This window comes from Bos taurus, chromosome 4 (assembly GCF_002263795.3).
Source record: "Bos taurus isolate L1 Dominette 01449 registration number 42190680 breed Hereford chromosome 4, ARS-UCD2.0, whole genome shotgun sequence".
Classification (NCBI taxonomy): Eukaryota; Metazoa; Chordata; class Mammalia; order Artiodactyla; family Bovidae; genus Bos; species Bos taurus.
In genome coordinates this window covers 87,454,409-87,598,587 of record NC_037331.1, presented here as the reverse complement: position 1 = coordinate 87,598,587, position 144,179 = coordinate 87,454,409, and the positions used below count along the sequence as shown (strand labels likewise).

Here is a 144,179-nt window from a genome sequence, read left to right as displayed (position 1 = left end):
CTAATTTTTTTCCAATGACAGGATGATGGTGTCTGTTAACAAATATTCATTAAGTCCTCATTGTGTCTTGTGCTTAAAGTAACTGGGCAGGAATGGAAAGGAAGGATATTGGAATAAAGACGTAGACCTAATAAGACTCGATATGGTATCAACCCATCAGTGCTTTACTCTTATTAGAGAGCATCTGTCAATGTTTTGTTTTTTTTCACCCAAGATCTGGCTTTTACAATCAGGTAGAATTTACTCTAAAAGGAAAGGCCAGAAAGACAAAAAAAAAAAAAAAAAAAGTACCAGAGGAATGTAAAAATAAGATGTATATACCTGGATATTTCCAGACAGTCCATAGAAACCATTATCACATATGGATTATGACAGAAATCTAGACCTCCCAGTACTGGCTAAGGAGTTCACCTTTTGATTCTTCAGATGCTTTGGCAAGGCTTTCAGTTATAAATAAACATGCATAAACAACTACCTATGATGAGAACACCAAGGAATATGTGATTGAATAATTACTGATTTTAGAGCTAATAATTTGGCACCATAATTGATATCGGATAATAAAATTATAGGCAATGTTAAGTTCAGGCCTGCTAGTAAGTTGTTATATCTTTAAAATTAATATGGAAAATGAGGGCACAGAAGTATTTAGTAGAACTATGGAGAACCATTTCCAAAGGATATTATTAACCATTACCAGACATTCTGGTTTTCAGAGAACAGAATCAGTTTATGACTGCTGTCCCGATATAATATTAATGGATTCCCCTTTAACTCTCAACAGTATACCACTTTGAATAAAAAATTATATCTAATAATGGGTCATCATGACTACTGTAGAAGACGAATCTGAGGCGAGATGAATAATTTTGCATTCCACCTGGGTTGTATTTATTGAGCAACCATTGTAGACTCACCAATGATGATGATGATAGCAATGCTAATAATAATAACAGCAGTCATTTTAGCAGGTAATATTTATTTTGTGATTACTATGTTCTGAGTAATACACTAGACACTTTACATAATTAACTCATTTAATTTTTACAACAACCTTACAAAACACTCTTACTGCCTCTATATAGATTTTTCTTTAAAAAAAAAAGAAATAGAAGCACAGAGTGATAAGTAACTTACCTAAGGTCACATAGATAGTATATGTTGAACCAAAATGTTCAAGAGAAACATTTTGATTCGAGAGCCTATTTTCCTAACCATTCCTGTTATTAAGAAGCTTCCTAATGCAATAGTTATGTTAGGAAGTATTACACAAGCATCTGAAATAGATAACAGGATAATTAATGAGACAAAGTGAATAGTATTGTCTATTTTCCAGTGGTTTTTCCATCTGTGGAACTCAGAGTTACTGCAAGAAGTTTAAAAAAGTTATATAAAATATAATATATTGTCTATAAACTAGATAATATGTTCATATGCATTTCTGCTATGTTTTTGTGATTCATAAGTTGTATCTTAAAAGCAGTACAGAATTCAAAGTAGTTTCTTTTCTCAATCCAAAGAGATATTTCTTAAAAACCCACTAAGTTTCTGTGTGGCCAGAAGCAAGAAGAATACTAGAAAATCAATAAAAGCTGGAAAAATGGATTTGCTGAACAGCCTCAAAGGCCCAAGTGAGGTTGGTGAGACCTGAACAAATGTATACATTATTCCATTTGGGGGTCTAATCCTGTCCAGCTGATATATGGCTTTACAGTAGCACCAGGCTTGGAATGCAGAACATCAAGAGCAGACTATGTGAGAGGCTGGTGATAACAGCACTGGAGGATTCAGCCATGGAATAATGTGTCTTCCAAACTGAACCAATGGAATCAATAAAGGGGGAAAGATAGAATAATAAGAGGTTTGAAAGGTAAACCTAGAGAGTACCAATTTAAGAAAAAATAGATTAAGTTAAAGGCAACTCAAGTTGGAGAAACATCAGATTTAAGATGCGGGGTACTATGAACTGAATGTTTGTGCCCCCTTACACAAATTAATATGTTGAAACCTCAACCTATAATGTGATGGTATTTGAAGATGGAGCATTTGAGAGGTCATGAGGGTGGAGCCCTCATAAATAGAATTAGTGCCCTTATTATAAGAGACATGACAGAGATAATCCTTCTCTCCACCACACGAGAATGCTGCAAGAAGGCAGCCATCTGACAACTAGGAACCCCACCATGCTGGCACCCTGATCTCAGACTTCCCAGGCTCTTCAGAACTCAGAGATATACATGAATATTATTTTAAGCCACCCCGTCTATGGTATTTTGTTACAACAGCTCAAGCTACTTAGATCCAGTGTTTAGCTCAGGGTGTCAAGTGGCTAATGTGGCATGGAGACAAACAACTGCATCTGTGTAGAAGAAGCAAGAATGATTACTTCAGAAATGGGCTTCCCTGGTGGCTCAGATGATAAAGAATCTGCCTGTACTAAGGGTATTAGTAGTAGTGTTAGTCTCTCACTCATGTCGGACTCTTTGCAATCCCACTGACTATAGCCTGCCAGGCTCCTCTGTCCATGTGATTCTCTAGGCAAGAATACTGGAGTGGAGTGCCATTCCCTTCTCCAGAGGATCTTCCTGACCCAGGGATTGAACCCGGGTCTCCTGTGTTGCAGGCAGATTCTTTACTGTTTGAGCTACAGGGAAGACCCTCTAAGGGTATTGCTGCTGCTGCTGCTGGTGCTAAGTCACTTCAGTCGTGTCCAACTCTGTGCGACCCCATAGATGGCAGCCCACCAGGCTCCCCTGTCCCTGGGATTCTCCAGGCAAGAACACTGGAGTGGGTTGCCATTTCCTTCTCCAATGCATGAAAGTGAAAAGTGAAAGTGAAGTCGCTCGGTTGTGTCCGACTCTTAGCGACCTCATGGACTGCAGCCTACCAGGCTCCTCCATCCATGGGATTTTCCAGGCAAGAGTACTGGAGTGGGGTGCCATTGCCTTCTCCGTCTAAGGGTATTAGCACACAGCAAATGCTTATTGAGTGGTTGTTCAACAAATGCTACTGAGGAATGTGACATGTTGATATTAGGGTGTTAAATCATCATGGAATTTGGAGATGCAAAACTAAGGTTGAAGATAAAGAAGAAAAATATAAATGAGTAGTTGAAGACATCTAGAAGACAAAAATGAGTCTAGCAGAACAAGCAGGAAATAGTAGATGGTGGTGGTCATAGTGACTGGGAAAGGAGAATTCAAATGTTGCTTGAAAAGGAGAATAAATTTCTCCAAAGCACTCACAAAATCCTTGGGAGGTTTGCTTCCTTCTTTTCTGCTCTTGCTGCAATTCAGTTTTCCATAACTGCTTTAGGTAATACATTCATCCTTTTAAAGCCAAATTTTATGCCTGTTGAATCATATACACTAAAAGGTAAATGGTGGGAGTGTTTATAATAAGTTCAAAGAATAAATAAATGAAGACATTTTTGTACATTTGTATTCCATTGTGCATTTATATTCCTCATTGTTTTGTGGATGTTTTGTGATCATTTTCCACTCTGTTTGCCATGAGACATGGTGAATGTTCTTAATTGTCATCGTCAGAATGATGAAACAGTTTCATATCACAGGTATTGACGGCAGACAAATCTGTGGCTTCAGAAAAGGAAGTTCCAGTCTGAAGACAAATGAATGTTTACAAAAACAGAATAGATATTTCAAGGGTATTATCCTCAAATTTATAGGGGGAACAGTGCATGTCATTTCTGCAGGCCAGATTTAGGACATATGATATGAGAAATGTTTTCCATTTTGATTTCAACAAGAGCATTAATTGCTCTCTTGCCTTGTGTCTGGTGCAACAGCACAACCCTTCTTCCTTTAATTAGATTTCGGAGGGTTCAGAAAGGGCCCACGCCTGATCTGAATTGTTTCCCTTGGTGACATTATTGGATTTTATGTCAGCAGCCCAGAGGCGAAACACATCAACCAATCAGCAAGTTGATACAGCATCCCTACTATGCAGTTGGCTTTGTGTTAGGTGCTCTCCAAGCACCCACGATTGAATTGAAAACACAAAACCTACACATATGAAATAATAAGGGAGCAACAAAGGCCAAACTGGGTGGAGCTGACAGCGCAATAGAAACTCAGAGCAAGGAGAGATCAGTGTGGGCTAAACAGCCAAAGGTTTTCAAATTATTATTATCAATGACTATCATTATAGCAACAATGGCCAGCTTTTATTGAGCATTAACTGCTCACCATATGCCAGGTACTGTGCAAAGTACTCTGTGTGCCGTCTCTGATTTAATCCTCACAACAGCCCTTTTAATTATTCCCACCTAAAGGAGAAAACAACATACTCTTATTATTCACATTTTATACATGCAGATACTGAATCTTAAAATGGTTACATAAATTCAACCATGGTCACAGAGTTAACAGTGCCAGAATTCATACTAGACTGCAAATTTGTCTGACCCCCAACCAGTATACATATTAGCACAATATGTATTGCCATTCTTTGTAGAAGGAGGAAGTCCATGGAGTCAGTCTTAAAAAAATATATGTTGATTCCAAAAGGCAGCAGAGAATGAGGGAGGGCATTTCAACAGGAGGAATAACATACACACCCAGCTAAACACAAGAAGGAGCATGAGGTCTATAAGGAACAGTGGAAAACAGCATGTCCAGAGCAGAAAGGTGGTGGCATAAAGGACTGTGAAGGCTGAGTGGGTCTGCTTTGCATAGCGCTATGCTGGGAATCTGCACAAACCAAGGTGTGGAGATTGAAGTTGAGTCAGACAGAAGACAGGTGGTACTATTAAGAAATTAGAATAATGTTAGATAGCAAAAACTTTACATCAAATTACCTGACCAAGAGGCTCAGGTCCACAAGAATCAGAGTAACAGAACAAGAATAGATAGAGTAGGTCATGCGTTCACTCACACTCTCCCTTCATTCACCCACAGGGTTGTACCCACAACATTCAAAACATCACACAAGGCACTGTGGAAATTAAGGAGATGATAAAGGCAGGCTTTCTTCCCTGAAGCAGTTTGCAGTCTAAACAGGGGTGTCTTGAGCTGGAGTTGTTAAAGTGTATAAGAATCAGGAGAAAATGGAATGGGAGAAGTTCTTTTTTTTTTAATAGAAATATTTATTATTTGGCTGCATTGAGTCTTAGTGGTGACACACAGGATCCTGGTGGGGAGTGTGGGATCTTCCGTTCTGGCTCAAGGGCTCTTCATTGCAGTACTCAGGCTTAGTTGCCCGATTTCATTTGGGATCTTAATACTTTCCTGACCAGGGATTCAACCTGTGTCCCCTGCATTAGAAGGCAGGTTCTTAACCATTGAACCACCAGAGAAGTCCCACGTGGGAAAAGAACTTTGAAGGAAGACTAACGCATTCTGAGTGGACTGACGGCTCAGTCAGAGAAATAATTTATTCATTTATTTATTCATAATTTATTCATTCAGTTCAGTTCAGTAGCTCAATCTTGTCCGACTCCTTGCAACCCCATGAATTGCAGCACACCAGGCCTCCCTGTCCATCACCAACTCCCGGAGTTCACACAAACTCATGTCCATTGAGTCCGTGATGCCATCCAGCCATCTCATCCTCTGTCGTCCCCTTCTCCTCCTGCCCCCAATCCCTCCCAGCATCAGGGTCTTTTCCAATGAGTCAACTCTTTGCATGAGGTGGCCAAAGTACTTGAGTTTCAGCTTTAGCATCATTCCTTCCAAAGAAATCCCAGGACTGATCTCCTTTAGGATGGACTGGTTGGATCTCCTTGCAGTCTAAGGGACTCTCAGGAGTCTTCTCCAACACTACAGTTCAAAAGCATCAATTCTTTGGTGCTCAGCTTTCTTCACAGTCCAACTCTCACATCCATACCTGACTACTGGAAAAACCATAGCCTTGACTAGATGGGCCTTTGTTGGCAAAGTAGTCTCTGCTTTTGAATTAGGATTATCTAGGTTGGTCATAACTTTCCTTCCAAGGAGTAAGCATCTTTTCATTTCATGGCTGCAATCACCATCTGCAGTGATTTTGGAGCCCCCCAAAATAAAGTCTGCCGCTGTTTCCACTGTATCCCCATCTATTTCCCATGAAGTGATGGGACCAGATGCCATGATCTTCATTTTCTGAATGTTGAGCTTTAAGCCAACTTTTTCACTCTCCTCTTTCACTTTCATCAAGAGGCTTTTGAATTCCTCTTCACTTTCTGCCATAAGGGTGGTGTCATCTGCATATCTGAGGTTATTGATATTTCTCATTAACTGATATTAACTAATATCAAATTGCCAACATCCACTGGATCATGGAAAAAGCAAGAGAGTTCCAGAAAAACATCTATTTCTGCTTTACTGACTATGCCAAAGCCTTTGATGATGTGGATCACAATAAACTGTGGAAAATTCTTCAAGAGATGGGAATACCAGACCACCTGATCTGCCTCTTGAGAAACCTATATGCATGTCAGGAAGCAACAGTTAGAACTGGACATGCAACAACAGACTGGTTCCAAATAGGAAAAGGAGTACGTCAAGCCTGTATATTGTCACGCTGCTTATTTAACTTATATGCAGAGTACATCATGAGAAACGCTGGGCTGGAAGAAGCCCAAGCTGGAATCAAGATTGCCAGGAGAAATATCAATAACCTCAGACATGCAGATGACACCACCCTTATGGCAGAAAGTGAAGAGGAACTAACAAGCCTCTTAGAGGAGAGTGAAAATGTTGGCTTAAAGCTCAACATTCAGAAAACTAAGATCATGGCATCTGGTCCTGTCACATCATGGCAAATAGATGGGGAAACAGTGGAAACAGTGTCAGACTAACATCAAAGGGGAGGAGTGTAGATGAAGATAAATATTTTTGAAGTGAAGAATCAGGAATCTTTATTTTCTAGGATATATTTCTACTATTGATTTCCCAAACTATGCTTTATGGACACTGTGCTTTGATACATATCACTCTACTAAGAACAATAAACAAATCATCTTTAAAGAGATTATACAATGAAATACAAACAAACACCAAAATGGACTTTTTTCCTCATGTTGAGATATTGTTCCATCAAATATCCGGTCTTGCCTCTAAATATTCTCCTCCTTCAGCCTATAAAGGCCTTCTATCCAAATAAATAAGTCCTCTAAAGCTGTGTGCTCTCCTTCTTTCCTTCTTTTCAGAGATTACCATCTCACTGGCTCATCTTCCACCTACCCTTCAACCTACTGCAATTTGATTTCCATGTCCTCATCCCCAGGAAAGTGCTCTCATGTGAGGTCAGTCATGACCTCCATTCAAGGACACATTCAAAGACTAATCCTCTTGTATCTCACTCTGCCCTTGACACCATTCTCTCTCTATGCTATTCTCCAGTCTCTCTGATGGATCCACCTCCATCTCTTCTACATGTTCTTGTCCCATCTTCTCAACAAAAGCCAGTGTCCCCAGGAGTCCTGTTGTAGCTGCAAGCTGGAACATTTTGTGTATATTATGAGCATAATTCAAATGAAGCAAGCTTGAAGAAAGAGACTGAAATGGTCAGGAAATAAATGCTAATGAAGAGATGATGAAGAGAGGGTCGTGTTGGAATGATGACAGTCCTGAGACCTTTTAATGAAATAAAGTTGATTTAAACTGGATAGAGATATGGGAAGGCAGGCTATTTGCAGGGTCCCTGTGTGACTGAACAAGACTGTGGACAAGGCCATAGATTCTCAGGTCTGCCCATGTTGGATCAGAAGAGCTGATCAGGTTTCCTGGCACACTCAGGGTTTTGCCACAGTAGTCAGTAGGGACCCTGAACTCCCTCTGATAGTGACCTTTTTTGGATGATGAACTTTCAAGAATATGATGAAAGTTATGTTCTGTCTTCCTAGGGAAACTCATACATGTCCATAGACATGAATTCAAGAAGTTCACAGATCCTTACCCTCAAATATGGAAAGGGACTTCTCTGGTGATCCAGTGGCTAAGACTATGTGTTCCCAATGCAGAGAGCCCCAGGTTTGAACCCTGGTCAGGGAACTAGATCCCACATGCTGCAACTAAAAAACCAGAAGTCTTGTGTGCCACAACTAAGACCTGGTGCAGTCAAATAAATAAATGCTTCCCTCATAACTTCCCTGGTGGCTCAGACGGTAAAGCATCTGCCTAGAATGCAGGAGACCCAGGTTCAGTCCCTGGGTTGAGAGGATCCTCTGGAGAAGGAAATGGCAACCCACTCCAGTATTCTTGCCTGGAAAATCCCATGGACGGAGTAGCCTAGTAGGTTGCAGTCCATGGGGTCACAAAGAGTTGGACACAACTGAGCGACTTCACTTTCACTTTTCACTTTCCCTCATTGCTCAGTTGGTAAAGAATCAGCCTGCAATGGCAGGGACCCCGGTTCAATTCCTGGGTCTGGAAGATCCACTGGAGAAGGGATGAGCTACCCACTCCAGTATTCTTGGGCTTCCCTTGTAGAAAGACCTGGGCTCAATTCCTGGTTTGGGAAGATCCCCTGGAGAAGGGAAAGGCTACCCACTCCAGTATTCTGGCTTGGAGAATTCCATGGGCTGTGTAGTCCATGGGATCACAAAGAGTCAGACACGACTGAGTGACTTTCACTGCTCACTTAAAATTTAAAAATCAATTAAGGAAAGCATCAAGCTTTGCAAAAAGTAAGAACACCCCACCCATTAACCTATTTGTTTGTACTTTGGCCAGAAACCTTCACTAAGTCAATCAGTATAGTTCTTAATAATCAAGTTTTACAAAAACTGAACTTGATTATTTTTTATTTTTTCCAAATACTATCCTATTCAGCTGCTCTACACTTACTGTTAAAAAGAAAGCACAATGATTGTTCTACAGGCATATGTTGGTCTTTTTTGTCTGAAATTTGTACACGTGGCAGCATCAATTCACAGTAGTTCATCCAGTTTCTCTCTTCCAGCCAAATACATTTGGAAAGCTCTCAATGTGACTTAAATACTGTTATATTATCCAAGAGGGGAAAAACGCATCTTGAATTTTGTCAACAACAGGTTACTATAGATTTTTCTCACTTAGCAGAGAATACCTTGGTGCAATACTTAGAAGTCATTGTCTTTATTAAAAAATTCCCTTAACACTCATGTCTTCTGTAAAAGTGGTCTGATAATGATGTGAGCTTACTTCTATTCCTATGGTATATATTCATCTAACCCATTCAAAGATATTTTTTGAGTACTCAGTAAAATACTCAGTTCTATGCTAGATCTAGAGAATTGGTAAGATGAATAAGACAAAGTCTTAGTTAAAGTTCTTATTTCAAAGTCCTGAGTCATTTGTCAGAGATAGACATGTCAATAAATTAAAGATATGGTATAATAATCAGTGGTCCTCAACCCTGACTTCATAATAGGATCCCCAGAGAGACCTCTCCAGAAATGATTCTGGTCTCTGACCAAGGGATACTGGTTTAATTGTTCTGAGATAGTGCCTGGACAACAGCATTTTTTAACAGCACCCAGGTGAATGTAATAACATCTGTGATGAGGAAAATATAGAGTACTGTGGAAACATTTAGGGATTATATAGGATCTCAATTGTATGTCTGAATTGATTCACTTAGTGAAAAAGGAATATTTAATTGAAATAGGGAGAAGGCTATCCCAAACAGATACATCAGTAACCTGCAAAGGCATGAAAGTGGGAGGGTACAGGATGGGTTTATTTATTCCTTCACTCACCAAATACTTACTGAGCACCTTTCTTAGAGCAGACACTATCCAAAGGCCCCAAGAGCTAGGTCATAGTAACCAGACAAATCACCCCAGCTCTTGTAAAAATATAGTATGATGGAATCGACTCAGTGGGCAAGAGTCTGAGCTAATTCCAAGAGATGGTGAAGGATAGGGAAGCCTGGTGTGTTGCAGTCCATGGGATCCCAAAGAGTTGGACACTATTTAGTGACTAAACAACAATAAACAGTGATAGAAATATTAGTGTCATACTATTAATTGTATAAATGATTGTTAAATTACAATTCTGAGAAATACTGTAAAGCAGGAACTATGAGGGTAGACCCCACTCATTCTGGAGAAGCCAGGAAGGTTTACCTGAAGAATTGTTATTTAGGCTGAAATTTGAAGGATGAGCAAGATGTAGTCAGCAGAAGTAAGAATTCAATGCAAAAAAATCTGCTGGCAGAATAGCTGTGAAAAAAAGCCCTGATATAAATGCAGGGTCATTGAGTGGTCAAACACAGTGAGTTAGGGGAGGGTGACTGGGGCCTGTGAAGAAGGAGGACATTTCCTCCATGTGGCCAAACCATCCCGAACTTTGTGGACAGTGCTTCTGAGGACATCACATCCTTTCTTTCCTGTACACCATCAGCAACCCACTGATTTGTATCTCCTGGAGATTATCAAAACGTCTACACAAAGAATCTCAAGGTCCTGAAGAAGTCCTGTCTCTTCGTTAATGTCCAGAGATGCTAACTGACTTGTCCAAGTTTGCGTCATTTAAAACCAATCTGAAGAGCTAAGTTTAGAACCCAAGGCTGGTGACTCCAAACCTGAAGCCCCTTCCATCACATCACAGAAAATATTTTATGAGATGTCATGTTTTATGCAGCTAAGATTGGGCTGATATGTCTAGAATCACTTGTCTAAGTTTTATGACAGTACAAAGATGTCAGGAGCACTTGGTGGTTTGTTGTTTGTTTTTGTAAGAATAGTAAAATCAAAAGATGGAAGGGCAGACTTTTCAGGCCACACAGCGGTAGCTAGGGAGAACTGTCTAGATGACAAGAAACTATGAAGATAGATCTTTGTTTAGAGCCAGAGGGATGTTATTTACTCAGTAAATGCGTCCAAGAAGAAATGAAACCTACACTCTCTAGGATGAAATGTGAAGAAAAGAGAGGCTTCTCACTACCCGCATTCTACTGATGTAAAAAAAAGAGCTCTGGTTTGTCAAACTGAAGTTCCAAGGAACCTGTGGGAGCTCAGAGAAAGCAGCCAAAATATCTGGGCATTCTTTGCCCTGCTCAAGGCCCTCACGCTTCATGTATCCAGCCAGGAAGAAAGCTGTGTCTGCTAAAGTTGCCTCCACACGCAGAGCATGCTAACTGGCTGCCATTTTGCTGGTGGGACCACTTCCCTCCAGTGACACCCCCAAGGAATGTACAGAGTACCTGCCTGAGTGGAAAAGATTCATGGCAGAGAAGAGACATACAGCAAGTTATCCTTTTTGGCACTTTTCCTCCAGACCGGATAAACTAAAGCAGCTATCACCACAAAATGATTCAGAGAGAAATGTTCCCTATTGATAGGAACTTGGGACATAAACTATGTATTTAACTAAGCAAACCACTAACTAGTTAGAACTAAATGCCAGGAAATGTAACATCTGATGACTTGCTAGAAATGTCAATTATTTCATATATCTCTCAATCTGTATCCTGAATTTACAATAATATAATACATACATATTTCAGAGAATAGAAGCCAGATTGTTTTGAATTTGGGTGAGCCTTTCAATTGCTTGAATACATTCAAGGGTTTTATAAATTCATGATTATCTCATTAGGTCAGTATCGTTAGGAAATGAAATATCCAAAAAAGTGAATTTCTGATCGTGAAAAGCAAAAACTTGAAATGTCAACATATATATTCCCCTATTTTCACATTTACCATCCTTTATATATTTCTCCTTCTTTTTACCCTGTCCCTCAAGGCAGACTCCCCATGGCTCTTTGTTTCTCAGATCCTTTATCCAATCTGTCTTCTGGTTTGATAGATTCCACCTCCTCAAAGTTCACGTATCTAGTTTTGATCCCTATTTTCCCTTCCCACTGTTGGTGTCAGAGTTTACATATCCCCTGAATTATTGCAAAGTGTTTTGAACTCTTTACAGAGTTGACTGCTTCCAACTCAACATTAACTCTATTGCCAGAGGAGGTGCCATCTTCCAATGACAACCCAGCACCTGGGGCCAGGCTTACTATGCTTGGTGAATTCCCAACATTATGGAATCCACCTTCCTAAGGTAGACGTCCAAAATCAGCCTTTCTGGTACTTGGTAGCAAGGGCATAGGCATGAGCCCCAGGCTCTGTGAGTTAGGTTCACCCGTGCAATACTTGGATTCCAAAGAGGGTGATGGAGGAAGAGACTCTGTGTGAATTCCATTTCTCTAGTAGATATTGTGGCCAAAAATCTTCAGCTTCCAGTGGCAGCAGCAATTCATGTGGTCATCTTCTGGGGAGCCAGCTTTGTGTGTGATGCAGAGTGTCATTCTTCAAAGTACACTTGAGCCTATTTCTTCCTCTCTCCAGGGGTCCCGTGCATCATCCACTATCCTGTAAGTATCCTGCCAGAACTCACTGCCCAGGTGTCCCAAGCCTGGCTGAACATAGGGATACAGGTCCGAGGGCCTTGCAGCAAAACCCCCATGCAGGGCTTGTTGTGTTTTCAATTTCTACAGTGGTATTTTTACAGAATTCTAAAGAGAGCTTCCAAAGAGTTCGTTTGAGCATCTGCAAAGATTTCAGTCTGAAATTATTTGAGTTGAATGATTCTGTCATTGGGATATCAGTCTGTTTTCTCCTTTTCATTCCCTGTTCCTTTTAAGTCGAGTGACATGGGCAGAGCAGTTTCCTCTCTAAACTGCCGGTGGCACAGGGATTTCATAGATCACCTCACTCAGATTCTCCTGTAGGGACTAGTTTCAAAGCACTGACCCTAGTTGATAATCACATTCACTGGCCATCTGAGTCTGTCTACCTCCCTGAAGTAGCTGCATCCTACTGTTGCTGTGATAAATACTGACCTTCGAGAAAGGAACATTGTGTTCCAGGTCCTAGATCATCTGGGAGAAATGATCAGAATGGCAATCTTTGGACAAAGTCAGTGTTGCAGAAGTTTTTTTTTTTTTGCTACAAAAAGTAGATTATTCTGTTTGTGTTTTACATAACAATGGGATGCTATGTTACAGTGGAATGCAGAGGTAAGAAAAGCATTGTCTTAGGGTGTCTATAGCTTAAGTTAGCTTTCATCCATGGAAGTTCAGTGGCTCATCTCTGATACCAGGATTTGAATTAGAAGATGCAAGTGTCCAACTTCAATTTGGTTTCTAAAACATGTAGTTAAAGCACCTTAATGCTGCAATAATAAATGAAAGCTTGAGATTCATCACGTCTCATGCCAGCTGGGTCAGAGGATGGCTGCCTCCTTCAAAGGATCAGCTACTTTTACTTTTACCGAGGTCCCCAGCCTACCCTTCCCTTTCATATCTAACTGTCTGGTGTTGGAAAGCGTTTGGTTTGCAATCCCTGCTTACAGGCTGTTTTATTTATTATCCATGGAAAGACATTGGCCTTAATTAAATTACTTCCATCCAGTGGTCCTCTCTGATGGAAGAGGCACAGATTTCCCAGTTATTTTCACCAGAAATGCATTTTATACTCTTACTGGGATTAAGCCCTGTAGCTTGTGAAACAGCAAGTCTATTAGGTTCACAGAGAAGATCTGTCTATATCAAAGACATTCTTGTAACTCAACTAATTTTTGACACTCAGAAACTAATTTTTGACACTCAGAAAATAGAGTACTTCAAATGATTAAAATAATTAGTAAAATTCTTTGTCTTAAGATTCTGTGGGCTCTCAGGATTTCTAAAGTCTTCTCTACTGTGAGCTAATCCACCCATGTCAGCCTCCACTCCTTTTGCCATGTCATCTCTCTAAGCAGGACAGTCTCCTCGGGCCCTCTAAATATTCAGAATCTTTCTTTTTAGACTCAGTTTAATTCTCAGCTTCTGCCCTGGCTAAGGGGACAACATTATTCAATTTGTCTGTGACAATCCCAGAGGAATTATTAACAGTATTTCTATTGTTCTCAAAAGTGTCCATGTTTGAGTTCTACCCCCGGCAACCTCAGTCCATAGTGATACCTGTGTTTGTGATGATCATAACACAGAAGGGCCCATGTTCTAGAGTTTAACAATTACAATTTTCTTATTACATAGCAGATTCTTTGAGTAGAAAGATTTCTTTTTATCAACATCAAATATAATGGGAAAAAATAAGAATACACAGAAAAGCTATACAAAAAAGATCTTAATGATCCAGATAACCATGATAGTGTGATCACTCACCTAGAGCCAGAAATCCTGGAATGCAAAGTCAAGTGGACCTTAGAAAGCATCAATATGAACAAAGCTAGTGGAGGTGATGGAATTCCAGCTGAATTATTTCAAGTCATAAAAGATGATTCTGTGAAAGTGCTGCATCAATATACCAGCAAATTTGGAAAACTCAGCAGTGGCCACAGGACTAGAAAAGGCCAGCTTTCATTTCAACTCCAAAGAAAAGCAATGTCAAAGAACGTTCAAACTACTGCACAATTGCACTCATCTCACACACTAGCAAAGTAATGCTCAAAATTCTCCAAGCTAGGCTTTAATAGTATGTGAATTGAAAACTTCCAGATGTTCAAGCTGGATTTAGAAAAGGCAGAGGATCCAGAAATCAAATTACCACCATCGGTTGGATCATTGAAAAAGCAAGGGAGTTCCAGAAAAACATCTACCTTTGCTTAATTGACTATGTCAAAGCCTTTGTGTGGATCACAACAAATTGTGGAAAATTCTGAAAGAGATGGGAATACCAGATCACCTGACCTGCCTCCTGAGAAATCTGTATGCAGGTCAAGAAGCATCAGTTAGAACTGGACATGGAACAACAGACTGGTTCTGAATTGGGAAAGGAGTACATCAAGGCTGTATATTGTCACCCTGCTTATTTAACTTCTATGCAGACTACATCATAAGAGATACTGGACTGGATGAATCATAAGCTGCAAGCAAGATTGCTGGAAGAAATATCAATAACCTCAGATATGCAGATGACACCACCCTTATGGCAGAAAGCAAAGAAGAACTAAAGAGCCTCTTGATGAAAGTGAAAGAGGAGAGCGAAAAGTTGGTTTAAAGGTCAACATTCAGAAAACTAAGATCATGGCATCTGGTCCCATCATTTCATGGCAAATAGATGGAGAAACGGTGGAAACAGTGACAGACTATATTTTTGGGGGTTCCAAAATCACTTCAGATGTTGACTGTAGCCTTGAAATTAAAAGATGCTTGCTCCTTGGAAGAAAAGTTAGGACCAACCTAGACAGCATATTAAATAGCAGAGACACTACTTTGCCAACAAAGGTCCATCTAGTCAAAGCTATGGTTTTTCCAGTAGTCATGTATGGATGTGAGAGTTGGACTATAAAGAAAGCTGAGCACTGAAGAATAGATGCTTTTGAACTGTGGTTTTGGAGAAGACTCTTGAGAGTCTCTTGGACAGCAAGGAGATCCAACCAGTCTATCTTAAAAAGTAAATCAGTCCTGAATATTTATTGGAAGGACTGATGCTGAAGCTGAAACTCCCAACACTTTGGCCACCTGAAGTGAAGAACTGACTCATTTGAAAAGACTCTGATGCTGGGAAAGATTGAAGGAGGGAGGAGAAAGAGACGACAGAGGATGAGATGGTTGGATGGCATCACCGACTCAATGGACATGAGTTTTAGTGAACTCCAGGAGTTGGTTATGGATAGGAAGACCTGGCGTGCTGCAGTCAGTGGGGTCGCAAAGAGTCGAACACAATTGAGTGACCGAACTATCTGAACTGAACTGAATATTCTATTGTTTTTATATGCCATATTTGCTTTTTTTTATATTTTATTTTTAAAATTTAAATTTATTTTAATTGGAGGCTAATTACTTTACAATATTGTGTTGGTTTTGCCATACATCAACATGAATCCACCACGGGTGTACACGTGTTCCCCATCCTGAACCCCCCTCCCACCTCCGTCCCCATACCATCCCTCTGGTTCATCCCAGTGCACCAGCCGCAAGCATCCTGTATCCTGCATCAAACCTGGACTGGTGATTCGTTTCATATATGATATTATACATATTTCAATGCCATATCTGCTGTATCTGTTCCTCTGTTGATGGACACTTAAGTTGTTTTCATAACTTGGCATTATAAATAATGCTGCTGTGAGCATTGGGGTACCTGTGTCTTTCTGAATTAGTGTTCTTGTTTTTTCAGATATACACACAGGAGTCAAATTGCTGGGTCATATGGTAGTTTCTATTTTTAGAGAGTAGGTTTACTTTTGCCTGATTTTTTTCTTGCTTCTAAGTTAGTCTTGACTAATTGTTCCTTTTACCCAAGTTCAAAGTGCACATTCCCAGACTAAGCACGGGCTGCTATATAATTAGTGAAAACATATGACACAGAAGTCAATCCTGAGAAACAGTTCTCTCAAGGTCTATTAAAACATCTTCCAGATGAGTGTTCACAGCAAGTGCTTGAATATATGAGAAGTTGAATGATTCTGTGTAAAATTATCTTAAAGTTTCCTGTATATTATTTAGACTGGATTTCTTGATAACAACAGATTGCGCTATTTTAGGTAGCAATTAGGTACTATTATGTACCTATTTTAGGTAGCAAATCACTTGAATACTTATTTAGGTTGATTTTGGATAGTTTCTTTTATTTTTTAATGGTATTTTTTGTTTTGTTTTTAGGAGAAGCATAGCCTCAAAGGTTAGAAATCTCTAGGTTTTTCTAGAAATTTCTGAGGCTTCAACATTTTTACAAAGGAAAAAGTTAACATGTGTTCTGAAAAGAAACTCTAAATCAGGACTGGAGATACAGGGAGATAAAGAATGTAATAGCTGGAAGAGATATGAGATCATGTAATATAAATCTTTGACTTTTAAAGGATGAATAATGAAGGCTGCAAGGCTAAGTTTACTTATTTGGAGGTTGCCCACAGAGAATTCGTTAGGCGATGAGGAAGGATGAGAGGCTCTAGTCATAGTCATCTGGGGCTTCCCATGTGGCTCAAGTGGTAAAGAATCCACCTGCCAATGTAGGAGTCACAGGAGACTCGGGTTTGATCGCCGGGTCAGGAAGATCTCCTGGAGGAGGAAATGGCAACCCATTCCAGTATTCTTGCCTGGGGAATCCCATGGACAGAGCAGCCTTGAGGGCTGCAATCCGTAGGATCACTGAGAGTGAGACACGACTGAGCACTCACACACAGCCACAGTCACAAAAGAGTCGAAAAATGGAAGGAACTTTTAAACTTGTAGTAACTACGCAGGTACAATACATATTTAGTAAGCAACTGGAATGCTTCTCTCAACATGAAAAAGTTGACCCATCAGCTGTCTCAGTGACATATTAACTAAGCCAACAGGAAAAATTTAAAGAGCAAAGGTAAGATGTAAAGAGTTATCATGAAGCTGCCAGACCAAGAGAGTGTTACTATAAGAGATGAAAATCAAGCACTAGTCTTTTATAAAAGCATGGATAGGGGACTGGCAGATGGCTGCCTTGGATCCTTTAGATATGGAGTGAAGCTTGACATTGAAAGAGATTAAACTGACCATTAAAAGACAAAATTTATATACATCCAAAGTTTAGAATGATGCTCCAAGTAGCATGAAAATCGGATGCAGAGACTTGAAGGTGTAAGAGACCATGGGTTTTGTTTCCAGTTTTTAAAGGAATCTCCAGAGTGATCTCCACAGTGGCTGTACGAGTTTGCATTGCCACCAACAATGTAAGAGGGTTCCCTCTTCTGCACACCTTCTCCAGAATTTATTGGACTTTTTAATGATGGCCATTCTGACAAGCAAGAGATGACACCTTATTATGGTTTTGATTTGCATTTCTCGAATAATACCACTGCTGGACATATACCCCAAGGAAACCAGAATTGAAAGGGACACACATACCCCAAAATTCATTGCAGCACTGTTTACAATAGCTAGGACATGGAAGGAACCTAGGTGTCCATCAGCAGATAAATGGATCCTTAAGTTGTAGTACATATACACAATAGAATATTCAGTTCAGTTCAGTTGCTCAGTCATGTCTGACTCTTCGTGACCCCAAGAATCGCAGCACGCCAGGCCTCCCTGTCCATCACCAACTCCCGGAGTTCACACAAACTTATGTCCATTGAGTCCGTGATGCCATCCAGCCATCTCATCCTCTGTCGTCCCCTTCTCCTCCTGCCCCCAATCCCTCCCAGCATCAGAGTCTTTTCCAATGAGTCAACTCTTCACATGAGGTGGCCAAAGTACTGGAGTTTCAGCTTTAGCATCATTCCTTCCAAAGAAATCCCAGGGCTGATCTCCTTCAGAATGGATTGGTTGGATCTCCTTGCAGTCCAAGGGACTCTCAGGAGTCTTCTCCAATACCACAGTTCAAAAGCATCAATTCTTTGGCGCTCAGCCTTCTTCACAGTCCAACTCTCGCATCCATACATGACCACAGGAAAAACCATAGCCTTGATGAGATAGACCTTTGTTGGCAAAGTAATGTCTCTGCTTTTGAATATGCTATCTAGGTTGGTCATAACTTTCCTTCCAAGGAATAAGCATCTTTTAATTTTGTGGCTGATCACTCAGCTATAAAAAGGAATGCATTTGACCCAGGTGTAATGAGGTGGATGAAACTGGAACCTATTATACAGAGAGATGCAGGTCAGAAAGAGAAAGACAAATACTGAATATTAACACATATTTATGGAATTTAGAAAGACAATAACAATGATCCTACATGCAGGGCAGCAAAGGAGATATAAATGTAAAGAATGGACTTTTGGACTCAGTGGGAGAAGGTAAGAGTGGTATGATTTGAGAGAATATATTACTATATGTAAAATAGATGATCAGTGCTTGCACTAAGTTTGATGCATGAAGCAAGGCACCCAAAGCCAGTGCTCTGGGACAATTCAGAGGGATGGGGTGAGGAGGGAGGTGGGAGGGTGGTTCAGGATGGGGAAACACTATGTACCCATGGCTGATTCATGTCGATGTATGGCAAAAACCATCACCATATTGTAAAGTAATTATCTTCCAGTTTAAATAGATAAGTTAATTAAAAAAAGAAAGGGAATATGGGTTTTATGAGGGGGGGGAGAATAGACTGCAGATAATTTGTTGGGAAACTGCTTTACAGAAAAACATCAAAGATGAAACAGGGCAGTGCAGAAAGATGAGGCTGAAAACACAGACTGGCATTCTATTCTGTAAGGCCTTTCAAATTATGTATGGATATTGGACATTTTTTTTTTTCCATAGTGAAGAGGCACTGATATGTCAAAACAGGAGAAAAATGTGGTCAGATTCTTTTGGGAAGATCTCTTTGGTGTCATTGTAGAGGATGTATCATTGGAGAAGGTGTTAGGGATGGAAACATAGACCAGTTATGAGGTCAGTGATAGTAAGGGAAGGCGAGTTTGAATAGAGAGCAGTGGTCATGGAGATGAGGGAGACATGAGATTTGAGAGCATTGCAGGGATAGAGAAGAGGCTCCATGATGGACGAAGTGGGGAATGGGGATGAGAGAATAGAATTGACATAATGTCCGGATCCCTGGTTAATGGGGACTGGGAGCCTTCTTGATGCCGTGACGAAGTGACCCTATGTTCTAATTTGGGACTCTCCTAGTTTTAGTACTGAAAGTCTCATGTCACAGAAGACTCTCAGTCCTGGGAAAACGGGTACAATTTGTCACCTTAGTTATGAGCCTGATATGCTGGCCCCTCAGGTCACCACAGACATCTTCATGGCCACTAAACTGCCACTCTGCCCTCAATCTCTGCCAAGTTTTCTGAATTAATGTATTTGTATCACACTCACAGTTCCTGATCTAGGAATGGATTACTCACCTGGGCAGGACAGCTGCCTCAGCTCATGGACGAATTGGCTGAAGACCCTCCTTTCGGTGGCTGCACCCTGTTTACCACATTCCCAATGAAGACAAGGCAGGACACTCAGAAGTGACTCTGGCCCCTGTGTCTTTAGGTGGCCTCAGGCTTGGAGCCCTGTGCCTTCCTCACTGTGTATGTGGGTGCTCAGTGGCTCAGTCATGTCCAACTCTCTGTGACCCCATGGATTGTATAGCCTGCCAGGCTCCTCTGTCCGTGGGATTGTCTAGGCAAGATACTGGAGTGGGCTGCCAATCCTCCCTCAGGGGATCTTCCCAACCAAGGACTGAACCCGCATCTCCTGCATTGGAAGATGGATTCTTTACTTCTGCTCAATCATGGTACCCAATTATGCTGTCTGTGGGAAGTCAGATTAGTGGTGACTTGGGGGCAGGGGAAGCACCAGCTCTGGAATCACACAGATCTGGATCTGAACTTCGTATGAGCGACCTCAAGCAATTGACGTAACCTCTTGGAGCCTCATCTGTAACAATGAGACTTTTGTTGGAAATCAAAGGCATGACAAAATATAAAATACTAGCCATCAGTAATTTGATTTATTTTTCCTTGGTCTTTATAATTTCAGATGATGTCTCCCCCTGAGGAGAGAGGCTGAGGTTCAATTCAGACTGTCAGCCTTGGTGCTTCCTGGTCAAGCTTCTCTATTTTCCCAGCAGACTCTACTGGAATCACTGAGTGGCTGCTGTTGAATATGCCCAAGAGGTAACATCCCTACAGGAGTAAAGAAAAGAATGAAAAGCCTGGAAGAAATCCGTTAGGAGTTTCCAGTACTATTAGGTTCACACTGACTCCACCTGTGATTTTCTGGATGTCTATTTATAGAGTCACACACAGGCATTCACACATGTTTAATATTGATAACATGTCCGTTCTAGAAAACATGAGCGTCTCTAATTCTTAAATAATGACTGATGAATAATCCATTTTTCTTTGGTGAAATCAGTGACACAATAATAACTAATGCTTCTTATCCAGACAAATGCATATTTTGAAGTATAGAAGAACTGATTGGTGAAGTTGAAAGTAACTTACACCTTAGAAAACACCATTTATGTCTGTTTTACCATTTATGCAGCCAAGAAGTAGAAAAGTAGACATATTCATATGTGCAATCTAAATTTCTGTGAAGAACAATTTCAACAATTTTATAGGAAATGTGATTTTATGCTCAAAGACATAGGAAAAGACCATCCTGATTGTCAACAAGGCAAAATTCATTGCTATTAACTTTATATCAGTAAGTGAGATGTCAATATTGAATCAGATTCTAGAATGGAGACATTCTAGAAAGGGAGACAGTTGAGTAGGCCTGAGTTCATGACAGTATCCAAAAGCTACTTTCCACTGCAAAAGTGTCAACTTGAAGGAAGGTACTTGGAGAAGGGAATCTGTTGAATACATTATCAATTATTTTGAATAAAAACATGGAGGACACTATCATTAAATATGTTTATAGCATGCATATGATAAATGGCCCAAGTCATGGCAATTTAAAGTATGTGTAAAAATCTAACAAGATGGAAATTAGTAGGGAAAATTTGTGATGTTTATTAAGATGACAAGCTAGAGATTACTTAGCTACAGCACATATCCAAATTTATGGCATAGCAAGGTAAAAATATTAGAGCAATGAAATGGGGTGAATGTAGCTGGCATTGCTCTAGGAATCACATCTAGAACCAGGGAGGTGATATTCCAGTTCTGCTTCTGTGTGCCCAGCAGCATATGCAATAGAGCATGAAACTCATGCACTAACCAGGGCTATAGAATAATAAAAAAAAAGTCCATGTCCTTAATTTAAGATGATCTCCCAGAATAGCAAAGAAACTTAAAATCTGAGACTAAGACAGTGTTGAAGCAAATGGGTAAGGGAAGAGTTCAAATATTTAAGGGCTGTCATATGCAGGAGTAGCTTGATTTTCCCCTTAGTGGTCCCCCAAAGCAGAATTCAAACAGTAAGTGGAAGCTACAGGAAGGCAAATTTTGGCTCAATGTCTAAGGGGAGAAATCTAAGGAGAAGAGTGGGGCTATTTAAATATGGAATGAGGGGTGAATCATCCATCATTAGAGGCATTCAAGAATGGGCTGGGAAAGAATGGGTTTTTTTGTTTGTTTGTTTTGGCACTAATATTTCCTGTGAGACTGGAAGAATTTTCCCACCCTGAGATGCTATAATTCTCTAAAAGTAGAGAAAAACACATTTGATCAAGACTTTTGCTGTGAAATTTTATAATTTATTTTAGGGACTATGAAAATGGAGATTATTATGAGAGACAGCAGAGTACTCAGGATTAATTGCTCTCCAGGAGCACTTGTCTTGTTCTTGGCTATGTACACACTGCCTTCCCCATTGGAGAGCAGGTCCCTTGTGAAGAATCTGATGATGTGAAGAAAACGCAGTCTCTCATTCACATCAATGTACTCACTACAAGAGTCCATTTTTGTCAGTCCCATTTCTTTTAAAACCTCCTAGAATTCAAGCCATTCCTCACCCCTATTATTTTATATCATGTTTATCCAGGTCAAAAGTGTTAATTAAGCTGAACCCTCATGGCTTGTCCTCTAATGTGGTTTAACTCTGCTGCTGCTGCTAAGTCGCTGCAGTCATCTCCGACTCTGTGTGACCCCACAGACGGCAGCCCACCAGGCTCCCCCATCCCCGGCATTCTCCAGGCAAGAACACTGGAGTGGGTTGCCATTGCCTTCTCCGGTTGAACTCTACAGTCCTACAAATGAAGAAGAGAATGTTGTTCTGAAAATGTACCTCTGTGAGTCTTTGAAAAATGGAGAAAGCCTAAATAACTTATATTCTATTCTTTGCACTGATCACCGAGGAAGGCTTTCTTATTCTTTGGAGCTGTTAATTCAAATGGGTCTATCACTGCAAAATCCCTGCAGATGGTGACTGCAGCCATGAAGTTAAAAAGATGCTTACTCCTTGGAAGGAAAGTTATGACCAACCTAGACAGCATATTAAAAAGCAGAGACATCACTTTGCCAACAAAGGTCCGTCTAGCCAAGGCTATGGTTTTTCCAGTAGTCATGTATGGATGTGAGAGTTGGACTATAAAGAAAGCTGAGCACCGAAGAATTGATGCTTTTGAACTGTGGTATTGGAAGGACTGATGCTGAAGCTGAAACTCCAATACTTTGGCCACCTGATGTGAAGAACTGACTCATTGGAAAAGATCCTGATGCCTGAAAGATTGAGGACAGGAGGAGAAGGGGATGACAGAGGATGAGATGGTTGGATGGCATCATCGACTCAATGGACATGAGTTTGAGTAAACTCCAGGAGTTGGTGATGGACAGGGAGGCCTGACGTGCTGCAGTCCTTGGGGTCACAAAGAGTTGGGCACGACTGAGTGACTGAACTGAACTGAAATAACTTATCAGAATAAACATTGGTATGTTTCTTCATAAAGCTGTAAGTAGTCACAAGGCACATACTTCCTTCCCCTAAGCAATAAGTTTCCTCTATAAGCAACTATATGGACGAAAAGCCACCAAACTCAAATAGTAATGGAGAAGTCAAGTGGTAAAGAGCAGTGACTGCTGTAGCTATGCCAACAGAAATTTACTGCAGGAGGGCACCCTGGCTGACTTTCTGTATTCATGTTAATGACACACTTAGATAAAAATTAGGTAAAAAATGAAATATTCCACACTTAGGTAAAAATTAATTTCTAAAGAAGATGGGTCAGCTTGACAGTAAGCTGGATTGTGTCAATGCCACTCACTACACTTAAAATGAAATCACTGTTAGAAATTTTACCTTTTCATTGTCTTCAAGGCCAGGAGATGTATCAAGCTCAAATGGACAATATATTTGGAGGCAAAAATGAAGGGAGAAATACCAACGTTTTTCCCAAGAGAGAAAAATGGACCCATTTGTCTATGAGCAACAAAACAGTGAATTCATAGCAGCACTGAGATTCCTAGGGGAAAAATTTGACCTTTAAATTGGTCTTTCTGCTGCTGCTGCTAAGTCACTTCAGTCGTGTCCGACTCTGTGTGACCCCATAGACGGCAGCCCACCAGGCTCCCCCGTCCCTGGGATTCTCCAGGCAAGAACACTGGGGTGGGTTGCCATTTCCTTCTCCAATGCATGAAAGTGAAAAGTGAAAGTGAAGTCACTCAGTCGTGTCCAACTCTTAGCAACCCCATGGTCTCTCTGGCTTTACACAAAAGCAGTTTCTGATTGCCTATTTGAACCTTATGAAATTGTTATGACTTCACAAAAGGAGCGAACACTTGGATCCACCAGGGTCATAGCATGGTTCTATGTGATTTATGTCATTGAATCTTCAGCTTCCATTTTTTTTTGGAGTCCTAGAATTATAGCAATCCTCTCACAGCACCTCAAACTCTGATCTGCCTTCCACTCAGGGACTGACAAGAAAGGCTGCATCTGGGAGTCCTGGTTCACCTCTGAATTCCCTGGAAATTCTCATAAGGAGTCCCACACTGTCTCCTATGTGAAGACTGCTGGAATAGGACTATTACATAATGTAACGAGGCAGGGTGGTGAGGGACAAGCAGGGAGCAGGAGGACTCAGAGTTCTAGACATTCTTGTATAGCCTGATTAGGTCTCCTTTTCTAACAATGGGCTAAGTATTCTGGTATGTCTTTTCTCTTCCCCTCTTTCCAGCATCCCCTGCCTCCTCCCTCCATTCCTGAATTTTCCCCTCTCATCCCCCAGAGAACTCAAGGTAAAGACATAGTCAAGCTTGGTCAAGAGGAAAAAACCTCCCATCCACCCCAGTGGAGGGTGTGACTGGTTGTGTATGATCAAGAGTACTAAAGTGTTCAGGCAGCTGCTGTTCTTGCCAAAAATAGATCCTCCTCTTGTGGAATTTGCTTTGCTTCTCAGTTCATGGGAGTTCAGGTCACCACCTCATGGGACACAGTTCAATCTTCATCTGTTCAGTCAGGCATTTACTTCATGGTATTAGAGGAATGATTATTGAGGTTGTGGTTAATAATGAATGATACCATTTTAGGAGTCCAGGGAGTGGTTCATGAACTTGGAGTCTCTAGGGTAGATTACCCTATCCTGGATAATGCCTTTATCCTTTAGTTTAGAAAATGAAAATCAAAACTGATACAGTTAATTGATATGGACCTGGAAATTTCACTTTCATCAAGATAGTTCATCACCTTAAAGAATAGAAAAGTAAGCATGAAGAAATAAAAAATGCTAAAAAGTGCCAAAGTAAATGACTGCTGCTGCTGCTGCGTCACTTCATTCGTGTCCGACCCTGTGCAACCCCATAGATGGCAGCCCACCAGGCTCCCCCATCCCTGGGATTCTCCAGGCAAGAACACTGGAGTGGGTTGCCATTTCCTTCTCCAATGCATGAAAGTGAAGTCGCTCAGTCATGTCTGACTCTTAGCGACCCCATGGACTGCAGCCTACCAGGCTCCTCCATCCATGGGATTTTCCAGGCAAGAGTACTGGAGTGGGGTGCCATTGCCTTCTCCAAGTAAATGACTACTGGACGCCAATTAGGAGGGGGAAAATTATCTTAGTTTTCACAGTATCTGAAAAGGTTTTAGGGCAAAGCTCACATATGGAACTCGGGGAGTAAACACTTCACAGTGCGGTGTCTGGAAATGATAGAAGTTATGATAATAATGAGAATACATAAATGGAATACATGATAAGTGAGTTTCAAAAAGAGGAACTAGTCAAGGCATAGAAGCAAATGACTGTGAAGAGAAAATACTTGCATACCTGCCTTGATAGTGTAAGAAAGCAATTAAGTAAAACTGGCATGCACTTTGAACTCAACAAATTTTAAGAATGAAAACGGGCACTCATAATTGAAGGAAATGCAACATTTTTATATACAAATATGCCTGACTTCGGAGAAGGCAATGGCACCCCACTCCAGTACTCTTGCCTGGAAAACCCCATGGACGGAGGAGCCTGGTAGGCTGCAGTTTATGGGGTTGCTAAGAGTCGGACATGACTTAGCGACTTCACTTTCACTTTTCACTTTCATGCATTGGAGAAGGAAATGGCAACCCACTCCAGTGTTCTTGCCTGGAGAATCCCAGGGACGGGGGAGCCTGGTGGGCTGCCATCTATGGGGTCACACAGAGCCGGACATGACTGAGGTGACTTAGCAGCAGTAGCAGCATGCCTGACTTCATTCACCAACAATAAAAGCATGTTGATTCTTTTTCCTTAGTCAAAGCATACACTAAGCATACACACTTTTTATCTAAGTATTTATGGGTACATTTGCAATGGAGAAATATTCCCCTGTTGCACACACCATATGTAGTTTTTCTTTGAAAACCTAAATATTTAACTGAAGAACTGCTCCTGTAATCCATACTATGTAAGCAATGAGGTTAATTGGTTCCTATCTATCTGTACTTATAGGCCAATATAGAGAAATTTTTCACTGAGTCAAGCGAAAGTCCCTTTGCTTGTCACTTTGCTAGGGACATAAAGTAAGTAAACTAATATCCCCGTTTATTCACAGAGTTAGCAAGTTTATTGAGGATTTTAGATTGATATGCATTATTAAAATAGTAATTAATGTCAGATTTTCTACTCACAAGCTAAAATGCATCTTACAGGTACTATGTTAATGATTCTCAAATTTTAGCATGCAGGGAGCCAACAAAACATGACCCAATAGGGCAGGGACTCTGCACTCTTGTCAAGCACTCTAGGTTATTTGAATACAGTTGGCTGGAGGAGCTTCCCAGGTGAGTCCATGAAGACTCAGAAGTTGTCAGGATGGATTTATAGAAAGCAGCTGATTTGAGATGAGTGTACTGGGTCAAATTTCAAGGATAGTGGGATTTAAAGACAGAGAGGAAAGTCTTTTCTTAGAAGAGGGAAAGGCCTGAAGAAGAGCACAAATTTGAGAGTAAATGTGGCATAATAAAGGGCCAACCAGAAAACAAGCCTGAGAGAAGTATGAAAGTTGGCACTAAAAGCTGGTTTCCACTCCCCTTACATGAATTATCTACACAACTCAGGTGTCTAACGTCTACACGAACATAACCAGAATATATACTGAAGGAATCTTTCTTTCTCTTTATGCCTGAACCTGATTTTCACATATGTGCTTAATCACTTTGTCATGTCCAACTCTTTGCGACCCCTTGGACTGTAGCCTGCCAGGCTCCTCTGTCTATGGAATTCTCCAGGCCAGAATACTGGAGTGGGTAGCCATTCCCTTATCCAGAGGATCTTCCTGACCCAGGGATCAAAGCCAGGTCTCCTGCATTGCAAGTGGATTCTTTACCATATGAGCCACCAGAGAAGCCTGATTTTCACTTATTATGCCCAATTATAAGGCTTGATGGGCATTAAGAATGGAAGCCCTAGAGCTACAATTGCTAAGCCAACCAAATTGTGTACCTGTAGACAAATGCTAGATTTGATGGGTTAGTGTTTAGTGTCAAATTAATAGTTATTATGGCAGAAGAATGGCATAGTACCCCGCCAAAAAAAAAAAAAAAACAACCAAACCCACATCTTAGGTGTCAGAAATAACTGAATTTAATCATTGTCATACCACTTACTAGTGAAGACATTAAAGTTGGCCTCTTTGGAATTTTAATTTCCAAATCTGTCGAAGAGAATTATAAAAGCACATACAATTCCTATGTATTGGATTTTGAAGAGTGAATGAGATGGTAAATCTGACAAAGTAGCTGGCAGTGAATGAATGAACAATATTTGTAATATTTTCTATTTATAAAGATGTTTTAAATGGATTAATCCATGGTTATACAATGATATGATTTGTTTTAGATTAGATAGAGAAAACATCACAATTGTGATATAGGGCTTCCCTGGAGGCTGAGACAATAAAGAATTTGCCTGCAATGCAGAAGACCCAGATTCCATCCCTGGGTTGGGAAGATCTCCTGGAGAAGGAAATGGAAACCCACTCCAGTATTCTTGCCTAGAGAATCCCATGGACAGAGGAGCCTGACGGGCAAGAGTCCACCAGGTCACAAAGAATTGGACACGACTAAGAGACTAACGCTTTCACTTCACTTTCATTTTCAAAAGAGATTTACACTTTTCTGTGCAAATAAGAGGTGAAATTTGACAACTGTATAACTGTTTAGCAATGTGATGTGTTGTGAAATACACCTTAAGATACGTTTCTAAAGGGCCCAAAGTCTCCCACTCGAGCTTCACTCCCTGCTGGTGCTCACAGAGGTATCCAGTCATATCAGTCATTCATGGTTAGTGTGAATTGTTTGGTCAAATCTTGTGACTTAGTGACAGTGGAGAGAAAACTCCTGAAACAGGAGATTGGCTGGATGTAAAGAAAAGATAGAACCATTCTGTAATAAGGAGCAGCCACAGAAGATGAAGCTGGCTAGATCCTCAGGCCATCATAGGGGAGGTCCTGCAAAAACTGGTCTGGTGAGAAATGGGAACCAGAATAAGAAAATGACGCGAAGAATAGAGGCCCTGATGAAACATCAAGTGTTTTTCCTGTCGTCTCCTTCTCGCGGGAGTACCACCGTTCCCTGCATGCATAGGCCTTCATTTCTATTAAATATCACACAAATGCCTTTTCCTTTTTGGTGTCATCTCACAGAGCAAAATCTTCTATGATGAGAAAGTGAGGCTCAAATGGTCTCACCAGGTGGCCAAAGGAAATCTGAGAACAGAAATGATTTCTCCAAAAAATATATATTAAAAAAGCATGCAATGAACTGCACAGAGTATGATACAGGAAAAAAAGTATCAAAGGTGTTTAAAGTAACTCGTTCCTTTCACGTGATTTTTAACACTATGATTGCTGCTCCTTTACTCACTATTTAGTATATTATTTATAATTACCCTCCTTTTTTTTCACCTGAGAAACTCAAGATGTAATGTGCCTTTCTGGTTTGCAAACTTTTTTTTTTCTGTTTACTATTCTGATTTTCCTGAATCACTATAGATGATATATCTTTAGAAATTTAGACTTGTAGAGGGAAAAGGTGTTTTCCCATCTACATTAACAATATAGTGAGGTGAGTTTTGTTGAAAGAATTCTCTTTCTTGATGGGAAAAAAAAAGCAGAGTTACATTAGTGGGGAATTAGAAATAAGATATACATGTTAATCATAGATTGCATTAACAGTAAAGTTATTTGTCACAAGAGAAATTGAGTATAGGATGGTGCAGTGGTAAAGAATCTGCCTGCCAATGCAAGGGACGAAGGAGATGTGGGTTTGATCCCGGGTTGGGGAAGATACCCTGAAGTAAGAAATGGCAACCCACTCTAGTATTCTTGCCTGGAGAATCCCACGCACAGAGGACCCTGGTGAGCTACAGTCCATGGGGTCACAAAGAGTCAGACACAACCGAGCAGCTGAGCACACAACACACACAGAAGGAAATGTGTTTGGTTTATACCCAGGGCTAGTTTAGTTGAGGTTCACTGGACGATTAATTTACCAGACAATGAGAAACTAATCAATGACTCCCTAGCCCTAAGGTGTTCCAAAACATATCCTTGCTATTGCTGTCAGAACAGTTCCCATCCACACACACACACACACACACTCTCTCTCTCTCTCTCTCCCTCTCTCTCTCCTTGGATGACCCTAATGACTCATCTCTGCACAAATTTCCTGGTAATTATCTAGTCAATCCAGCCGATATATCAGCACAACAGTATCAACTCAATCCCGAAAAAGTCTTACAGGTGAGGGCTGTAAAACTTTATGATAACTTGGTTTCCTATCCAAAGAGGACATAGCGTCCAAGAAATACATAGAACTGTGCATTTAAACAGTGAAAAAAGTATTGCATACCTGGGTGTGGTATTGGGGCTTCCCAGGTGAGATGCTAGTGGTAAAGAACTTGCCTGCCAATGCAGGAAACACAGGAGACACAGCTTCGATCCCTGGATTGGGAACATTCCCGGGAGAAGGACATGACAACCCACTCCAGTATTCTTGCCTGGAGAATCCCATGGACAGAGGAGCCTGGCAGGATACAGTCTATAGGGTTGCAAAGAGTCAGGCACAACTGAAGCTTCTACATAGTATGTACGCACAGGTGTGATATTGGGGATCTATTAGCTATCAGAAGCATCGGTATTTATCTTTTGAATGAGAACAGAGAAGTTCTGAATGAGAAGTCAGGAGCTCTCCTCGGAGCCAAACTCCACAAAGCCAGTGGACTTTCAATATCTTATCTGAGCAGGCCCAGGAAAACCCATCTGTACCCAAAACTTGCCTTTCACATTGGAATTCCTACTCCTGGGGTTGCTATTTCAATTCACAAACTGAAAATGTACTTCATTGGAAAGGATACTGGAGGCACCCAGTAAAGCCTTGCTCAAGGTGCCACCCAAGGGTGGAGCCTCAAAATCAGGGGACATCAAAAGGTGGGGAGGAACCTCCTTGTGGGCAGATTCAATCCATCTCATGGTTTTGCCTCCCAAACTTAGACAGTTTCTATTCCAGTTACAATACACAAACTAAATAAGGACAGTTTTTGCCTTTCAAGAACCCTAGCAGAAAATGGTCTTTGATTTCTCACACTCTTGGGCTTATCTCTCCATGTGAATTGTGACAGTAAAACAATAAAAATTGAGATTTAATTTTAACTCATGTTGGTGAGTCTGAGGCAGTAAATGAAGATGATGAGCTAGAGAAATATTAAGCCAGGTCGGTTATTTAATGCCTGCCCTTTATTTGAGGAGAACACTATTGAAGGCACCTGTGCAAGACAATGAAATTCTTCAGTTATATTTTAGTTTATCGCCGGCTTCTCCTTATAGTTTTCACTCTGTTGATTTTATTGCCATTGCCACTCATCCTCCGCTCGAAGGTAAGGGATGGGCTGGTGGGCTTTCTGAGGTATCTAATTGTCCTTTATTGTTGCTATGCAATTATCTGTCTGAAAGGGTGGTGACACCTTGGGCTTGAAATCAGGATGGTTGTACATTGTATTTTGCCCATTTTTCTCCCTTTTAATGATTAATGCTGTTGATTTTCAGTGTGATTAACTAGAATAATTAAATAGTATATTCAATCAGAATTGCTCTCTGCTTGGCGACCAGATAAGGAGAAGAAAAAACAAATCATGACCTTTGAGATCCTGTTGGTCAAGTTATCAATCTCCAGGGAGCATCCCAGGTTAACACAGCCCCTTGCCCTGAGACTAGGCAGCAATGTGGCACTGGGGGAAAGAGCTCAGAGGACAACTGGAATTCCTAGGGGTGATCTGTGCTATGTGCTTAGCCTCTTCAGTCATGTCCAACTCTGTGACCCCATGGACTGTAGCCCACCAGACTCCTCTGTCCATGGCATTCTCCCAGAATGGTGATCTAGTGCAAATTAATTTACTGGGCACTTCCATGCTTTGGTGTAGGCCATCGAACCCCCTGGAAGTGCTGCAGCCCTTGGGGTCACAAAGAGTTGGACACAACCTAGCAAATGAACAACACAAGAACATGAGAGAAGAAGGCACTGAAAGCAGGAAGTAATTTTCCTTGTTTAATCAGAAAATCTAACACATTATTGCACATGTTCTGATCATTTGAGATTTTATTTTTTTGTGTGTGTTCTTGTAGGGATTTTTCGGTTTCCTTTAAGTATGGTCAATCTATTAAGTGTGGAAATATAAACCCAATGCATTTTTATTACCTTGGTAAAATGATTTGTATCTGCAAACATTTAGTGAATACCTTATTTGTGACAGGTGTGACAAGGGTCTCTTGGTGGCAAGAGAACAGTCTCCAGAGCCAAGCTCTCTGCTTTAGGTCCCAGGTTTCCACTTAGAAACTGTGTGACCTGGAAAAATTAATTGCCCTTTCTGTGCTTCTATTTTCTCCTATGTAAAATTGGGATTGTAATGGGCTTGTTGTAAGGATTAAATGAATGAGCACTCATCAAGAACTTACTTGGAACTATGGCTGGCACACAGTATGTGGGTTACTGAGAATCTCCCCAAATCTGTTAACCCTACGATGGTGCAGTTCCTACCCTATGATGCCTTTTCTCTGAGTAGAAGAAAACCTTCCTGAGGTTCTTCTCTAACAAGTATTAACCAAGGTTATATGAGTCTGGGTAAAAATAGAACCACAGTGATTGTAACACTTCAGCCTCCCTCAGCAGTCTGCCACTGGTCTGAAGGAAAATTGTCGTTCAGTCACTAAGTTGTGTCTGACTCTGCAACTGCATGGACTGCAGTATGCCAGGCTTCTCTGTCCTTCACTATCTTCTAGAGTTTACTCATATTCATGTCCTTTGAGTCAGTGATGCCATCCAACCATCTCATCCTCTGTCCCCTCCTTCTCCTCCTGCCCTCAATCTTTCCCAGCATCAGGGTCTTTTCCAGTGAGTGGGCTCTTTGCACCAGGTGGTCAAAGGATTGGAGCTTCAGCTTCAGCATCAATCCTTCCCAATGAATATTCAGGGCTGATTTCCTTTAAGATTGAGTGGTTGGATCTCCTTGCTGTCCAAGGGACTCTTAAGAGTCTTCTCCAGCACCACAGTCCAAAAGCATCAATTCTTCAGTGCTCAGCCTTCTTTATGGTCCAACTTTCACATGTGTACATGACTACTGGAAAAACCATAGCTTTGACTATACAGACCATTGTTGGCAAAGTGATGTCTCTGCTTTTTAATAAGCTGTCTAGTTTGGTCAGCTTTTCTTCTAAGCCTTTTTCATTACAGTGTGAAGGAAAGTGAGATGAGATAATGGAAAGTCCTTTTTGGTTCTGCCAAGTTCTTTACCAACAAAGCTGGTGAGGGGCCTGGCCTTGGCTGCCCACAGCTTCAAGCTGTCACCTGGTGCGGGGTAGTGGGAGAAAGAATGACCACCAGGGGCCTCTCAGGCTGGGTCTCTCTCAGCACTGAGGTCTCATAGCACCCTGAGGTGGGAGGGAAGAACTCCCCTCCCCCACTTTTTATCAGACATTGTTCTGAACCTCCAGATTCTTAGAGAATTTCTAGTGAAAACAGCAGGCAGCCTCCATTGTCCTCGGTTTGGTGGGTTTTGTTTTCAAATTCCAAGTGATTCATCCTCCCCTCTTCCCCCTGCCCCTCCTACCCCAGCTAGCTCTGAGGACTCCTCTGAGTCTCTGGCGGCCACTAGACGACAAATGTGAAGTACAGACACAAGTCTCTCATCTGAATGCCTCCTCCTCCACCCCCTTCAAAGATCATCACTCCTTTTCGTGTTCATGATGGCCTTCTTTTTTCAACTCCCCTGGTTCTACATGTCCCCCAGACCTGGCTGACTCTTACCATGAGTACCTCCTGATTCATACCCGGACCCCTGCTATATTTTAATATTTCTGGTTACTCTCAGCATAAAGTCCTTACTTATGGCTGAGAAAGCAAGTTAAACCAGTCAAGACAAACTTTGTCCATGACTGTGTATCATCTGTGCTGCTCCTTTGACATATACATGCTTGACACTTTGCTTATCTTAACATAATTTTCAAAGAAAATAAATATAAACTCTTTGCAAGAGAAGGGCAAGTAAATAAATAAAAAGCAACGTTCTCTGTGCATGATTCATTAACCAGAAAAAGTGTACTCTTGCTAAGCAATGTAGTCATTGATTTTTTTTTTTTTCCAAAGTGCTATGTCAAGAGTACATTAGGTCTGTGGGGAAACCTGGCATCAAGTTGCATTTGATGAACTCTGTCCTCTTTCTTTTCCCTCTAATCAACTCATTTATTAAAACTCAATTAACATTATTGGGAGGATTTTTCCAAGTACAATAACATAATTTCCTCTTTTTTTGCTACTTTAAATGCATATTTAACCATTCAATCAACTGTTAATTAAACTCACAGTATATTATTTTAACTGTTGCTTACAATGAAAGCAGAACTTTCTTTCAGAGAACTTAGGACTTTAGAAGGTATAAAATTTAAGTAGAGGCTACTTTGATATGGGTTGAAATCATTGTATTGTAACTTTCAGGCTACCAAACTGTGAAGCCTGTACTTCTAAACACATAGTAACAGAACAACTAAAGAGTTCAAGCAAACAAAAAGTCAATTTTGCTTCATAAAAACACAATAAATCTATATGATGGTGGAACTAATAAACAATAAGTTATTGACTGATTTTTTTTTCATTTCCCTGCTGAATTTTGAGTTGCTTCTGTAGACAGGCCTTAACCCTTAGCTTAATTCAACCTTAATTAAAAAATGGAGCTTCAAAGATGAGAGCCCGTAAGTGGCTTTACCATGTAATGTTCAAAAAGGAGGGGAAGGGCTTTGCTTTGCAGAGCTTGCTTCTGTTCCAGGCATTCTACCAGCTGCTTTATCCAAGTTATCTTATTTAACCTTCATTACAAACCAAGAAGACAATCATAAATGTCCTAGCATTCTCATTTTACATTTGCAGAAATTGATGTTCAAAGACATGTGACCCAGCAAAGGCCACAGGGATGGGGTTGAAATGGGATTTGAACTCAGGTTCTGTCAGAACTCAGAATTCATGCTTTAATAGTGGTTTGGTTTTACCCTTTTCTATATTTTGTATTTTTGAAGACTTGCCTTTTATTTTAAATAGTCACAAAATTTGTGGCTTGATACTCATTTAGCAACAACTCAGGCATAACGCCTCACCATAATGCTTTACAGAAGAGGTATATATTAGCCACTTCCTTGATTGACCTCAGGCAACTCAACTTCTTAAAGGTAGACAAGTGCAGTAATTCTAAACCCTGGGGATGGACCTAGGAGAGCTGGAGGAAGGGTCTCATGTATGTCATCTGCTGAATGTCCCAGAGTCCCAGCTCTACAAGCTGATGCAATCAACTTCTCAGGATGTGATCCCCCTACCCTTTACACTGGATGTTTACCACGAGTCATGGCATTAAGTTGGCATCTTAAAATTTTTAGATGGAAGAGATTTTGCAACTGTGTATTTTCATGTTTTCATGGAAATAATATTTTATAGCAAAAGAAAATATGCATCACTCCAGAAACCTATGGGTCTAAGTCAGACAGAAATTCAAATTGAGTCCTTATGAATTAGGTATTGTAATTGGTCAAATTTTGAAGATTAGAATTGGAGATAGAAACAAGTCAATAGCTTACCAAAAACAAAAAACAAAAAAAAAAAGAAAAAAAAAAAACAAACAATAGCTTACCAATACGTGGCTCTACAGATGTCCAGCCAACATCTGTCTGACTCCAGAGCCATGATCTCAACCACAGCTAAATATCTGTGTCCTTATGTCTTCCAAGGGGAATAAGTATACTCCTGATACATTGGTATAAAGGTCACTTTACTGAAGGAATTTTGTCTTCTTATTGCTTTACATGAAACATCAGAAATACTGTCCTTTTAATCATCACATAAGTGTAAAGGTAGTCCCAGTCCTTCCCCAATTAGTAGTTGGGTGCTATGTGCTCAGCTGCTCAGTTGTGTCTGATTCTTTGCAAGCCCCTGGACTGTAGCCCTCCAGGCTCCTCTATCCATGGGATTTTGTAGGCAAAACTATTGGAACGGGTTGCCATTTCTTCCTCCAGGGAATCTTCCTGACCCAGGGATCGAACCCATGTCTCTTGCATTTCCTGCATTGGTAGGTAGTTTCTTTACCACTGAGCCACCTGGGAAGCTCCCAATTAGTAGTTAGTGGTCAGTAAAAGAAGCCTGTGATGTAATTGATGTTTATGTAAATGAACAAAATTAATCATTGAAACTGAATTTTTCTATCTTTGGAGAGGAACTATCTTAAATATTTCCAGATAAAAACTTGTTAAAATTGGCCTAGGCTACATGCCTTAGTTCCACTGATATTCCCCATGCAACATTATTCTTTTACGACTATTTTTAGCAGCTTGTTAATTTTATTCTTCTCAGAACTCTGTGCTATTTCCTTGCTTATTTTTCTAGTTCTTGGCTCTTTGTATTTCTTGTGATGGAACAACATGATAAAAAGAAGGCCAGGTTTGTCTGACAAGTTGTAAGGGAAGAAAATTGAACAATAATATTTTCTGTTTGCAGAGTGCATCTCTTACTGGCATGTCAGTCCCCCTGGTTTATGTGTTCATTATGGATCCCCGCTTTTTTCAGGAAGACAGTCCCACAGATATTGAGCAGCATTCCCTAGTTGATTGGTTGTAAATCCAAGACCAGATTTCAGGTTTCTGTCAGATACTTCAGGATTTCTCGGGAAAATATTTTATGCCAAGAGAAAGTTGAAGAGAGGAGAGGGAGAGTCAGCTGAACAGAGTCTTAGTACGCTGTACCAGCCCCAGTCAGCGATGGAAGAAACACGGCTGAGAGGGCCACCTCTGTGTGGCCACCTCTGTGTCTGTGGCTGTCGTGGGCTGCTTCTGTTTCCTCCACAGTCTATGCCTCTGATGCATCTTGAATCTCGAAGTTATAATAGAAATTATGATACGTAAAAGAAATAATACATAAGGAGAGACTTAGGTGCTCCATCTGGAAAAACTAAACAGATGGGAGAAATATAGCACTTGTAAAGAAATGTAAACCTTAAAGGGATAAAGGCTCTGATGGAAGAGGGGAACTGATAGGTTGAGAAGCCTGACAAAGGAAAGGAAAATGAGTGGGAGAGAATTTTAAAAGACCACAAGTGAGAGAAGAGGGAGGAAAGGAACTCTGAGAAAACATAAGGAACTTCTAAAGGGGCAAATGAAATTGGATATTGTTTCCAATGTTGGTCTAAAATATTGTAGGGATTTAAATAAAGGGGTGTGTGCATGCTAAGTCATTTCAGTCGCCTCCGACTCTTTGCAATCCCATCGACTGTAGCCCACCAGGCTCCTCTGTCCATGGAATGCTGCAGGCAAGAATACTAGAGTGCGTTGCCATGCCCTTCTCCAGGGGATCTTCTGGACCCAGGGATTGAACTCACATCTCTTATGTCTCCTGCATTGGCAAGTGGGTTCTTTTACCACCAGTGCCACCTGGGAAGCCCAAGATAAAGGGGTAAATGCTATAAATGCCAGGAAAATGAGTATTTTAGATACAAAAGAGCATCAGAATGATGGAAGGCAAGAAAAGAAAGAAAACATAGAATCATGCTGATGGTAATGTTGTAGGAGATGAACAAAACCAGGAAATCCAAATGTGATAAATATTTATTTCATGAATATTTGATGAGAACTTTTGAGGCCCAAAGTATGGTGCTCAGTGAACAGTAGCATCTTATGCAGCTTAAATTAATGTTTCTGCTTTCAAGTAGCTTGCAAGGTTGCTGAAAAGTTAATATATACCATGGTCAGCATTCATCACAAAATAAGGTTGTATATAAATCCATGCCAGTGATGGAAACAAATCACGTATTTTATCAGCGTGTAGTTAAAGGGTGAATGTATCTAGGGAAGCAACATTCACCACCCATTCCCCTACTGTGCACAGTCCCACTTGCCTACAACGAGCTGCTCCTTCTATGTTCTTTATGTCAGAGAATCGGCTACCCCTCATCCAGGTCTGCAATCTGTGCGTCACGTCAGATCCCTCAGCTTTTCCTAAGCCCACATCACTCTGTTTATGTTGCTTTACCTCCTGAATCCACCTGCCTCGCATTGAATCTTCATTTCCGTTCCTGCTGGCACTGTTCTCCTCTAGGCTGCCTTCATCTCTCTCTTTCATAGACCATTTCATACTGTTTCCCCCTGAAGTCTCCTGCCAGAGGACTATTTTTAAAATGTCAGCCTCATCCTATTGCATTTACCGCTGCTCCTAATTCTTCCATGGGCTTCCCAGGTGGCTCAGTGGGTAAAAACACAGGCAGATGCGGGTTTGATCCCTGAGTTGGGAAGATCCCCTGGAGGGGCACATGGAAATCCACTCCAGTATTCTTGCCTGGAGAATCCCATGGAGAGAGGAGCCTGGCGGGATACAGTCTGTAGGGTTGCAAAGAGTCAGACGCAACTGAAAGGACTGCAACTCACTGGTACTACTTCTTCTGTGGCTCCCTTTTGCAGACAGGGGGAAATATCTAACAGAACTTGTAGATATGATGGATCTTGGGATTTTGCCATTTCTTTGTCCTAATAGCCCTCCCCTTAGAAAGCATCACTACAAACAAAGCTAGTGGAGGTGATGGAATTCCAGTTGAGCTATTTCAAATCCTGAAAGATGATGCTGTGAAGTGCTGCACTCAATATGCCAGCAAATTTGGAAAACTCAGCAGTGGCCACAGGACTGGAAAAGGTCAGTTTTCATTCCAGTCCCACAGAAAGGCAATGCCAAAGAATGCTCAAGCTACCGCACAATTGCACTCATCTCACACGCTAGTAAAGGAATGCTCAAAATTCTCCAAGCCAGGCTTCAGCAATACGTGAACCGTGAACTTCCTGATGTTCAAGCTGGTTTTAGAAAAGGCAGAGGAACCAGAGATCAAATTGCCAACATCTGCTGGATCATGGAAAAAGCAAGAGAGTTCCAGAAAAACATCTATTTCTGCTTTATTGACTATGCCAAAGCCTTTGACTGTGTGGATCACAATAAGCTGTGGAAAATTCTGAAAGAGATGGGAATGCCAGACCAGCTGACCTGCCTCTTGAGAAATCTGTATGCAGGGCAGGAAGCAACAGTTAGAACTGGACATGGAACAACAGACTGGTTCCAAATAGGAAAAGGAGTACGTCAAGGTTGTATATTGTCACCCTGCTTATTTAACTTATATGCAGAGTACATTATGAGAAACACTGGGCTAGAAGAAGCACAAGCTGGAATCAAGATTGCCAGGAGAAATATCAGTAACCTCAAATATGCAGATGACACCACCCTTATGGCAGAAAGTGAAGAGGAACTAAAAAGCCTCTTGATGAAAGTGAAAGAGGAGAGTGAAAAAGTTGGCTTAAAGCTCAACATTCAGAAAATGAAGATCATGGCATCTGGTCCCATCACTTCATGGGAAATAGATGGGGAAACAGTGGAAACAGCGGCAGACTTTATTTTTGGGGGCTCCAAAATCACTGCAGATGGTGATTGTAGCCATGAAATTAAAAGTCGCTTACTCTTTGGAAGGAAAGTTATGACCAACCTAGATAGCATATTCAAAAGCAGAGACATTACTTTGCCAACAAAGGTCCATCTAGTCAAGGCTATGGTTTTTCCTGTGGTCATGTATGGATGTGAGAGTTGGACCGTGAAGAAGGCTGAGCACCAAAGAATTGATGCTTTTGAACTGTGGTGTTGGAGAAGACTCTTGAGAGTCCCTTGGACTGCAAGGAGATCCCTTGCAAGATCCCTTGGAAGGACTGATGTTAAAGCTGAAACTCCAATACTTTGGCCACCTCATGCGAAGAGTTGACTCATTGGAAAAGACTCTGATGCTGGGAGGGATTGGGGGCAGGAGGAGAAGGGGACGACAGCGGATGAGATGGCTGGATGGCATCACTGACTCGATGGACGTGAACTCTGGGAGTTGGTGATGGACAGGGAGGCCTGGCGTGCTGTGATTCATGGGGTCGCAAAGAGTCGGACACGACTGAGTGACTGAACTGAACTGAACTGAATAGCCCTCCCCAAAGCCCCCAATATCTAGCTCCTTCATTCACAGCTCACTATCTATGCCCCTAGAGTACCCATGACTATTCTTGCCTTTCTGAATTTCATGTGGTGTGTCCTCTTCATGCAGTGCCCTCTCACCTCTCACTCCTCTCACCCTGTGCTTGCTAGGAAAGGGAGCTCAGGCTGTGATACAAACAGAATCATTCTCCATGCGCTCACTGCATGATTGTGAAGACATCAGCCTCCTCTGTACTGTGTATTCCATTTTGCCTTTATCTTCACTTCCCCCTCTACACTGCAGATACTTCAAGAGCACGGAACATGCTGTTTCCTTGTTTCCTCTGGCCCAAGCACAAGGCCTGACCTACAGTAGATGGTTGATAACTGTGCTGAACGAATGGATTAAAGGTCTCTCATGGCAGAAGGATGCAAATACCTGAGCTAGATCATGTAGGAAGCAGAGGATATAGGAGCAAGGAGATGATGAAAGGAAGGAACTTCAAATAGAGTGTAAGAGCCACTAAGGGTCAGAACAAGAATGTAGGTAGATGTATCAGGTGAATGGGGATATGTCTCTTCCACGAAGCTCTTCTCTTCAAGATACATTTTTATACTCTGTTTGGTAATGATAATGTAAGTGAATGTCTACTATCAGCCTCCAACAACCATTAGAGTAGTCAATATTAACCCCATTTTACAGATGAGCAAGCAGATACTCAAAGAGGTTAAGCAATTTGCCCAAAGTCACACGGTCTCTAAGGGGAGTGAGGATTTACAAACAAGCTGTCTGACTCCCAAACGCATCGATGCTATTGCTTCCTTACTGCGATTTACATCAGATTTTTAAAAGCTTGTGCACTGCTGTTCTTGCATTTGTAATTACTAGAACACATATTGAGATGAGGTCTCCCACTGGATGGCAGAGCAACCATGACACAGGGTAAACAGATCATGTGAGCAAGAAATAGACATTGGTTGTTTCAAGTTGCTGAGATTTAACCTAGGCTGTCCCATCTTATCTAGCATATTCTGAAAAACTCCCTAACTGGTTCTGTCACACTGCCCCCTGGTCCATGCCCTCATCTGTAAATTGAATAAGACTCTTACAAGAGTTTTGAACCTTGTCTGTGAATTGGCTGCCCCAGGGTCACCTGAGGTACTTGTGAGTGTGAAGTCCAGGATGCTGCACGGTTAAGACGCATCATGACTCTGAAGCAGTTAACCCATGGCCGGCATTTTTAATCACACCCTAGCGTGTCGTCAGGTTGGAGAGCAAGGTGATCTCTGGCTGTTTCCAGTTCTGCTGTGTACGTGGGATGTGAACACAGAACATCTCCATTGCTAATTGGTTTCGGAAGTTAAATGAAAAGGAAATAAAAATTCCCTTGTAATTGACATAGTGGAGCTGCTAATTGCCTTCCCTTGCTACCCATTGGGCTGAAAACGAATAAGAAATGCTAATTATTTTTCCTTAACTTTGTAGTTGAGCTTCTTACTCTCCGTCTTCCAATCTGAGGCCAGTTGGAGTCACTTTAAGGTTTTCTGTTAATATGGATTGAGTCTTGAGAAATTCTTGCCACAGTAGGAATTGCAAAGCCCTTTGCAAAAATGCAAAGCCCTGTACAGGCTCTGTCATATAATAATAGTGTTTTTCTTGTAGCACACAGATTCATAATGCATGATTTTTCTTTCTCCCATCTTAATTGCTGTGAGTTCTCTTTGAAAATCAAATGCTGTGACTGAGGCTTGTGATCGGTCCTACTTTTCTCAAGCTGTGCTGAGAGACCGTACCCACATAGGTACTAATTCCACATATGCCAAATTACTCCCTAATATCAGTCAGTGTGTCATTAAAAATGAGAAGAGGTGAAAAACTGTATTTTAAAGGCTAATTTATATTTCAATTCTATCCAGAACTATAATTTAAAAGAGAACTGAGGTGATTTTTAAATATAATCAACCACATTTCCCAAGATAATTTGACACTCAGAACTTTAGTCAGAGGGGAGTCATTATCCACATTGCGTTATCATAGCAGCATTTGCCTTTTCTGCCTCTGTAGCAAGTTCCTGGCTGCACTTACTTGGGGTGGTTAAAACTAGATACAATGATGATATTGTGAAATGAGGAAGTGACCCAGGCAAGTAAAAGGTTTAGTTCCAATTCAAGCTTATTAGCAAAAGAGATGAAAACCTCAGAAGAACTATATAGATGATTTACCCATCATCAGTTCAGTTCAGTTCAGTCGCTCAGTCGTGTCCGACTTGTGGGCATCAAAATATCCAGTAGATATTTTTTTTCTTCAAGTAGAAAAGAAAATAGAAAAGAGAACAAAGAAAAGAAAAGAGATTCCTAGACTAAATAATTTATGCCTAGTAGAATACAGGGATCTTCTATCTAGGCATCAAGGTTTGTTGTTTAGTCACTCAATAGTGTCCGACTCTTGGACTGTAGCCCTTGGACTGTAGCCTGTCAGGCTCCTCTGTCCATGGGATTTCCCAGGCAAGTTTACTGGAGTGGGTTACCATTTCCTTCTCCAGAGGATCTTCCCAACCTAGGGGTTGAACCCTCATCTCCTGCATTGACAGTTGGGTTCTTTACCACTGAGGCACTGAAAAAGCCCAGGGGTCAGATACCTGAATAAAAACAGTGGTAGAAAAGACACAGAGGAAAAAAGCTTCAATCATTTAATAAATATTACCGGGCACTTACTATATGCCAACCATTGTTTCAAGTGCTTGGAACAGGGTAGTAAATGAAATATAAGACGTGCTCTCATGAATATACTTGGGTAGAACTCTACTACATATTATTAGTAATGTGATTGTTGATCCTTAATTCAACATGGAATTAAAATACCTACTTTATAGAATTTCGGGAAGGACTACACAAAACAAGTATTATACCTGGTATGTCACAGGCATTCATAAAAGTTATTGTCCCCTCCTCTTAATCAAGTCAGAAGAACAGATTTGTCTCTTTACTCAGCAAATATCTTCACCTTTGAAATAAGGTTTCCTATCTATAAAGACTATGGTCAGCAGTCTGGATGAAATTTGTACAATGAAGTCCCCTCCACCCTATTCTCCACCATAAACACAACGCTGACAAACATTTTGATAAACCAAAATGGATCAGAAAAGCAAGCAAGGAGAGCAAACATGAGAAGTTGTGATCTAAAGTGCTCCCACGTCATTCTGGGGTCAGAATTAATTTCAGTGTCACAAACTAAGTGCTAGAGAGTGATTTTCTTGGCAGCTATGAATGACCAAACAAAAAAGCTAGGCTGACCGCTGTCTGTGGAAGCATTCAGAGGAAGCAGTTTCTGCCCAGCCCCCAGCCAGGACTGACCCAAACTTCCTGATCCAGCGAGATGGCCGGATTTGCATTGTTCTGGCAGGACTGAACCTCAGGCTGACAAGATAGAGCACATACTGGACTGCAAGCTGGGACTGGCTGTAGGCAACTGTAAAACTTTTAGGAGTACAGAAGGAAACAATACAGAAACAAAACAACTACATGCAGGCTCAATCTGAAAACAAGATTTCAAAATGCAGTAAGACAATCAAGAAGATCTGACAATGAAACCTACACGGAGATGGAAACACTCCAAATAGGATAAAAGTAATAGGGAAATCAGTAGATGAGAAATGGGGGAAGGGATCCATAATAAGTAACACATTGTTTTTGAAATAGAAATGTATCAATTACACCAACAAATTGAATAATCTAGAAATGGATAAGTTTCCAGAAACATACAACCCATGAAGATGGAGTCATAAACAGAAAATCCTCAACAGAGCAATAAAGAGTGTGAGGTGCTTGAATCATAATCAAAAACTTCCTAACAAAGAAAAGCCCAGGCTCAGAGCTTCACTGGTAAATTCTACCAAATATTTTTTGAAAGAATTAATGCCAATCCTTTCCAAACTCTTCCAAAAAATTAAAGAGGAGTGAACACTTCCAAACTGATTTTATGAGGTCAACATCCTGATACCAGAGTCAGGCAAAGAGTTAATACAATGAAAGACAATCACAGGTTCATATCCCTATAAACATGCACATAAAAATCCTCAACAAATACTAGCTGATCAAACTCATTAGCACATTAAAAGGATCATACAACATGACCAAGTGGGATTTATCCCTGGGATACCAGGATGATTCAATACACACAAATCAGTTAATGTGGTGTATCACATTAATAGAATGAAGGATTTTTTAAAAAAATTACACAATCATCTCCAGCTGCATGCAACAAATTCTGGTAAACTCTCTTTTCATTTTTTTTCTGTTACAAATATTTTCTAATTTTCCTGGTTATGACTTAGATACATCCATCATTTAAAGTAGACATTTACTTTCCAAATACATGGGGTTTTCAAAGTAAAAATAATTATCACATGACCATCCCAATAGATGCAGACAAATCATTAATAAAATTCAACATCCTTTCATGATAAAAAAAAAAAGAACTCTCAACAAATTGAGTGTGCAAGGAATGAACCTCGGCATAATAAGGGATGTATATAACAAGCCCGCATATAACACCATCCTCAATGGTGAAAAACTGAAAGCTTTTCTATAAGATTAGAAGTAAGACAAGGATGCCCACTCTTACCACTTCTATTTAATACAGTACTAGAAGTCCTAACTGGAGAAGGCAATGGCAACCCACTCCAGTACTCTTGCCTGGAAAATCCCATGGACTGAGGAGCCTGGTAGGCTGCAGTCCATGGGGTCGCTAAGAGTCAGACACGACTGAGTGACCTCACTTTCACTTTTCACTTTCATGCATTGGAGAAGGAAATGGCAACCCATTCCAGTGTTCTTGCCTGGAGAATCCCAGGGACGGGGGAGCCTGGTGGGCTGCCGTCTATGGGGTCGCACAAAGTCGGACACGACTGAAGCGACTTAGCAGCAGCAGCAGCAGCAGCAGCAGCAGCAGAAGTCCTAACTAGAGCAATTAGGCAAGAAAGAAAATAAAAGTCATCAAATTGGAAAGACGTAAATGATCTTATGTGTAGAAAACCATAAATACTCTACAAAAAACTTAGAACTAATAAACTAATTTAGTAAAGTTGCAGGATACAAAACCAATGTTAAAATCAGTTGTTTTCTACATGTTAACAACTATCAGAAAAGAAAGTTAAGAAACCAATCCCATTTAAAATAGCATCAAAAATAATAAAATACTTAGTAATAAACTTAACCAAGGAGTTTAACCTTCTACACCGAAAACTATAAAACACTGATGAAAGAAATGAATGGAGACACACATAAATAGAAAGACATCTCATTTCATGGATTAGAAGATTTAATATTGCTAAAATATGTCCATCTACCCAAAGCAATCTACAAATTCAGTGCTATCCACATCAAAATTGCAAAGATATTTTTTACAGAAATACATAAAACACCCTTAAAATTCATATGTAATCACAAAACTTTGAATAATCAAAGGTATCTGAGCAAAGAGAATAAAGCTTGAGGCATCCACACTTCCTGACTTCAAAATACATGACAACACTACAGCAAATAAACAGTATCGTACTGGCAGAAAGACAGATGCTTAGACTAATGAAACAGAATAGAGAGCTCAGAAATAAACCCATTCATATATGGTCAACTGATCTGTGACAAGAGTATCAAGAATATGCAATAGACAGAGAACTTGAATGCACATTCTCCAAAGATAATATACAAACGAGCAACAGACAAATGAAAAGGTACTCAATATCATTGATCATCAGGGAAATGCAAATCAAAGCCACAGCAAGTTATCATCTCACATCTGTTAGGATGGCTTTTACTTTTTTCAAAAAAAAAGATAAGTGTTGGTGATAATGTGGAGAAATCGGTACCTTTGTACACTGCTAATGAAAATGTAAAATGATGCTGTCACTATGGAAAACAGTATGGAGGCTTCTCACAAAATGAAAAATAGTTACCATATGTATGATCCAACTATCTCACCTATAGATATATAGCCAAAAGAAAAGAAATCAGGATATTGAAGAAGTATTTGTACTTCCATGTTCATTGTAGTATTATTAACAGTATCCAAAACACGGGAATAACCTAAATGTCCATGGGCTGATGAATGGATAAAGGAAATGTCGTATGTATAGACAAAAGAATATTATTCAGTCTTAAAGAAAAAGAGGCAATCCTGTCATCTGCAGCTACATGGATGAACTGGGAGGATATTATGCTGAGAAATAAACCAGTGATGGAAAAAATACTTATGATTCCACTTTTATGAGGCATATGAAATAGACAAGCTCATAAAAATATAGAGTAGAATGGTGGTTGCCAAAAGTGAATGGATGGGGAGTTGTTCAAAGGGGAAAGTTTCAGTTATGCAAGATGAATAAGTTCTAGAAATCTGCTGAACAACACAGTATCCATAGTTAATATTGTACTGTACACTTAGAATTTTTAAGAATGTAGATCTCATGTTATGTGTCTTTAACACACACACAGAAACAAACAAAACCCAAAATGGGGCCTGAGGAAACTTTTGGACATGACGGATATGTTCATTACCTTGATTGTGGTGATAGCTGCACAAGTATCCACATATGTCCAAAACTCAACAAATTGTATACAATATACATGTACAGTATTTTGTGCATCAATTAATCCTCATTTTTAAAAGAAATATAAAGCAAGAACAGGCAAATAAAAAAAATGGCTAGTTAGAAATCACAGAAATGAAAAAGTCTTCTCTGAAATTAAAAAGAATTCAAAATTTAAAAATTAAGATGAAACTATAAACTTTAACCTGAGTATACTTGAAGACATACTCAGTGAACTAAGAAAGAATACTAGGAATTCACCTAAAAATCAGACATAATAAGTAAACACGTTTTACACGAAAGAATGATTTGAAGGTAGATTCAGAATCCCCAACACACATGTGAAAGGTATTCTTGAAAAAGAGAGACTAGAAGAGAGATTATATTCAGAGTAATAATGGCTAAATTTTTCAGAATTAGAAAAGATATGAATCCTCAAACAGACCATTTCCAAGTAAAAAATAATTTAATTAAATATTAGTCCATGTTTAGATACATCATAAATGAAACTTTGAAGGAGAAAACCATCGAAGGAGACAAATTTAAAGCTACCAAACTATAAAGAGAAAAAAATGTATACAAAAGGATGATAATTAATTTCTTATTTTTTTTCAACAGTAATGAAGATATCTAGTAAGGATTCAGTTTAGGTCAGTTCAGTTCAGTCGCTCAGTTGTGTCTGACTCTTTGTGAACCCATGGACTACAGCACGCCAGGCCTCCCTGTCCATCACCAATTCCCGGAGTTTATCCAAACTCATGTCCATTGAGTCGGTGATGCCATCCAATCATCTCATCTTCTGTCATCCCCTTCTCCTGTCCTCAATCTTTCCCAGCATCAGGGTCTTCTCCAATGAGTCAATTCTTCGTTATCAGGTGGCCAAAGTATTGGAGTTTCAACTTCAACATCAGTCCTTCCAATGAACACCCAGGACTGATCTCCTTTAGAATGGACTGGTTGGATCTCCTTGCAGTCCAAGGGACTCTCAAGAGTCTTCTCCAACACCACAGTTCAAAAGCATCAATTCTTTGGTGCTCAGCTTTCCTTATAGTCCAACTCTCACACCCATACATGACTACTGGAAAAACCATAGCCTTGACTAGACAGACCTTTGTTGGCAAAGTAATGTCTCTGCTTTTTGATCTGCTGTCTAGGTTGGTCATAACTTTCCTTCCAAGGAGTAAGCGTCTTATAATTTCATGGCTGCAGTCACCATCTGCAGTGATTTTGGAGCCCCCCAAAATAAAGCCTGCCACCATTTGCACTGTTTCCCCATCTATTTGCCATGAAGTGATGGGATCAGATGCCATGATCTTAGTTTTCTGAATGTTGAGCTTTAAGCCAACTTTTTAATCTCTTCTTTCACTTTTATCAAGAGGCTCTTTAGTTCTTCTTCACTTTCTGCCATAAGGGTGGTGTCATCTGCATATCTGAGGTTATTGATATTTCTCCCAGCAATCTTGATTCCAGCTTGTGCTTCTTCCAGCCCAGCCGTTTCTCATGATGTACTCTGCATATAAATTAAATAAGCAGGGTGACAATATACAGCCTTGACATTCTCCTTTTCCTATTTGGAACCAGTCTGTTGTTCCATGTCCAGTTCTAATTGGACGTACAGGTTTATCAAGAGGCAGGTCAGGTGGTCTGGTGTTCCCATCTCTTTCAGAATTTTCCACAGTTTGTTGTGATCCACAGAGTCAAACGCTTTGGTATAGTCAATAAAGCAGAAATAGATGTTTTTCTGGAACTCTCCTGCTTTTTTGATGATCCAGTGGATGATGGCAATTTGATCTCTGGTTTTTCTGCCTTTTCTAAAACCAGCTTGAACATTTGGAAATTCACAGTTCACATATTGTTGAAGCCTGGCTTGGAGAATACAAGACCCTTATGGAGAAAACTACAAAATATTATAAAAAGAGTTTAATGAATACCTAAATGAAAGAAGAGTTCATAGATGAGAATATTTTAAGGCCATTTCTTATTTTATAAATTTCATGTAATTTGAATAAAAATCTAAAATTCCAAAAGTAGAAGCCTAAAACTATCAAGACAACTTTGAAAAATTATAAAATATGGGACCTGAGTTACCGATTGTAAAACTGATTGAAAAGCTGTAGTAGTTAAAAGAGTTTAATAATTCTGCAGTTCACCACCTATTGAAAGGTGGTGGGGGTGTAAGTGATTGAGATACAGAGTCCATAAACGCATGTGTCTGCATTTGTAGAAATTTGCCACAGGAGATATGTAGTAGCATGAGTTAGTGGGCAAATATGGACCTTCTAATTAAAAAGAAATCAGGACATTTTGATTATCCATTTAGAAAACAGGCACTGGACTCCTATACAAATCAATTTAGGTCCACATTTGAAAAAAAAATTTTTTTTTTAATTTTAGAAAAAAAATATGGGAATGCAATATGTATAGAAAGAATTTCTCATACAGGATAGTAAAAACACAAAACATAACAGAAGGGACTTTAAAATAACTGAATCAAAATTAAAATCTTATCATCCAGAAACACAGTAAATCAAATTTCATAGATAAGTCAGAGGCTAAGAATAATATTTATAAATATACATATATAAAGAAATATTAAGAACCTAAAAATAACCTCACAAATTCACAATAAAAAGAAACAACAGAAACACGAGAAAACACCATAAACGAGGTAATTTTCGGGAGAGGAACAATTATGTTCAACAACCATGAAAAAATACTTCAATGGTATTCAGGCAAATGCAAATTAAATTAAGAAGAACTTTCCATACTATCAGACTTCAAATAAATAAATTACTCCAATATACCAGTGGCTGGTTAAATGGAACTTTCTTACATTTTTGGTGCTAATACTGTATAAACTGATGCAACCGTCTTGCATAGCAGTTGGGCAATATCGGTAAGGTTCCAATGCATCCTTTCCACTCAGAAATTTTGATAATTAATTTCATATAATAGCTTAGACAATTTCTTTCTTATATTCACATGTAACTAGGTATAAAGATGTTCTTAGCATTATAATAATGAAAAATTGAGGGAAAGAGCCCTAAACAGCCATCAATAGAAAAAAATGGACAAATGAACTGTAAGATATTTGTAAAAAGAAATTCTATATCCATTTAAAAAAATTAACAGTAAGTCTATATGTATCAACATGAACACATTTGAAATCAATAAAACATTGAGTGAAAAAGCAAGTTGAAAAATCACACAGAGTGAAATAAGCCAGAAGGAGAAAAATAAATATCAAATATTAACACATATATGTGCAATATGAAAAACTGGTATAGACAATCTGATCTACAAAGGAAAAATAGATGCAGTTGTAGAGAACAAATGTATGGCTACCAAGCAGGGAGGTTGGATGAACTGAGAGATTGGGATTGACATGTAACACTACTGATAACATGTATAAAACAGATAACTAATTATAACCTACTGTATAGCACAGGGAAGTTTATTCAATTCTCTGTGGTGATCTAATGGAAAGGAAATTCAAAAAAGAGGGAATTATGTATATGTATAGCTGATTTACTTTGCTATACAGTAGAAACTCACACAATATTCCAATAAAATGCTTTTAAATATGTATGTGTGCTAGATCACTTCAGTCATGTCTGACTCTGCAGCCCAATACATGGTATTTTTCAGGCAAGAATACTGGAGTGGGTTGCCATGTCTTCCTCCAGGGGATCATCCCAACCCAGGGATTGAACTGGCATCTCATGTCATACACACCAAAAATCTTTTTTAATCTCAAAACCATATGTTGTTTATTAATATAGTAATGTCTACATGTAATAAAATCATGAATGCATGGATAGAAACCCAAATGAGCAATCAAGGGTTGATTCTGGAAGGGTAAAGTAAGATTTGCAAGGAAGAGCAGGTAGGCAGCATTTTTTATTACCTGATATTTTACTCAAATGACATCTAAGGCCAAACAGGTAAGAGAATTCATGAGATGATGCAGAGGCGCCAGGAAAAACTGAGAAGCACGAGTCAGTCTCTAAAGGGGAATTATTGGAGTCCTCAAGTCTGGAGAATTGTTGACTTGGAAGAATATGATCCCAATGTTACCAAAATCCTGAGTTTTTCAAGAGGAGCCAAAAATTTGAGTTTTGTTTCTAATATGAAATCTGCTGGTTTGCAAATCTTGACTCAAATGTACACACGCCACCCCCCACCCCCCACCACACACACACAGTTGTAAGTCAAATAAACTGCATTTTCTTCTTAGATGTGGTCATCAGTTTGCAACTGTTTAGTCTACATAATCAATCTAGGTTTAAAGTGTCCATTCCAGAATATGGTCACAGGCAGGTAGAAGCTATCACTTAAGAGTATTGGAGGCTCACTGGGATGACTACCTGTTAAGGATTAGAGTTTAGAAAACCAGTGTATGAGGAGCAGGGATCAGAATTCATATATGAAGAAGGAATGTAGATAAGACTCTTTAGAAATATTTTAGGAAGTACTGGAGTGAGTCATATTATAGTTAAAGTGAAGGTGGCCTTCAATGCAAGTTTTGGATTCTTTTCAGTAAACAATTCAAAAATTACTCACATGACCATTTTAAATTATGTATGGGCCAGTTAAAACATGAAAGATGTCTTGACAAGCTAAAGATTTAACACTTGAAATTTTGCCCCCAAATTTGCCCCATCTGAGCAGACTATCAATGTCTAGCTGAAGTAGACCCATGTGGAAATGAAATTTCAACACTATGGCAGTGATTTTGTGTGGTAAACAGAATTTGCTGGCATCATATTCTTTTTATTTTTCTGATGTTTTAGCACTTCCTTGTAGAAGGGTGCTCCAGACAGTTGTCAGGGTAGCTAGTCCCAATCCAGCCTCATGCAAGGGAATGAAAAAAATGAATTAAATTTTTGGAAAGTCAACTGGTGTTGGAGCAGATTTGCCTATAGTGGAGGAATTGGAGTGGAGGCTGAAGGGTAGAGTCGAGAGGTAAAACGACAGTGGGGTGGATCAGATCAAGAGACTGGTTGAAAGTGGAAACGTTAGTTGTTTAGTTGTGTCCAGCTCTTTTGCGACTCCATGGACTGTAGCCCGCCAGGCTCCTCTGTCCATGGAATTCTCCAGGCAAGAATACTGGAATGGGTAGCCATTTCCTTCTTCAGGGGATCTTCGCGACTTAGAGATCAAATCTGGCTCTCCTGCATTGCAGGCGGATTCTTTACCATCTGAGCCCCCAGGGAAGCCCAAGAGACTGGTTGGCTGTGATTAAAAGGCAAGATAGTAAAAAGGTCCATTTTATCTTTGAAATCTAGGTCCTTGTAAGTATGATAGAAAACATAGAGTCACAATGAAGAGTGTGGGGGTTATACACGTGTTTTAATAGGCTTCCCAGGTGGCACAGTGGTAAAGAATCTGTCTGCCAATGCAGGAGATGCAAGAGATGTGGGTACAATCCATGGATTGGGAAGGTCCCTGGAGTAGGAAATGGTAAGCCATTCCAGTGTCTTTCCTGGAAATCTCCATAGAGGAGGAGCCTGGCGGGTTATAGTCCATGAGGTCACAAAGAGTCAGAGATACGGCTGAGAGGCTGAGCACACACACATGTGTTCTAACTAAGAGAAAAAGCAGACCTGGTCTTTCTCCAACACTGGCATTTTAAGTTAAGCACATATTCACAGATTCTCTCCAGAGCAAGTCAGAGAGATTTAGTCAAGGCTCAGCTTTGTTCCACTGTTTTATTGTTTGTCAAGATTATAGAGGTAGACTTTGTATAAAATTGTCAACATCAAAACACCTTTATTCTTTCTCCTTGAAAAAGCACAATAAAGATATGACACAATCGTGTCTTATTAAGAATTTCTTCGAAACTCCCTGAAAGTGCAGGAATGCTGGGTGAGTTAAAGACCAGGCCCAGAGGACTCACCATGAGGTAGATGAATCAGAGGGCAACAAAACTAGAAATGCTACTGCTTTGGGAAAACCTTAAATAAAAGACCTCGTTAAACTCAGACAGCAGTTTGAGTTTTTTAAATTTGTAAATTTTGAGTTTTATAAATTTCTAAATTTTTCAAATGCAGCTCAGAATTTGCAGAGATTAATCAATGTGAGAACAAACATGTAAGATATGCTGCCCTTTATTAATCATTTAGTACATAGTGGCATCATATAAAAATTATTTATGTAAGCCAAGGTAAAAGTGTTAGTCACTCAGTCATGTCCAACTCTTTGTAATCCATGGACTGTAGCATGCCAGTCTCCTCTATCCATGGAATTCTCCAGTCAAGATTACTGGAGTGGGTAGCCATGCCCTTCTCAAGGGATCTTCCTGACCCAGTGATTGAACCCGGGTCTCTTGCATTGCAGGCAGCTTCTTTACCATCTGAGCCACTAGGGAGGCCCAATATAAGGATAAATTTCAACCATTCTTTAACAATGCCCTAAGCCAGAAACCCACAGATTTACACCTGGCAAAGCAAAAAACTACATTAAGAGCCTCTATCCTATTTAGTTCCCTGTGTCTCCATAGAAGCTCAACTGTCTTTCTAAAAAAGCCAAACAGAAGACTCTTCGCCTCCAGGTCTGCATCACTTAGGAGCAAATTCAGTCTTATCCATGCACATAACTAGGCAGTGTCCTTCTTTCTATGCAAAAAAGTACATCTAACTTTTTCTTCTGGATTGACTTCCCTTTTTAGTACAGAGAGAGAAAAGTTGGTGTGCATGAGTCCCACCAAACTAGAAACAAGGAAATGCAGTTAAAAGGAAGGGTGTGAATTTTACAAGCCACAGGAAAGTAAGGGCTGCTGCTGCTGCTGCTAAGTCGCTTCAGTCGTGTCCGACTCTGTGCAACCCCATAGACGGCAGCCCACCAGGCTCCCCCATCCCTGGGATTCTCCAGGCAAGAACACTGGAGTGGGTTGCCATTTCCTTCTCCAAAGCATGAAAGTGAAAAGTGAAAGTGAAGTCGCTTAGTCGTGTCCGACTCTTAGCGACCCCATGGACTGCAGCCCACCAGGCTCCTCCATCCATGGGATTTTCCAGCCCAGAGCACTGAAGTGGGGTGCCATTGCCTTCTCCAAAGTAAGGGCAAACACCCATAAACGCTGACATGAGCACAGAAAATTGACGACATACTGTTACCTAGTTTGAAGGAAATGTGAAGAAAATATAACAAACGAGGATGTTTTTATGTCATTGGTTTATTATGTGTATTAAATTTTGACTCTTCAGTTCGGTTCAGTTCAGTTGCTCAGTCGTGTCCAACTCTTTGTGACCCATGAATCACAGCACTCCAGGCCTCCCTGTCCATCACCATCTCCCAGAGTTCACTCAAACTCACGTCCATCGAGTCAGTGATGACATCCAGCCATCTTATCCTCCGTCATCCCCTTCTCTTCCTGCCCCCAATCCCTCCCAGCATCAGAGTCTTTTCCAATGAGTCAACTCTTCGCATGAGGTGGCCAAAGTACTGGAGTTTCAGCTTCAGCATCATTCCTTCCAAAGAACACCAAGGACTGATCTCCTTTAGGATGGACTGCTTGGATCTCCTTGGAATCAAGGGACTCTCAAGAGTCTTCTCCAACACCACAGTTCAAAAGCCTCAATTCTTCAGCCCTCAGCCTTCTTCACAGTCCAACTCTCACATCCATACATGACCACTGGAAAAACCATAGCCTTGACTAGACGGACCTTTGTTGGCAAAGTAATGTTTCTGCTTTTCAATATGCTATCTAGGTTGGTCATAACTTTTCTTCCAAGGCTTAGAGACCCTCAGAAATAACCATTTGCTGCCCTATTCTAAGGTGCAGAGACCTGCGGAGTTTCTTCTTACTTTCTCTATTCAGCAAATGTGACTGCGATTTGAACAATGATTTCTCAGCCTTGTTATTTCACCTGACATCTTGCTTTTGTTCTGTCCAGGAAGCAGAATGTGCCTACACCCTCTTTGTCATCGCCATATTCTGGCTGACAGAAGCTTTGCCTTTGTCCATAACAGCGTTGCTGCCTGGCTTAATGTTCCCGATGTTTGGGATCATGACTTCCAAAGAAGTAAGTTCTCCTGCGAATGTTTGACTTAATTAGATTCCCTATTTTGTGCTGATACTTCCAGTGAGAAAGTTGTATTTAAAAGGAGCAGCACTCAATCCTAAAGGAAATCAACCTGAATATTCATTAGAAGGACTGAAGCTGAAGTAGAAGCTCCAATACTTTGGCCACATGATGAGAAGAACTGACTCATTGGAAAAGACCTTGATGTTGGGAAAGAATGAGGGCAGGAGGAGAAAGGGGCGACAGAGAATGAGATGGTTGGATGACATCATCAACTCAATGGACGTGAGTCTGAGCAAACTCAGGGAGATAGTGATGGACAGGGAAGCCTGGCGTGCTGCAGTCCATGGGGTTGCAAAGAGTTGAGCACGACTTAATGACACAACTTAGTAACTGAACAACAAAAACATCCTGTTGGTAAGGCTTCCACGTAAGTCCTCCAGACTTCCAGCTATGCCTTGCCTCTAGAATTCTGCATATGTGTCCACCTTCAGGCTGTGGTTACTTGAACTGTGAGTGTCAGTAGAAGAAATGCATGTCTGATCTTTCCAGGCTGTGATCTATGCCCGGTGCCTCCCTCCTAGCAAAAGGGCCAGTTCTTTCACATCCTGCATCAGCTTTTTCTAGTCAACAAAATTCGGCCTCATACAGTGTTGGAAAAGTAATTTTTTTTTAATGAAGAAAAAGCTTCCCTGTTTGCTTTTCCAGAAACCTGCCATTTCAGAAGATAAAGCCAACTTAACTTTCATGTGTATTTCCTTTTTGTTCTTACTGAGAGGAGTTTATTCATGCTGAGAGGTGTTTCTTACCTTTATACAATCTAAGGGTACCCATCTGAAGAAAATGGATTCAGTTTCCCATTAAAAGCATGAAATGCATTGAAGCCAGAATATCTGTCTCCATGCAAGTCTCTGCCACTCAGCATACAACTGCCTAGACCTCAGCTGAAACATTCTCAGGAAAGATGGCACATTCCAATGCCAGGCATGTAATTTATCCCCTGGATTTCTGTCTTCTGCTTGGGTACAGCACCACTATCATAAAGTTCATCTGTCCAATATTGTGGGTGGAGATTTCTTTAAAAAACTAACCCATGACACAGGTCTTTTTTTTTTTTTTTTCGTAGTTGAAATATAACCCACAATACAGTTTTTTGTGTCCCCTGCCCCCCGTGGGAGAGGATTTCAACACAGCCTTGTGATTCAATTTAAGCCAAGTATTTCGTAAAGTCAGGACTGTTGAATATCACTATGAGGTACTTTAAAATAAGGTTTCTATGATTAGATAAGTTTGAAAACTATGTAGCATCGGGTATCCCCCTCTTTGAGAGTGAGAGTTTACACTGGTGTTTAAAGATTTGGAGAAGGCCTACAAGAAATAAAATTGTAGAATCTTAAGAAATTCTGTTTTCTAAACTTATTCAACCACAGAAACTTTTTTTGAAAAAGAAAAATATTAATGTACCTCTCAGAGAATTCTTTTGTAAATCCTGCTACAAATGGTTGCCCAAGTGTCTGTATGCTCTACTAATCGCCATTCAAAATACAGAAGAATGACTGCAGTCTGGGCATAATGAAGACATTGGTGAGCCAGAGCTTGACCTGAGACTTTTCCTCATCATAGCCATGGCCAGTCTGCTATAGGATTGCAAACTAATTAGCCCCAGTTTACAGATGGAGAAACTAAGGAATAGAAGGCACATGCCTGAGGTTACTCAGGTCTGTAAAAACTCAGTATATGGGTACCCTCTCTCTATGTATATTTTTTCTTAATGCTACTTTTTCTGGATAAGAATGTGGAACTGATTTACATTTGTATTCACATACATCTGCATTCCTTCCAACAAAATAGAAAGATTATGTAGTTGAAGGTCAGAGTTAGGAGCAGCAAAATAATGCCTTTCTGGTGCAATGTTGTTTTTCCCTCGTCAGCATAAATACTCACGGGTTTAATTGTAATTTCAGGTGGCATCTGCTTATTTCAAAGATTTTCACCTACTGCTGATTGGAGTCATCTGTTTAGCAACATCCATAGAAAAATGGAATCTGCACAAAAGGATTGCTCTGAGAATGGTGATGATGGTGGGTGTGAACCCAGCATGGTAAGTACTGTGTTTACTGCTCCAGGTTTACATTCCATACGGACCATTTTTGTACAGAGCAAATAACCAGATAAGTAATGCACATCCAGGCAATCATTTGTATGACAGTGTAATTTCATGATTTTTTTTTTCCCTCTGCAAAAATGAAAGTGATATAAAGGGTACTTGAATTGGAGGTGAAACAAACTTTAATTTCACTGCAAGTCTAATTACAGGGAGATTGGAATAAGTGCACACAACTCTTCCACCTTTTATGCTCTGAAAGAGTCAAAGCTGAGAGAAGCCTGAACCTCAACAAACAAGATTGATAGACTTCAGACTAGCTTTCAGTACTATCTTGTTTATTGGGCTGATTACACATTCAAGACTTGTTCAAGAATATCCTTGATCATCAAGAAGGATGTTAAGAACCAAAGACAAAGACTTTTACTGACAAAATACAAATATGTGCAGAAAAATTCTGAGGTGAACATTTCTCTTTTTAAATGAATTGTTCCAGAGTAAAACAATCAATTAAGAAGTTTCATCTATAGAATGTGAAATCACTCATTGGACTGATTTTGCCCACTAAAATAAATTTTGCCCACCAAAATCCATTAAATTAGTTGGCCATTTTGGTTTTAATTCTAGCTCTTGTTAAGAACATAGATGGAAACTAAAAACAAAACAAAACAAAACTCCAGTGTCATAATCATTTACATAATGGCATTATGCTTTAAAACCTTAGGTGATTCTTCCCAGCTCATCTTTCTTTAAACATAAGAAAATTTATTGAATTATGCTGCATAATTCATGTCAGGGTATAACAATGTCTGTGTTTATCATTTATGGGGCACACTCTTTTGTAAATAGAAAAAGCATTCAGTATATCAGATGAAGCCTATTTTGTACAAACATCTGTAACTTAAAAATTTTAGAACATGTATGTATTAAGGACGTTTCACTCTTAAAATGAAATGGTGTTCCATGCCTCTTGAAGTGCTACAGAAATGTGTCTCTTTTCCTTGGCCATCTGCTCACTGGCCCCAGGGGGTGGAATCTGCACAGTGGGTCAGGGTCCTGTCCATTTCACCACTAAGTGATTTTTCAAGTTAAGGTATTTTCATCACAAAAAAGTTTTACCAGTTCCCAATCTATTTGTACTGAGAGATTTGTATTGAGAGATTGTTTTGCCAATGCCTTAAGTTGAAATGGTTTCTATTTTTTAATTAAGAATAGTTTATTGTTTAAGCAGTTTTCTTAAAAGTTTTGTTTCATTTTTCACATAGAAAATATCCACCTTATCTGTAGTTGGAATGTAGAATGTGAAATTTTTCTTGTAGATCTATTTCAAAAGAAAGAGAATTTCATAAATGGTTCTATATGGAAAGACATGCATCTGAATGATATTCTCGGACCTCCTACTCAAAAGAGATTGTGTTTTTTCCCCCAGTTGTGATTCTGAAAGCTTATAGACATGGTTTAAAAGCTTATAATTTTAGGTATGTTATTTTTTAAGGGAGAAGGATTACTCTATTTGTATGAGGAGACAATGTAATACATCCAGCTCTTGACAACAGGCAGGAATGTCAGATTCAGGAGAGCATGAATAATTGAATCTACAGAAAATTCTGAAACCTCATTTTAGCTAGTGATTTTAACCATTTCCTCCACCCACCGTATACTGAACCAGAGTAATAAACAAGTAAAAAGCAGATTTATAAATATTAACCTCCTTCCTTGCCCTTGTTCTTCCTTGGCACATACACAAATAGAGATATGCCCCAAATATAAAAGAAAGAATAAGGGATCCTAAATGCGAATGCCAATTTCACCTTATTTTACTAGTATTTGAAGATGGGCCATCTTTAAAGGGCATTTGAATATTGGTAGAATATTATAAGCTGTTACACCATCTACCAACTTGCAGTTTGATTATAAGTTTTATCATTTTTTCTGGTTTGGAGAGAAGACTCTTACAATTTCCAGGGAGACAAACCTCATAATAAGTCCTGTCTTACATGTGCCATTTGGATTTCTACCTGTCTATCCTGTTCTCAGAGTTCTTTACCTGGGTGGAACCTTAACTGTCTTTATGTTTTGTAAAAACGACTTCTCAACTCACAAACAACATCCTTTACAGGTAAGTACTACAGAGCTGGTGAAGCTAGAGAGCACAATTCATACTGAAGGCCCTCTTGTTTCAGGCTGTCCTTGGGGTTCATGAGCAGTACCGCCTTCCTGTCGATGTGGCTTAGCAACACCTCTACTGCTGCCATGGTGATGCCCATCGTGGAGGCTGTGGCCCAGCAGGTCATCAGTGCAGAAGCAGAGGTGGAGGCTACTCAGATGACTTACTTCAGTGGATCTACCAACCAGGCACTGGAAATAGATGGTATCACATTTGCTTTGGCCACGGTGGGATCTAGCTATCTGGGCAATGGGATAAACTCAAGGATTATATTTTGAATTAATTATCCATACAGGCATGATATGAATTCAACCTTACTCTACCTCTATTTCCCAGTATTTATACAAGGGAGTTATATTACCCAAATATTTTACCTTCAATTAATGGCTGAATTTACATTCTCTGACAAAAGGGGAAGAAAAAGAATGACTTTTCTATACTTCAATCAATCTGATAAAACTCTCTTTTATGTCTTTATCAGTAGACTCAGGTTACTCTTTTACCCTGAAATGACTTTCCTGCATAATTTGTGAACCTTTAATTCCTGTATTCTATTTGGAGACAGCATCACATTCTACCTTGGTTATTTCTGGTTCTGATAAACTGCTTTGATTTAGTGAGAAAAATGTTGGGAGGATATTGGTGTTTGTAAAACACTTTATTATGATGAAGGTTATGTCAGTACAAAGTGAATTGGTTTATTTTCAGCCTCTCATAATGCTTCCACCTTCACACACACACACATACACTGATAATCCTTCATTTTAATTTTTTTTCTATTTAATGTTTTGCAGAAAGTATTAACGGACAAGAAGCAAATGAAAGAAAAGAGAAAACAAAACCAGTTCCAGGGTAAAGAATATTATTTTGATTAGGATTTTCAGAATTATATTTTAATGAAATTATAAACTGGGTAAATTTATTTTTCAGATACAGTAATGATGCAGGGAAAATTTCAAGCAAGATGGAGCTGGAAAAGGTACATTAAATTTGATTCTCTCTAAATAATTATACATGAAATTATATTAGATCTGCAGTTAGATATGTATGCATTTTAAAATCTGTTACTTGCTTCCTTGTCTATGAATTACTTTACTTGCCTACGTCAAAGCATGGTGTGATGGTTTGATAAGCCTTCATGGATGGACTGAAATCAAAATCCTCATAGAAAAGTTTTAGGCTCTGAAATCAGCATCATTTTCTCTTTTTAACAGATACCATAGTGATGGCAGTTTGCATATGTAATTTAAAGAAATATAATGCTAGCCTCAGAATATTGTTTCATTTCCTTATCAAAATCTTGCTGCCTTTTTATTAAGCACATTCTATTACTTCCAGGTTATGAACTTACAGCAACTCCTATTCATATAATTACAACCCAGTTATCTTTAGTGTCCTTCTTGCTAGTAAATTCTAGTAGAATTCATAAGCTGCTACCGTCAAATGAAGATGGAGGCACTGTTTGTAGCCATTCTGGCTATTAAAGGAAGGAATAAGACTTTTGTAAACTATCCAGTAGAATTCATTTTCCCAGAATAAATCAATATAAAAATACTATACTAGGTTTTACTGGGAGAAATATATCTCGAGACCGCTGAAAAGTAAACCTGCACAGAAATAGTCCTACAGTAACCATGGCATTAGAAATATGAGAGTGGGGCATATGTTCCTTCCTCAGGCTATAATGCATTAGCATGCAACTGAATAGGAAAAAGAAAACCATCTTGTTATTTACAGAAATCTTTAAGGAAGAGTGATTTTTATGTAAAGAGAAAACTAATGTAGTGATAAGTTTTATACCACTAGCTACAGTGTACTTAAGGGTTTTTAGGATGAGAATTCAATACATATTTCTGAAAATATTATCATCTTTAGGGAGGGAAATAATTCTTTTAGGACATAGAAAATCAGCAGTCTGCCATGTGTATCACAGAAAAATGCATCAGAAATGAGCTTTAAAAACTGTTGGGTATACTTGCACTCACTTGGTAACTCTCTTGGGGTCATCTTTAGAAACCCAGTTTTCTGGTGTGATGCTTAAATTTGAGATCAAGACCCTTCCAATGGTTTGGTTATCCAGCACTGTCCCAGGCATGGTAGGAAAGTCTATGGATGAAAAGACCTCCTCTTTACCATGAGCAGCTCAGGGTCTAATGAAGAAGATGGAATTTAAAAACAGCAAACTGTGACATAAATACCACACCAAGGGTATACACAGAGACCAGATCTCCCAGAAGCTGAAACAACTAGCTCAGTCTGGGAATATTGCCAAGGGGGAATGCGAGGTCAAGAAATCTGAGTCTGGAGGGAAGATGGCACTCACAGTCAGAAATATGCGCCCTCCATGTGTGCAAGGACCAGGCCTACTTTGCTCCCCATTTAACACCCTACCACATTCCTCTGCTGACAGAGAGTAAGTATTCAATAGATAATTATCTTGGCTAATTAATGAAGGAATGAAAAAAGAAGAGGTAATGTAATCAGAGAATACATAAAATTCAAAGACCCCAAAATGTAGAGAGGGAATTTTTCAGGAAGCATGTCCAGTGTAGGTGCCAGGGATGAGCTGTGGAAAGTGAAATGTTTGGAGAGGTTGGGCCAGGTGAAAAATAGTAGTTTGTGCCATGCAAAGGATCCTAGTTTATCTTAAGGGAAATGGAAAGCTTTGAAGCCAGGAGGCAGTATGGTAAATTCTGCCCTTTGAGAAGCTTACTGTGGTAACAAAGTGAAGGACAGAGGGTATGGGCCTAACTGGACTTTCTGATTAATATGACTCTGTGGATGAAAGTGATAAAAGCATGGAAGATGCCTCTGTTACAGAAAGATAGATAAAAGGAGGTTTGTGATGCCACTGAGGAAGGAATAAGTTTTCAACAGGGAAATGTGAGATAACTGGGGTCTATTTTAGGCAGTAAAGATAATAAGTTCTGAGTTTGGTAGAGAAGAGCTAGGCCTTTGAACAATGATTCTGTGGTCATTCTATAACTTCATATATAAAATTTTAGCTTGGTGTAAAAGAAAAATTAAGGGATAACTTTTTGCTCTAATAAAGTGCTATTTATAGGGGGTCACATGAAAGTATTTTTCACATACTGTACATTTAAGATAGATTTTTATTTTTGACAATTACAAATCTCAGATATAAACATAGTAGATTATTATACCATGTTGTTATAATAAACTGCACCTGTTCTTGATTTAAACTGGATAATTAAAGATTAATGATTATGTATGTATCTACTTGTATCCACTTAATCTAGCTATAAAATGGAAGGAATATTTATATTCATAATGTTTCAGTCTTCTGCTTTTTTCATCAAGTAGATAAGACATTTTATTGAATTAAATTAAATCCTGTGTGGTTTGGCTTTGAATGTGAACTACAAGTCAAAAAAAATCCAAATACTCTTTTTGAGAGAGGATGGTTTAAAATAAATTTCAAAGAAGAAAAAGAAGAAACAAAAGGACATAGAGTTTTTTGGTAATTTACACCATTTTGCCATGTTTTTACACATTTGAATCACCAACATGTTGATTTGATACACCTACATATTGAAAAGTGATCACCATCATAACTTTATTTAACACCTCCATCATATTATATAATTACCATTTATTGCAGTGTGAACGTTCAAAATTTACTCTCTTAGCAACTTTCAACTAATGTATATAATGTTATTAATTATAATAATCCTGCATTAGATACCTGGAACTTACTCATCTTAAAACTGGAAGCAGGTACCCTTTAAACTTTATCTCCCCATTCCCCCTGCTCTCCCCTCTAACCCCTGGTAAGCAACACTCTACTCTCCATTCTATGCGTTCAGCTTTTATGGATTTCCCATATCAATGATCGTTGTTGTTATTTAGTCACTAAGTCCTGTCTGACTCTTTTGCTACCCCATGGACTTTGTCCTACCAGGCTCCTCTGTCCATGGGATTTCCCAGGCAAGAATATTGGAGTGGGTTGCCATTTCCTTCTCCAGGGGATCTTCCCAACCCAGCAATCGAACCCACATCTCCTGCATTGGCAGGCAGATTCTTTATCACTGAGCCACCAGGGAAGCCCCTGTAAAAGTGTTACCATGCAGTATTTGTCTTTCCCTGCCCGACTTACTTCACTTAGCATAAAGCTATTATAATGATTGCCATTTCAGCAGTTTGAAATGATAACTCACTGTGCTTTTGATTTGCATTCCTCTGATGATTAGTGATGTTAAGCGCCTTTTCATGTACCTGTTGACCACTTGGATGTCTTCTTTGTGAACTTGTCTTTTCAGTTCCTCTGCCTGTTTTTCAGTTGGATTGTCTGGGAGGTTATTCTGTTTGCTTGTTTGATTGGTTGGTTGTTTTTGCTAGTGAGTTGTATGAGTTCTTTGTAAACGTTATCAGTCCTAAAATTCTTGTTACTAGAATTGCAAAGTATTGGTATAGATGATAATGATAATTTGATAGTAATTTTCCTATTGCTGCTGCTACAGCAGCCAGTGGTGATGATTATATGTTGGTTTTGAACCTGATGGATATTCATCAGTTCCTCAGATTTCAGAAATGATTCAGGAGCTCTCCTATCTGAGTCTCATTCCTAAGCTGCATACATGAAAAAGATTCAGTGTTCCCTTTTCACCATAGGCAATGGCCCAAACATTAGCAGAGCTCCCTACTCATGCCCAGAATAAAAATGGTAGGTAGGTATTTAGCCCATAAATTCTTTATTACTCCAAAAGTAGCTGAAATATTTTTAGAGAAGAAAAGGAACAAGAAGAAAGGAAGATCCCAAAAGACACTGACATATATGAGGGAATATTTGTCAGGTTCCAGTGGAGCAGTTAGAAGACCAATCATCACTCATATTATTTCCATAAGAAATGAATTTCAGGTATCCAGAAATCAATTTTTACATACCAAAAGAAGAATCAAGCTGCTATGTTTTTTCCTTTTTTCAAGCACTTGTATTAATCAAAGAAATATCTCAGATTTTTACACTTGCTCAATTTCTAAACCTCCAGGCATCTTTGAATGAAAGGAATTGGAAATTCAGTATGTTTTTAATGAAAGGCCTAAAATAATTGTTTTCCATTCATCTTATATAATTTGTAGTTTCCCCAAAAGGAAAAGTTCAAAGGAAAATTTCCTTGAACAAATTGAATCTTGCTTTTAATTAGATGTTGTTTAGTTTGGTGGTGAAATCCTTATTATTCGAAATCGAATTCTATAAAACAGCACTCTCTAATATTCTCTAAGAATTCTAAGACCCCTATAAAAGTAATAAGCATGGTTCATAATATCATGGACTAGGGGTGTTATTTCTGCCAAGTAGGGAGATATCAATTCTAGAATATCTGGCCCCTAGATCAAATGTGGAAATGGCATTTTAAATTAGGTCAGGTAGGTGCTACAAACAAAAGTTCTAAATTGCTTTTCCCTTTTCCTAGACCAGGCGAAGTTAGTTGACCAGCAGAGCCAGTTTTTAGCACCGCTGAGACCTCACTTGACACAACCTACTATGGGTTTCCTCTACCCATCCAGCCAAATTCTGCAGGTTATAAAGATGTGAGCAGAGAGAAAGAGAAAGGCTATCACATACCCTTTAGGAATCACAGCATCACCAAAAGGCAAGAGATAACAAGGGTTGTTGAAGAAAAGGGAACCCCTATGGATTGTTGGTGGGAATATTAACTGGCGCAACCACTATAGGAAACAATGGATCAAAATACTAAAACAGGATCTAGCAATCCCACTACAGGGTATATATTCAAAGGAAATGAAAACAGGATCTTGAAGAGATATCTGCACTCACACTGTAGCATTATTCACAATAGCCAAAATATGGAAAAAATGAATGAATGGATTAAGAAGATGTGGTATGCATATACCATGGTATATGATTAAGCCATGAGAAAAAAAAAAGGCAATTCTGCCATTCCAATTACATGGATGAACTTTGAGTGCAGTATGCTAAGTGAAATAAGCCAGGCATCTCCTCCTAAGTCACTTCAGTCGTGTCCGACTCTTTTCGACCCCATAGACGGCAGCCCACCAGGCTCCCTCGTCCCTGGGATTCTCCAGGCAAGAACACTGAAGTGGGTTGCCATTTCCTTCTCCAATGCATGAAAGTGAAAAGTGAAAGTGAAGTCGCTCAGTCATGTCCGACCCTCAGCAACCCCATGGACCGCAGCCTTCCAGGCTTCTCCATCCATGGGATTTTCCAGGCAAAAGTACTGGAGTGGGGTGCCACTGCCTTCTCCGAAGCCAGGCATAGAAGGACAAATACTGCATGGTTTCATTTATATATTGAATCTTGAAAATAAAAGTAAAACTCATAGAAATAAAGAATAGAAAATTGGTTCCCAGGAGCCAGGGGGTGGGAGTGGGTAAATAGGGAGATATTAGCAATAGGGTATAAGCATTTGGCTATAAGATAAATAAGGTCTGAGGATCTAATATAAAACACGGGGACTAGAGATGATACTATTACTGTATGGTTGAGATTGGTTAAGGGACTGATACTTGAATGTGTCACCAGTGAGAGAGAGAGAGAGGAAGTGGGGGACACATGCTGTTAACTGAAGTATTTAAGGGCTGGGTGGGAATAATCTTTTCATAATGCATATGTAGATCAGATCACCATGATGTACACTTTAAATATCTTATGATTTTATTTCAGTTATACCTCAATAAAGTTGAAAGAGATCATAAGATATTTAAAGTATGCATTGGTGATTTGAAGAAGTATTCATGGTGAAATGGTTTCCCCTATCTGCTTGATTGGCATATTGATTGCCTCACATATTTATCTTTTTTTTTTTTTTTTTTGAGAGCATTTAAGTTCTACTCTTGGCAAATTTCAATTGTTGAGTGTAGTGATGTCACCTCTAGTCACCGTGTCTAGTCAATGGCTTCTCAGTCCTTACTCATAGCTGAAAGTTTATACATTTTACTTGGTTTTTTTTTAACTTGGCAGTTTTCTGCGCCTCTGGGAACACAAGATGAAGTTGAAGTTTTAAAGGAAATTATAACTATTCTGCTCACTAATCCAATTTATGAGAACTCATGCCATTCAGTTGAGAATCTGGAAGCCTCATTATCAATGGTATTAAATCGGAACAAGGGATGATATTTCTGACATATAGTGGGATTCAGGTGGTGCTGATTCAGGTACTGGGATTCACCATGCAGGTGGTGCTTTCCTGGTGGCTCAGTGGTAAAGAATCTGCTGCAATGCAGGAGACTCAAAGATCTAGGCTCAATCCCTGGGTCGGGAAGATCCCCTGGAGGAGGAAATGGCAACCCACTCCAGTGTTCTTGCCTGGGAAATCCCATGGACAGAGGAGCCTGATGGCCTACAGTCCATAGGGTCACAGAAGAGTTGGATACAACTGAGAGACTAAATAACAACAATAAAAAATAGGTGGTGAGGTGAATTCACTTCTGAATAATTTATTTTGACATTCATAAAAAAAGAAGAATCATAGCAGCAGCCTGTGAGCACAGCCTCACTCAAGATTTTAACGTTTATTGTAGTCAAAACCCTAGCTGGGCTCCATTGGTTTACTTAGCTGGGTTTCCACAAAACATTTTGTTATTAACGAAATAATTGACTATTGATAATGCATTTTCTTCTATATATCACTTAATTTTGAACCACAAAAACGTGGTTCTTCACCTTTTATATTGTGGAAATATTATCTAGCAAGTATCATGAGCTTTGCCATGTTGGAAGTAACTGTACTTTCCCCTAACTGTACAGTAAACCTCCATAAAATAAACCTCCCATAGAATTTATTCTAATACTGTGTTTGTTTTGTCTCCTAAAATTCTCAACAATATTTTTCTTTTCATAGTCCAATGATATTCCCTAACAAAAGGGTACATTTATTTTGTTCCCAAATTGTTTCTCATGTATCTTGATTGTGAAATATTTTAATATATATATATATATTTAAAGAATGTAACAAAAATTTTAAAGAAGATGATAAAATGGTTTATATCAACACCCCAGCTTAAGAAAAAGGACATAACAATTTCTAAAAATCCCCATGAGCTCTTCTTTGATTCCATTTCCTTTCCTCACACAATCATATCCAACCCCTTATGGAGGCAGCCACAGTCTCCAGAATTTCAAGTTAATCATTTTCTTGTTTTCTTTTCAGTATTACCGCTTCTATTAATTACTTCTTCATCTCAACAAACACCCAAAATAACAATAGTTTTAATAAGACAGAAATAGGCTGGCATAATGGTTCCACAGTCATGATGACCTTGACTCTTTCTGTTTCTGCTCTGCCGTCATCAGCACTTGACGGCTACCTCACGCTCAAGATGGCTGCCTTCTTGCCCTCTGTCCATTCTGTCTTCCAGCTACTGGGAAACAGAAAGGAGAACACGAAAGGCAGAACAGACATATACTTAGCAATTCTTCCATTACTTTCCTGGGTTTAGAATTAGTCACATTTCTAATTTCTCCTTGAGTTTTACTTGTATTTTTCTAGGAACTTATGCAGCCATCTCAAATTTAGTTGCATGTTGTTTTTAATAGTCTCTTATTACCTATTTAATTTCTATAGTATTTTTAGTTATATATCTTTTCATTCCTACTATTAGAATATTTTTTTCCAAAAGTGTACATTTTATAAGTCTGCCAAAGAACCAACTTTTGGCTCTTTTGATCCTATTTCATGTTATACATTATTAGTTTCTTCTTTTTATTACTTTCTTCTGTCTACTTCATCTTTCCATTTAGTTTCGCTACATTTAAAATATAAATTTGCATTATTTGTTTGAACTTTTTCTTCTCTTCCAAAGTAAAAATTTGAGGAGACAAACTTTCTTCCATTTCTTCTGCTTTACTTGTATTCTATATTTTTCAGTTTTTTGTGTCTTCTGATTTCCATTATATTAGTCTTTGATCCATGGGCTGCTTGGATGTATGTCTTAAATTTTGAAATAAATGAAACATTTGTAGCTACTTCTTGTTTTTTATTTCTAACATAAATTCCCTGTGGTCAAAAGCTTGTCTGTATGACATCAGTTCTTCTAAACTTGCTGAGGCAGATTTGTGGACTAGCCATGGCCAATTGTGATAAATATTTCATTTTACTTAAAAAGAACTGCATATTTTCAACGTATTGGGTGCAGTATTTTCTAAGCCTTTTAGATCAAGTTTGCCAGTTGTGATTTTCAAGTTGTCTGTGATGTAACAATTTTTGTCTGGCTAGCCAGCAACGAATGCCACTGTTTTGTTAACATCTCCCTCTATGATGTGAATATGTCTATGTCTCCTGATCTGTCAGTTTTGGTTTCTGTATAATCTTAGATTATTCAGATTATGTTATTACTTCCCTATAAGTTTGGAATATTTATATATTCCTGGCTAAGTAATGCTTTTACCATTTTGCCTGTCCCTTTTAATCAATGGTCGGAGAAGGCGATGGCACCCACTCCAGTGCTCTTGCCTGGAAAATCCCATGGACGGAGGAGCCTGGTGGGCTGCAGTCCATGGGGTCGCTAAGAGTCGGACACGACTAAGCGACTTCACTTTCACTTTTCACTTTCATGCATTGGAGAAGGAAATGGCAACCCACTCCAGTGTTCTTGCCCTGGAGAATCCCAGGGACGGGGGAGCCTGGTGGGCTGCCGTCTATGGGATCTCACAGAGTCAGACATGACTGAAGTGACTTAGCAGTGGCAGCAGCAGTTTAATCAATGGTAATATTTTGGAATCTTAGCGTTTGTCTGATGAAAGTGTAGTAGTAATACTAGCTTTCTTTAAGCTAGTGTTTACTTGGCATTACTTCTGTCCTTTCAGTTTCAATAGTTCTATGTCCTTATACTTTAGATGTTTCTCTTATAAAAAGCATATTATTGGCTTTTGCATTTTTATTCAGGTTAGAAAATTTTGCCTGACAAGATTGATCCACTTGAATTTTCTGTGACTTTTTAAGTGTAGAGTAATTTTTAGTGCCAGATTTCTATGTTTTTCAAGTAATTATTCTTTCCATCTCTCTTTCCTGCATTATTTTGCAGTTGTTATCTTTTTGTTCTTTGGTTTTTCTATAAAATCCTACACAGACACACACACACAGACACACACACATACACACACACACACTTGTACTGATGTCCTGTGCTGCTATGTTATTTATATTTCAGTCATTTTTTACCACTATGAAAGAGCAGAATCTTTTTTTCAATAGCATGTATGTTTTGATTTTTTGTTCTTCACTAAGAAATTACAAAGGAAGCTTCTAAATACTTAACAGGATATAACATTTTATAAAATAAATAATGGATTTAATTGATTTTCACCATTGATGAAAACAGAATTTTTGAAAAGTCCTGTTTTGTGTGCTAAATTTTAAATACCTATTCATTATACTATTACTATTAATGTATAAACTAACATCCTGATTCACACTATGCATCATAATTCTTTATTAACTATAATGGATAGAAATCCTTATTCAAGGAATCTTGCTGATAACTTCAAATTTGTTACCAGCTCTTCTGAGTCATTCAGATTATTGCTGATTAGATCCTTACCAGATCTTCATGAAGAGTTTACATCAAGGGCAGGAGAAGGATGTCCTCTTACATTTTCTTGTGTTGTCTTCATTCTAGGGTTTTTTTAAGTAACTTCCTGTAGAAATCACTTAAAGCCAGAAGCACATTGTGGAAGGACTGGTTGAATTAAAGCTAGAAAGGATCATTTGTTATCCTCTTAACCAAGACCATATAAACTCAGCACATCAAGAGTGAGCAGGGTTGCATGGCCCTACTGTCACTGTCTATGCACTCTGGAGCTTTCCTCTCCTTTCCCTGTTTTCTCCATCATCCCCCAGAGTGGATGCCATCGAGACACAAAGGTCAATCTGTGCAAGAATTATTAGTCAAGAATCATTTATTTACTTGTATTTTAAAGTTAAAAGAGAAATATCACATCTTCCAATAAGATGGCAGATTAAATAGGTCCATTTATCTTCACTCTATCCTGAATCTCATTAAAAAAAGAACAGACTTTTTAAGGTAAAGTCACAATTATAAAAATGTCAAGTGAGAAGATGACAGCAAAATCACTTTGGAACCTGGAAAGTTAAAGAATAGGTGGGAAATGCCTGAATTAGTCAATGAAAGCAGAATTCTAGTTAACAGTGAGGAAAGAAAATAAGCAATCGAATTTAGCTACCAGTAGCCCTCAAAGTTTTTAAAATGTTGAAAATTGAGGGAACTTAAAAAATTGTTTAAGAAACAGGTAAATACACAATTTTCTCCCCCAAGTCTCCATGGATGCAGCTGTTCCTCCTCCACCAAACAGAAGTGTAATCTTTAGGCAGGTGACACAGAGGGTAAGGAGAACTCGATGCAGTTTCAAATTGGGGATTATTTCATGATGAAAACAGAGATACCGACTGACCATTTACATGTTGAATGGTGAGAAGGCTGCCTTCTACCCTGCTAGCCCCAATAACCAGACCTATTCCCTCCTCGTGTCAGTAGGCAAGAGAACAGGGAGGTTTTTCTTTGGGCAATGCAGCCAGCATAAGAGAAAAGATGAAAATATATGGCATTGGGTTTTCTCCCCAAAACGCCCCAATCAGATGATACTAGATATGAGCCCACATTCACCAACAAATCCCAAAGCACATGTACAAGGATTCCAGCCAGCTTTTCACTGCTTTAAATATGAGCAAAGCACCAAAGTTCCTGGATATCTGAAGACAGCCTCAGGTGTGGAAGGGAGAGACTTAAACAAAGAAAAGGAAAACAGAAACTTGCAGGAAACAGATTGTGCAAAAAAGATGAAAACAGAAGAAAAGAAGCTATCATTAATATATTCAGAGAGGGAAACAAAGAATCTGCATTCATGAAATATGAAGGACATTCTATAATAGAGGAACAAGAAGCAGAACAAATATAAATAAAATAGGGAATGAATTTATAAAATACTAAATACAATGTAAAGATATGAAATATAAGTAGAAACTTTAGTATAAAAAGAATAAGCAAGATGAGAAAAGATAGGAGTTTCAGAAATAGAGAAAACTGAGAAGATTCTCTCAAAATTCAAGAAAACTTCCATAATGGAAAAATATAATTTTTATGACAAGCTCCCACTGGGTACCAGCAAGATGGATGGGACAGATACACATAGGGAAGGACATTGAGAGTTCAGAATACAGTGAATGAAGAGAAGACCCTAAGAGTTTCCAGAAAGAGAGAAAAACCGATTCCTTTGGATAGAAAACATGAATAACAGAAGACTTCTTTAGAGCAACCCTGGAAATTCACAGGCAATCAGGGAAGAATGCCTTCAAAAATCTAAGTAACATTGTTTACAACCTAGAAATCAATACCCAGTCGAACTATCAATGAAGGAAGAGGGTAGACTTAAGTCTAGATCACTCCTTGTAGGTCTAGAGGAAGAAAGGGACTAGATGTAGGACAGACAGGAAAGCCCTGAAGAGGTGTCTCTAAGACAATGGAATTGGTAGAATACTGTTGTAGATTAAATATCCATCTGCAATGCCGGAGACCTGGGTTCAATCCCTGAGCTGGGAAGATCCCCTGGAGAAGGGAAAGGCTACCCACTCCAGTATTCTGGCCTAGAGAATTCCATGGACTGTATAGTCCATGGGGTCACAAAGAGTCAGACACGACTGAGCGACTTTCACTTTACTTTGTTGTAGATTAGGTATCGCATCATTTTCTTTTTCAGACAAAACATTTAAGTAACCAGGGAATATTTCGGGCTGATTTAAGGTATCCACTTAGAAAACTAATCAAGTAAGCAGGGGACACAAAACAGGAAAAGTAATATATATCTGATTTCTCAGTTGTTAGGAGATCTCTAGACAACATTCTGAATGCTGAACTCTGCTCTAAGCAAAATTATATGATAGCCATAATGGGAGGGTGATGGAGACTTGAGAAGTCTTAAGTGTGTTCAGTGGAGGAGGCTGTGAAAGAAAGCTTAATTCTCATCATGTAACATAGTGGAATTTTAACTCTAATACCTTCAACAGATAAATTAAGAAATGGTACCACAGGAATAGTATTAAAGTGCAAAAAATATTCAAAAAGAGCTGGAAGATTTTAAACTTTCACAAGCAGAAAATGATTAGTAGGAACTAATATTTTGTGCCATTAGCCTTTCATAAACATTTAAATATAAATATAACCCATAACGTTTTTATACCACACTCACCCAGTTGAATTATTTTGTACAGAGCAGTGGAGACTGGTATAGTCCATAGTGATTCCCTTACGCATTATTATAAAAGCACCGTGGGTCGCTGTATAACATGCCCCCAGAATCCACAATCACTGCCACCAGGTGGCAATAGTGAGTTATATCTGCACCTGCAGGATTTCTGTTCTGAAAGGTCCCTGGAGTACTACCCATTTCGCGGTGTCTTAGGATTCTGAATTTGGTCATGTCCTGGACAAGATGTTTCCAGTTACTTGAAAGAAGTTGTAGAAGACATACTCACAAGGTCGGTCTTAGATGTCATATATTGTGGGAACTACAAATGTGTGATGACAGACTTGGGATTGAATAAAAATACACTAGGTTCCAGTTGCTGTTGTGAAAGCAATACGAAAAGCAATTAGAGGTAAAGTTTTGGGTATAGGTTAAAAAACTCACATAAATGAAAAGTGTGTTCTGGAAGGTAAGATGACACAAGGGAAATCACTGAAAGGAAACTCAGATACACAGATCCGCTGCATTTCTGCTGTGACCATTATGTCACATTGAGACTTATTTTGTTCTTCTGAAAATGTAGGTCTTTGTATCAGATTATCTCTAAATATCTGTACTCTATGATTCTTTTATATATTAAAAAAATTATTTATTATTGTGGAAGATACAAACAGCATCAAGAAAGTAGCAGGCACTCTCATATCTTGATATATTTCATTTCAGTATAATTTCTTGGCACATGTGTATTTGTGGATAAATTTTTTATTTTTTAAAGATTACATCATTCTATACATTTAGTTTCATGTACGTCTCTCATCAAGAAACATAAAGTAAGCTCTTTCCTGCTCACAATATATCCTTGTCTCTGTCCTTTGTCCCAGCGCGAGCGATTTCCTCTGCCCACTTTATCCCTGAATGTCTCCAGCTTCAACCCTAGATGCTTTGCTTCTCCCTTTCTTGCTTTCATTTTTTTTTCCTCTCCCAATTTGGAAGAAAAGATATCTCACACCACATAAATTCCTGCTCCTCTCGTAGATAAATGTAGTGATTAGTTCAGATAAATCTGCAAACATGTACTCTCAGGGTCTGAATCTTACTGTCTACCCTGAGTGACTTATTCCAAGTCATTTTAAGATTAGGGTCAAACACTCTAAAATTAGGGTCGAACACTCTAAAATTAGGGTCAAACACTCTTGAAAGTACTGTCTTGAGCAGATCAATTTGCTAAGGACTCTCCTACTCCTTTTTAGAGTTTCTGTACCAATCATTGTCTTAATTAGTGGCTCATTTCAGACTTTCTTAACAGCTCTATTTTCCTGCCCATTGCTCTCTACTACTGTCTCTATGGTCCTCAATCTTTGCACCTTACTACAGTATCATCTTTTCAAGCTTTTCCTCCCACCTTCAATCTTTCAGGTATCAGAATCTTTTCCAGTGAGTCAGTTCTTCGTGTCAGGTGACCAAAGTATTGGAGTTTCAGCTTTAGCATCAGTCCTTCCAATGAATATTCAGGACTGATTTCCTTTAGGATGGACTGATTGGATCTCCTTGCAGTCCAAGGGACTCTCAAGAGTCTTCTCCAACACCACAGCTCAAAAGCATCAGTTCTTCGGCACTCAGCTTTCTTTATAGTTCAAATCTCACATCCATACATGACTACTGGAAAAACCACGCCTATGACTAGACAGACCTTTGTTGGCAAAGTAATGTCTCTGCTCTTTAATATGCTGTCTAGGTTGGTCATAGCTTTTTTTCCCAAGGAGTAAGTGTCTTTTAATTTCATGGCTGCAGTCACCATCTGCAGTGATTTTGGAGCCCCAAAACATAAAGTCTGTCACTGTTCCCATTGTTTCCCCATTTATTTGCCGTGAAGTGATGGGACCAGATGCCATGATCTTAGTTGTGTGAATGTTAAGTTTTAAGCCAGCTTTTTCACTCTCCTCTTTCACTTTCATCAAGAGGCTTTTTAGCTCCTCTTCACTTTCTGCCATAAGGGTGGTGTCATCTGCATATCTGAGGTTATTGATATTTCTCCCAGCAATCTTGATTCCAGCTTGTGCTTCTTCCAGCCCAATGTTTCTCATGATGTACTCTGCATATAAGTTAAATAAACAGGGTGACAATATACAGCCTTGATGTACTCCTTTCCTGATTTGGAACCAGTCTGTTGTTTCATGTCCAGTTCTAACTGCTGCTTCGTACAGATTTCTGCATACAGATTTCTCAGGAGGCAGGTCAGGTGATCTAGTATTCCCATCTCTTTAAGAATTTTCCAGTTTGTTGTGATCCACACAGTCGAAGGGTTTGGCGTAATCAATGAAGCAGAAGTAGATGTTTTTCTGGTATTCTCTTGCTTTTTCAGTGATTCAAGGGATGTTGGCAATTTGATCTTTGGTTCCTCTTACAATAACCCAAGTCAGAGATAATAATGACTTAGAGGAAGTGATCGTGGAGATGGGAAAAACCAGCAGAGTCCAGACATTTTTCAGTAGATATGATTGATAGAATTTAGTGGGATGAGAATTTTAAGGACAAGCAATGTAGTACAGTGGCTAAGAGCGTTGTGGGTATGAGCCCTGCATGGTCTCCAAACTTAAGTCTGCCATTTCCAGGCTCTGTGACCATAAGCAAGCCACTCAGCCTCTCTGTGCTTCACATTTTCATATGTAAAGTCGGCAGTACTGCTCTCATTATGTTGTAAGAAAAATGCGAATTAAAGCATTTATTTGATTTTAACTTAAAGCAGTGTTTTTATATACTCAGTGCACTCTAAGTGTTTGTAATCATGAGGGTGGTAATGCTATTATCTTCTGTAGATGATCCTGAAGAAGAGGATTTGAGGATGGAAAGAATGAGTTCGGTTTTGAACATTTGGGTATTGGAGTTTTATCTGAGACATTCAAATTATGTTGGACAGTCTGTTGGATTCATAGGTAAAAGGAGAAGCCTGGCTGAAAACAAGTTAGGTGGTGTGATTTTCTCTTTCATTAAACCAGTGAAATGTATGAAAATCCCTAAGGAGAAATATTACTGTGAGAAGAGATAAGCAAGTACCTGTGACAGGGTTTCAGGAAACTCCAGGGTTTGTTTGTTTGTTTGTTTGTTTTTGGCTATGCTGGGTCTTTGTTGCTGCGAGGGTCTTTCTCTAGTTGCAGCAGGTGGGGGCTCCTCTTCGTTGCATTGCACAGGATTCCTATTGCAGTGGCTTCTTCTATTGGAGAGCACAGGCTCGAGGGCACCGAGCTTCAGTAGTTGCAGCACGTGGGCTCCGTGGCTGCGGTTCCCAGGTTCTACAGCACAGGCTCAAAAGTTGTGGCCAGTGGGCTGAGTTGCCTCGAGGCATGTGGGATCCTCCTGGATCAGGGATCCAACTCTAGTCTCCTCCATTGGTGGGCAGATTCCTTACCACTGAGCAACTAGGGAAGCCCAGGAAACTCCAGTTTTAAGGATGGATCAAGGAGAATGAACAGACAAGGGAGACAGAGGAATAGGCAGAGATGAAGAAGAAAAACCAGAAGACTGAAATATCACAGAACCCAGAGAAGAGTTCTCCAGAGAGAAGGAAGCATCAACTCTTTTAGGTGCTGCTGAGAAGTCTCCAGGGACTTTCCAGGTGGCGCTAGTAGTAAAGAACCTGCCTGCCAATGCAGGAGACGTAAGAGACACAGGTTCGATCCCTGTGTCTGGAAGATCCCCTGGAGAAGAAAATGGCTACCCATTCCAGTATTCTCGCCTGGAGAATCCCATGGACAGAGGAGCTTCGTGAGCTACAGTCCACGATGTCGCAAAGAGTCAGACATGACTGAAGTGACTTAGTGTGAACGCACAGGAGAAGTCTACAAACCTGACACTGAACAATAGCTACTGAGTTTGAAATATGGAGGTCATAAACAATCATAGCAAGTGCACGTTGAGTTGATTGATGAGAAGGAAGCCAGATTAGAAAGGTTAAAGAAATGCAGTAGGTGAATACAGGCAATTCTTTTGTGTAGTTTGACAGTGAAAATGGACTTTTGTAATTAAATAGAGGATTCTTCATTCCAGCTAATGAAATGAGGTTGCTTTTTTTTTTTTTTGCTAAACATGACTGAAAAACTCTTGACTAAATGAAGTGACCCAAAAAGTTATAGATTCTATTCCAGATTTCAACAATCTGGATAGCAACAATCAGACCAAGAGAGTGTGTTAAATGGGGCACAAGTGAGAGAAGGAATGAAGTTGCTTTTGTCGTGCACCTTAAGAAGTTCTATCCTAAAAATAAAAAATTAGAAATAGTGATTTTTTTCAGATGGAGCCACTGGAAGATGTGTTGTCCAGGAATTAGAGCACAGGGTGACTGAGGAAGAGCAGATTGAAGGTCTCTGGAAATGAGATTTAAAAAAAAAAAAATCTGTAAGGCTGGGATCTCTGAGGGGTATTTATAAGATGGCCCAGTTATCCAGATGCTTGATAAGATTTTCAGAATGGAGGAGTGTTGTGGGCCAGATGGGAATGTCATCTTAATTGATAGCAGTGGGTGATCAGGAGATCAGAACATCCTATTCAGAAGAATGGGCAGGGAAAGAGATAGCCAAATGACATGAACTTAAAGAAAAACTGATTTATTCTCGTGTCAGTAGGAGATTAATGTACTGAAAGAGGGTGGGGAACAAAGAGGACACTGACTCCATCTCTCAATGCTGAAGTATAAGGGGTTGAAAACGTTCAATTTCAGAAGTAGTGGTATCTTCTGGAGAGGACCAGTTAAGATGCCAAAGTAGAGAAACACTCCCAAAAGAGATTTAGGAATTCAGTGACCATGTACCACCAGTTCAGAGGGAAAACCCTGGAAAGATTTGGGAGCACTGGAGAAAGGAGGAAAGTAGGTAAGAGCTGGCTCAGGAATAAGGAAGAAGGATTAGTGAATGAAACTATGTAAAGGTATTTCAGTGGTTACACATTTTTTCTTGTTAACATTTCTGTTGATGGAGAGATAAATGCTGCATTATTGGGCTGCTCTGACAAAATACCATAGACTGGGTGACTTAAACAACAGGGATTTGTTTCTCCCAGGTTTAGAACCTGAAAATCCAAGATCAAGAAACCAGCAGGATTAGTGTCTTATGAGAGCTGTCTCCTTAGGTTACAGACAGCTGCCTTCTCTCTGTGGTCTCACATGGCAGAAAGAAAGAGAGAGAAATCAAGCTCTTGGTGTCTCCTTTTGTAAGATCTTTAATCCCATCATGCCAGGGCCCCACCATGATGATCTCCTCTAACCCCATTACTTTCCAAAGTTCCAGTCTCCAAATACCATCATATTGGGCGTGAGGGCTTCAACATATGAATTTGGGGGTGGGATGGACATAAATATTCAGTCCATAACAAATGCTATGACTGCTTCTTACGACTACAAATAGAGCTCTTCTCATGGTACATTTTATTGTTGAACAGAATTCAGGCACAAATTCTGGAAACAAGTATCGAACAAAGAAGGACCACATGATGTGTAAACTTATGTGCTTGTGCATTGCTTATTCTTCGACCATTGGTGGACTGACAACAATCACGGGTACCTCTACCAACTTGATCTTCGCTGAGCATTTCAATATGTAAGTAAAATGACTGGGTTGATGATTTGGTAAACAGACAGCACACAAATTATAAGAATTATTCTTACCTGTTTCAGAGAATCCAGAGAGACAGAGAGCTATATTGAGTTAATCCTCCTTTGATCCCCATCAGGACTGCTATAGGTCTAGAAACCTTCCTTCTGCTCCTTCCAATAGAGTTAGATATGTAGGACACAGTGAATTAACAGGTGTTGGTAGATTCCAAGGTCAGCTTGGATAAAATAACCCCTGGGTAATCACTCTCACCAAACACGTGTGTGGGTTCTCAGTTGCTCAGTCATGTCCACCTCGCAACCCCATGGACTGTAGCCCAGCAGGCTCCTCTCTCCATTGGATTTTTCAGGCAAGAATATGGAGTGGGTTGCCATTTCCTCCTTCAGGGAATCTTCCCAACCCAGGGATCGAGCCCACCTCTCCTATGTCTCGAAACACAGAAGACATGTTTTATTATAAATAATATTGCAAATGGTAGTTACCTAAAGTGAAAGGGATTGTTTACATGGGACAATTTGTGTAGGGTTTGTCAACTGACATTTAAACTTAAATGATGACTAGTAAACAGGATTGCCCATTACAGAAGATTTGGTGTTGGAATTGAAACATATTTGAAGAATTGGGCAATTACAAAAAATAGTAATAAAGTATTCTAAGGACAGATATATGAATCTGAATATGAGTGGTGTGATGCTACTTCAGTGCAGAAAATTGAGAATCTTGGACACAGGACACTGGAGTTAAAAATTCCACTTTTCAGTCACAATAATAAGTAGTTCTTCCAAGACTTAATTTTCTCATATCTAAAACAGTCACAGTTCATATGAATATCGTAAGAATTAAATGAAGTAAACTATGTAAAAATATTTGGTACTATGTAAGAATCATTGAAACAATAGTTTGAAAGTCCACAGTGTTTTGTGAGAGCTCAATCTGATTCTACACCCAAGGTATAATTTCAAGGACTAAGGACAGATAATCGTCAGAGTTTCTGGAAGGTGGGCAGTGTTGAGGATGCCGTGGAACAAGATTAACAAGATTTTTCATAGAAAAATTCAGGGAAAACCATACTCTAGGAAGCAGAGTCACAAACTCTGTGAACTTTCTGAGTTATTTGCAAGACGTTCCAAGAAATTCAAGATTCAAAAAATGTCACCCTCCATTCTGGAAAGAATGAGAACTTATATACAAAAAACAACCCTAACAGAGCAGTTTAGGGACAATGTGACACAGACCACCGGGTGCATTTACTGTGTCTATGAGTATACATCCATCGTGTGCACTCCAATGACTGACTTAGAAAAGAACCTTAGAAAGACATTTGGTTTATAAGTGAGAGACTTCTGAAATTCCCAGTGCCAGAAAGGATTTATTCAATGCATCTCCTAATTCAAGGCAGGAAATGCACTTAATCCCTTTCTGAAAGCTAGACTTGTATCTTTTCTCATGAATCCCCCAACGAAAGAGATTCTACATCTCAGTCCTCTCTATAAATCTTTTTCTGAAATTTAGACCAAGTTTTTATTTTTACTTTTTTACTTTCTTGGTGTTAGAGAACTGCTGGTTTCCACCATTCCTGTGAAATGACTTGATATCGTCAAAATAACCATACTGAGTTTGCCCTTGGTCTTCGTGTTCTTGCCCGATGCATCATCAAAATTTTCTTTCTTTTATTTAACTGTTCCCTGGACTCTTTGAATGTATTCATCCATTTTTCAATGACAGATTGAGGGCATGGTAGCACTTGGAGCAAAATGTTTCAGTAACTATTTTCCCTAATTATCTGATCTTGTAATTCTCCTAATCATGGGAATTTGGCCAAAACATTCTTTTTAGAAAATGCTTAAAATATAATTAGAAATTTAGTGATTTTTTTTCCTTCAAGTTTTCTTTAGCATTAAGAGTTGTATGAAAACTGGAAAACTCAAAATATCCCTTCTTGATAGAAAATATTGAAAGAGAAGGGACAAAACAACCTTATATATAATTGAGAGCAGATGTATGAATCTGAATATAAGTTAGTGCTGTGATGTTCCTTCAGTGCAGAAAATGGGGAAGTGTGGATACAGTCAGGGCACTTGAGTTAAAAATTCTACTTTTCAGTCACTTATGTTGTGAATTTGAACAATAAAAAGTAAATAGCTTTAAAAGTATATAGTAATTTGCATAATAAAAAGTAAATAGTAAATAAACAGACTAAGTATTTAATGAATGTTTTCTTAAATATTGACCCTAAAAATACAACAGCAACCCAAAGCAACATTGGAATGAAATGCATTCAATTTCATTGAAAAAAGTTCCAGAAACTTAAAACTACATGAAATTAAAAAAAAAGGTTTATGTTCTATGTTCAGATGTTTGGAGCCAGAGAGAAATCATCCTTTATTTCCAAAGCCACTACAATAATCTCACCTTTTCTCCTGACACTTCCTGCCATCTTTTTGAGCAATACCAATGATCATTTGTACAAGTTCATTTTAGGTCTTACCAAACTCTGAAGGCTACATTAGCCTGAGAGTCAATGATTTCCTGCTTTTGACACTTAGAAAAAGGTGCTATCTTACAAGTAATCTAAGAGAGGAAGCAACTGGATAATACATTTCAAAGCCTTATCTATCTAACTGTTTATCTATTTACTTAAATATAAAATATATTTATGTTTTATGCATGTACTCTTTTGTTTTCTTTTTTACGTATGGAAAATAAGAACAACAAATTCTGAGAAACCTAAATTTTATCCTGTGCAAATAAAAACAGATCTTCATCCACTCAGTCAATCAACAAACATTTGTTGAGAATTGACAATGTGCAAGGCATGGTTTTGAACTCTTTTGAAGAATACAAAAAATAAAACCTACCAGAAAGAAGATTCTAGCTCATTGCCTAGGCAAAACATACATATACAGAAACCATAAACAATTTTAAAACAGAATAACTTGTTTTTTGACATACAGAGAAGAAGGTAAAGTGACAAATGACAAGTATTGAGCCCTTGCCAGATGAATTGCATATATTATAGTGCACACGAACCCTTATATTCTTGCTGTGGAAATGGTATACAGTGGTGATTAAAGGCATTGACTCTGAGATTCAAATGTCTATATTCAAATACCAGCTCTTGGACCAATAATGTCTTTAAGCCTGTTATTTTGCCAGAAAAAAAAAATGAGGATAATAATATCTCTCTCTTTCTCTCATAGTTTCAAGTTTTACATAAAATAAATACCACTTAGAATGGTGCCTAACATAAAGCATGTGCTGTATAAATGTGGGCTACTATTAGTAGAGTTGAAAATTTTGATGTTTAGCTTGGTAGTTTGCAGACCAGATCAAGATCAGTCAGACCCCAAAGTCTATCTTCCTAAAATATTACCTCCCTAGAAACTTTTGAACATATGTCTTTAAAGAAGACTCTAGTTGTGTGCAGTACCTCTAATCACTAGAGAAAATTCGTCTGCATAACCTGGCCCAGTCTTAAACAAAGTAAACAGTAAACACCATGCTTATGGAGGAAATGAATGCAAATAATCCAGAAAATCAAAGTACATAAATTCTGTAATCAGTTTTTCCAGGAAGTAGTAGAATAGCCTGTGCATGTCTTTACACAATTGAGAAGAACAGTGTGCAGATTGATTGGCATTCTAAGAACCTGGGGACAGGAGACCAACTAGGAGGCTATGACCAACTTGTTGACAAATGATGAGAGGCACAAGCAGGTGAGTCATGAAGTGATGGGTGGATTTAGACTCAGGGTGCCATACAGTCAGAAGGTGGTGAGTGACTAGGCATGAGGATTTATAAGGGTAAGGAAGGGTTAAGGCAACTCTAGGAAATTTTGACGCTAGGGCTATATGTCAATAGATGGTGATTTCATAAAGTTTTAGAGAAGACTAGGCACATTCATTAGAGAAATAAATAAATCTTATTTTGGATATAGTGAAGTGAACTGCTCAGAATCTACCCACAAGGAGATTTTCAGCAGGCATTTACAAATTCATTGTTCCAATTAGCTATAAATTTGGGACTATATATATGTGTGTGTGTGCTTAGTTGCTCAGTTGTGTCTGACTCTGTGACACCTTGGACTGTAGCCTTCCAGGCTACGTTGTCCATGGAATTTTTCAGGCAAAAATACTGGAGTTGGTTGCCATTTCCTTCTCCAGGGAAGCTTCCAGACCCAGGGATCGAGCCTGCATCTCCTGTGTCTCCAGCATTGCAGGCAGATTCTTTACCTGCTGAGCCATTAAAGAAGATATATATATATATATATATATATATATATATATATATATACACACATACATACACACACGTGTATATATATTCATAGAAATTAAAATCTTGAGTGAAGCAAGGGAAATATAGGGAGAAAAAAGATAAGAGAATTGAAACATGGAAAGATTCTTAGGAAATACTGACAAAAAGGAAGATGAGAAAAGTTAATCAAGGTAGGTGAAGAACCAGGAGCATGTGGGATTTTGACAGATGGAGGGGAAGACCATTTTCCAAGCAGAGAATAAGTCAGGAGCACACAATGTGGTGGAAGGGTCAGGTAAGATGATGGCTGAAAAGAGGCTTTTAGTTTTCATCAGTGACCTCCAGGAGGGCAGATGCAGGGGAACAATGGGGATTAGGGCAGAATTCAGACTAAAGAGAGTGAAGGAGTGAGACCATAATGAGAGAACAAGGCAGCTAGTTTAAATGATTGTTTCAAGTTTAACCCAAAAAAAGAAAGAAAGAAAGAACAAGCATGGTGTAACCAGAGGCAGAATGTTCCTTTAGAATAAGGGAGGTATCAGTTTGGTTTTACACTCAGGCAAAGGAGACAGTAAAAACAGCTTTGTGAGGTTTGCGGGGAGAAGAAAGAGAGAGAGAAAAAAATTATTAATTGGCTAACAGTCAATTAATGGAGGTGGAATGGGATAGAAACAAGGGTAAAAATGTCAGTCTTGGAAAAGAAAGATGTGTGCTCCTGAGTGATAATGAGAGGGGACAAGTGAAGAGAGATATTTCAAATCATGTATATACACACCCTTGTTTCACAGATGAGGAAACCAAGGCTCCAAGAGTTTAAACGATGGTCACCACTCAGCGGAGGCACTGGGGGGTGTAGGCAGATGGCCTGAATCCTGGTTCCCTTTTTGCTCTGCAGCCTCATTACCTCTCCCACCATCTGGGAGGGGGCCATGTTGGCAAAATTTTTAAAAATCAAGTTTGCTGCCAGTGACAAGTAAAGACTGCATTGGTATTTGCATTCAGGTATTGCACTTTCTCAGAGAGTGCAATGGCAACCCACTCCAGTACTCTTGCCTGGAAAATCCCATGGGCAGAGGAGCCTGGTAGGCTGCAGACCGTGGGGTTGTACAGAGTTGGACACAACTGAAGCGACTTAGCAGCAGCAGCAGCAGCAGCATTGCACTTTCTTTTTATAAAAGAAAAACATGCACACATAAGAATTATTTGAAAGAGTGGCAATGCTGAAAACATGGCTATTTTGACTGAACCATCTCTTTTTTGTTTTGTGTGCTAAGTTGCTCAGTTGTGTCTGACTCTTTGTGATCCCATGGACTATAGCCCACCAGGCTCTTCCATCCAGGGGATTCTCCAGGCAAGAACACTGGAGTGGATTGCCATGCCCTCCTCCAGGGCATCTTCCCAACCCAGGGATCAAACCCAGGTCTCCCGCACTGCAGGCAAATTCTTTACCAACTGAGGAACCAGGGAAGCCCTTGTCATCCTAAGCTGATACATAGCTTAGCAGGTGATTTTCAGAACAATACTAATAAGACTGAGCCAATTATCTAACTCAACCACAAGGTATGAAATTTCTTGCATCCTTAATCTTTGAATCTATAATGTGTGGCACCTAGATTCTGACTCCCTTGTGCTTAATTCACCATTAGTTTTTGACTTACCCTTGGAATAAGGCATTATGGAAATATTGTTTTCTGTATTTACTGTTACAGTCTTATAGATTCTTTGGATTTTTATTGGCTCCCATTAAAGAAATACTGCTTGTTTGATGTTCTCTACCTGACCCTTCTGCTCCACTGATACACTCTTCCAGTTGTCATCCAATCTCCTCCTTTCCTAATATATTGTTAACAACTATCACCCTGTAATTAACTCACTTCTTCCTACTCTGGTTCTTTAAAGACCTGTGGCAGATTCATTTCGATATTTGGCAAGACTAATACAATATTGTAAAGTTTAAAAAAAAAGACATCTAACTCTGCCAGCTTTTCTCTACTTGTATGGATGCTGTATCATTTGAAACTGTTCAGTTACTCCAAAACTTACATTCCAGTCCCATCTCTTCTTATCAAAGCTATATTCACATTTCTATAAATTTGTCTTATCCACGCACACCCATAACCAGCACCCCTGATTGCAAGCTTGTAAAAGGTTTCATGAATTATTGAATTATAATAATTATTGAATTATTATCTTCTTCTTTTAGCCCCCAAGGAGCACAGGTAGGTGATCAATAAACATTGGTTAAGATGAACTGAACCAAGACACGAATGAAGTGCTGATTGTTCCTGGGAATCATCTAAATAACTGAATAATCTTTTGATATTAAAATAAAGTTATTAAGGGAAATATTATTAGGGACAATTATTACTTTCATAACAGAGGAGTTTTGCTGCATCGATATTACTTAACAAATACACCAGCTATTAGTTAAACACAAAAAGCCAATCTATCATATTAAGAATAGAAGATTATCACAAGTAAAATTTCACAGCTTGCTGATTATCAAAGTATATTATTCAGCTTGTGGGCGTCAGCTGTGAAATGTGTGGGTATACAAAGCAGCTTGGAAGGAAGTTGAATTATCAATAATTAGCACAGTCACTGTTGCTAATTATATGTTAAATAATAACTATTGTTGCTTCACAAACCAAGAAATATGTTTATAGGTGCTCTAAATTCAAAGCCCACCTCCCTAACCTCTCTGCTTAGCTAATTACAGATGAAGAAGGTAAGCCAGCTACCTAGCAATAGCCACTTTCAAAGCTCACCATGATTTTCTCCTGCAGAAAAGCGTAATATGTGTTTCTAAGAAAGAATTTCTCTGGCAAATAGTACAGAAGAAATTTGGGTATTGCAAAGTTTAGACTTGGTTGATTCAGATTCAACTTTGCCATATATTAGCTTAACTTCTACAAATGTAAGTTTCTTCCATCTGTAAAATGGAGGCAAAACTAGAACATACAACACTAGTATGAAGATTAAATGGCATACTGCATTCGTGGCTCTTAGCAGAGGGCCTGGCAGGTAGGAAATTGTCAATAACCCCAGCCATTGTCGTTGCTGTTGCTTCAACTTTTGCTCTTGCTGTTAGAAATCTAAGTCTGGTTCATGCGTTAGAAGTAATTAATATTTGAAAAGAAACCTCTGGAGGTACATAAATGCAAATCTGAAGAGTGGCTTTGACTCAGAAATAATCAAAATAGTCATTAATCAAAAGGACTGTAATCAGTGTGGATATCAGCTGATCTTGCCCTTAGTGGCCAATACCTGTTTCAAAGCAATAAATATCCACAATCACACACATTCTTTTGAGATCAGTGCTGTGTATTTAATTAGCATTATTTATGATTTTGTACTTGGACTTAAGAACTGCATCTATAGCACTGTCTTCCTAAATTTCAACACTGACACACTCGTATGCTTCAGGTCAAAGCCTGTCTCTCCTATGTCATCATTCCTGTGGGGTTCTAAAATGTCCTTAAAACATCAAGTCTGCACTCTAGTTTATGGATATTTTGAAATATATATGGAATTTTTTCTTTTCACTTGGGAGGACATTGAGGACACTGGGCTTTAAAGAAGAGAGGTGGTGTTTTCAACAGTCCTCCTGGGTTTAAATATCCAGCTTGACTGTACACTCTGTGACCTTGGGCAATCCACTTAACCTTCTGAGACTTTGTGTTTTCTGTGTAAAATAAAAATATAATACATGCCTACAGGAATTTTGTTAGAATTAAATGTGCTTAACTCATTCCTGCCCTTCTGCCTGACCTCTAAGACTTAAAGTGCCCTGGTGTATTTCCTTTTCCACTCATCTCCACTGATTCCTGAAATTGACACACCCATTTCCATGGTTTCTAAAGCTACCTGTGTGTGGGTAACCATCAATTTCACATCTCTAACTGCTCTCTCAATTCCAGATTCATCTATCTAACTGACTATCCACCACAGCCACCAGGAAAGCTAAAGGGCACCTCACATGAACACCCTCACAGCAGCATTCCGATCCGCCAACCTGCTCTTCCCTCAGATTCATGTCAATGAATAGTACCTTTTCCTACATTGTATGCCAAATATTTGTAAAATCCACTGCCTTCTCTTCATCTATGCTGCTACAAATCTAAATGAAGCTAAAATCTACTCATCTCCCTACTCCTCTGCAAACCTGCCTTGGTCTTCTAACAGATTCCATGTGTATGTCTCCTACTGCTATGCTACAGATTACCATAAACTTTAGCAACTTAAAACAGCAGGAATTTATGACCTCATCATTTCTGTAGATCAGGCATCTAGGCACGGATTAGCCAGGTCCTTTGCTCAGCTGAAGTCAGGGTGCCAATGGGGTCTGCGATCTTCACAGAAGCTCAGAGTCCTAGTACAGGGTCATCCAGGTTGTTGACGGAATTCAATTCATTGTGTTTGAATCACTGAGGTGCCTGTTTTACTGCAGTCTGTTGGCATAAGGTCACTCTCAGCAACTAGAGGATACCCCAAGATCCTTGCTAGATGCCCCCCCCCTTCCTTTGGCATCTGGAAGCCAGCAGGAACAACTCTCTTTTAAGGGTTCCCTTGAGTAAGTCAGGCCCTCCCAAGATAATCTCCCTTTTGATTAACTCAGAGTCAGTCTATTGATGGGAACCTCTGCAAATTCTCTTCACTCCACCCATTAAAGAACTTAGCCTCAGGAATAAAATCTCACCGTCTTTACATGTTCTGTCCACACAGAAGGGGAAAAGAATGTACTAAGTATGTATGCCAGGGGCAGGGTTCTTGGGGGTCATCTTGGAGCTCCACTTACTATACTTGGCTTCTACTCTTGTTACCATCCATCTTCACAATCCATCTAGCTAACATGTTTTATGAAATTCATAAATTTACATAGACTTTAAATTAGATCATGTCACTAGCTTACTTACTATGTTTCTATTACTCCTAATTGCATTAGTGAAAGTGAAAGTGTTAGTGGCTCAGCTGTGTCTGACTCGTTGCACCCCTATGGACTCCTCTGTCCATGGATTTCTCCAGGCATGAATACTGGAGCGGGTTGTCATTCCCTTCTCCAAGGTATCTTCCTGACCCAGAGATTGAATTTGGACTTCCTGCATTGCAGGCAGATTCTTTACCATCTGAGCCACCAGGGAAGACCAATTGCCTTAGTATTAAAATCCAAATTCCTTCTGATGGCCTACATGGCTGTATATGAACTGATCCCTAGTGGCTACTTCTTGGACTTTATTTCATGAGACTGTGAACTTAGCTCACCACACACAGCCACAATGGTCTTCTGTCTAATCCTCAAACATCCCCAAATCATTCCTACCCCAGGGCCTTTGCACTTGATATTTCCTCTGTCTGGAATACTATTTCCCAGTTATTTACATGACTAGCTCCTTCTTGCCATTTAGATCTCATCTCAAATTTTATTTTCCTTGGTCATGCTACGTAAAATTTCTCCCTCCACCTAATCTCTTTTTGTCACACTATTCTGTTTTATTTTCCAATTCATTATATGCTTACTTGTTATTCTGCCTGTGTTCTCCATTTAATGTAAACTGTGAGAGCCTGAACTGTGTCCATCTAATTCACTGCTATATCCCCAGGAGCTGCAAGAGTACCCAGTGCATGGTAGACACAAAACTTACTGTCAGGTGAAAGAAAAGGATTCCATCAGAATTAAATGTAGTTAGCATGGTTTATACCCACTCCAGTGTTCTTGCCTGGAGAATCCCAGGGACGGGGGAGCCTGGTGGGCTGTGGTCTATGGGGTCGCACAGAGTCGGACATGACTGAAGCGACTTAGCAGCAGCAGCAGCAGCAGCATGGTTTATGATAGAAGAAATCTCTATTTGCTTTAGGCAGATACTTGCAGTCCCTTCATTTATGGACTATACATGCATGCATGCTCAGTCGCGCAGTCATGTTCAACTCTTGTTACCCTACAGACTAGAGCCCTCCAGGCTCCTCTGTCCATTGGATTTCCCAGCAAAAATACTAGAGTGGGTTGCCATTTCACCCTCCAGGGGATCTTCCTGACCCAGGGATTGAATCAGCATCTCCTGCATTAGCAGGCAGATTCTTTACGTCTGAGCCACCAGGGAAGCCTGTTATGGAATATGAAGGAAGTGGGAAAAGAACCACCACTATGAAACTAATCCCTTCTAGGGTGCCACTCATTCCATTTTCATTCAAAATATTTATACCTCATAGTGTTTACTTTCTTACTACTGAAAAAAAAAAAAAAAGGAAGAAAAAAAAAATTCTAGAGTTTAGCTTTTTTAAACTTTCATTTTTTTAAATGGCCTATCCCTCCAGGCAAAAATTCTGAAAAGCCCCACTTCCCTCAAATCTCACAGAATTCTCCGCAATGGGTGGGGAGAACAAAGCAGCCTGATTTCAAGGTATGGGCTACAGACGGTGCAAAATGAAACTGGGTTTGGGGCATTGTTTTGAGCCTAATCCATGCAGCATTTCTCATTGTCTTTAGGCTGAACAAAACAACACAGGCCACTGACCTGTAATCCAAGTCTAGTAAATTGATGGAAGATAAGCTTAAGCCTTTTCTCACTTATTTTCCAACTGAAAACACTGTGTTTTTTTTTTTTTTTTAAGCAGACAATTCTCTATAGAGCCTCATAGAGTTGCTAAAGCATTTTTTTTACATTAATCAATTTTATGTATTCTTTATCATTTTTTACTTATCATTTGCTACTTTCAAATGGCAAAACTGAGCTTCCCAGGTGACTCAGTGGTAAAGAATCCACCTGCCAATACAGGAAACTCAGGAGACGTGGGTTCAATCTCTGGATGAAGAAGATCCCCTAGAGTAGGAAAACGGCCACTCACTCCAGTATTCTTGCCTGAGAAATCCCAAGGACAGAGGAACCTGGCAGGCTCCAGTCCATGGGGTCGCTAAGAGGTGGACATGACTTAGTGACTAAACAACAGCAGTAACAATGGCAAAAGCATATAAGCAAATCATAGGATCACTTCAAGGTAGATAAAATCATCCTCAAGTTGCCAGTGCTAATTCTAGGACCCAGGGAGATCAGCTCATGTCTTGCAGACAACAAGAGAAATCTGCAGTTTTGAAAGCTTAATTTTTTTTTTTTTTTTTTTTTTTTTTTTTTTTAACAGCCTTTGCATTTCTTAGGAACCAGGCTAAAATAGCAGTGTTCTAAAATAAATAAATTTGGCTTATGTTGATGTGTGTAGCATGAAACATCTCCTTTATTTACATGATCTTTTTTAAGTGGCAAAATACAGTGTGATCTAAGTAGAAAAAAATACTGAAAATCTAGCATTTCTATTACATTCTTTCTATTTTGTGATTTCAACCATAATAAAAATATGTGAATGGTGTTTTTTTATTAATTCTGTATTATTTTCTGTACTTTTCTCATTTCTGACTCTGTTACTACTTCAAGAAGAAAAATTAAAGATAACTGTTTCTTGAATTTCCTTTTCCCCACAGTCATAAAATAGATAACTATATGAGAATTTAGACTACATTTCAAAACAATGATTGTGAGGTTACCAAAGAAACTGTACCTGAGGATTTTTGTTGCTACTGCTTTATTATGTGAGCTAGAAAGCTGAAAATAAGAGAGTTAATGGAAAAGTTGATATTTTTCACAGGACTTTTACTTATTTTTATCTGGTCCTGATTTATTCCATTTGAGCCCCAAAGCCCTGCCTAATTCTAGGAAGAAAGGTCTAGAATATGTCTGATAAGATGGTTGTAGTTGCTTTGGGGCAGAAGAAACAAGAGGGGAAAACAGCTTTGAGGGACAGTGTGGGTCAGATCAGAGTCCCGTCAGAGTCTGGGATGTCATCTCCCAAGATGAAATGGTGATGGACACATGCAGTTCTCTTAAGTCAATTTTCACCTGTTCCCAGGTCTGCTTGTTTGTCTTTCTTCACTCATGTACTGATGATTTGAATACAAATAACAAAACACACACACCCACGTGTCCCCATCTCTTGTGCAATTCCATGAGTATCAGGCACTGTGCTAGGTTCTTTGGTAAACACTTTCTCAAAGGGATCAAAAGTCATAATGTATCTGCTCTCATTTTTGTGAGAAGCATGAATAACCATGCAGTGACAGAATCAAGAGATGAGGAGCAAAGCTAACTCCTGTATTTAGTAGGGAATACCCCACCCCCGACCACCCAACATCTTCTTTCTTGGCTGCTATCGCAGGAAAGACGGGAAGTGCTGCTTCTCACAGACCATCAGAAACGATTCCACTTGTACTCCTCCCGTGAACACTTTTCTGTATTCTCACACAGGCGCTATCCTGACTGCCAGTGCATCAACTTTGGATCATGGTTTATAATGTCCTTCCCGGCTGCCATTGTTATTCTCCTCTTGTCTTGGATCTGGCTTCAGTGGTTTTTCCTAGGATTCAAGTGAGTACATATTCCATGTTAATCAGGTCTTTATTTATTGGTGTCTGGGTTCCATGTTCTCAGCCCCTCATCCAGGGCTTTTACACCTATTTCATGCATGCTGCATTTCTGTGTTTCTCTTCCCCACAAAACTGATACGTATGAACACATGCATTATGGATACTCTAGAATATCATCTATGGAAGAGATTTTGTAGACAGAAAGTCTATCTTGGTCTCCTCTGATCCTAAGCCATTAAGATATTAATAAGCCAGAAGGACATATGAAGCTCATTATGGTGAGGACCCAACCTGCCTGTTAAAGCAGAATTTTAAGAAATTTTGCTCCTCTCTTTGGTTTAATGTGTGGATTTCCTCAAGCTATCAAGTAACTTTAAACTGTAGCATGCAGAGCTTCCTGTTTCATCCTAACATTGTACTAACATTAACGTGCCCTTGAAAAACTAAAACAAAAATCTGAGAGCATGTTCCGTGGAAAGAACATGGATTGAGAATCAGGAGACCAGGGACAAAGTTGTGGCTTCTCACAAGACAGATGAGTGATCTTTGCAAGTCCTGATCCATTCTCAGTCTCAATATCTTCAACTAAGCCAGTAGAATTTAACCAGAAGACTTAACCAGCTCACTTGCAACTCTGTAATTCTAATATGGATGGGCCCTAGTTGAATATAGAGAAGTCAAAGTAGGAAACACTGATCAATCAAGAGCCAGAGAATTTGCAGATGTTACCTTGGCTGCGACTGAAGTTAGTGGTTCATAAGTACCAATGAGTTACATGACTCAAATGCCTGCCAAGCATTTCAAATTATGCAGGGTTCTACAGCAAAATCTAAAATGCTGCCTCAGAGATTCAACACATATAACAATACCCACAAAGAAAGGGGAAAGGGCTGTTTATCAAATCTTCAGGATTTTTTTCATGAAGAAACAAACCAATTCAACTTCATTTTTTTTTTTTTTTTGGCCACCCTGAGAGGCATTTCCCCAACCAGGGATGGAACTCACACCCCCTTCAGTGGACGTGCGGAATCTTAACCACTGGACCTCCAGGGAAGTTACTCAACTTTATCTTTATAAGGTTTTATTTAAATAACTTCAAGGACCTATGAATGAAACAGCATGTTATCCACTGCAGGGGAGACTGAAGTCATTTTTCTGTACTTCCTCTGAATAGCCAAACACTCCTGTGGAGTCATGTTCCATACCCGTGCCCACATTTTCCAAGCTTCATCATGTAAGGACTGATATTCTTCCCTCTCCTTTCCTCTTCCTGGTTTTTCTCCAGAACTGCCAGTTTTGTTAGTAGTGGGGAGATAGTACTGATGGTTTTTTTGAACAATCTATTTGTCCAGATTGCGGGAGCAGCGTGAGGCCGCACTCCCGCTGGAGCCAATGTGTGGAATGTCACTGCCTACGGCAGGTGGGCATCAGAGGGAAGAGGCCAGCTGCATACTAAATGCCCCTTCCTGGAAATCCAGGCCTTTGGGGGTCTATTCAATTGCTCAGGTAACAACACAGGATGCAGGGGACTGGAATCCCAGACCAAAGGAGAAAGCATCTGGTCTCAGACCCCAGCTGTTTTGTTCTTTTTTGGCTACATATAATGACTTTATAAAATATGTAGGCGACCCTTATCATCATTTTGAAGTGGCCCACCACTTAAAAAGGAGAAATTAAGAAGATAATGGGCAGAGGCCCTGAAATGTGTTTCTCCGTGATGAAAAACATCCTGTGAAGTGCATATACTAGCCAAGTCCATAAATCATGATCAGTGGCACGTTGAAACAGTCCCCTTGCTGTCCAGTGTTGGTTACACATGGCACAGATTTATGCTCCAGCTAATTTTTCAGTGTCCTTTTTGATCTGCCAGTGTGTTCACCTCCAGAGGTTTTAGATCAACAAACAGAAATGATCAGCCCCTCCCCTGGCCGGCCACCAGACATTCTGATGAGCACATTGGGTATTAACACAGTTAACTCACCCATTATAAATGACCCCAACCTATTTGGGAAGTGAAGCTCATCTGTCAGTGCCACAGGATTTATTTCAATGGAGAGGTTGATGCATTGTCATATGCTTCATCAGTTCCATTGTGAAGGCATTAACCTTCGTTTGTAGCAAAGACACTTTGGATTTTGACTTAACTATTGATTGTCCCCAAGCAAAGTGACAAAGAACATAGGCAGTTTACTGGGTAGAAAACAGTTTCTAAGAAGACTCTTCTTTAAATCTACTTAAAAAAAAAATAATTCTATTGATGGCTCTCAAGGTGGTCCACAGGTTAGTTTCTTTTAATGGTAGAATTTATATTCTGACAAGAGGAAAATTTCAAGACTGGCACTAGTCAATCATTTAATGGAGGCTATAAAAATTAAATATTACTTTTTTGATCCTAAATGCAACAGTGATCATCTAATCATGTTCATTGGGTGGGGGGTACATGTGGGTGATTATGAATGTGTAGGATGGATGACTTAAGAATTGAGGAATTTCTGCCCCTGCAAAGGTAATAACAGTCCAAACATATCTGAGTAACAGAACTGCAGAAAAATAAATATAACGTGTCTTCATGTGATAACTGCCCTCCTCCCCCAGTCCTCGTCCTATCTACTCTTTCATAAATAGCCATGTTTACCCTCAGCAATTTTACAGAAGAATATGTCGTTGCTTCCTTTCTTTTTTTAAAACTGCTTTATTGAGGTGTGCTTGACATACAAAAAGCTGTAGTTACTAAATGTATACAAAACTTACTGTGTTTGGGGATAAGCATACACCCATGAAACCATCATCAATATCAATGCCATAAACTCATCCATCACTTCCAAAAGTTTATCCCTACCCCTTTTGCTTTTTTCCCCGTCCTTTTGTAATAAAAACTCTTCACGTAAGATCAACCCTCTTAGCAAAATTTTAAGTATATTATTGTTGCTGTTCATCATAGTCTCTATTTGTACAGAGATATCCAGAGCTTGGAGGAGGGCATGGCAACCCACTCCAGTATTCTTGCCTGGAGAATCCCATGGACAGAAGAACTTGGAGGACTATGGTCCATAGGGTTGCAAAGAGTTGGACACGACTGAAGCAACTTAGCACAGAGGCATCCAGAGCTTACTTTTTCTGCATAACTGAAACTTCGTACCCTTTAGCCAACATCTCCTCATTTTCGTCTTCTCCTAACCCTTGGAATATACCATGTTACTCTCTCCTTCTATGTGTTTAACTATTTTAGATTCCACATAGAAGGAAAATCATGCAGTATTTTCTTTTCTGTGTCTGACATTTCATTAAGCATAATGTTCTCCAGGTTCATCCACATTGTAGCATGTATCAGTGCTTCATTCCTTTTCATAGCTAAATAATATTCCACTATATATGTGTGGAATAGTTTTTATTCTTTTTCTTATTCATTTGTCCATCCAAGGACATTTGAGTTGTTTCCATATCTCGACTGTTGTGAATAATGTTGCAATGAACATTTGAATGCAGATATTTATTAAAAATGTAGATGTCAGTTCCCTTTGGATATATACCCACAAATGCTTTCCATACCAACATATAACATAATCTAACTGAGCTACTCATATTTTCCAAAAGATAATCCATGAGAATCTGGCCAGTTTTCCATTTGTTTCTTCCTCTGGAGGGATATTTTTAAATCAAGATTTAGAGCAACACTTCACAAAATGCTGTTCAAGGTTTTGAGGACCCTGGACTTCAGGATAGAAGAATTAGTCACAGGAGAAAGGGGTCACTAAAAGTAAGCAGCTAAAAGAAATAGAGACTGACCGTTACTGTTAGAAGTAAATTGGAAGATTATCTGGTTGATGCCATTAGAACATAAGTAGTAAAGAAATGCAAAGAAAAATGTAATAGAATAGGTTTTATTTCTGAAAATAGACCTAGTTTGGACTCTGTTCATGATCAGTGTATGTGACTTGTGTGCCTAAAGTATAACTGGAGTTTAGCATATTGTGTGAAAATCGATGGATCTAGCAACCAACTATCTTGTAAGCCTGACAAAGCTACTGTAGAGTTAATGAGTCAAGTATTTACTCTGTATGCCAGTGTTTAGAATTACTGCCCACCCCCAAATACATGCTACAGCCCCCATTCTCTAATAATTCTCACTAGTGAGATAAAACTTTTCTATGAAAATTAACAATCACACTTAAGAAATATATTAAAATATTTAACGGTCAGGTATGTAATAAAGTGTTAAATTAGACATGAGTGGCACATAGCAAAATTCCAGTGATGCCAAAGGACTTGGAAGAGCTTAGCAGATGATGTCATGGGAGTTATGGAATGACAGTTAGGCATCGAAAATTAAGCAAACCAGGAAAAAACAGAAAAGAGGGGACAGAAAATTCAGAGAAAGAGGCAGAGGGATAGGCAAAAAGCACAGGTTTTTGTTACTAGCGGGGAGCTTTATATTTTCTGACACTTTCACACACATATCTTCTATAAAGGGAAAATTCTTTAACAAGCTTAATTATTCTTTTTAAATTAATTAATCAATTTTAATTGGAGGATAATTACCTTACAATATTGTGATGGTTTTTGCCATACATCAACATGAATCAGCCATAGGTATACATGTGTGCCCCGAATCCTGAATCCTGGTCCCACCTCCCTCCCCACCATATCCCTCTAGATTGTCCCAGAGCATCGGCTTTGGGCACCCTGCTTCATGCAGCAAACTAGCACTGGTCATCTGTTTTACATATGGTAATATATATGTTTCAATGCTATTCTCTCAAATAATCCCACACTCTTCTTTTTAGCTTTAAGGAGATGTTCCAATGTGGCAAACCCCCAACAGCCAAACAAAAAGCCTGTGCTGCATTTATTAAACAAGAGTACCAAAAACTTGGACCAATAAGGTAAGATACACATGCACATGGACACACACACAGAGCGATGCAGCTTATGCTACAAGTATTTGTTTAAAGACAAATGTGTGCATAATGGTCTATAATGTATTTATTATACTTGCTAAGGGCCCCAAGTGTTCTAACCTTTATCAATATAGCTCCACATGATAAAATACAGACCATGTCTAACTAAAACTTACCAGGTAGAAGGACAAGAAGCTGAAAGGCCCACTGAGGAGTAAAGCCCCTTTCTAACTGCAGATTCTCTTAAATAATTGATACATCCGGTTTTTACAGAGTTTGCGTTCTCCCTGACAACAGTTCAGGGAGCTTCTGCAAATGTTCTGACTGAGAAAATAAATGAAAGGATTGGAATTTTCCCACAGATATCAAGAAATTGTGACCTTAGTCCTCTTCATTGTAATGGCCCTGCTATGGTTCAGCCGAGATCCTGGATTTGTTTCTGGTTGGTCTGCGCTTTTTTCAGAGTAAGCATTACTTGTTATATTTGTCGCCTCCTGTTTTATACTCTGCTTTTCTCCTAAGTGGTTCCTATAACTCTGAAAGACTGTATGAGATTTGCTTTTCTTCCTTTCCATTGAAAAGATTTTTAAAATTCTAATCTTTTCAGGAAAAAAACAGTGATAAAGAATGAAATTTAGGGTAAGGCAGCAAGCCCAGGAACCAAACTGCCCTGTAACTAAGATAAGGCTTCTTCAGACAAGATTATTTTCTTCCTTACAAAATTAGAAGGATGATTTGCAGGAAAGCCATGTTTTAAGATGGTCAGGAGTATAGACCTTGGAGCCGCACTGCTTTGGTTCTGTTCTTGGCTTTTCCACTTACTTCGGGCAAGTCACCTACCTCTCAGTTTCTCCATCTGTAAGCTGAGGCTAATAATAGCACTTAGAATAGTGCTGTATCTTCCCACAAGAAGTGCAATACAAGTGTGCGCTGAATACCACTCAGTGCTTCCTAATAACCTGATATGAATTCATATTCTGTGGTTTTTGCCAACCTGTTTTTATTTCTATGAAGGGTTATTTATTTAGTTCATATTTTGTCTTTTCCTCTGTTGATGTCCATTTTTGTACTATTTCCCTATAAATCTGTCCCTGCCTCTATTTTATAAACAAGGAATTCTCTGAATAAGCAAGAAGACTGACTTTACAAGCTACTGTTAGAAGCTGGGTCAGAGTTAACTTTATCTGTCAGTGATTTATATCCCAGCAGACACTGCTGAGTCATGTGAAGTGAGGGGGAAGATTGTAGAATAATTTGCTAAATTAAGGACCATCCTACATGTTCGTATAAATACCTTGGTTTGAGATTCACGTTTCCAAATCTGTCTTTCACTGAAGTCCTCTGTATCCTAAATTCAGCAGATCTCTGATTTGAACTTCCTGTCTTACATCCCCCCACAAAAATCCATATAGTGGGGGTAGAAACTAAAAATGTTTGAGTCAAATCTATTCTACCCACACGGACTGAAGAAATTCTTGCATCAGAGGCTTCTGGTTATACAGGTATTGCCAACATTTTTTTAAAGCCACCAAGTGTGCTTGCCAATTCCTAGTGAGCACACAAGTGCAACAATTGCAGGGTGGTGCATGTTTTCAAGGATCAGCTGCAGCTTCATAGACTTTTTCTTTCCATTAGGGTGAAAACTTCTCATTTCAAGAAGTCTAAACAAAAGGCAATATCCAATCACTTACAGCAAGCTGTTCATAGCAAACTGTTGTTTAATAGTTTGATTTAAACTTTATGGTTTTGTAATAAGACCTAGACCAACAGAAAAAATGATTCTTTCTCCTTTTAAAAACGCCACTCCGATCATTCTAGGTGGGGAGAGTCCTAAACCCCAATGTGTAAAAACCAAATGAAATCAGACAATGGCGAATAAAAACCAGGCAGAAATCCCAATAGGACATTCAATATAATCAGTTTCTAATTCTCCTCCTTATGGGAGGAAAATGTAACTCAGATGTTTTGTCTGTAGCAGGAAGACAAAGTGTATTTGCTTTGAGGAGGCACCCATGTTGTCTCAAATTCTGAGAGAAAACAATAAGAAAAGAAAAACAGCTTTGAAAGAGGAAAGAATTTGCATATATACATCTAACTGGCAATTATGTTTTTAAATTGCCAGAGCAAATAAAATTTACCTAAGCTTAATATTTTGTAATACTGAGACAACCTTAGTTCATAATAAACTAAATATAAAATGATAATAGCTTAAAAAGTCTTTTAAAGATCAATTATTTCTGTATTTATGGCTTGATTTTATATGAAGTATATATACTCTAGAATATATTTGTAATGTAGAGATTTTAGACATTTAGAGTTTTCAATGCTAGAATGATAAATCAAGATAAATTGCTACCACCTCATGTTTTCATTCCATCTGTTTGAACCTGGAAAGATTTCAATATGTCTTTTCATATAAAACAAAATCAGATTACATGATGCCTGATTTGGCAAATTGCCTAATTTGGCAAAAATCCAACAAAAATTATAACTGAAATAAAAGAAATAAGGAACTATAAAATAATATTGGTAATATTTTTTGACTAAATTATACCAAGGCAGCATTTCACTCCACAATGAAAGAAAATCTATATTTAGGGAAAAAAGACTGCTTTATAAAATTGTCAGATTGAATGAAATAATGGATTTCCTTGATTATCTAGATTGTTCAAGTAAATTACAGGAATAAAAAGCCTCTTTACTATGTGTGCATTGCTGAGTTACAAGGTAGTAAAATAATCTTAGGGTACACACTCTGCTTTTCAGACTCAAAGATTCACTAATTAATATGCTGACTTTTAAAACTGATTTTTAATGATTTCTTCCTGTTTCATTCATATCTGGTCTCCAGGTGCTTCTTAACTTGGGGATTCTGGAAACCTGTCTTACTTGCAGGAATGGCATGGTATTTCTAAGACCCATCTGTTCCTGAATAACTCTTAATTTGTATGGTGATCATCTATGAGCATCTCAAAGCCATTCTGATAATTAATATTCTTGATTGAGTTTCATAGGGTACAAAGCTTCAAATGAGTCTATTTCATTGGTATGATATGGCCAAGGCCTATAAACACAGAAGCAGATGTTCTATCTTAGAAAAACAGATCAGTTCCTTTTCACAATTTACAAAAGAGTTTTAAAAGACTTGGGAAACATCCATGCCTTGCCACAATTCAATAGTAGCCTTTTATAGACAATTATATAGGACTTGGCCTATTGTTTCAACCTCAATGCTTTGTCAATATGATTAAAAGAAATAATCCAGAGAAGAAATTATTTACCAGATCTGTCAGCTTAACCTGAAAGGGAACTTTTGGCCTAGCATATCAACATGTGTAAAATAAGGAGATTTTTAAAAATAAGGAGACCTATGAAAATAATGGGGATGTGGTCTGAGATTTTCATTTTCACTAAGTTTCATTTTTAGTTGTGAATCCATAGACTTTAGAGTGGATTATCCAGAATAAATAACCAATACCACCACTCCTACTTCTATGCTGTTTGCATAATCAATTGGTGCTTAGTTCATACAAATCCTTGATGGCATTTTTTAATGCACACACTTATCTTTTTTAGGTATCCCGGTTTTGCTACAGATTCAACTGTTGCTTTACTTATAGGACTCCTGTTCTTTCTTATCCCAGCTAAGAGATTGACCAAAACTACGCCTACAGGAGAAACTGGTTGAGTATTATTTATAATTCTGAATGAATTTGACAGAAGAGCAAAAGTACAAAATTCCCTTGGTTTCAGTTAACTTGTAGAACAGAAGGAATGGACATTAATGCAGCTGCTGGTTTACATCTCCTGTTTACACACTGCAACCCCTGTTCAGACCACACACTTCCTCTCCTCATACGAAGGACCATCTTACTTTGTAGAAGCTAGAAGTAGATTTCTTTACATACCGTGGTTAGTTAGAGTTCTGCTATGGGTGATACTATTTGGTCTATCATAAGCTCATTGTCCTGGTCATAATCAGAAATAATCTGATTATTGACAAACACAGGAACAAGAACTTGGAAGTTATACTTCAAGATGAGCCTTTGGTAATAAATGCTGAGGATCTAAAAATGTGAGGAATTTCAAGGGAAGAGTATTTACAGCCTCATAGTAGCCTTGGAAAACATGCAGATCAACCCCACACTTAGCCATAACCTGGTGTCACAGAAGAAAGAAACCATATTCAATGGGAGATTTCATTGTCTTCATAACACATGGACAAGAAAATGTGTCTGCTTATTTGAGTATAAATACACACACACTTCTCATCCATGCCTATGCTTATACTAACACAAAATGTTTTGGGTAATCAAATTCCTATGTTGTCAATATAGGAAGATGGTTTAAAATTGTCTGGAAATAGGCTGGTAGAGTTGTGGGGTTTTGTTGTTTATTCATTCATTATTCATTGACTTATTTGCTGGGATGGAACTGGTTGCCATGCAGTTAGACTGGCCCACTTGACTTCTTGAGTCAGAATAGATGAGTGACTGATGAGTCAGATTTCCAGGACATGATATAAGTAAAAAGTATAGCATAGAAATAAATGCCTTTTGTTCTTCACTTGAGACTAGCATATCTCAAATGTGTTATAAGAAGGTTGTATAATATAGAGCAGAGATTCCCTTGAGACCCCGAGGTCTCTGACCGTTGCAATCAAAGCCCTAAGAGCTTGCAGTAGTGTGTTCTGCATGGCTTAACTTCTCTGACCCCTACTTCTGAGTCCTCCTCTCAGAAAGAGCTTTGCCCTCTCCACCATCCCCTCTTTTCTCATTCTTTAACTCCTCTTCTCTGATAAACTGATTCATATTAGGTTTTAAAATGCAAGATAAGACATAAAACAGACTTCCCAGGTGGCTCAGCCTAAAGAATCCACCTACCAATGCAGGAGACATGGGTTCAATCCCTGGGTCAGGAAGATCACCTGGAATAGGAAATGTCAATCCACGCCAGTGTGGATCCACTCCAATCCCATGGACAGAGGAGCCTTGTGGGCTACAGTCCACGGGATCAAAAAAGGGTTGGACACGACTTAGCAACTAAACAACAAGAAGACATAAAACAATCAGTTTTACATGAGAAGAACAGTCAGACATGTTAGTATTTAACAGGATATATGGTCTTAATTCAAGCAGGAAATACCAAAGTTTCCATCAACAATGAGAGTTGGTTTGGTTTAAGTTTGTGGGAAGGAAACAGGAAAAGGACTTCTTAGTAATCTTAAAAGCTTACAATGTAGAAGTTTGCCTGATACACACAAAAGTTAAATGGGCACAAAATCCATGTTCATGGATGACATTATTTCTAAGCAAATCAATGGAGTTATCAGAACCCAAATATCAAGAGAAATCCTTGCGATTATTGCTTTATGAGCATTTTAAGGGTTTCCTGAATAATAAGAAAATTATTTAATCTGAACTTTGAATTATTTTAAACTGAAATTCTGGTGAATCTATCATGACCCTCCTCATGATTTGAGAAAAATAAAATATTCAAATAAATATGAGTGAATGATAATGTTCCACAGATGCTGTTGAATCAATGGTGGATTGCAGATAGCCCAATGCACTTGTTACTCACGGTAGGCAAAGATGTTAGTGTAATGAATGAATGAATGAATGAATAGTATTATATATGATGTTATCATTTACCTAATTTTTTTATAATAAAATGCAAAAGAGTTTTCCAAGTTATGGCATTTTTCTTTTTTTATAAGATAATGTTTTACCTAGGCCAGGTAGAAATTATTCAAAGTCCAGATCAAGTTTCCTATATAAGAATAATACAGAAATATTGAAAACTTTTTATGAGATGGCTATTTAAGATAATAAGAAATGTCATATTGTAATATTTAAGCAATGTTTAACTGTAGGACTTTTGTTTTTCAGTTGCTTTCGATTACTCTCCACTGATTACTTGGAAAGAATTCCAGTCATTCATGCCCTGGGATATAGCCATTCTTGTTGGTGGAGGGTTTGCCTTGGCAGATGGCTGTGAGGTAATACTCTGTGTCTAAGATACTTAGCAGTTAACTAAACTATTCAAAAGAAGGACACAAGGACAGTCAAGCTTTTGGAATGCTCAACTTCAATCCATCATTGTAATGATGCAGATTTTAGTAGCCAAGCAGTAACTATTCCACACAGATGAGGTGAGTCCAGAGTTCAAGAATTTCTGTGAGCATAAATCATCATGTTTATGATGTCTCAACATATCAAGAGAAAAATAAATATAATTCTTAATCCATGAAATAGGATTAGAAGAGAAGCTTAATAAGAAAAATAACATGTAAAAGTCACTTGTATAGAGACTCCTTGTAAAACATTTTTTTTTGTTTACACCCTTACCTTATCTCATGATGAATTTAAGTAGCTCTCAGATTTCTCTGCAATTATGTGCTCTGCTAAGTTGCTTCAGTCATGACTCTTTGCGACACTATGAACTGTAGCCTGCCAGACTCCTCTGTCCATGGGATTCTCTAGGCAAGAATACTGAAGTATGTCATGGTCCTAATATTTCCAAAGAAAAATGAGAAACAATAGAACTGCATTACATTACTTGTTACATATTAAATACATTAAAATTACTTCATATATGCTTATTCAATGAAGTCCAGAAAGAATTTCACATAGCCATGTTTAATATTTATTATGTCTAATTTTAGGAGGGCTTTCCTGGTGGCTCAGCTGGTAAAGAATCCACCTACAATGCAGGAGACCCCAGTTCAATTCCTGGGTTGGGAAGATCCCCTGGAGAAGGGAACGGTTACCCACTCCAGTATCCTGGTCTGGAGAATTCCATGGACTGTATAGTATAATTTTAGGAAGAAATGAAATCGTCATGAGAAATAAAGTTGGCTATTTCTTTGGCCCATCATCTATGCAGCTGATATAAAGTAAAAGTCTGGGGAAAACTTTGTCCCTTGAAATTGCCCTGGTTATAGGGTTGCTAGAAGAGGAATATCTTACCCTGAAATGCCATAAAAATTCTCTACTCTTTAATTATTCTGGACTTAGTAGCCTTCCATGAAACACTCAAAACTCATGAACATTCCATTTCCTTATTCAGGCATCAAAGTAAAAGCAATGGTGAGAGAAATATCAGGTCCAGCCCTTCAATTTCCCTAAAGTTAAATTTTTCTGTTTTTCAAGACAAATAGGTACCTGTTCTGTCCTATTCTTGACAGTCTAAGGAAAGACTGTGTTTTGCTTCTGACTTTATTGTCAGTTTTTCTGTATGAGATTTGGATACTGAGTTTTCAGCAATTTGGTAATACATGAAAGTCTTAAAAATTGTGTTAACTCTGAGCGCCATTTGACTTGCTTCATAGACTGTTCAAGTACAAATGATAACAATAGAAGACAAAGGTACTTTTCTACTAGCTCAGTAGTAATGAGATCTGATTTCTCAGAATAAATAACTTCCATTCCTGTATCGGTTAATTTGAATTGTGAGGAAGTCAGAATCAGCAATTTCAGTATTGATGTCAATATGTTCATCTCTCCTTCCCAGAATATCTGTCACTCAAAGTGGTTTTAAAAGCATTGGCCAGACCCTAAAATTGCAGTAGAAGGGAATTATAAGGTGTGGACTTAGACTGATTCACTAGATTCTCTCTCTGGAAGAAGTAGGGAAACCTTAGAGGGGCTCTACTTGGCTGTGAAAATCGTAGCACAAAGCCTCAGATTTCTGTGGGATGCCCCAAATCACCCTGCCTCTGAGTGGTCAGCTTGAAGCCATGAGCACAATGATATGATCTCAGTGGCTTCCTGAGGTGAAGGACTGTATGCGATGTAATCTTTTCCAACTGCATCTAATCTTACCTAATAAGATTAGGTAATCTAATTTTATCTAATACATAGGTAAAATCCATTCTAATTTTACCTAATACATAGGTAAAATCCATTATTTACATATTGATGTTTTTAAAGAAGAATTTGTGCTAATGTGATTTAAATGGCAAATAGTCTTTTTCACTGGAAAATCAAAACCCCAAACAAAAATATAAGTCAAAACTAGAAATAATATACATAACATCTGGTTATCAGATCTGGGGATGTTTTTGCCAGCTTCTGATCTTGTCATTAGAGCCTTTCTGATGTCCATACTACTTTGTCATGCGTGTACGAATTCACACATGCAGGAGCTCAGTGAAATCTCACAAATGGAGGATTGTCCCTTCCATTTGTAGGAGAAAAACAGAATAACATATCTGTTCATCTGAGTGTGACTGATTTTCCTGTATTATGTACAGTGTATCTAAGGTCTAAACATCAGGCTTCTAAAGAACCCACCGGAAGCCACAGGAAATGGAGCAATAATTATTTGTACATCCAGAATTCTAAAAAGGTTGATATATCAAAGTAACGTGAAAAGAAAAGAAAGAGGTTTTCAGACATGCAGAGACTAAAGAAATTTACTTTCCAGGCACCGATTATCAGGAAGTTACAAAAGATGTGGTCCTGTGGGCCATCAACACAAAGAAGTTAACAAGACAGGATTCCCATAGCAGAAAGAGGTGAAGGGGATCCATAAGTAATGTAGTGAATAGAAGTCTCTTTATAACAGTAAAGTGGATCTAAAGAGCAACTAGTCCCAGTGTAGCAAGAGGAGGAAATATTCCAAAATCGACATCTCCATTAGGGAAAATGAAAAAGAACAATTACCTGAAATGTCTATCTACTTGTGAGGAGTTTTCTGCTTTTACTGGAAAGTGTACTGGAGGATTAGTGATGGGTGCTTAAAAAACTAAGCAAGCAGAAGAATAGGGAAATCATTTCTTGGAAAAACAAACAAAAACTAAAACAAAACAGCTAAAGCAATCACAGTACACTAAGTGGCTCCGTTGTGAACCATATTCATATGATCATAATGGCAACATTTAAATATTGACTTAACCTAAAATGTTGATATATGAATTTAAGGGAAAGGGGAACAGGGACAGGAAATGTATGTATGATGGAAGGTTTTAGAAAACTGAATTTTCGTGTACGTATTAGAACATCAGTGTTTCATCCCTGGGTCAAGAAGATCCCTTGGAGTAGGAAATGGCAGCCTGCTGTAGTGTTCTTGCTTGGAAAATTCCACAGGCAAAGGAGCCTGTCAGGCTATAGTCCAAGCAGTTGCAAAGAGTCAGACACAACTGAGCAAGCATGCTTGCTCCAAATAATGTCTAAATTTGAAAATCTAGAAATATGAAAAAGTAGAATTTTGTAAAATAGCTATCATAAACATAAACGTAGGAATAAATAGCTAATGTGAATGAAAGTTGTTGCCTCTGAGGAACACAGCTTAAACGTGGGAAGAGGAAGACCAGAAAAGATGCTCCTTTTCTTAAAGGCCTGTAGTACTACATGGCTTTTTATACCCATATATAGTAATTAGATAGAATTAAAACTTAACTGAAAAAAATGGGGGAAGACAATCCAAACTTCCTAAAGCTTGTTAGTGGTGTTAAAATAAGAATAACTAAGAACTTCACAATGTCATAGTCACCCAGATCTAACAAACCAGAGGAAAATATGAAAGATTAAAATGATAATTTAGAAACAGAGTCCTTAGGTCAAATAATGCTTTTTAATATATTTAAATTGTCTGATTAAATGAATTATTAATGAATAACACATATTGCAAATTTCTTTTTTAGGAGTCAGGACTATCTAAGTGGATAGGAAATAAATTATCTCCTCTAGGTTCATTACCAGTCTGGCTAATAATTTTGATATCTTCTCTGCTCGTCACATCTTTAACAGAGGTAGCCAGCAATCCAGCTACCATTACCCTTCTTCTTCCAATACTATCTCCATTGGTGAGTATTTCATTTATCCTATTTACTCTCTTCATTGAAAGAATAGTGTTCTACTTTGTGTGTTCTCATATTGTGGTGTAGAATCAATTGGGGCCTGAATTGTTCCCCATAGGGAACTTACAAGGTGGTCCTTATTCACATTGGTATTTTCTCAGGAGACCTCAACTCAGGAGAACTCTTTTCTTCCATGTTCAAGCAGCAGAATCTTAAGAGAACCCTCTACCTTCTTTCTGACGATAGTTTTCCTTTACAGATAAATGGGAGGGTCAACCCAGACCCTTTCTAGCTCTAGAAGATTTTGGGATTCAGTGCTTCCTGACAACTTTCATATTTAGATCTCTAACACTGATACTTCTCCCTCCAGAAGATGTCTTGATGTTTTGAGAAGCACTTGATATAAGTGATTTGCAAGGGAATAAAAAGCCAGGTTTACACCTCGGGCTTCAAGCTTGAATGTCTCCGACACAGCTCTGTACAGCCTAAGAAAAATGTTAAAAGATAAGTAAGAAGCAGATTTGCAAAGAGAGAGAGGGGAAAACTGTCTCTCTTCTCCACAACTAGATGGCAATTACGAGAAATAGCTTCAACCAAAATGTTTTTCTTCCCTGGGCAGATGATTTTGGTGAAAGGAAAACACTTCAGATGCAGAAAGATTGCCCTTCTGGAGTTGTTCTGCTACCAGCTCAAGGTGCAGACATTGGCATTCTCGAGTGGCTTCCGATTAGAAAAGAAATGCAGGCAGGTGAATGTTAGTGAAATACAATTTGGAATTTTTCAGGGCTTTATTTCTCAACAGGGAGCAGTTAAATAATTAAGAATAGTAGTAACTCTTCTGTGATGATCCCTGAGTAAATTTTAAATTATATAACTCACAGAGGCAGTAAGTTAATGGAATGATGAGAAACTTTGGAGCCAAAGGAACCTGAGAGCCTACTAAGCTCTAATTGCTTGCCAGCTATGTTTTTGGATCCGTTTACTTTACAGATTACTTTAGCCTCTGTGGACCTCAGGTTCTTCATCTGCTATTTGGGGCTATAATTATCATCTCTTAAGGCTGTAGTGAAAATTAAGTTGTATTTACAAATATATGAAGTTATTATATTATGCTATACATTATATACCATTAAACTTTATATGTATATATAAATATATAACTTTAATATATTATAAATAATATATTATATATAAATATATAATATAACTGTATATATATATATATATATACACACATATATATTTGAGATTCCCTGGTAGCTCAGTTGGTAAAGAATCTGCCTACAATGCAGGAGACCCCAGTTCAATTCCTGGGTTGGGAAGATCCCCTGGAGAAGGGATAGGCTACCCACTCCAGTATTCTGGTATTCTGGCCTGGAGAATTTCATGGAGGGTCACAAAGAGTCGGACATGACTGAGCAACTTTCACTTTCATATATAAATACTTACATATTATGTAGTAACGTATATAAACAGCATGGCACTTAGCACTAGATAAACAGTTGCTGTTTTCATTTTGTTTCTGAAATAAATGATACTTCACTTTCTTAATGAACTGAGTTATAATGCTTAAATGGATATCGATCACCATATAAACAACCAAAAGAAGATACGTTTTCTAAAAAATTTTAAAAAGTTTAATTATGTGTATAATTTTGTCTTTATATTTCAACTTGCTTCTGGGAAATTTATTATAATAATTTTGCTCATTTTGATGCCTATCTCAAAATTTTACTTAGACTCCTTTTTATCTTTTCCAACAGGCTGAAGCCATTCACGTCAACCCTCTTTATATTTTGTTACCTTCTACTCTGTGTACCTCGTTTGCATTCCTCCTACCAGTAGCAAACCCACCCAATGCTATTGTTTTTTCATATGGCCATCTAAAAGTTATGGACATGGTGAGTGAACTGAAAGAATGCTATCAGGTCCAGTAGACATTATTTTGTGATGTCTTGGGTTTTCTATCCTTTTATAAACTAATCAACTGCTAGGAAATGTATAGTTTGAGTCCTGCTTTGAATGTGAGTGCATGTGACTGGCCCTAGAATTGTTTTTAAGAGTGATAACCTGGAGCAAACATGCCATTAATATTTACAGTCACAAATACAGAGATACTGAATGCCCCAGTAATACACTGGAAGAGGAAGAGAGCATAGAATATACTCAACACAATGGTTTAAGCTTAGGGCTTGTCAAGATCAGGATCCAACTTGACCTGGCCAAATAGAAGTAGGGTTAATGAAATTTAGCAGTCAAGCACTATGGTTTTCTATCACAAATATTTACACAACTGACATTTGCTCTGAATAAAATGTTGGGCTTAGTGCCTGACAAAAGAAAGTCATCTTTCTTTTTCTGATTCTAATAGTGACACCTGAAATAAAATGAAATGAAGTGAAATTAGCATAGCAAGGAATAATAGAAAATGTAAGTGACAAAATGTGCACATTTTGCCAAATACAAAAGTCATGGTAGTGAAGAACTAGTTTGAGAATATCTTGGTCTTCTCTCAAACTTGATCACCCACTTCTGAACCAAACCAAGCAAGAATATAACTAAAGGCTCTTCAGTGAGCCTGCTGTGCAAATGCAGTTCCAAGTTAAGCCCCAGTTCCTTCCTCCTACACAGATTGCTGTTCCTAAGCCCCTGTAACATAAAAATTCTGTAAATGCCTCTATGCAGATGTCACATAATTTACTTTGGGCTTAAAAATGTGCATAATATACAATATAAACAATGTGCTAGGTTTGTGAATTTAAAAAAAAAAACAAGATTCTAAAATAAATGAGTGGCTTGCATGGACAGAAACTCTATAATATTCATTGCTAGGCATCCCATTTTGCCTTGGGGCTTCAGAGAATGCTGAGATAGGCAAGCTTTCTCTGTAAATATCCAGGGAGTAAATATTTGAGACTCTGGGCCATAGAGGGTCTCTGTAACAACTACTGCATCATAAAAGTAGCCAACAAAAGCATGTACACAAATGGTCAAAATTGTGGTCCCAGGAAACTTGGTTTACAAAGCAGTTTATGGGCAGGAGTTGGCCAATATCTGCAATTTGAGATGGTTTAGTGGATACCAGAATAATGACATCAGAGCTAGAAGAAGGGGAACTTTGAGAAAGATGGGTAGAAGAGATATTAGATCTCTGGTAAGAGAATCCTGAAATGAATATGAAGGATTCAGTTTTCATATAGTGACCTGAAACATATTCACTGAAATACCAAACCACAAAACTCAAATCTTGATTTGACCTGAATTGGCAGGTTTTTTAAGGGATTTTTCTCTAATTCAGTACATTCCTAAGAGAAACTTCTCTGATGCTGTCCAACTAAATGACATTTAGTTGGGAACAGATTCTTTTTTGGCATAAATGGAAGGACTTGTCTTATGAAACAAATAATTGATACCAGTCACTTAAGATGCATGTAAATCTGCATATGCCTTCTGCAACAGTATTCCAATTCTCCCAATTTGTTTTGTTTTGTTTTAGTTTTTTTGAGACTAACATTCAAGCTCTTTCATATTCAAGGTTAAAGCTGGACTTGGCGTTAATATTGTGGGTGTTGCTGTGGTGATGCTTGGCATGTTTACCTGGATTGTACCTATGTTTGACCTCCACACTTATCCTTCCTGGGCTCCTCCAATTAGTAATGAGACAACGCCATGACAAGCATGACCATTCTGTGGTGAGTTTTGGAAACCACTAAAAAGCCTTCACTGCAAACTTTGGCTCTAGAAAATTGATAATTCTTAAATCAGTCCTGGTGTAGTTGCTGTAGTTCCAGTGAACACCAAAAAATCTGTTTTAAGATGCAACCAAGAGCATCTGTGTGCCTTCATCAAGAAGCCTTCAGTTGAGATTTCGCTTAAGGACCATATGCATCCTACTTCATCACAAGAATAATTTATAACTTGACCTTCAAAGAAATGAGGTCATTTGCTCCATCTTACACTTTGGGTTCGGTGTAACATTTCAGATGTCCATTTATTATTTCAAAAACTTTCCATGAAGCTAGAAATAGGAAATAAAATATACAAGTTAATTAGGTACTTGTATAAATCATTTCTGTAGTGGTCTATAGTGTTGTCCAAGGGAATTTCCTGAAAAAAAAAATCAAAGCTGTGGTTATCTAGTGGTGCAAAAGAAAAGTTAAATTTAAATAAGGTGTACATCCCATCATCTAAAAAATATTCCAATCAGATTACTTTTGATATAGCCATGTAGTATAACAATTGAAAGTAAATATATATATATATATATATATATATATATATATATATAAATATATAACTGAACCCACTAAACAACAGAAAACAGATAAGAATTTCCACTTGACTTTATGGTTCATACTTGTATGATCTCAGTGCACTGAGAAATGCATTTTGTTGCTCTACGGCTAAGGCTTGCTATGATTCCCACCATTAGCACAGTATAGTTAGAAAAGAAAGCTAACCAGTATAAAACTATTAACACATTTGTCTATTAGTGTAGCAGTTTTGCTTAAGCCTTTATTTTATTTCATAGTTTTCTGTGATTGTGGGTTTCAGTCTGTCTGCCCTATTTCATAGCTATGTAATGTCATACGTAAAAACAAAAAGATTCAGAAATTTACATGAATTATCACTGTTTCTACAAGTTTAGAAAAAAGTCATATTATTCCAATCCATTACATCAATATTGAAAAGAAATACCAGAGGAAAATTAAAGAATAAAAGTTGAAACTGTTGATATATTCACAAAAGAGAAAAATAAGTTATCTATGGGGAAACCAAAATGGAAAAAGAACTGAACATTTAAACAAAAGTAAGAAGAAAATAGTCTCCTAGCATTCGGCATATGAAAGATCAAGGTCTATTGGCATTCTAAAATTAAACTAAAGGGAAACAATTCACAAAGGCAAAAGAAATGTGTACAGTTAGGAAAATATGGAAAAATTAAAACAGAACAATTCTCATGTTAAAATAAAATAGAAGACAAGGTTAAAACACACCTTTAATAGCTTCTTTAATTTTCAAAGTAGTCCTCAGAGATGGTTTGTTTTTTGTGTGTGTGTAAATAACATTATTTATAGTTATTCTTGAAAATTAAATATGATAAAGAGGGTCTTTTAAGTTATACATTTTTTAAAAATTATATATAATTTTATACATATATAAAATTCAAAATTCACAATTATTTTTTATTAGTCAATGCAAAATTTATAATTTTTTCAATAAAAACTGTGTCCATTTAATCATTACAATATAATATTACTGCTTTGTGTGTATCATCTCTGTTTACCCTATTTATTTGTTCCCTTATCATATGTTGCACATTTATTTACGATCCACAGTATTTATTACTTTTCTGCCTTTTGCTAGTCATTCAATTTATCACTGTTGAATTGTATGACGAATAAATTTTCATTATGAAGAAATGAAACGACTTTTCAAATTATAATGAGTACATTTTGCTTTCAAGAAAATAATATAAACATTTCAGCTTGAGTCATTTTAATGAATTACTTCCAACAGCTGCCAGCTGAGTACAAGAAAAATGATACTTAGTCAAAATTTGTTTAAGTGAGCCATATGGTTCTCTTGTTACATCTTTATGTCTAGTTGATATATCAGAAATGACTTAACTCATCCATTTCACATTTGTCCCATTTATATCAAAGTTCTCAAGCTCTTTTAGTTTGAGAGGTATGCACTGTCTTTGAAAGTTTCCAACTGACAGCCCAAACAGATGATCAAACAAATCTTTGTCCTCCCACTCAAAAATAGATATCATTTTTGTTATTTTCTTGAGCTTTACTTAGAGGTTAACTAGAAATCTTTGTCACTTTAAATCTCTGTATCTTTCTCAGGGTTTGGATCTTGTCAAGATAATAGGGGCAATTTCACTAAATGCCTATTTACTGTCTGTTTCTGCAAGTGCTTGGAGGGCTCCCAGACACACGTGTTTCCTTTGCTTACCTCAACTGCCACTGTAACATGTCAGCACCCAGAATTCAGATTTCCTTCCTTTCAAATGTGTGCACTGTTTTCACCCTGCCAGGTCTCCAAGTCTTGGTTCTCTCCTTTTTCGGCCTAGGAGATGGGAAGGTAACTTTTAACCAGTTTTATGCACTGAATTTATTAGCAAAACTTGATAAAACAATATCATGGCACACTAATTGTGTCTGGACATGTGTACTATATGTTATTATATATCAAGATATATACATATATATACATAATCTATCAAGATTTTTTATTATATCTTTGCCATGACTAAATATTTAATAAGACTTTTTAAAAATTAACTTATTTATTTTAATTGGAGGCTAATTACTTTATAATATCGTGGTGGTTTTTTCCATACATTGACATGAATCAGCCATGGGTGTACATGTGTCCCGCATCCTGAACCCCACTCCCACTTTCCTTCCCATCCCATCTCTCAGGGTTGTCCCACTGCACCAGCTTTGAGTGCCCTGTTTCATGCATTGAACTTGGACTGATCATCTATTTCACATATGGTAATATACATGTTTCAATGCTATTCTCTCCAATCATCCCACCCTCGCCTTCTCCCACAGAGTTCAGAAGTCTGTTCTTTACATCTGTGTCTCTTGCTGTCTTGCATATGGGGTCATCACTACCACCTTTCTAAATTCCATATATATGTGTTAATATACTGTATTGGTGTTTTTCTTGCTGACTTACTTCACTCTGCATAATAGGCTCCAGTTTTATCCCCTTCATTAGAACTGACTCAAATTCATTCTTTCTTATAGCTGAGTAATACTCCATTGTGTATGTGATTCTTGGTGATGACACTTTTGTTCCAAAGTATTTTTGATTTAGTTAATGCATGACTATTATCTTTACTTATGTGTGGATTTTTCCCAGTTAAGCATTTTTATTTTTAGAAGGGAGAGGATTGTACTAGCAATGAAAAAGTAAACTCAAACAAATGGTCAGTTTTATTACTGTAACATAATATACAAATAAAAATAGTTTAAATTGTTACCCCAGGGCAGCATCAGCTATCTTATTCCCATATGAAGTACTTTAGGCAAAGTAATAATATATGAGGTAAATTTTAAGGCATGCAAATATCAAAAATAAAGGTCCCCAGTACAGAGCAAGATCAGACTAGTCCCCGAATAAACACTAAAAACAGCATAAAAATAAAGTAGAAATTGAAAGTTTTTTCCAAATATGAGGACTTTCATTTGTCTAGAAAGAAAAAGACATGGGGTTTTATAGAAAGAAAGAAAGAAAAGGACTTTTCTTAGTGACAGTATGGTGTGTTGGAAGACAGAGGTGGGGAAGATCTTCTTAAGAGCAAATAATAATAAATATTTTATAAAATGCATTACTGTGTCAGCAAAATAATAATAATAATAGAAGTCCTTAAGAGAGAAGTTTGATTTAAAGAACCAGCAAAAATCCAGATACTTAAGCAAGGACTGAAGACAGAAACTGCTAATCCCTAGAGATCTTGAAATTTTCTTTGAATAAGTATACAGGGTACAAGGGATGGGAGACCAAACTAAGACCCAAGCAAGTTAGGGGTTAAATGGAAAATTACGTGAAGATAGGATATCGTCTCAGTGAAAATGAGAAAAAAAACAAACAAACCGACTTTATAGAAGGAAGCATAAGGAAATTTAAATGTTTTGGCCTATGCACTTGGGAAGCAGTAAAATCTCCTTTGAAAATGTATAACCACGCAGGTTAGGGGCCTAAAGTCTGAGTATCAGTGTTGTATAGGAGACTTCAACCTGAATTTGCATTTTAAAGCAATCCTAGGTTGATAGTATTCCCAGTATACCTGGCAAAAAAAATAAAAGGAACACTTTTTTTCAACTTGAAGCTCAAATAACTTTTTGGTTTATCATCAAAACTCATAAATTCTGCCAAGACATAAAGTGTTTTGTGCAAGAAATAAACAAAAGAAATAGAATCCAAAGTGCAAAGACAGCATATATTCTAATCACCAAATAAAGAACATAAAGTGAAGATGCATAATGTTTGAAAATATAAAAGAGGGTCTTGGATATATATTATAAGTATGGTAAGCAGAATTCTAAAAATGTCCTCTTAAGATTTCTGTCTCCTAATTATTCAGTCAAATATTAATTTATGTACTAATATAAAGGGATTTTGCAGATGTGGGTGGTGGTGGTTTAGTCGCTAAATTGTGTCGGACTCTTTCTGATCCCATAGACTGTAGCCCTTCAGGCTCCTCTGTCCATGGGATTTCCCAGACAAGAATATTGGAGTGGGTAGCCATTTCCTTCTCCAGGGGATCTTCCCAACCCAGGGATGAAACCCGCATCTCCTGCAGGCAGATTCTTTACCACTGAGCCATTTGCAGATGTAGTTAAGCTTATTAAACAGATGACTTTAAAATAGGGAGATTATCTTAGATTGTTGTTGTTCAGTCACCAAGTTGTGTCCAATTCTTTGCAACCCCAAGGACTGCAGCACCTAAGGCTTTTCTGTCCCTCACCATCTCCCAGAGTTTACCCAAGTTAATGTCCATTGAATCAGTGATGCCATCCAGCCATCCAACCATCTCATTCCATGTAATCTGATTGAGGAGGGCTCAGTGTGATTATATGAGCCTCCTAAAAACAGAAGAGGAAGGCAGAATAGTCAGGTGGTAAGATGAGACAGAATGGGAAGTCAGAGAGATTTGAAACATGAGAATTGGACGACCCCGGCCCCACACACTGTTGCTGGCTTTGATGATGAAAAGGGTCACAAACCAGAGAATGCAGGCAGTCTTCAGAAACTGAGAATGGCCCTTCGTTAAAACCCAGCAAGGAGACAGAAGCCTCTGTCCTACAGTTGCATGGAACTGAATTCAGCCAACATGCTAAGCTTGGAAATAAATTGCTTTTAAGAGCCTCCAGTAAGGGTCACAGCCATGCAAACACCTTGATTTAGTCCAGTGAGACTTGTATTGGAAAATCTGCTGATCTATATAGTACTGAGATAATAATGAGTATTGTTTTAAGTACTACATTGTGGTAGTTTGTTTTGGTAACAATAAAAGACAAATACAATAAGGAACAAGAGACTGCAAAAAGTAACCAGATAGATATGCTGCTGCTGCTGCTAAGTCGCTTCAGTCGTGTCCGACTCTGTTCGACCCCATAGATGGCCTCCTACCAGGCCCCTCTGTCCCTGGGATTCTCCAGGCAAGAACACTGGAGTGGGTTGCCATTTCCTTCTCCAGTGCATGAAAGTGATAAGTGAAAGTGAAGTCGCTCAGTCGTGTCCGACTCGTAGCGACCCCATGGACTGCAGCCTACCAGGCTCCTCCATCCATGAGATTTTCCAGGCAAGAGTACTGGAGTGGGGTGCCCTTGCCTTCTCCGAATGTAAAATATATTTAATCATAATTCCAAGAGTAGATCTCAGATGGTAATGCATCTGCCTGCAATGTGGGAGACCCAGGTTCGATCCCTGGGTTGGGAAGATCCCCTGGAGAAGGAAACAGCAACCCACCTCAGGACTCTTGCCTGGAAAATCCTATGGTTGGAGGATCCTGGTAGGCTACACTCCATGGGGTCACAAAGAGTCAGACACGACTGAGCTTCACCAAGAGTAGATAATAAAAAGAATATGAGAAATGCTGTCACTGACGATATAGTGGGTGACAATTTTCCAATATTAATGAAAGAAACAAATCAAGTTTTTTAGAAAGCATAATGAATCCAAAGAAGGATTTTTAGAAAGGAAATATGCCCTCACCTACATGATAGTGAAATAGTAGAACACTCAAAAGAAAGAGTGTTTGAGCAAACTCCAGGAGACAGTGAAGGACAGGGAAGCTTGGCGTGCTGCAATAAATGGGGTTGCAAAGAGTCAGACATGACTTAGAGACTGAACAACAACAGCAGCAAAGGAAAGAAAAGAAGGACTTCCTTGGTGGTCCAGTGGTTAAGACTCATGCTTCCACTGCAGGGGGAGCAGGTTCAATCCCTCATCTGGGAACTAGGATCTCCAATACAACTAAGATCCCATATGCCACCTGGCATAGCCAAAAGAAAGAAAAGATGATAAAGAGAGAAAGAAGACAGACTACACCCAAGGAACTGTAGTTAGACAATTAAACCAAGGCTACATCCTCAAGAACAATTGGAAACAGTTAAGAATCTCCAAGAGCTAGAACAAAGAGCTATCAACCTAGAATGGTATATCTAGAAAAATCTATGTTTCAAGAATGAATGAAAACTAAGAAGTTTTCAAACCAATAAAAACTAAGGGAGCTTACCACATGCAAGGCTCGTGAAGATACTTCTAAACCATATATCAAAAGGAAAAGAAAAATAATTCAACACTGAAGGTGTGTGACACAGTAAGAAATGGTGAATAACCAAATGGGCAAATGTGTGGGTTAAGAAAAAAGCTAGAATTAAAGTACTGAAAAAGCATAAAAATGCACGTTCAAAGTATTCTAATGTAGCTCTCAACTTTCCATTTTTTCTTTAGAGCAGAACACTTAATTTAACTAAATCCAAGTCAACTTAGTCATTTCAGTGTTTTTTTCTCTATTTCATTGTTTAACTTAGTCAATTTAGGTTTTTGTTTATTAGATCCCATAGCTTATTCCTTTCTTGCAGTTTTTATCTAAATTCTGTGAACCTTGCATATGAAACTTGCCCTGGATGAGGCAAGTTTGAACATATGTAATATAGGTTTCATAACTTTTGCTGTTCTTGCCTACTAATTTTATCATTTCTGTCATTTCTGCTGCTTCTTATTGCTTGATTTTCCTCTCATTTAAGAACCATAGTTTTGTTCTTTTTCTTCCTGGTACTGTGTTTTTTTTTTTTTGGTTTGTTTGTTTTGTTTTCATTTGAGAGCCAGACCTTATTGATTTTACTTTGTTAAATACTAGGTATGTTTAAGGTATATTTTTATTTCTATAAATATTATTGTGTTATTCTGGGGTACAGTTACTTGGAAACAATTTGCTCTTAAGATTTATTGGGTAAGATGAAAACAACCTGTACTGGGACTGCCTTTCCCTCACTACGGAGACAACATCTTTCTCAGTGTTTTACTTGATGCTCTGTTACTTTTGAGGTTTTCCACTCTGATTGGAGGGCTTCCCTGGCAGCTCAGATAGTAAAGAATCTGCCTGCAATACGGGAGAACCGGGTTCAGTCCCTGGGTTGGGAAGATCTACTGAAGAAGGGAATGGCAACACACTCCAGTATTCTTGACTGCAGAATTCCATGGACAGAGGAGCCTGGTGGGCTACAGTCCATGAGGTCGCAAATCATCAGACACAACTGAGCAACTAACACACACACACTCTGGTTGGAGCGTGAATTATTCCCAGCACTGTGTGAACCCTTGTGGTCACCTCATCTAATAATTTTAAGTGATTATTTCTTTACCTTCAGATAGTTTCCTGACAAATATGCTTTGATCAGTATTCAACAGAATAGGGGACAGGATTTCTGGAGAGCTTTCTGTCTATGCATGTCTCTCCTCTCTGATACTCTGCTCTGCAAACTATAGCCACCTGTCCTCCCCAGACTCCCAACTCCATTTCCTCAACTCAGGTTATCATCACCAGGTTCTGCCTGGATTCCCCCTTCTTTAAGCTGCTGCCTGGAAACTTTCCCTGTGCTATAAGTTGAAGCAATCATAGGGCTCAACTATTTCCTTCCTTTCAGAGCTCACTGTCCCATTTTGCCTGATAGCCAATGTCTGAAAACCGTTATTTCATAAAATTTTTCTTTTCCTTAGTTGTTTCAGGCATAAGAGTAAATCCTTTCCCTAATGTTGCATCTTGATAAGAGTGGAGGTCTCTAGAAGAGCCATATTTAAATTATCCCCTTTTCCCCCTTAGTAAACTTGGAATCAGAACAAACTAAGTTAATTGGCTGGTTCTGAAATCTCCAATTTTAATCACTGGTGTACAGTGCAATCTTAAAAAAGAGAGTAAATGGTAGATAAGGAGCCTCTAAAGTGGCATTTGGAGGCAGAAAATGTTCTTCTGTGAAAGCAATTTTGAATTTGTTGAGTTTGAGATTTATTCAACACTTATGAGGGAGTCAAGAAAAACTGACTAAACTCACTTGAATAGTCCAAATGTGAGGCTGAGGACTGTGGTCAGACCTTTGTTTTTAGCTTAAAATACAATGTTTCTATAAGATGAAATGAGTCTAGAACATACAAAAGCAACGTATAAGAAACTGTTTTTTCTTCAACTTCAATACTATGATAGCTACCTAATATTTATATCCTAAATTGTTTGATATTTATTTTAATTGAAGTATATTTGATTTACAAGATGTTAGTTTCAGGTATACAGCAAAGTGATTCAGTTATATATGCATGTGTGTTTTTCTCAGATTCTTTTCTCTTATAGGTTATTATAAAATATTGATTATAGTTCCCTGTACAATACTATTACTAAACCCAGGTTCAGCTGCTCACTGCTCAAAAGCCAATACTTGAGAGATAAGTGTTAGAAAGGAAAGGTTACTTTATTTTGGAGGCCAGCAACCAAGGAATAAGGTGGACTCATGTCCAAAAACCAACTCCCAATTGCCACTCAGGCAGCATGTGTGTGAGTGGCATGACGTTTAGTCATGTCTGACTCTTTGTGACACCCTGGATGGTGGCCTCCCAGGCTCCTCTGTCCCTGAGTTTCTTTTGGCAAGAATACTGGAGTGGGTTGCCATTTCCTCTTCCCAGGGTATCTTCCCAACCCAGGGATCAAATCCACTGTTGCATCTCCTGCATTGGCAGGTGGATTCTTTACCACTAGTGCCACCTCAAGGGCAAAAGCTTTTAAAGGGGAACTTCAAGGGTGTATCAGAGAAGGCAGTGGCACCCCACTCCAGTACTCTTGCCTGGAGAATCCCATAGGCGGAGGAGCCTGGTAGGCTGCAGTCCATGGGGTAGTTAAGAGTCGAACACGGCTGAGCGACTTCACTTTCACTTTTCACTTTCACGCATTGGAGAAGGAAATGGCACCCCACTCCAGTACTCTAGCTTAGAGAATCCCTGGGATGGGGGAGCCTGGTGGGCTGCCATCTATGGGATCGCACAGAGTCGGACACGACTGAAGCAACTTAGCAGCAGCAGCAAGGGTGTATTGGCAGAGGTAGGGGGCAGAGAAGAATAGTCAGCTCTGAGAATCATCTCAAAATCAGTAAGGTGGTGGTCTGATCAATGTCACCTTGATTGTTTCAAGTACAGTTAATCTTCAGTTCTAGGATTAATTCCCATTTTTTGAGGCCAGTTCTCAGATTATTGCCAACATCTGCTGTATCATGGAAAAAGCAAGAGAGTTCCAGAAAAACATCTATTTCTGCTTTATTGACTATGCCAAAGCCTTTGACTGTGTGGATCACAATAAACTGTGGAAAATTCTGAAGGAGATGGGAATACCAGAACACCTGATCTGCCTCTTGAGAAATCTATATGCAGCTCAGGAAGCAACAGTTAGAACTGGACATGGAACAACAGACTGGTTCCAAATAGGAAAAGGAGTACGTCAAGGTTGTATATTGTCACCCTGCTTATTTAACTTATATGCAGAGTACATTATGAGAAACACTGGGCTAGAAGAAGCACAAGCTGGAATCAAGATTGCCAGGAGAAATATCAGTAACCTCAAATATGCAGATGACACCACCCTTATGGCAGAAAGTGAAGAGGAACTAAAAAGCCTCTTGATGAAAGTGAAAGAGGAGAGTGAAAAAGTTGGCTTAAAGCTCAACATTCAGAAAATGAAGATCATGGCATCTGGTCCCATCACTTCATGGGAAATAGATGGGGAAACAGTGGAAACAGTGTCAGACTTTATTTTTCTGGGTTCCAAAATCACTTCAGATGGTGACTGCAGCCATGAAATTAAAAGACGCTTACTCCTTGGAAGAAAAGTTATGACCAACCTAGATAGTATATTCAAAAGCAGAGACATTACTTTGCCAACAAAGGTTTGTCTAGTCAAGGCTATGGTTTTTCCTGTGGTAATGTATGGATGTGAGAGTTGGACTGTGAAGAAGGCTGAGCGCCGATGAATTGATGCTTTTGAACTGTGGTGTTGGAGAAGACTCTTGAGAGTCCCTTGGACTGCAAGGAGATCCAACCAGTCCATTCTGAAGGAGATCAGCCCCGGGATTTCTTTGGAAGGAATGATGCTAAAGCTGAAACTCCAGTACTTTGGCCACCTCATGCGAAGAGTTGACTCATTGGAAAAGACTCTGATGCTGGGAGGGACTGGGGACAGGAGGAGAAGAGGACACCAGAGGATGAGATGGCTGGATGGCATCACTGACTCGATGGATGTGAGTCTGAGTGAACTCCAGGAGTTGGTGATGGACAGGGAGGCCTGGTGTGCTGCGATTCATGGGGTCACAAAGTGTCAGACACGACTGAGCGACTGATCTGATCTGATCTCAGATTACATGAAACAGAAAAGCTTCTGTCATAGCTACAACGTGTTCATCTTTCTCCACCTGGTAGGGGCTTCAGTATCTGCAAAACAGCTCGTAGAGTATGGCTCAGAATACTACCTATAGTTCTTCAGGACTAACTAAAGGTCCTTGATTTTGTTTAATAACTGCAACTCCTACTACTACTACTACTACTACTACTAAGTTGCTTCAGTTGTGTCCGACTCTGTGTGACCCCATGGGCTGCAGCGTACCAGACTCCCCCATCCCTGGGACTCTCCAGGCAAGAACACTGGAGTGGGTTGCCATTTCCTTCTCCAATGCATGAAAGTGAAAAATGAAAGTGAAGTCACTCGGTCATGTCCGACTCTTAGCGACCCCATGGACTGCAGCCTACCAGGCTCCTCCACCCATGGGATTTTCCAGGCAACAGTACTGGAGTGGAGTGCCAAACTGTTATTATTTTGCCTGTGTAAAGGCTCAGAGTTTAAAGTATAACAAAGCTCTAAGGCTAAGGGAGTGCTTAAACATAGTATGTCCTTGTTTATCTATTTTATATAGAGTAGTGTGTATGCATGCATGCTCTGCAATCCCATAGGCTGTAGCCCATCAGATTCTTTGTCCATGGAATTTTCCAGGCATAAATACTGGAATGGGTTGCCATTTCCTCCTCCAGGGGATCTTCCCAACCCAGGGATCGAACTCACATCTCCTGCATTGGCAGGCAGATTCTTTACCACTGAGCCACCTGGGAAGCCCCAGTAGAGTGTATATGGTAATCCCCAAATCCTAATTTATCTCTCCCACATTGTTCTCCTTTGGTAACCATAAAATTGTTTTCTATGTCTATGAATCTATTTCTGTTTTGTAAGTAAGTTTATTTGTATCATTTTTTTAAAGTTCCACATACAAATAATATATGATATTTGTCTTTGTCTTACTTCACTTGGTATGATATTGTATAGGTCCATGCATGCTGCTGCAAATGGTATCTTTGCATTCTTTTTTATGCCTGAGTAATATTTCATTGTATAAATATACCACATCTTCTTTATCCATTTGGAGAAAACCATAATTTGAAAAGATACACACACCCCAATGTTCATGGCAGTGCTATTTACAATGGTCAATACATGCAAGCGAGCTACATGTCCATTGACAGATGAACTAATGATATAATTTTAAATTATTATTTTAATTTAGAACACAAGATTTCATGGCCATATTTGAAAGTAACTTAGTACAAATATAGTTTCTTGTTTTATGTAAGAAAAATTAGGGGATGTAAAGATTTAAATCTTGGGAAAATTGTTTAGAAAAATAAGTCAATCTCAAAGTTGGTTCAACCTGAGGCAGCAAGTCTCTGACAGAAGCTATGGTCTGACAGGAATACTTTATCTTCTCAGTAACAAGACTTTTTGTGGTTCATCTAACAAGTGTTAAATGAATAATAAATAATGTCAGGTTAGTCCTCAGGGTTTTGGGAAGTCATTTTTACTACAGTCCTTGACATTCCTCTCCATAAACTTTTATTCTCCATCTCAACTGGGAAAGTAATTGCTTCCAGTCAGAGTTGGGATATACTGGCTGTTTTCCAGAGTTGGGGGTCTGCTGGGTATGAATAGTTCTGTCCTCAGGTATCTGGGAAGTTGCTTTGGGATGCCCTGAACTTCCTTCATACAGAACCTACTCATGGGTCCTCCTTACAGTTTGAAAAGGGTCAGAATTCATCCTCAGAACTGGAACTTGACAGTCTCTATTACTGCAACTGTGGTTGAGGCTGTATTTGAGATTTAATGTGCTAGATAATTTATACTTCATGTTAAAGCCAGCTTTACAGTTAATACATTCCTGAAGGCCAGTGTTACTTATATTTACTTCCCCATTTATTTTTAAAAGCCATAACTGTGAGGTTGTAAAGAACCTCGGTCTTCCCACAAGAAGAGAAGTCTCATTGGCCATGATTTACATTCTACCTCCTATCTCTGTTTTTTTTTTTTTTTTATCTTCGTATATTCACTTGACTAAATAATACAAACAAAGAAAAAAAAAAAAACTCTATACAATTCCCTAAAACACTTTTGAACATTTCTAGTAGCTTACCTTTTAAAACCTGATAGTAAAGTACTCTACAAAATGTAAAGCAAGCTTTCAAGAAAGAGTATTCTAAACTAGCAATCCTTCATGTTAATTCTGAAAAAAACATATATGGAAAGCAGGCATGATAACTAAACAATCAAGTACTGGTTTCTATAATATGCTATTCCATCTTGTGCAGCTGCCTCTGAATCTATTTGCCAAACATGGATACTGAATCTGTAGTTAGGTGGTTCTGTGGATATAGTAAGAGTATTCAAAGAAGTTTAAAGTAGACTTCAAATTTAGATATATTTTAGTGACAAGACAAAGCTAGCATAGTTTATCCAATTTGACACATTATATAGACAAGGTAATTATGTCAAGGTAAAAAAGCTTAACTTAAAAAGATACATTTTTAAAGTGTACAGTGTGATGAGTTGATTTTCATATACTTTGTGGAATTATTACCAAGGTCAAGATAATTAGCACATTTATTACCTCATGTAGTTAACTTTGCTTGTGCATGGGTATGTGCCTGTTGTGTGTGTGTGGTGAGAATGCTTTTTAAACCTAATCAAAATATATGTTTTTGAGTGTCAAGACAGAAAGGAAAAACTCATACCTATTAAGAGTATTTAAAATGTTATTCCATAGACAGTAAGGTGCCTGCTAAGTCACTTCAGTCGTGTCCGATTCTGTGCGACCCCATAGATGGCAGCCCACCAGGCTCCTCCATCCCTGGGATTCTCCAGGCAAGAACAATGGAGTGGGTTGCCATTTCCTTCTCCTAGGGTGCCTAGTGTCTTTAAATCTCCTCCTCAACTCAGGATGCAAATATTTAGTGTACCCCTGTCCTTTGCCTACATCAATGGAGAAAACATAATGAAGACTGTAGAAAGTTTCAAGGTTTGCAGAAGTTTTCCTGGATGATCAGCCTTGTTTATTAATTGCTAATTACAAAGTACAGCCTTCCATCTTTTGTTTCCCTGAGCTGGGTTCTTTTAATATCTCAGTTCCAAATGCATTATATCTCAAGTTTTTTGAAGAAAGATCTTAGTTCCAGTAGGATTCTTAGCGTTTCTAGTAACACAAGTTGGTCAGGTGTAATTTGAGGGACTCTTCAGCATTGGTGATGTTTGGCATTAACTAAGTGTTAAGAGTTTTGTGGAGTAGCTGTAAATATTTCTTACAGTGTTCTAAAGCCTCTCTCTAATAAGAGTAAATTATGGTTAAAAAAACACAGCAAATGTGGAGATGGAGATTGGGATGGCAGATGCTGTTGACAGATTGATTCTAGAGGTACAGGCATCACTTTCCATCTACCCCTGAGCTTTGGTGAACTGAAGGGATGCAAGCAGTGCTCTGCAGATGCAGAGTGGTACTGGGCCTCATTTTTCTCTTCCTGTTTTTATTCTTTACAATCCATCTGTTTTTCATTTCTACTATCTGAATGGCTGATGGAGTACCTTTTTAAAGCACTCAGAATGTCAGTGTGTGAATTGAAAGATGCATCACACTATAATTGCATGTTCTCAAGGAATTTTCATATTGTTAACTTTTATTAGAGTCTTATTAAGTGTCCCCTAAAAGACAAAGCCACAATATCAGAATTACCAAAGCAATCATCACCAGTATATCTTCCAACTCTTCACCATGAAGAAATGTCAGCTTGTGAGTCAGGAGATTCAGTACTTTCTTGTTGACAATTTATAATCCCTTTTTTCAGCTCTCTTAAAAAAATATATAAAATATATATATATATATATATATATATATATATGTATGTATATATATAAAACAAATGACAATTTAATCACACCCTCTGTCTCTCCAAGTATTGTTCTGAATTCCTGTAAAGGTAAGTTTAAAAATTCTCAGAAGAGTTGGAAAACCAGCTATTTCCCTTTTGTTTTTGTTGAGTCGCTCAGTCATGTCTGACTCTCTGCAATCCCATGGACTGCACCACGCCAGGCTTCCCTGTCCTTCACTGTCTCCTAGAGTTTGCTAAAACTTATGTCCATTGAGTTGGTGATGTCATCCAACCATCTTGAACTCTGTCATCCCCTTCTCCTCCTACTCTTAATCTTTCTCAGCATCAGGGTCTTTTCCAATGAGCCAGGTCTTCTCATCAAGTGGTCAAACTATTGGAGCTTCAACTTCAGCATCAGTCTTTCCAACGAATTTTCAGGGTTGATTTCCTATAGATTTGACTGGTTTGATATTGCTGCTGTCCAAGGGACTCTCAAGAGTCTCCTCCAACACCACAATTCAAAAGCATCAATTCTTCAGTGCACAGACTTCTTTATGGTCCAGCTCTCACATCCAGACATGACTACTGGAAAAACCACAGCCTTGACTATGTGGACCTTTACTCAGTTGTTTCCTGTTTCTCAGAGGTTAGAATTAGCTGTGGGATGATTTAACCCATTGAACAAAACATAAACCCAAAGCAAGACCTTGTGATGGGTTCTAGGATTTCTTCATGAAAATACATCACTGTAATATATATTACTGTCTTTCTTAGGGAAAAATGTTAAAAATCAACAATGATATTCTGGAAAAGACCATTTAGTCCACATTTTCTCTTTTGGGGAAAATATGAGCTCATAGAGATCTTTAATATGAAAATTTCATTCATTGATCAGTTAACTTTATTGAAGATATTACCAGGTATGATCATATGAGTAGAGTTGTGGAAGCCTGAGTGGGGAAGTAAGGTTAAGAGAGACTTATGTAAAAAGTGCAGTAAGATTTTTGCACAGTTTATCTAAATATTATCAAAATTCTTTACATTTACTTTTATTGTCAAAGTTGTTGCTGTTCTGTCACTCAGTCGTGTCTGACTCGTTGCAACCCCATGGACTGCAGCATGCCAGGCTTTCCTGTACTTAGTATGATCATCTGATTTAAGGTTAGGAAGGTAAAGAACAAAATTCTAAAAGATGTATGCACCCTTATGTTCATTGTAGTGTTATACATTCCATATATATCAATTTTATCTATTCAAAATTTTTAATTATGAAATACTCCAAACATATAGAAAAGTACTATTAACAACAATAGTGTAACCACCATCCATGGACCCATTGTGCAAATTTTAAAGCTTAAGAACTTAATTAATTAATTAATTATTAAATTGTTTTAAATATTTGTTCCATATATTTTCCCCAAAGAAATAAGCAACTAAAGCCGCCCTAACTACATCGCTCATTAATAGAAAAATGCAAATCAAATCTACAATGAGATATCACCTCACACTTTCCAGAATAGCTATCATCAATAAATCTACAAACAATAAATGCTGGAGAGGGTATGGAGAAAAGAGAATCCTCTTCTCTGTTGGTGGGAATGTAAATTGATACAGCCATTATGGAAGCCAGTATGAAGAGTCCTTCAAAACCTAGGAATAAAACTACCATATGACCCAGCAATCCCACTACTCAGTGTATACCCTGAGGGAACCAAAAGTGAAAAAGACACATGTGCCCCAATGTTCATTGCAGCATTACTTACAATAACTAGGACATGGAAGCAACCTAAATGTCCATCCACAGATGAATGGATAAAGAAGCTGTGCTGCATATATACAATGGACTATCACTCAGCTATAAAAAGGAAGTCATTTGAGTCAGTTCTAATGAAGTGGATGAATCTGGAGCCTATTATACAAAGTAAAGTAAGTCAGAAAGAGAAAAACAAATATCATATATTAATGCATATATATGGAATCTAGAAAGACAGTACTGATGAACCTATTTGCAGAGCACTCAGACATAGAGAACAGACGTATGAACACAGAGGTGGGGGAGGAAGAAGAGACTGGGATGAATGGAGGGAGTAATATGGAAACATATGCACTACTGTTGCAAAATAGACAACCAAATGGGAATTTGCTGTTATGACCCAAGGACTCAAACTAGGCTCTGTAATAATCTAGATGGGTGAGATGGTAGGAGGCAGGTTCAAGAAGGAAGGCATATGAATAACTATGGCTGATTCATGTTGATGTATGGCAAAACCAACGCAATATTGCAAAGCTATTATCCTATTAACCTGAAACTCTAATACTTTGGTCACCTGATGCAAAGAGCTGACTCATTGGAAAACACCCTGATGCTGGGAAGGATCGAGGGCAGGAGGAGAAGGGGACGACAGAGGATGAGATGGCTGGATGGGATCACCAATTCAATGGACATGGGTTTGGGTGGACTCTGGGAGTTGATGATGCACAGGGAGGCCTGGCGTGCTGCGGTTCATGGGGTCACAAAGAGTCGGACATGACTGAGCGACTGACCTGAACTGAGAGTGTAAACATGTCCAGTTTTACTAGATATCACCTAGTTGCTCTCAAAAGTGGCTATAGTCATTTATTCTCCCAATAGCCATGTATGAAATTTTCTATTCTCTCACATCTTTGTCAACATTTGTTGTTAGACATTTCAATGCTTTCCATTCACATAGAAATTTTATCTCAATGTTACGTTAACATTTCCCTCATGTGTTGTGAGGCTGAGCATTTTTTCATATACATTTTAGCCCTCGGGATTTCATGTTCTTTGAATTGTCTGTAACTGTATTTTCCCCAATTTCCTAATATTTCTTTTTAGCATTTCTAATAATTATTTAAATAATAATCCTTCTGGTTGGAAACTTAAAAAGCTTTTCATGGTGTATTATCTCTGAATGAAATTGTCAATTTTAATATAGTAAAATGTGCTTTTTCCTTTAGCAGTGGTGCTTTTTCGCCTTTTTTGATCCTTATAGATATACTCTGTGCAACTTCCTTAAGATAAACGTCCCTGCCCACAATGCCATAGAGCTATTCTCTTATGTCTTGCAGCAATGCTCACATAAGCAACATAAAATTAGTGTATAAATTTTTTCTTTTTATCTTTGTCCAATTTTATTAGGTTATATTACTCATATTACATGAATTGAGTATCTTTTCTACTTTTTCTATTCTCTGGAATCATTTATATTAAACATAGATTGATTGTCATTCTTCTAAGAATCAGAAAAATGTACTACATATTTAGAATTTTCTTCCAAAATTTTATTATGAAAATTGCCAAATAAATAGCAAAGCTGAAAGAGTTTTAGTGAACATCCCTGTACCTACCACGTAGATTCTACCGTTAATGTTTTAGTCTACTTGCCTTACCACATATGTCTGTTCACCCTTCTATCCAATAAGATTTCCAGTTAATATAAAGCAAGTGGACTAAAACATTAATGGTAGAATCTATGTGGTAGGTACAGGGATGTTTTCATGTTATAAATCAAATCAAATTTTTAAAAGTTTGTTATGAGTGACTTTTGCTTTAGTTTTCAAAATTATTGGAATAAAGTTTTTAACATTATGCTTGTTATTTTGTCTACGGTATTTGTACCTACACTCTAGCTCTCTTTTTTGTTTTTATGAATTGATTGATCATAAGCTAGTTCACAAAACAAATTTGAACAAATTACAAGAAATTAATTTTAGACAGTGTATTCTAACCACAAGGCCATAAAATAAGTAGCTAATAACAAAGAGGTAATTCAAAATAACTCCATATTTAGAAATTTTAAAAACACTTCTAATAAATTTTAATACAACTTGAATTGCATATTATGTGGTTGTGTGTGTTATATATGTTCTATATGTTACTTGCCAGAAACAGGTTTATGCTCTCAGCATTTATTGCTCCTATCTGATCTGTGATTATATTCAATATGCATTTTCTTTTGTACTATATTTGTTCAGATCTCATTTTATGCACTTTAATCAGCCTCTACAGTTTTATTCCTATAGGTTTCATGCTGGTTTTATGTTATTGATGTCATTATCAGCAGAACAAACACTTTTCAGCTGAGCTACTCTTTATGTGAAATTCCATACAACATTCCACCAATTCACCATAATCAGCACACATCTCCCTTTGCTCATCTCAACATGGCTAAAAACTGTCATTCCATCTGTTCTTCCTGGGAGATGGCATGTATCATTGATTTTTCTTACTCAGATTTCTGTTCATGTTCAGATTGCCTATGCTTTTTCTGACTGAAAAGAGGTTCGTTGAATAGCATTTGCTGGACATGAAGAATAACCATTGTGTATTGCTCTTACTGGTATCTCAGAAAAATATAGTCCTCTTATAGGTAAATAGGTTTTTCCCCCAGATATTTTCCCCTAATGTGTAGAATCAACAACATGGGTACTTCTGGACTGAGAAGACTGCACTTATGCTTCTTTTATTTGGTTAGTCACAAAATACTTATTAGATTTAAAGCCGGATTGGGATTTAGCATTAATAAAAACAGTGTCTCATACTTACTGAGTGTCTATTGTGCAGCAGGCATGGTTCTAGGGGATATCCATGTACTCATGCTTGCTCATATATATGAGATGTGGATATTTTATTTCCCAATAAATCATAACAACACTTCACTTTCTCCCTACAGTGAGATACATCTGATGTTTGTCTTCCCAATTTGTTAAAAGTGGAAAATTTAATTTAGTTCAAACTCAATGTCCACAGGGCTAGTTATAAACAAGTTTTCATCATTTTCCTCTTGCCCTTTTGGTTAAGGTTAAGATCGCCACAGTGTATTAGATTAACATAATTTCAGTTATTATTTGCATAGACCATGAAAAAATTCAAAGTCAATAAAGCATAATTTAATTATTTGGCCTTTAATATACTTAAAGTCTTGTCCCATTGACTATAGAAGATTATAAATAGTTCTCATGATATTTTTTATTATTTTCTTCTGTATTCATTTGATGCTGTTTACTAATGCTATATTCACTGCCTTTGTGTGCTTACTTAATGGCTTTTGTTCACGTTCAAATAGATGAGGGCAAATTATGTATATAGTCCTCATACATTCTGTGGAGACAGGATCTAGCTTTATTGTGCTTTCTTGAAAACTGAGATCTCCATCAGGGAACTGTTTCCTAATGTTGGTAACCATGTACTTGCCTTTCCTTGTTAAACTACATGATGTATCTATTGGTTGCAGAACCACCAAGTCCAGGGTTTTAACCTTTCATTTTTTCATGTGGGCCATTTTTTAAGTCTTTATTAAATTTATTACAATATTGCATTTGTTTTACTGTTTCATGTTTTGCTTTTTTGGCCACGAGGCGTGTGAGATCTTAGCTCCCCAACCAGAGATGGAACCCACAAGCCCTACATGAGAAGGCAAAGCCTTAACCACTGGACCACCAGGGAAGTCCATTAACTCTCTTTTGAGTCAAATTCTCTTCTTTTTTAGTTCTTTTGAACTTTTAATTTTGTATTGGGTTATAGCTTTTCAACAATGTTGTGACAGTTTCATGTGAACAGTGAAGGGTGAGTCAAATTCTTCCAGCTTACTCTTGGTCTTCTCTATCATGGGCAAGAACTCCTTTTTTCAAATCACTGTAAAAATAAATGTTTGCTTTCAGCCAGGATCTGTCCCACATCCAGGCTTGTACAGCTAAGTGAAGAGGCAGGGGCCCCTCCACCAACCATTAATGAAGAGAAGATGTAAAAGAAAACATGCAGCCAGTGATGTGCTTTAGAATTTCTTCTTTGAGGAGACCCTGTTCTTTGTTACACATCTGCTCATTTTGAAGAATTAGTTTACTAAATCATCTTTGAATGGCCTTCCTCTCCATTCAGTATAAATCAATTCAGTTGCTCAGTTGTGTCCAACTTTGCGACCCCATGGACTGCAGCATGCCAGACCTCCCTATCCATCACCAACTCCTGGAGTTTACTCAATTGAGTCCATTGAGTCAGTAATGCCATCCAATCATCTCATCCTCTGTTGTCCCCTTCTCCCACCCTTCAATTACCATCTTCAGAGTCTTTTCTAATGAGTCAGTTCTTAACATCAGGTGACCAAAGTACTGGAGTTTCAGCTTCAGCATAAGTCCTTCGATGAATATTAAGGACTGATTTCCTTTAGGATGGACTGGTTGGATCTCCTTGCAGTCCAAGGATTCTCAAGACTCTTCTCCAAGGAACAAATATCTTTTAATTTCATGGTTGCAGGCATCATCTGCAGTGATTTTGGAGCCCCCCAAAATAAAGTCTGTCACTGTTTCCACTGTTTCCCCATCCATTTGCCATAAAGTGATGGGGCCAGATGCCATGATCTTAATTTTCTGCATGTTGAGTTTTAAGTCAACTTTTCCACTCTCCTCTTTCACTTTCATCAAGAGGCTCTTTAGTTCTTCTTTGCTTTCTGCCATAAGGGTGGTGTCATCTGCATATCTCAGCTTATTGATATTTCTCCCGGCAATCTTGATTCTAGCTTGTGCTTCATCCAGCCCAGCGTTTCTCATGATGTACTCTGCATATAAGTTAAATAAGCAGGGTGACAATATACAGTCTTGATGTACTCCTTTCCCGATTTGGAACCAGTCTCTTCCGTGTCCTGTTTCGTGTGCTAACTGTCCTAAGAGTTCTAACTGTTGCTTCTTGAACTGCATATAGATTTCTCAAGAGGCAGGTCAGGTGGTCTGGTATTCCCCTCTTTTTAAGAATTTTCCACAGCTTATTGTGATCCACATAGTCAAAGGCTTTGGCATAGTCAATAAAGCAGAAGTAGATGTTTTTCTGGAACTCCCTTGCATTTTCGATGATCCAGTGGATATTGGCAGTTTGATCTCTGGTTCCTCTGCCTTTTCTAAATCCAGCTTGAACATCTGGAAGTTCATGGTTCATGTACTGTTAAAGCCTGGCTTGGAGAATTTTGAGCATTACTTTGCTATTGTGTGAGATGAGTGCAATTGTGTGGTAGTTGGAGCATTCTTTGGCATTGCCTTTCTTTGGGATTGAAATGAAAACCGACCTTTTCCAGTCCTGCGGCCACTGCTGAGTTTTCCAAATTTGCTGGCATATTGAGTGCAGCACTTTCACAGCATCGTCTTTTTGGATTTGAGATACCTCATCTGGAATCACCTCCACTAGCTTTGTTTGTAGTGATGCTTCCTAAGACCCACTTGACTTTGCATTCAAGGATGTCTGGCTCTAGGTGAGTGATCACACCATCATGATTATCTTGATCATGAAGATCTTTTTTGTATAGTTTGTGTGTTCTTGCCACCTCTTCTTAATGTCTTCTGATTTTGCTAGGTCCATACCATTTCTGCCCATCTTTGCATGAAATGTTCCCTTGGTATCATTAATTTTCTTGAAGAGATCTCTAGTCTTTCCCATTCTATTGTTTTCCTCTATTTCTTTGCACTGGTCACTGAGGAAGACTTTCTTATCTCTCCTTGCTCTTCTTTGGAACTCTGCATTCAGATGGGTATATCTTTCCTTTTCTCCTTTGCCTTTCACTTCCCTTCTTTTCACAGATATTTGTAAGGCCTCCTCAGACAACCATTTTGCCTTTTTGCATTTCTTTTTCTTGGGGATGGTGTTGATCCCTGTCTCCTCTACAATGTCATGAACCTCTGTCCATAGTTCTTCAGGCACTCTGTCTATCAGATCTAACCCCTTGAATCTAATTCTTACTTCCACTGTACAATCATAAGGGATTTAATTTAGGTCATACCTGAATGATCTAGTGGTTTTTCCTACTTTCTTCAATTTAAGTCTGAATTTGGCAATCAGGAGTTCATGATCTGAACCACAGTCAGCTCTGGGTCTTGTTTTTGCTGACTGTATAGAGCTTCAAATCAGGGTTCTCAAAAACTATATGGTTGACATTTTAGTTCAGCTAAGTGTTTTGTGCATGTGTGTGAGAAGCTGTCCTGTGTGTTGTGGGTATGTCTGGCACACCCTCTAGATCTACTGTCTAGATCCCAGTAGCTAATGCCCTTCCTTGTGGCAACCAAAAATATCTCTGAACTTTGTGAAATGCCCCTACACAGGCAAAATTACCCAAGGCTAAGAACCACTGACTTATATTTAATTATGTATACATGTAATTGCAATTATAGATAATATTAACCTAATTTTGTTGTTGTTGTTTAGTTGCTAGGTCATGTCCAACTCTTTTGCAACCCCATAGACTGTAGCATAGAAGATAAATAATTACAGAAATCAGAGTGGCTGTTATAAAAAAATATGGTTTAAATTTTTATATTTAAAAGCAAATAGAATACTTTTAACTGATCATATTGACAAAAAGGTAAAATAATTTATGACCAAGAATGTTGCATTATAGCCACCTGGGTATAACAGCTAGCTGTCAGGCATTTGTATAATAGTAACTGAAATACACTGCTCATTCTTTTTTTTAATGATTTTATTTATTTACTTACTGGTTGTGCTGGGTCTTCTTTGCTGCAGGGGCTTTGCTCTAGTTGTGGAGAACAAGGGCTGCTCTCTAGTTGCAGTGCATGGGATTCTCATTACAGTGACTTCTCTTTGTTGTAGAGCATGGGCTCTAGGGCCTGTGGGCTCAGTAGTTATGGCTCCCAGCCTCTAGAGCACAGGCTCAATAATTGTGGCATATGGGCTTAGTTGCTCTGCGGCATGTGGAATCTTCCTGGATCAGGAATAGAACCCATGTCTCCTGCACTGGCAAGCGGATTCTTCCAGTGAGCCATCAGGGAAGCCCTACACTGCTCATTCTTTCCTGCAGCAATCGTGGAGTGATTTCCCTGCCCTAGAAACTGTGCAGAGGACAAAGATTCCAGCAATGAAAATGAAGCAAAACAGTCCTTTTTTTCAAGTAAAATGCTGCTTTCAAAGGTAGTTTTTTTAAGATATAATCTTCATCAATTTAAAGAATATAAGCATTGTATTGAATAAATTTTGTCAATTTCTCAGTTTTTGCCAAACTGCTATGTGCCTTGCGGTGTCCATAAACAGTAAAATAGCACTAATTTTACTGAGCAACAGAAAAGCTGTTGTTTAGTTTTCAAAAATTATTTAATAAGTCTTTTTTCATTTCCTCGTGTTATTCAAACTAATAAAAATCTGCCACTTCAAAGTTTTAGAAATCAATTTTAATGCCTAGAAAAACATGATTTGAAATTGGCTCATCATTTGTTCATGAATATATACTTTTCTTAAATTTACATATTTCCTTAATATTACATATATATATTCAAAGCATAACCTGATATTACATGCATTTCGTTCATTTTTATGAATGTAGATTCTTTGTTTGACCATACCATGAAGTATTTGTATTTCTTCCACTGATCAACATCGAGAACATTTGCAATGTTTGTGCACTTGTGTGAGAAATTCTTTTCTGTAGATGTTTAGTGCTATATGACCATCTTCATCTTTGCTACGTGTTGCCAAGGATCCTTGAAAGTAGTTACATCAATTTCAACTCCAAATTATTACTGATAATTTCCCTCTCATTCTTTGCAGCAGTTAATACTTACAATTTTCCTATAAGCCTATAAGCCAATAAACCAATAAACCAATCTGGTGGATGGATAACTAGTATGGGCTTCCATTTGCAACCTCAGGCCCCACTAATGTTAGGAATGTTCTGTGTCCATGTGTGTTTCTAGGCTTTTTATCCTGTTTCATTGGTCTATTTGTCTGCTCCTGTTCTAATAGCACACTGGCTTAAGCAAAATGACAGCTAATCAAAAGAGCAATTCCTCCACCTATTTTGTTTGAAATTATCTCATTCTTTTCTCTCTCTTTTTTTTTTTTTTGAGGCAGCTTATAAAGTTAAAAAGTCTTCTTTAAACTGTCACCTTAAAAATCAACGATTTTATTCTCCTTTAAATGTGAAAGTCTCCTTTTAGTCAGATTTATGAATTGTGTCATATTGAAACTCCCTCACTTTACTTCTGTCTTGACCTCTAAGTCAGTGGTTCTAGATTAGAGGTGATTTTTGCCCTCCAGGGGACATTTGGCAACTTCTGGAGACATTTTTCGTTGTCACAACTAGAGTAAAGAATGCCCCTGGTATCTATTGGATAGAGATCTGGGATGCTGGTAAACTTTCCACAATGCGCAGAGCAACCTCCACAACACTCTATTTGACCTAAAATGTCAATACCGCCAAGGTTGCAAATCTTAATTTCAGATAACATAAGGACATGTAGCACCCATTATGACACACACACATACATATCAGTGTTTGTATATGTTTGTGTGTGTATGTGTGTGAATGTATTTTAATCAGTACTTGGCCAAATACTTTCTTACTCAGTGCCCTTTACCTGAGATTCTGAAAGCAATTTACCAACATTATCTTGTTAATCCTGATCCAGTGCTCTAGAAATAGGTGATAACTTGATTATGCTTCTTTTATCAATTCCTTGAGCTTTACCAGTGTTCATTACAAAAGAAAAAGTACTGAAAAACTGTATCTCATGCAATTTTCTATGTGGTAGTTGATCTTCTCTTCCTTTCTTCTGCTTATAAAAGCTGGATGACTATTTTTCAGGCAAAATTTTTCTTCCTACTTTTCAGCATGCTATTGAATTCTAAGACCCTAATTCTTAGCACAGAAAGGAATCTAGTTTTAACATACATTTAAAATTTTTATTTTGATGGGTAGAATATTTTCATGCTTTAATGAAACTCTAAGGAAAAATTTTTACAAAAAACTGTAATGGTTTAGAAATTAGAATCCTCCAAGAAAGCAGATATTGTAAAGGAATTTACTAATCAAGATAAAACAGTGCCAATAGGTTTTAGATTTCACTAGACTTCATTTCAAAACTTGATGTTTGAAAGCAAAACATTTTGCAGGAATTCTGAAGGGATTATTATGAAAACGTTTGATGATTCTTAAGGAACTATATATCTGAATGTGGCTATAAAAGAATATTTCATGCTGAGGTTATTGGTTGTAAAGGCAAGTCCATCATCCTTGTTCTCATAGCTGGTGGGTGGAGGTATACTCAAGAATGGGTCATAGTTAATTTTATATGTCAGCTTGGCTGGACCACAGAGTCCCAATCTGTGGATAAATATTTTTTCTGGATATGTCTATAAGAGTGTTTTTGGATGAAAGTAACATTTAAATTGCAACTTTGAATAAAGAAGATTGCTTTCCAATGTGTGGGTGGGCCTCATCCAATCAGGTGACGTTCTAAATAGAACAAAAGACTGACCTCTTTTGAGCAAGAGAGAATTCTACAGCAGATGACCTGTGCATCTGAACTGCTGTATCAGCTCTTCTCTCGGTCTCTAGCCTGCCAGCCCACCTGCGGATTTTAGATTTGCCACCTCAATAAACACATGAGCCAATTCCTTAAAATAAATTTATTTCTAAGTTATATATACATCTTATTTATTTTATTTCTCTGAAGAATCCTGAATAATACAATATGTAAAGAAGTGATTTATGATGTATAAGCAACATGTAGAAAGATAGATGGATAAACAAATACTTTGATCTAGGCAGAATTAGACACAGTGTTGAACAGCTAGTTGTGGTTTCTTGTATTCAAACTATTATTTTACATATTTTTTCCATCTTCTCTACTTTCAGATCCCATCATACATGCTGTGAGTTTCACAAACATGCTGAGATAAATACTACATACTCAGCTCTCCTTCCTTCCTGGACACGTGGGAAACTAGACTTCCTAGGAGTTCTTGCAGTTAGGGCCATCAGAGTGACTGGTCTTGACCAAAGAAATGTGCATGGAAAGGACTGTGTCATGTCCAGGATGAAGGAGTGAAAACCTCTCTGGGCAATTCTCCAGTCATCCTCTTCCTCTCCTGCAACAACCTCTGAAACCTCATGTTGAAACGTCAATGCCCCTTGTAGGAGAGATTTGTTGTGACTTTGTGGAGCAGAGCCTGCCTCTGTCTAGTTTTGAACATGTGACATGATACAGAAATAAACTTTTATTGTATTAAACCACCGGAATTCATGGCTAATGTTTTATCACGGTATAACCTACCTTATCCTGACTAATATATATGCCAGTGCTTCCTTGCTCACACTGTATAAATACTGCAAGGAAAGTCAATTGCAACTATATCCTAATGAAACATGATGGGATTCTCTAAAAGAACAAGTTGAATACATAATTAATATAATAAATAATTAACATAGTAAAGTTTTAATATTAGTATTACCACTGTTATTTGCTGTTTTGACTGAATTCAAATGTATTTAAATTAGTTTCTCTGTACAGACACGTCTCTTCTGTCTCACACTTTTTCTGACATTGTCCAAATAATTTTAATTCCCTGCACCACTATTTTCACAACATAATGGTATACAAATTAGAAAATTAACTAGTTTTTGGATAGTGTAAGCTTTTCAGAAGAAAGCACTTAATAAATGAAAGCATAAGTTTAAGCTGAAGCTGATCTTCCAAGGCACAAAGAAGTGGTGGTTACATCATTTTAGACACATATACGCGTCATAAGGTGATACAAGTTGACGTTATATACCTGACTTAGCTCTTTTTTCTACTTCCTCTCCTTCTAGCAATGATAAAACACAGATATTACAATATTTCTCTAGTTCCTGAGCTGGCCTTCCCACCTAGAAGACAGAGATTTATTTTTCAGGGGGGAAAAAAACCTCACACTTTATAGCTCAAACGAAAAAAGGTCTTGGTCATTTGCACTGCTGGAATAAAACACCTTTCCAAACCTAAAAAGAATAAGAAGGGTGCTGGATTCATTTTACTCCCTGGGTGCAAGCCCTAGATCTAAAAATTCTTATTTTGTGATGTTGAACTGTTCATTTAATCTCCCTTACTTTCAATTTCCTTAATCTAAAAATACATTTATAAGTATGTAGTTATATGGTTTCATCTGGCACTTAATAATTACACAAAATTATATGTTGATGGAATAAATACAAAAACATATGGGTGGGTAGTAGTTATGAAATAAGATTGAAATAATGTTTATATAAAATATTTTCTAAGTGATTAGGTATTATAGAGATATAAGGTATTATCAATAAATAGTTTTGAAAACAATATTTTTAATGTTTGTTAGATATGATTCTAAACACCAATAGGTTATCAACGTAGAAGAACTCTTATGGAGCATGTAAGCATTTAGTGAATTACTCAAAAGTTGTGGAATTCCCTTCTGTAGCAGCCTAAACAACAGGGGCTCCCATGCCCCACCTCTGCCTAACCCTTGATATGCATGTTAACATCATATTTGAACTTCGAGATGGAGATGGAGTGTCTGCACTAGGAAGATGAAGGTTGGTCTTTTTAAAAGTAATGAATGAATCAGAAGTAGTTTGAGAGAAGCCAGAGGAAAGACGTCTGTAAACCTCAACCTTGTATCATACTCACCTCTCAGAGAGACTTCCCTGATAGCTCAGCTGGTAAAGAACTTTGCAATGCAGGAGACCTGGGTTTGATCCCTGGGTTGGGAAGACCCCCTGGGGAAGGGAAAGGCTACCCACTCCAGTATTCTTGTCTGGAAAATTCCATGGACTGTATAGTCCATGGGGTTGCAAAGAGTTGGACTTGACTAAGCGATTTTCACTTTCACCTCTCAGAGAAGATACATTGTCTTTAAAATTTCCATCCCAAGTTTCCCTTCACTCACACTGTCCCCATCCTCCAGGAAAACACCTGTTAACCACACTATTTCTATGAAGCAGCTTATAGGAACAACAGAGGATTTCATGCCTACACAGACATTCACATTTGGGCGTCAAAGCAAAAATTCTGCCAGTCAAATTGAACACATAAGGAAGATTTTATTTAAAGCTATTAAAACAGTTGCACAAGGCCAGACCTGAGTCTGAATTCATTGCTATTGAAACAAAAGGCAGGAGAGTTTTTAAGCAATGAGGTGAGATTATGGAAGAGTATTGGAGGACATCACAGGAAAGTTTGGTTAATGCAATGTCTGGAGCCATTGAGTTATTCCTCAGTTTGCAAATAAATGTTTTTCTCTGTGATTATGCCATCTGTGTTTGTTAATAGGCACCCATACTTGGTGGTTCAGACGGTAAAGGATCTGCCTGCAATGTGGGAGCCCTGGATTCGATCCCTGGGTTGGGAAGATCCTATGGAGAAGGAAATGGCAAGCCACTCCAGTATTCTTGCCTGGAGAATTCCATGGACAGAGGAGTCTGGCAGGTTACAGTCCATGGGGCTTCAAAGAATAAGACATGACTGAGCCACAACACAGCCATAGATGTTAAATGGGACTTCCAAGGTAGCTCTAGTGGTAAAGAACCGCCTGCCAATGCCAGAGATGTAAGAGACCATGGGTTTGATCCCTGGGTTGGGAAGATCCTCTGGAGGAGGGCCTGCAACCCACTCCAATATTCTTGCCTGGCATCCCATGGACAGAGGAGTCTGGCAGGCTTTCATCCATAGGGTCACAAAGAGTCAGATAGGACTGAAGCGACTCAGCGCCTAGGCCATTTTAGGTACTACTGAACTAGAATGTCTCCACCATATAATTTTTGGCAAAACAAAATGTAGTGGATAATGGACTCTTTTTAACTTCACACAAGAAGGTTTGGTCAAAGAATGACCTCACTGGGAGAAGTTGCTCCTCTAAGTTGGATCTCCACCAAGCGCATGTTGAAAACTCCGTGATGCCAGCATAATTTTCCAGTCTTCCCAACTATTGTGATTAAAGCATAATACTCACTTTCATAAAATCGAGTCACATATGTGGTTTAAATGACCTGAAGAAACAGTAATTAGTTTCTGGGTACTTGCTTTATGCTCAGACATGTAAAAGAATCCTTGGACCCTGTGCTTCTTTTTAATAATGTGCAGTGATAAAGTTGCTAGCTTCTCTCCACTTTTGTACATCAGAATAAAGTTTCTTATAAAAAATTAAGGACTTTGATTTTCATTCGCAACTCACACCCTTGACATTTTTTAAGTTGAGGAGTTTTTTAATATCTTGCTCTTTAAACACAATTTGAGTTTCTTCAGGCACCCGGAAGCCAGAAAGCATCATATAATAAAATTAACTGCATTTTGAACCAGGTTCTAGGCTGCTTAATGGAAACTGAAATGAATTCCTTCCAAGTGGAAATCAACTCTCATCACTGTAACTGGGACCATCAGTCCCAACAAACAAAAGAACTATCTTTTGAAGAACAGTTTTCTGTAGATAAATCTCCCTGTGTATTTCTAATCATACTTATTGTCACATAAGCAAGCATGTTAGAAGCTCACTTCCCCATGGTCGGATCTTGATTTCCTAACACTCACCCTCAAGGCCGTTTGGATTGATCACCCATATACACACAAATTGTGCCTCATCAGATTTTTGCTACTATCATCAGTCATTAAAAATGACCCAATCTCAAGATTAGAATATTGCTGTAATTGCTACTTCTCTAGGAATGGTTCAGAGCCAAGCATTCATTGAACTGCTTTCTTCTAAGAAATGTGGTTTCTTAGAATTCCTATGTGTTTTCTTGTTTTCTTTTCTGAGCTTTATTGAGATACATTTGACATGTAACATTGTGTAAATTTAAGGTATCCAAAGTGATGATTTGATATATGTATATATTGTGAAATAATGACCACATAGTACTAGTTAATGTCTCCATCATCTCACATAGTTACCTTTGTGTGTGTGTGTGTGTGTGTGTGTGTGTGTGCATGCGCTGTGTGTGTGGTGAGAACATTTAAAATCTCTTTTGAGTACACAATTCAGTTTTGTTCACTCACTGTAGTCATCAAGCTGCACCTTATATCACAATAACTTATTTATCTTACAACTTAAATTTTTAATTCATTAATAGACTGATGTCACCCCATTTCCCTCACACTCCATGAATTTTGAGGGGAGATTATGCTCCTTTGGCACATGTTTGGCTACTCAATTGAGTTAAGTGAACCAGACTGCAACTTTTAAAAAAAAATTTTAATTGGAGGATAATTGTTTTATGATGCTGTGTTGGTTTCTGCCATACAACAAAGTGAATCAGTCATAAGTATACACACATACACACATACATATATTCTCCCCCTTGAGCCTCCATCCCACCCCTCTAAGTCATCAACATTTTGAAAACTCTAATTTCCCATGTTTATTCTTAACTCAAGTCTTAAAATTTCTGGGATAGTTAAGATAATGGCCATCTCTTCTGAAGGAAATGCTTCAACTACTGAGCAGATGTTTGGGGCTGGCTGTTATAGATCATAAAGTCAAACTGTTTTAAGTGTATGCTAAAATAATTTTTAGTTAATTTACAGTACTGTACAACCATAATCACAATCCAGCTTGAGAATATTCCCATCATTTCCAAAAGATAACTTTTGCAGGTTTTCAGTCAATTTTCATCCTAAATGCCACTGCAGGTAGCCATTCATCTGCTTTACACCTCTGGAGATTTGAATTTTCTAGACATTTCATATAAATGGAAGTACCAGAGATAGTATCTTGCCTCTGACGTCTTTCACTTCAGACAATGTTTTTGGCTTTCATCCACGTTGTGCTGTGTATCAGTGTTCCATCCCTTTTTGTGGCTGAATAATATTCCACTGTGCAGATGTACAGCAGGCTTTTTCTTCAGTTATTTATCTGTTCCTTAGCCCACACTTTCTGCGTGATGCTACCTACATTCAAACTGCCTCCTTGGTGTAATTAAACTTGGGCCTTTGGTGCTTCTGTTTCCAAATATGAGTGTGTAATACTGGCTAATTAGAGTCCATATAGCGTCTGCTCCTCAGGAAGTGTGGGTGTTTTCTTAAAGTGTCCCCTTTATTTCCTTCCACTGATGTCATTGTTTCTCAGAATAACCAAGTATAGTTAGCATTTATATCCAGTAGAATTCCTCTGATGTTTCTGTCACATGGATGATACTTCTTAGTTTCTAGCCTATATGATTTTGATACTATTTTACATGACCTTGGTCTTTTTTGTTGAAAATTTAGAAGTGTAAGAGAAAGATGCCTTTGCTCATTTTTCCCACCCAGCTTTACATGGATATCTTTTATGTAACACTTCGATTCTAGGGCAGCTCAATTTCTAATCCTATTTAGATAGTTTCCTTATAGATTTCCCCTACCCTGTTCACCTTTTGGAACACTCTTCATAGTTCTGGGTACTACAGCAGCAGATTTGCAGTGCCCTTTATAAATACATGTCTTCCTGGAAATAGACACTATCTGGACCAAAGCGTGCTGCAGAGATAGAAACCGAGTGTCTCTTTAAACAAATATTCTCAACAAAGGCATCTTAGTGAAAGTTTGACCTTGTTATCTTGCCAGGGGCAGCAAGATCTGCAGTGATGGTTTCCCGAATATCTCATAGTTTGACAAGCTATGAAGACCAGGAAATCTTAGTCATTATGCAAACCATTAGCATGAACCTTTTTAGCCCTCACCACTTCTGATAGATTTTAAGAACCCTCTTTCTTTGAGCCATCTCACCACCTCCTAGCTTCTGCAGCCCCACTGCCCTTTGGGACTAACTTGCTAACCCACAGCTTCATCCGAGAATGGACATATCTGAGTCATATGACTTCATCTGAGTCATAGCTGAGGAGGCAAAAGAGGAAGCTTCCAAGCAAAGAACTTACTGCTCTGCAGTTTTTAAAAGTTGGAATCTACAAGATCAAAGACCAAACTTTAGCAGAGCATCTGGGGAGGAGAAAATCTAACCCTACAAAGAAAATAACCATACCCAGGACTATTAGTTCCTTCAGGGCAAGAATCACACAGATTGTGTCAACTGTGGTGTCTAATGTACTGTTCAGCATACAGCACATGCTCAAATGAGTAAATCAGTCACTTCACTATTTTCTCTTTAATAGTTCCTCTTTAATTTAACAGTGTAATAATGAATACCTATGAAACCTAACTCAATTAAAAATGTTTTATTGGGCAGTTTTTAAAAGCTAGAGGCAAAATGCTTTCCCCTTAGGTTAATGTCTACCAAATAAAAAGGATGTTCAGTGACTAAAACATAAAGTCTACTCTATTTCAAACTGTACGTTAAGTAGGTCCCACTGTACATAACATTTGAATTTAAAAAATTTTTTAATGTTCCTCATTTTATATTTGAAGGAACCATCTGAAATACATACTAAGCAGACCAAATCATACCTCATTTTATTAATGTGGCTCATGAGATAAAGAGCTGAAGTTGTCCAGACTGATAACCTTAAAACCCCAAGTGGCTTCTCCTACTGAGTTCAGAATGATCTGTTTTTAATGATTGATGAGAGATATTTTCTATACCTACTATGTTTCTGCTTCCTCTCGAGAATCACAAATTAAACTTCAAAAGAAAGCAAAACTGTAATAATTAAAAATGATACTGAACAACAGCTGTAAAATAAAAAATGCTAACAAAAGTATCTAGTCCCAATGCGTCTAAGTTGAAACTTAAGATACTTAGTATATATATACATATGGACTCTATTTTTCATTTGTTGTTTAGTCACTAAGTCGTGTCCGACTCTTTGCGACACCATGGCCTGTAGCCCGCCAGGCTCCTCTGTCCATGGGATTTCCCAGGCCAGAATACTGAAGTGGATTGCCATTTTCTTTCTCCAGGGAATCTTCCTGACCCAGGGATTGAACCCGCATCTCCTACATTGGCAGGCAGATTCTTTACCACTGAGTCACTTGGGAAGCCCCTATGGACCCTATTTTAGCAACTAGATTATGATCACCTAGAACAGTTCTAATACATATATGGTGCAAGCTACATGTGTAATTTTAAATTTTCTACTCATATAGTTTTAGGAAATAGAAACAGGTGAGAGAAATTCTAAAATATATTTTATTTAATCCAAAATATTGCCACTTCATCATGTTATACAATCCACCCTCCTATCACATTTCAGATCAGATCAGATCAGTCACTCAGTCGTGTCCGACTCTTTGCGACCCCATGAATCGCAGTGGCACAGTTTATTATTATTATTACGCCAGGCCTCCCTGTCCATCACCAACTCCCGGAGTTCACTCAGACTCACGTCCATCGAGTCAGTGATGCCATCCAGCCATCTCATCCTCTGTCGTCCCCTTCTCCTCTTGCCCCCAATCCCTCCCAGCATCAGAGTCTTTTCCAATGAGTCAACTCTTCGCATGAGGTGGCCAAAGTACTGGAGTTTCAGCTTTAGCATCATTCCTTCCAAAGAAATCCCAGGGCTGATCTCCTTGAGAATGGACTGGCTGGATCTCCTTGCAGTCCAAGGGACTCTCAAGAGTCTTCTCCAACACCACAGTTCAAAAGCATCAATTCTTCGGTGCTCAGCCTTCTTCACAGTCCAACTCTCACATCCATACATGACCACAGGAAAAACCATAGCCTTGACTAGATGGACCTTTGTTGGCAAAGTAATGTCTCTGCTTTTGAATATGCTATCTAGGTTGGTCATAACTTTCCTTCCAAGGAGTAAGCGTCTTTTAATTTCATGGCTGCAGTCACCATCTGTAGTGATTTTAGAGCCCAGAAAAATAAAGTCTGACACTGTTTCCACTGTTTCCCCATCTATTTCCCATGAAGTGATGGGACCGGATGCCATGATCTTCATTTTCTGAATGTTGAGCTTTAAGCCAATTTTTTCACTCTCCACTTTCACTTTCATCAAGAGGCTTTGAGTTCCTCTTCACTTTCTGCCATAAAGGTGATGTCATCTGCATATCTGAGGTTATTGATATTTCTCCCGGCAATCTTGATTCCAGCTTGTGTTTCTTTCAGTCCAGCGTTTCTCATGATGTACTCTGCATAGAAGTTAAATAAACAGGGTGACAATATACAGCCTTGACGTACTCCTTTTCCTATTTGGAACCAGTCTGTTGTTCCATGTCCAATTCTAACTGTTGCTTCCTGACCTGCATACAAATTTCTCAAGAAGTAGATCAAGTGCTCTGGTATTCCCATCTCTTTCAGAATTTTCCACAGTTTATTGTGATCCACACAGTCAAAGGCTTTGGCATAGTCAATAAAGCAGAAATAGATGTTTTTCTGGAACTCTTTTGCTTTTTCTATGATCCAGCGGATGTTGGCAATCTGATCTCTGGTTCCTCTGCCTTTTCTAAAACCAGCTTGAACATCAGGAAGTTCACGGTTCACATATTGCTGAAGCCTGGCTTGGAGAATTTTGAGCATTACTTTACTAGCGTGTGAGATGAGTGCAATTGTGCGGTAGTTTAAGCAAGTACATGCTTAATCGTCACAGGTGACTAGTGGTTTGGGAACTGGGTATTACAGATCTAGACTGTTAAATATGGTGGAAACTGTGCCATACTTAGATGTATATTCCCTCTTGCCCAACGCAGAAAGTACTTGATAAATAGTAAATGAATAAGCATTCAATGCATATTGTTGAATCAGTAGCTGGAGGAATATCTTGCTCGACATCACTGGACTTCTTCCATTTTTAGGATTTCATCAAGGTTGAGGACTTTGGGTCATTGTCCTCAAGTATTTTCTCCTACCTAATCCCATTTTCTTATTTTACTATTTATTTTTATTTATTTATGTATTTGGCTGCACTCAGTCTTCGTTGCAGGATGCAGGCTCATTTAGTTGCACCATGCAAACTCTTAATTGTGGTTCATGGGATCCACTTCCCCCACCAGGCGTCGAACTCAGGCCCCTTGCCTTGGAAGCTCCGTGTCTCAGCCACTGGACCACCACAGAAGTCCCTATTCTCATTTTCTTATCCTGATACTTCAGGAACACGTATGTCAAATTACTGGCTGTTGTCTCACAAATCCCTGAAGGACAATTCATTTTTCTCCAATCTTTTTCTTGGTATTTTTCTGACTGGAAAATGTTTATTGCTATACCTTCAAGGTCACCAATTCATCTTCCACTCCCCTAAATCTTCTGCTAATTCTAGTCAATGAATTTTCCAATTGAGGTACTGTACTTTGCACTGTTAGGATTTGTAATTTTTTTTATAGATTTCATGTCCCTGCTGAGATTTCCTTTTTTAATTTTTTTTAATTGGAGAAAAATTGTTTTACAAAGTTGTGTTGGTGTCTATCACACAGCAACACAAACCAGTCATAATTATACATATACCCCCTCCCTCGTGAGCCTCCCTCCCCTCCCCTCCCCCCACACCTATCACAGGACACCAGGCTGGGTTCCCCGTGTTATATAACAAATTCTCTCTACCTATTTTACACTTGATAGTGTATATCTGTCAATGCTACCTTCTCCATTTGTCCTCCTCTTTGTTCCCTTATGAAGAAAATACTTTTCTTTAGTCATTTGAATACAGTTTCCATATTTTTTTGGTAAGCTTACTTTAAAATATGTGCCTGCTAAATCCAATGTGTGGCCTGTCTTGGAGGGGTGGAGCATTAATGACTTTTTCCCCCTTGACTTTGAGTCATGTCTTTTTGCTTCTTTGCATGCTCAATAATTTTTTATTGTGTACTGCAGTGCCTTTGAGGATGAATGCTGTAGAGACTCTGGATTCTTCCTGTGAATAGACAGTTCCATTATAAGACGATCACCTTGAACTTGAAAAGGTTTGCTCTTACATTTGTTTCTCATATATAATAGAATGCCCAAAATGTTTCCCAAACCCCTCTCATTCGGTGGTTCTGAAACTCCAAAGGCTATCTCCCCAGTTCC

General features: G+C 38.5%; 1 protein-coding gene across 1 annotated transcript; it reads left to right on the top strand.

Moving 5' to 3' along the window:
* The first annotated feature begins 30,446 nt into the window (after positions 1 to 30,446).
* SLC13A1 (solute carrier family 13 member 1) lies at positions 30,447 to 134,527 on the top strand. The gene is made up of 16 exons (NM_001193219.1): positions 30,447 to 30,571; positions 53,684 to 53,812; positions 55,777 to 55,913; positions 58,100 to 58,287; positions 58,878 to 58,935; positions 59,014 to 59,062; positions 76,715 to 76,872; positions 89,436 to 89,555; positions 94,339 to 94,437; positions 94,815 to 94,916; positions 98,029 to 98,135; positions 100,344 to 100,453; positions 104,102 to 104,263; positions 106,021 to 106,158; positions 107,793 to 107,949; positions 134,152 to 134,527. Exons 1-15 carry the CDS (start codon positions 30,473 to 30,475, stop codon positions 107,928 to 107,930), a joined length of 1,794 nt encoding a protein of 597 aa, NP_001180148.1. The 5' UTR covers positions 30,447 to 30,472; the 3' UTR covers positions 107,931 to 107,949; positions 134,152 to 134,527.
* Positions 134,528 to 144,179: the final 9,652 nt, after the last annotated feature.

What these genes read in the sequence shown, in the direction of transcription:
- SLC13A1 (NM_001193219.1), top strand. Translation starts at nt 30,473, where the DNA reads ATGAAATTCTTCAGTTATATTTTAGTTTATCGCCGGCTTCTCCTTATA. An exon ending in GCAAGATGGAGCTGGAAAAG is followed by an intron (nt 59,063 to 76,714) that starts GTACATTAAATT and finishes ATTGTTGAACAG; the next exon opens with AATTCAGGCACAAATTCTGG. An exon ending in CAAAAACTTGGACCAATAAG is followed by an intron (nt 94,438 to 94,814) that starts GTAAGATACACA and finishes ATTTTCCCACAG; the next exon opens with ATATCAAGAAATTGTGACCT.